This window comes from Daphnia magna, linkage group LG2 (genome assembly GCF_020631705.1).
Source record: "Daphnia magna isolate NIES linkage group LG2, ASM2063170v1.1, whole genome shotgun sequence".
In the NCBI taxonomy this organism is placed as follows: domain Eukaryota; kingdom Metazoa; phylum Arthropoda; class Branchiopoda; order Diplostraca; family Daphniidae; genus Daphnia; species Daphnia magna.
In genome coordinates, this window is record NC_059183.1 from 1,894,459 (window position 1) to 2,001,217 (window position 106,759).

The following is a 106,759-nucleotide window of genomic DNA, read 5'->3' on the forward strand; positions in this document are numbered from 1 at the left end:
AAAAGCATGGACTTCTTAGGAAACAATAAGTGGTCGTTCGAACGTATTCCAAACGTGCAGAGTAGCTGGCTTTAAATCACAGCTGATCAGCTGATCAACTGTCGATTAAAAGAAGTTACTTTAGAAACTGAGTGCGCTAATTGTACGATAAGCTCACCCATTGGCGATATACCGGGAGGGATCAACGGATCCGTTTCTCACCACCTAGTGACCATTGTCTGGAAATAATCGTTAATTCAAGTACAACAGTGCCAACTAAGGCTTGAGCGGCACATTTTCAATACGCACGAGACCGAACTGTCCATGGAATAAATGGAATGGCTCGAGAAATTCGAGCTCTAAAATGTGAAAATCGGGTGCTGGCACACAAAACTGCAATCGCCACCGTACAACACAGTGAATGGCTTGCTGCCAGTTACCCTAATTTACCCCCTTGTAGCAAATTGATAGCCACTGGCGAATCGATCAGCGTCTATCAATGCTCCCCAAAAAATTCAACAATCACCACTAAAATCACAAGCTGTGGTCCTCAACCCAAACTCGGTGACTGCACTTTAGATACTGAAGGATGGGAACTGACACCTCACAACCCCTGTTACTGGCATAAAAATTTCGTCAACATTAACGGCCGAGCACATTTCTACTAAAACCGTTCTTGGCATCCAATTGTCCCCGGTGTAATAATCCAAGGAAATAGTTTGATCAACACTTTGCCGTATGGAATTGATAAGTTACTCCCATTAAGTTTACACCCCCGCGCTAACACCCTACCCGATGAGCACTGCAGCTGCAATCGCCGAGATCATTTCTGCTGCTAAAGAAGAACATAGCAGTGACCTTGGAAATCCTTTTCACATGAACACTCTTCTTTCCTGACTCCAAAAAGAAAATAACGTTTCCCTGTTGTCTAAGATTCTTAGTTGGTCAAGTAGCATTTGTAGTCTGCTAGGGATGAGATTTATCGGTTTCATGGTTTTTCATTTTTGTGGAGTAGGTTCCCTTATTGCAAGATACATACCTTGTTGTTCTTTTCCAAGTACTTGTAACCCTTTCACTTACTTCACTAAAACATCTGGTAATGATATAGAAGTAGGCCACCGGGTAGACTTAGGCGACAGCAGTACATTTTGTGGAACTAGTAGATTTTTTTAAAAAGGACAGTCCTTTGACTTGTTTATTTTATGCTTCAAAAGCTTGTCAAATTGCGGAACCAAACTATGCGGAAATTCATAAAATAAAAAATTTACTTCCAAATTTTACCTCCAAACAAGTCTCGCAGTTTGACAAGCTTTCGAAGCATAAAGAAAATAAATGTCAAAGGACCGTCCCTTTAAAAAAATCCTTTATAGTGGCAGTAGTGCCACAAAATGTGCTGGCCACTTTTTCCTTTCTCAAATTTGTGGTAATTATTTAAAAAAATTTACACTTTTTAAATATAATGAGCTGTATAAAGAAAACAGTTCTACATATGAATCAGATTTTTTTTGTAATTTTTTTTTCTAAAAGTTAAATGAATTAATTTGTGGTAGATCCATATAACCCCATACAAAATGTACCCCATTCGACCTAAATGTTGCCATTTATGGAATATAATTTTTTTGTCCATATGCGCCCTCTCGAGTACGCCTACCATCTATTCTATACCATGCCGTTAGTTCCATTTTGGGTTCAACGTTCAGGCAATCATGCACTGTTCTCAAAAGAATCACATGTTAACGACAGAAGTCGTTAGGCATAAATGTTAATTTAATTTTCGTTTTGTATGTCTGTATGTGTATGAGTGTGTGTGTGTAAGATCGTGTCATTGCCGAGGGGCAGACAAGTCTGAACTTGTCTGACCTTGTCTAAACTAATACCCTTTGAATTTGCTATAGGTTACCCTCCCTTACACTACCGCCACCTCATTTACACCTAAAACTAAATGTTCGCGTTAGCCCTCTTCTTTCGTTTTACCCTTTTTCTGCATTTCCGCCGTAGTCGAAAACGGAGGGAGATGCGGCAACGAGGTCATTCTGATTTGTTTTGCGTTGTGGTGGACAGTCGCAACCTGTTGTTCCCGTTTTCGTCTTTTGTACCTCGCATCGTGTTTAATACATCGCAGCGTGGCCCTTTTGGCCACTGAGTTAACCACATTTTCATCTCGTTTATTTCGGTGGTTAACACACGCCACATAATGTAGCTAACACGCTATTGAGGTGATGGACTAGGAAATGTATTTGGTTCAACGATCTGTTGGACTCATTGGTAAGCCATAAATATGAGACTTCACCAAATTACTTACACATTGTCTAATAGATGCACTTGCCTAATATCTAGATTCCAACATGTTGATGTCACTCGATTCTGTAAAAAAGGTTTTTTTTTTTGTTCCGAGAAAAAAACCCTAGACAAGTATCTGAATCTCAAAGAGAAGATAACTATTTGATTAGCCAAGAAGGAACGTTAAATTAGAACTTTATACTTTAACTGAATCCCATTAGATAACTCATAATTGATTATAATTGAGATACAAGTACAGACTCCATGCTTTTCATGCTCCTGTACTGCTCCATGCCACTAGCTCAGATATGTTAGAACTGAGAGGCCATTCACCAACTGATGCTTCTTTGTGTGAGCAAGTTAACTTGGCTGAGCTTTCTGTGGGATTTAATGGTAATATGTGATTTGCATTGTTACAATATTATGAACTACATTACTGAACAATGTCCCTGACAATTAGTGATGTGACGTTAACTTTAACGGATAACGTGAAAATTACGTTAACGGACGTTTTTTGGGTCCGTTAATTTAACGCAATAACTTAACGTTTTGAAAATTAGTAGACGTTATTTTTGACGTTATTTCATTTTTTTAAGCTTAAAACTACAGTGTTGTAAAAAAAAATTTTTATTACTCTGCTTTAAAAAAGGCTGAGTTGTGTCATGTGTGTAGTCTGCTACAAATTAGAAAAACGTGGTTTTAAAAAAATTTATAGACGTACAAACAAGTAATTTTGTTCTCTGTTTTTGTAAGAAATGACTAAATGAGTGAAACAGAAATTTCAGAAGGCGAAGAAGGGCAATTTGTCCCATTCGTTCCTGCGAGTTTGCATAAAAGAAGTCCTATTCACAACTATTTTGTATTTAACAAAACAAGAAATATCAGTGTGTGTAGGAGTTGCAAAACTGAGCTAACAGGGAAAAATTCAACCAATCTTATTAACCACCTCAAAAGACCCAAACATATTAAAGAAGAATATGATAAATACCTAAAAGAGGTTTCAGATAGAGAAGAAGCAACTTCAAGTAAGAAATCAAAAGTGTCGAAGGAAGGAAAGAAACCCGATACAAAGCAACAAACTATTCATCAAGTATATCACTTTAAATAAGTCATATCTTCAAAATATAATTTCAGATCTCTTAACATCATAGATTGCCTCAAAGAAGATTGCTTATCCTAAGAAATCCAAAAAACAAATTCTTCTTCGTAAAAGACTGGCATTTTTTGTATCCACCACTTCTTTCTCGACATCTTTGTGTGAAAACATAGATTTCCATGGATATACATCCGGGCTAGACCCACGTCACACTCTGCCATGTCGAAAGAGACTAACTCGTGACATTATTGAGTTGGCAAAAAAAGGCAGATTGTTGATCAAAAAGCGAATTCTATCAGCTCACTCGAAGCCTATGGCTACAGCCGATATATGGTCGAAGAAGGGGCTTTCGTCATCTTACTTAGGTTCATTCTACTTCAGTCAATAATGTTAACATTTCTTCCGATTATGTATAACTGTTTTGTGTTTGACGTTATTTAAATTTAGGTATCACTCTTCATTATATCTCTGCAGAGGATGTAATCGAGAAAGTCGTGTTAGATCTTATTTACTTCCCGCCTCCTCATACTGGACATGAAATCGGGGCATTGGTGAAGAAAGTATTTCAAGAGTGGGACATTAAGGTCCCTATCATCGTAACGGATAATGGGAGCAACATGGTGAAAGCGTTTAAACAAGTACGTGCAAACCACGTCGAAGATGTGATCGAAAGCGTTGTAGCTAACACCATCAGCACCGAAATAAATGCGGAGGCAGATGCAGTACACGAAGACAATCTTTTTTCTGACAGCTCAGATATTGAGGTTGATGGTGAAGTTGACGTCTCTTTCAACGAAGACGCTGACATAGAGCGTCCAGCTCAAGAAGAGATACCTACATATTCAATTTCACAAGTTGATACTGTAGAAGATGCAACAACTTTGGATATTTCTGAAACCACATCTGAAATTGAAATTGAAAATGAAGAGGTGGAGTTCCTTCGGTTTGAACGCCAGGCATCAGAGTACATGAGAACCATTTTTCCCAGAAGAAATGGTGAAACTGAGGAGGCTTATCTTAAGAGACTGTCGTGCATTTCACACAGATTGCAATTGGTCATGGCAATTTTTGACAAGTTCAGAATTAGCGACACAAGATTACCCCGAGTAGGACAGACTAACAGTAACAGGCTACCAGTATTCGCCACAGTGATTTCAAATGCAAGAAAATTAGTTTCAAGATTTAATACATCTTCGGTAGCCACACCACGCCTAATCGAACTTTCCGGAAGAAAGCTATTGAGTGACGTCTCGACTAGGTGGTCGTTAAATTTTTTTGTGATGAATTGTCTTTATGAACTACGCCAGCCGGTTTCGCAAGTATGCGAAGAACTTGGTTGGGATGAGCTATCTAATTCAGATTGGATCATGCTGAAATCAATCATTGATTTACTTCGAACATTTGCTGCATATACTCAATTAGTGAGCGCCGACAAATATGTCACTTTTTCGTCTGCTGTTCCATGCATAGAAGAGTTAAAGTTACATCTCCAGAGAAGTGCTGAAAAACCTGGACTGAATGGAGTAGCGTGTGCAATGCTATCAGATTTAACCAAAAGATTCGATTTTATGACGAAAGAAGATGATCCAGAATTTGACGGCATCTACTTGTTGGCTACTTGTCTTGATTGTAATTACAGATTTTTCGTGATAGACGAGCCTGATGTTCAGAAAGTAGTCTTCAACAATGTAGTAAAAATCGCGAAGCAGTTAGGTTTGAAATATTGTGCAAACCAAGTTCAAAACGGAAACAACGCCAGTGGAGCTGCCCAGTCGTCGATAGAAGAAAGTCAAGAAAGTGAAGAAACTCAATCAACAACAACAACTCAGAACACTGACTGCTACAAAGATTTGAACCCGTCTTCCTTTCGGCTACTATTGGAAAAGAAAAAAGCAAAAAGATCGTCCAGTAGCAACGATCATTCACGCTCATCGTCAGCTATGTCTACGACTACGACCGACTTGAATGCTGAAATTGAAAATCCTTTGTTGACCAGCATTGAAGAAGAACTTCTGGATTATTTCAATTTGGCTAGTCGTATGAGTTCTTATCTTCCGACAAGTGCAACATCCATGCAAGATTCAATTGATTTTTGGAAGGATAATGCCGAGCGGTTTCCTTTTTTGAATAATGTGGCCTACAATGTTTTGAGTATTCCAGCCTCTTCGGCTGCTGCCGAACGTGAGTTTTCCGCTTCGGGTTGGCATACTCTGGGTCGAAAGAATCGAACAACGGGAGAAACTTTGTCAGCGAAAGTGTTCCTCACTTGCAACAAAGATATTTTGCGTCCCTTGTTTTTTTGATAATTTATCATCATCTAATTATAATATTTGATTTTTTTTTGGATTCACCAAATTAAATTTGAAAATTAAATATTCTTAACTGAGAACTTCAATAAAACTAATCAAGACCGTGGTTTACATTTTCTTATACTTTTATGAACTATTAAAAAAAAAATAACGTAAAAAATAACGTGAAATTCACGTTAACGGAGCGAAAAAATTAACGCGTTAATTAACGCGTTAACTTAACGGCAAAAAGTGAAGCTCCGTTAACGTATTGGATAACGCTAAAGTTTCGAAAATCCACTAACGTCACATCACTACTGACAATACATAACCCTACCAGAACGATATATTAAGGTTTAATATTTTTTGTGTTTTAATCACATTTTTTTTCACTGAAAATTATACTTAAAGTAGATTTCAAATTATTATGCAATTTCGAGTTAACTCACTGAAAGTATTTTATTTTTGACTGGAGGTATTTTATTTTTCCGGTAAGTCCAATGGCAATATTTGACTTCTTAACTTTCGTTCATTTAATAGGCTACCGTGAGACTGCATAATAGAGCAAGTGACTGACGCGTACCCCCTATTGTTTACGAACGCACCTTACTATTTAAAGAGAGAAATTGCGGCTGGCGGCCATGTTTATTTCGAAACAAACATGGCTTCCAGCCGCAAACGCTTATCTTAAAACACCAAGGTGCGTTCGTAAAACAATGGGGGTACGCGTCAGTCACTTGCTCTATAGTTCATGAATTTTTGAAAACGAACTAATCATACATGTACGATAACAAATTAACATAAAAATTATAATGGTTATTTTGAATTTGAAATATCATCTTATTGCCATTGGCACATCGCCAATTGCTAAAGCCGATAAGATTCCACTGTTTTTGACTTAGTATATTTTTCAAGTGGGTTCTTCATTTAGTTCAAGATCGGCCACCAGGCGTCTCTGACGATAGATAACCCATGTACCACAAAGAGGCTTCAGCTTAGATATCTTTTTTAACTGAAGAGTTGCTACACCTCCCTTGTACACCATGCAGAGTCATAGAACTAGTACTCGGCCCCGATTGGCCGAGATCTGGTAAACCGATCTGAAGTACCCGAATAATGGACGATCGGTTGCGACCGGTTCGGGTCCTCCAGAAACGGATCGGTTTCATTGCGGTTCTTCTGTGCGATCGGTTAGATCTGCCACCATTTTTTAAGATGGTGGCTTAAAAACTACTTATGAAATTTACTACTAACAGTAATGAATTTAGCACTTTTGCACCTATGTAAAGTTAGGAAACATTTAATATTCCGAGTTGGAGTAAGAACCCATTATCGAATTTAAAATATATTGATTTCTTGGTGATTGATTGGCATTTTTCTATTAAAATCCCGTCACTGTTTTCTGCTCGTTTTTTTTTCCTTTTACAGCAAACTAGCGCCTCTAGGGACTGAAGGCGAAGTTTAGATTTTCTCTCTCGAAGTGTATAGGGAGTAAACTTCAAGGGATAGGAAAGGGTTCCAAATAAAAATACTTTAAATAAAATAAATAAATAATGCTATTAAATATAGAACGCCGCATTTTTGGTGCAAAAATTTGTAATTTCGCATTTTCAAAATATTTTATTTTCATTGGTGAAAAACGTGGTTCTGACACAGCGCTTATGGGGGGGAAAGCTCGTGTTCTTTATCGATGAACGAGTGTGTAGGGGCACTGGGGTTACTCCTACAAAAAGTCAAGTGTGAGTGATTTGAAGATCTATTCTTCTTCTGAACAGCAACAAAGAAAATAAAATTCTATCTCGTATAATTCATTTAACTTGATTTCATTATAAAGCCCCTTGGGCACCTTCGGGATTTTAGGTTAATTTAAGTTTAGTGGGGGTGGATTTATTTCACAAAGAATCATGAAAGTAAAGTCGTGGTAGGGGAGACCGGGGCTAGTCCGGACGGATTTCTAAAATCGATTACATATATTATACCGGAAGAGGTATTTTACATTTATGTGCGTCATTTCATTCATCTTTCTTTTCTCTATATGCAGTATTTTTTTCAAGAATAACATAAAATTTATAGATAAGGTAATTTTTAAAAACAATATTTGTAAATATTTCCAACTCGATTTTCAACCGGGGTAATTTCGGACAAACACCGGGTTACTCCGGACAACTTCGTTTACTCCCATACGCTTCATTTTAAAATTATAAAAAAAATACATTCAAGTAGACAAATTACAATTCTATCATGACATGTATTTTCTGGGTTAAAATTAGGTTTGTAGGTGTTAATTATCACATATTAGGTCGAGTGTTTAATTTTGGGACACGGCCGGAACGAGTTGGTCGTTGAATAAGAATAGGATCTGGTTGATACAAGGGGTCAATATCTAAATCTCCCTCCTCCATGAGCGCCAAGATGTTTTCATCAGCTTCTAGATCTAAGCTACGCTTAATCCGTTTCCTCGACTTCTCCATTTGAGAAGCTGGAAGCTGTTGTGCTCTCCGATTAGCAGCATCCTCGATGGCATTTTTCTCTGGGGTGTCGGTTAATATTCTTGTGCGCCCTGGCGTCCTTCTTCTTCCTTCAGTTGAAGCCGGAGAAATTTGGGGAAATGGCCTCAAGGTACTAGGGAGAACGACAGCTACAGTTCCGGCGCCAGAAGTTCCATCCGAAAGAGGTGCCGCTATAGATTCGGCCAATGCCAGATATGGTCGAATCTCTTCGGCTATGATCCTTGAATTAAGCATAATACCGGAGGTTTCTGCAATAACAGAATCAAAATTTTCTAAACCTACTCACGCAAATATTATTTAGTTAAAATTATAAAGATAGAACACTTTTTACCAATCGGTCGATCTGTTGAAAATGAAGGTAAAAAGGCCGATGCGGGGAAAATGTCGCGATTAAACGGTGAGATTCCGCTATTTTTAAATCCGGCAATAATATTAGCAGGCGTGGATGAAGCGAGATACGGCAGACGGCTCAATTCAGCCACATCATGAATGGTGATTCTTTTACCAGGATGTTGCAGCATCCAGTCGTTAAATGCTTGCTTTAAAGCCGATTTAAAGGGACCAAACACCGTGATGTCTAGAGGCTGAAGGCGATGAGAACAATGAGGAGGAAATGTTAAAAGATGTATGCCGTTCTCTTTCGCAAACTTGATCACGCTGAAATCTAGATGACTGCTGTGATTGTCAAGAATCAGAACAATGGGATTGATAGAAAAATCAACATGAGTCTTAAAATGTTTAAGAACTCGCAAAAACGTTTCCCCGTTGATCCAACCAGAAGAATGGGCAAGGCCCAGACATCCTGGTGGTCCGTGAATGGACATGGAAGCAAGAAAATTTTTGCGTGGAAATCTGAAAACAAATGGGCAGTGAGTTCCAGCAGCACAGATGAATGCCAGCATCGTTGTGTTCACTCCTCGTTCAGCGGAAACAGTTTGTTGCACTTGTTTCATACCCTTAGTAGCGATAACTTTAGGAGGCGCCAAGACAGTCGGGATCCCCGTTTCATCGGCGTTCCAAATCCGGGCAGCTGAAAGACCAAATCTAATCAATAATTCCATAAGAAGATTGAAAAATTGTGCAACAACCGGCGCGTTGAATCCACTAGTCCTAGCTTGACTGGTCGCTTCTGGTGCACGGATAGAAAGCGTAACATTTCTCTTCATAAACGCAGAAAACCAGTCTTCGGATGCCTTTTCGTTTTCAGTCCAGTTAGGCGGAACGGCTATCTTGTTGGCAACGGCGAAATTGAAAGCTAGTTCTCTTGTTTGGCTAGGGGTCAGTCCATGGCTCATTAAAGAGCAAGTCTTTAAATATGAAACTAATTAATTTTCAAGCGCAATTGAAAAAATCTGACGGGAATGTTGTTCGCGTCTCACGGGCTCAAATTCTTGTGGAGCGCGCCCGTTTACGCGAAACATTTTTACGTAATCCCCCAAAGTAGATTTTTTCAATCCAAACTGTGTGCTTGCTGTTCTGATACTCATTTTGCCAGTAAGCACCTCGGTCAATGCAAGTCGAAGGTCTTCTTCCGTAGCAGGTGGATTGGTTCGCTTTGGTTTGTACGTGCGAACCATCTGTAAAAAAAATACATAGTCGGTTAATATGCTGAAATAATCGCAAAATTAGACCCAAAGTGTATGACGTCATACCTTGAAACACAATTGTAGAGTAAAAATCACCAAATCGGTGATAAAACAATGAAGTAGGCTACGTGGATGTTGACTGGATCGATGAGATTCACAGAATGAAGCATCTTGCAATACAGTGTCTTCCTTATGAAGGGAGAATTGTCATTGCACATGATTGAAGGTTGATCGCTCGATATCCGTCAGTCGGTCATTTTCAAACACTAATCACTAACAAGTCACTTGAATTCTGTGCACAAACCGCCGCATCGTACCCGTGTAGCCATCATCGGCGCTTCCCCTCCGCGCGTCCGGACTAACCCCTGACTACACTGTCCGAACTTCCCCCAAGAGGGGTGTCAAAGAAATTTTTTTTTTTCTGAAACAAATAAACATCAAAAAAATATTCTGAGAAAACAAAAACGTGTTAAAATGAACCATGCACTGTTAAGATTATTTTAAAAAGCGTCGGTTAAATGGTTAGGGGACAGCAAGAAAAAAATATCGGACCAAACATAGTTTTTGTGACCCATAAAATTTTTTTTTATTCATAACTCGAAAAAAAATTTTATGAATGATACACAAATTTATCCCAAAACGCGGATACAGCATGGCAACAACATACATCAATTTCAAAAATTTAAAGAAAATTGGATGTGAAAAAACCAAGTTGTCCGAAGTAACCCCTGTCCGGGTTAGCCCCGGTCTCCCCTAAACTATAGGATCAGTCTAGTGTAGTTACTATTGTTTACATAACAAGTGGTGCCATCTATGTTTGAAATGTTGAAATGCTGGATAAAAGAACCAAATGGACGATTTTTTACTTTTTAAAATGCAAATGAAAGATAAGATTGTCACATGGGTTCATGTTTAAAGCATAAAAACGATGCGAACCATTATTAGTTACCTTTGCCATAATTTAAATCTATCAATTTTAGCTTGGAAATATGTTTAATTCGTCATTACTGACCATTTTCACTTTCAACGATTCCTATTGGTTGAAAAAATTACCAATAAAGCTTCTCAGGTCGACCGACGGAGGAGGAGCCTATGCTGCTATAAAGACCTCTAAACCTTCGGTTATTTAGTAAACTAATCCCTCAGGGATAATTTCAGCTTTTCTAGGCACTCCTATTTCAGCGAAGAAGTCTAAGACTACCTCCTGGGTTTGGGATCACTTTACTAAAATAAGTGAGAACATGTGCAAGTGTAATTACTGTCAAGTTATTCATGTTGTGAGTGGGACTGGAACCATGTCTAGACACATGCATTCAAAGCATCCTACTAAGATCCCCAAACCCTCGCAAAGCACTTTAGATTTTAATGGGAAGGTAGTAAAACCAAATAAGGTAACACTGAATTTTCTCTTTGTGGTTCCTTTTAACTTCTTTTCACGTCATTTGTTTATTTGTATCAAGAGTTTGATCCCAAAGTAGCCCATCGGGCCTTTATTGAGTTCGTGATTACAAATAATCGTGCATTCACCATCGGCGAAGAAGCTTCATTTCAGAGATTTATAAACAAACTGCAACCACTCTACAAAACTTTGGGGGGTACCAGTGTTAAAAACAGGGTCATGAAAACCTATGTCACGATGAGGCATCTTGTTGTCCAGAAGCTTAATCACTACAAAGTTGCCTTAACGACCGACATGTGGACATCTCCAAATAATCTTGCTTTCATGGGCATAACGGCAACGTTCCTAGATAAAAAGTTCAATCCATCCGATATTATTATTGGATTCCAGCACGTGCCAGGGGAGCATTCTGGTGTAAACCTGGCAAACAGTTTTTACGAAACCATTCAGTCGTATAATCTTCAGGAAAAGGCAAGTTCCTTACATATCGTTAATGTAATGTGGTCAATCAATACCTATGTTTGTTTTTTTTAGTTGTTAGCCATCACCATTGACAATGCGAGTTCAAACGAGACATTTATCGATCAAATTGTCAAGCTTACAGAAAAAAATGCAAACCCATTCAATAAGGACAAGTGGATACATTGTTTCGCACACGTGTTGAATCTCTGTGAAAATGTGCACTAGAGTGCATGGCTGAGCTTATTGACAAGGTAATAATGAAATTACAATAGATTTTGAATGAGTTTACAGATGTAATTTCTTTACAGTTGCGCAATCTAGTAACATCAATGAGGGTTTCCCCAAAAAGAATTCCGAAATCAAAAAAAATTCTGATGGACCTTAATTTGAGTAATTCTAAATTGCAATACGAAGAGGAAGAAGTATTGTTGTCCACGCTGAATCGAGTAGTGATTACGGGAGATCTCTTGCCCATATTGGATGTTCAAACTCGTTGGAGTTCAACTTATTAATTTCCTAAGCGCTCATTGCGGATGGAAAACGCCATAAATGAAATCGCAAAAGATCAGGATCTTAGGAAGAATGAATTGCAACCGGGAGAATGGGAGATAGTGAAAGAAGTCTTCGAGTTTCTTAAAAGTTTCGCCATCATCACGACTTACACCGAGGCAACCAAGTACGCAGCGCTTTCCCTGGTGGTCCCTATGTATAATAAGCTTCTGGATCTCCTCGAAAAAGTGTCAACGGACCGAAGAAAACATCCGTTGATTCAAAAAGGGGTACAAGCTGGATTGAGGAAATTGTCGTCGTATTACGACAAATCCTCTCCTTTGGTAATGACAGCGACATTTATGGATCCACGTTGCAAAATGAACTATTTTTTGGTCAACGGCTGGAATGTTGGCGCAGAGCTAACAAATTCATACTCATCTCTTGATGAAGACCTCATTTCAACAAGAGTGAAACCAGCGTAAGTTGTGTCCAATCTCAGTGGGTCATTTAAGTTTTTATTTCACAATATTCTCATTTTTTTTTTAAGGATTGCAGATATATGGAGCAGCTACTCGTCAATGCCGTTGTCATCTGAAATCTCCCAAATGGATAATCCACTAAATATTAACCTTAACGAGGGTAACCGGACTGAAAATAGGAAACCATCGCAGTTTGACCAAAGTTTCATTGCTGATATACTCTCCGGATCTTCAAACAGCGTCGTCCATACAAAAGATGAATTGAAAGAATATGAGGCGGAAGAGCTTGAACCAAGCAACTGTGATCCTGATGGCATTCTACTGTATTGGGCACAGAGGTCACGCAAATGGCAGCGTTTATCGTGCATGGCGAGGGACATCTTCACCATTCCCACCACACACGCGTCCAGCGAAAGGGCGTTCAGCGTCGGGAAAGATGTTTTCCGTATATCAAGAATGAGTCTCAGCCCTGAAACCGTAGAAGCCTTATTATGTCTGCGCTCATGGTACAGAGTAGGATTGCTAGAAGATGTGAATGTCGATGCATTTATTCGTGAAATCGAGAATGCGATTGTTGATGACATTGATAATGAAGAACTAACTTACGCTCACATGCAGTGTAATTCGTTTTTTGTAGGTTGAAAAAAGCTTTGGTAATACAACTTCTCTCGTAGAACAAATCATAGTTTGCAGTGAATGACGTGTTAAACCCTTGGTAAACCCACGGGGCGGACCCAGGTAAGAGGACGGGACGAACTCGCCGGGCAGCCCGCTAGAACCCGATCAAGATCGGGGCGGTAATCTCTTGCCCCACGCCCCTGAAGGGCGAGAAGTAAAAAGAGTAAACCTACCCCGATCACCAAAAAGTCGCCCTGATCAACGCGGGGCTGAGCCCTATCCCTAGCAGTATAGCTACACCTCCCCTTTCACACCATCAGTGTCATAGACCCCTGGTTGCTCCACTAGGGCTATTTTTCCTCTCAGAAAAGGGGTACCCTCTTGCGGGGATTACTTTACAAGAAAACGAAGGTTTTGGGTCGGGGCATGGTCTGGGCGTATGAGTGATTTTCCGCCCGGTGGGACTGCCATCTGTTAACAAATGAGTTTTGTTTGTTTTCTGAGTGGAGTGAAACAACACACCCGCAAGAGGCGCCCATGAGTGGTTAATGGGGAAAGTAGTGTGACTGTTTTCCGCGCTGTTTTCTTCCGGATAAAAAAAAATACTACAAAGAAAAAGAATCCTGAATCAATTCCTCTTCGTATTACACACCATAATATACATTAATACACATTAATTGGCCATCTTAGATAGTTTGCACAGCTAATGCTGCTCTTCTTTTAATTTCTGGCTAACCTTATTTTTTAAACGTTTCGCTTCCATATGATATCGGATTTCTATATATTCAAACATTAAAAAAGGGACCATTTCCATGCGATGTTCGTCGCATTAAATTTTTGGTAAAACAAGGCCGTCGCATGCAACATCATGGATGACTTGGTGGAACGAATCTCTCATGTAAGCTTTTTCAGAAAAAAATGATTTTGAACAATTTTCTCAACTTTGGCAAATGTGAAAAACATGCCAAGAGAAGCAACCCTTGCCTCTCTTGGCATTTTTTTAAGTTGAGAAAATTGTTCAAAATAGTTTTTGAACGGCCTTGTTTTGTCAAAAATTTGTTGCGACGAACATCGCATGGAAATGGTCCCTTTTTTAATGTTTGAATATATAGAAATCCGATATCATATGGAAGCGAAACGTTTAAAGCGAGACAAGAAAAGAAGTAAGTTTTTAAAACATATTTCAAAGATGCTTCTTTTATAATTACTAAATCTTCGTTACAGTGCCGGTCCACTTATACGACCACTTGGTGCAGCGGTCGTATAACCGGATGGTCGCATGACTGGTCGGACGCTATAGTAGTGATTAGCAGGTGACGACTGATTTTAATTTGATATGATGCGATATCGTTTGGCTTGTCTCAGTACAAAAGTGTATGAAATATTAAAAATGTAGGCTCAAATCAAATAGAAACAAGACTAGAAAAAATACGCCTAGCATTAAGAGTCTTGTTACGCGAATTTACATTTTATTTTACTTTTCCCATTCTTCACAAGTACAATAGCGATGCGTTCTGATCCACTTACAACAGAACACTGGCTGACGTAACGCACTTTTGTTAAAAAAAGTCCAGCCCTCTCACCTTAATGAAAGTCAATAGTCATTTTAAAAAATAGAACTCGAAAAAGGATTAAAATAATGCAACTGTCGGTACATTTAGCGGCATAAAAGTTTGAACAGGGGCTGTTCGCGCCAAAAAGTGGTGCAAGCAGAAGGGTGGTCGTATAACCGGGTTGGTCGTATGAGTAGGCGGTCGTATAAGTGGACCGGCACTGTATTGGGTGCAATGCAGACTTCAAGACATGTCGCCGTATTCAGAAATACCTCATTGCTGGAACACCTAGGAACAAATGGCTTACTGATAGCGAAATTTTACTTCAAAATTTGTAGCCCAAAACTAAAAAGGTACCTACGAAGTACTTCGATGTTGTAGGTATACAGAAAGTGGAACACACAACCAAGCGACCAAAACCTGTTGAAGACGATTTGCAGCTGAATGTTACGGAATTGAATAAAACTATCCCCGGTATTTCTGATTATTCTGAATGTGGTGCTAGCGGTTCGAATCAGCAGTCATCTCAAGCGAGTTATGTCATGAGGAACCAGCATGTGACTCCAAGGATTATTTAATTGGGGATTTCAATTCCAAAAATTAATGTGGTTTCAACTACTTAACATCTTCTGCTGAAATTTTGAACAGCTTTGAAACAACTACACCAATTACAATGCATCATAACCGGGTGCCAGAGATGCCTTATTCTGATAACCATAAGCTGCATGAAATGCAATTTCCACCACAGTCATCCAACACAGTTCGCAACTGTCGTACACCACTTACGGAGCACAATCTACAAATCTTGCAAATAATCAATTTGAAAGTACTCATTAAAAATTTAGTCCAATTTTCTCTTAAGTTATCAGTTTGTAATCTTCAATTGTAGTGATGATTGATTTTCTCCATCAACTGCAGTCAACCACCAATGAAAAATTGGAGAAATTGCTGTTCCGCATTGACTGTCTTGAAAAAATTCTTACCAATTCATTGCCATCATCCGCCGCCGGGCACCTCAAGAAACACATTGATTTCTTCACAGTTCAAGTTAATCCATTTTTAGGACACACTGCACACACTAGAAACGCAAAAAATACTAAACAGCATCCCTAGCCTTTTACTTAAATTAATTTTCATGGATAAACTAGGGATGATTAATTATTTAAAATGACTGTAGAAGACGAAGAATGTCTTAAAGTGTAGTATTCTAAAACATTTTCTGAATTGGAAAAGTATTACTAGGGTAAATAAATCAAAAACCCCCTTTTTTCTTATCTCCCCCTGCAATCGAAACCCCCCTGGATTTTTTTAAATTTTGCAACGCAGCATCCGAAACTGGTCTATTGAAATGTTTCAAAATAAGTGATAAATAAGTGCCTAAAATTACTTCAATTTCTCATCAAAAAGTCAATGTTACCCTAATTCCAATACCAAAAACGCAGAATTAATTTATGCCTATTAATTGCTTACTTTAAACTTTTCAAAACTTTCACGAATAAAAAGACAAACAAATATTAAATGTTCATTTGTTTTTCCAACTAACTAGCGGGTTATACGAGTAAAAGGGTTTCCACACTTTCGCTACGTTAGCGAATGAAAATAGTTTAAATTACAAATTTGATTAGCTAGTGGTTACATATGACAATTTTGATTAGCGAATCGGTTCGCTAATGAACGGGCATTAGCGAAGAGGTTCGCTACTAAAAGCCGTCTGCCCAGTCAGAATAGCGAACTAACTCGCTACTAGCTAATCGGCCGGGCAGCCAAATTCTCACAATAGCGAAGTAGTTCGCTAATCACCGGGCCCAGTAGTCAACTAACTCGCGCCATCATGCGGCCAATAGCGAAGTAGTTTGCTAATGGAGATCCCCCTACATTTTGAATAGCGAATCACTTCGCTATTATAAGCCCCCTACATTTTCTATTAGCGAAGTAGTTCGCTGATGGAGATTATCCTACATTTTGAATAGCGAATCACTTCGCTATTATAAGCCCTCTACATTTTCTATTAGCGAAGTAGTTCGCTAATGGAGATTATCCTACATTTTGAATAGCGAATCACTTCGCTATTATAAGCCCCCTACATTTTCTATTAGCGAAGTAATTCGCTAATGGAGATTATCCTACATTTTGAATAGCGAATCACTTCGCTATTATAAGCCCCATACATTTTCTATTAGCAAAGCGGTTCGCTAAGAAATTCTCATTATATAATACATATTAGAGAAGCGGTTGGCTAATGAATTCGCTAACGAATAATTATTTGCGAACCTTCCTTTGCCAATGAATTCCCCAAAAAATCTAAATTAGCGAAGCGGTTTGCTATTCAGATCCCCATGCTTTTATTGGCGGATCGGTTCGCTTTCATGAAATCCACGTTTTATGTATATCCATTCTCATTTCCAAACTTTAGCCATCTTGACCTTCTAATGCCATTCGCCATTCTTTTCATGTTTCCTCAGTTCATGCCTTTGTTGGGTTTCCTAACTTACTGTTTCGAAACAATAATAAGGGATTAACCCTATTTTAAAACCTTAATATCTAATTAATTTCTATGAAACATAGATTTGCATAAAAGTTTTATTCATCAACTTTTTCATTAGTTGTCATGTTTGGCCGTCGATTTTCATCGGTGTTGAACCCCATCTACTCGGAATCAAGTAAACGTTGACGCACGTTTTATCATTCTGACATCGGATTACACTATAACCTCTCCTGTGTCTATCGGAGAACGTGGGTGCTCGTCAGTTTATATAGGAAACTATAATAACAAAACAGTTGCTGTGAAACAGTTCAAAATTGACAATGTGGCACTCCCTGTGAATACAAATATGCTTCTGAAAGAAGCAGAACAGCTTGCAGGTTTAAATCATCCAAACGTCATCAAGTTCATGGCCGTTTGTCCTTCCGCAGGATCGCTTCTCCTAGAATATGCCGTGAAAACAATTGAGATGAGCGAGGGCGAAAGTTATGAAGTTCACTCCTTGCGGCAACTTTTAGATGCTGTTGGAGAAAGTTTCCCTGAGCAATTAAAATTTGAAGCCTGTTATGAACCTTGAAAACTGAGCATGTTAATAAAGCTGGCAATGTGTTCTTCGAAGCACCAGAGATATTTGAAAATTCCCCTAAAAGTGAAGCTAGTGATATCTACTCGTTTGGAATGGTAATGTATGAACTATTCTATCCTTCTATTGGCATCCATGGGAATCAATATGTACCTCCAGTAATCCTCAAGTTGTCTCAGCTTTCATCATTCAAGCTGTAAAATGTGTTAGAAGGCCACCCGTTGAAGTTTCTTTACTCAATTGCCATTTTACTGAAATGATGAAGAAGTGCTGGGATAGAGATCCAGAAAAAAGGCCAACAGTTTCATCGCTGATAATCGACATACAAAATTTACAGGTTAAAATATTTGTTGCTGTATTGAAAATGTGTCTTCAAAAAAACTTCAGATTTATTTTTTTAATTAGGAGGAAATGGATCATAATTCTACCTTGTCATACGAAGCCTTATCGCCATTGCATGTTCCCTAAAATTCGTCACTGAAAACGGCAATCAGAGAGAGACTCGTGAGTTCAAACAGTTCTCCTGTTACAACACCGGTGATTGCCTTTACGCAATGCACTCTGAACTTGAGACCAGCTGAAACTGTTCATAAACGAATCCTGGATTTCAGCGAGGTATGTGTCAACACAGCATTTATTTTTTTTATAAATTTTTAATATTACTTCAAGAGTGCTGTTCTCTTTAGGGTTCGAATTCCATGAGTAGCAGTCCTACACGATCTATACCTTCAAGAAGTGTGACAAAAAAAAATACAACCCACGTTGGTTTTCAAGTAGAAGTAGTTGTTGAATTTATGTATTAACAAACTCTGTACAAACTTGTTGCTGGACCATATCGACGTTGCCAACTCGTATATGCTGTTTATATATATAGATTCTCCCTTTAACTCCCACCCTCTGTCGTCTGCTGTCTTGTCTTCGTCAATCCTGTCAATGCTAGTTCGTGTCTTTTTTATGTTCGTGACTCTCTACTAATAGGTACATCTTGTCCTAAACCTTAAGACTACCTAAAGTGAAATAAAAGAAACAAAAGTTCGTGCATTATAACTATGTTGTGTGTCTGTTCTTTTCTGGTTCTCCATTTTCTTCTCTCAATAACTTTTTCAAAACTTAACAGGTTATGGGCCCAGCACGCGAAACAGCAAATGAATAACATTTTTTTTTTAATGTGTGTTTGACTAATAGGTTATAGACAAACAAACAAACAGAGAATGGCCAACTCAACGGCAAAGGACGTCGGTCACATTGCAAAATTTGACGGGACAAATTTCCCTTCTTGGAAATACGGGATCTGGATGTTTCTTGAGAAAAATCGACTGATTCCAGTGGTCGACGGGAGAGAGACAGAGCCCAAAGAGGTAAGAATCAGAATTGTCCTTGAAACAGCACACTGTGCATGAACAAAAGTGAAGATGTAAAACTACATCACAAACTAACGGTGACGTTCATCAGTAAACCATGACAGTAACAATTTTTTTTTTCCGTTTCTCATACAAGCGATGCTTGAAAAAGGGTTACTGTTTTGTCATGATGAAATCAAATGCAAAGATGAGATTCCACCAAACTGGTGAGGAACAGTAAGAAAATCAAATGCAAAGTCGAGATTCCACCTACAACGGTGAGATGTGATATCTCAAGTCACGGAGGGAATACGGAAAAGTTCCACATTCAGGTTCAAAGTTGAAATTCCACCAAATTGGTGAGGAATAGTAAGAAAAATCAAAGAGTAGTAAGACTCCTTTTTCATTTTGGCTGGTGGTATAAGATCCACCAGTATACATGTCATTTGTGTGGCAAAGTAAAAAGGAAACTCATATCACAAATCGGAACAAATATCTTTTCTAGAGCTTGAACGAGGACGGGACGGTTGAAAATGCAACCCAGATTGATACCTGGAAGCAGAAGGACGTAGACGCTCGAACGTACATTTACTCGACAATCAAAACTGAACAACAGATCTCACTTCAAGGATGCACCACAGCCTTTGAGATGTGGACCCGGATTCAAACTGAGTACGCCGAGGTAGCAATCGAAAATGTGCACCTCCTTATGGCACGATTCTTTGATCTGAGGTTTGGATCTGATCAATCTGTGATGTCGTTTATTGCCTCAGTCGAACAGCTGGCAAGTCAACTTCATGATCTAAATTCACCAATCTCCGATCTACAAATCATGGGAAAAATTATCATGTCTCTGCCGACGAGTTTCCGACACTTCACATCGGCTTGGGACAGCGTACCGTCAGCTGAGAAGACCATCACGCTGCTAACATCTCGGCTTGTGAAGGAGGAGAAGATGAACAAACTCCAGTCAAATGGACAACCCAACGTTGCTGAAGGAGCCTACTTTGCTGGACAACTTGCTCCATTCCTCAAACCAATGACGCAAAACCATCCTCAACAACAGCCGTATGTTCATCCAAGTGGAAGCAGAAATGCTCGTGGAACCTACCGGGGAGGATTTCGAGGTGAAGGAAGAAGATGTGGCCGCGGGGGAAGAGGTTTTAACGGACGACCTTACTTTACCTGTCACTACTGTGGAGCTCCGGGACACAGGATTGCTGATTGTCGCAAGAGGAAGAAAGCTGAAAATGATCCAGGGGAGTCAAAGGTTAACCACTACGGCCATTTCCAAGACTTTGGATACTCATCCCTGTCTTCAATCTGTTTCGCAGCCAGACGAAATTTCGACTGGTACGCCGACTCAGGTGCCACCCACCACATGACGGACCAGCGATCAACCCTGTGGAATTTTGAACCGGTCGTGGCCAACAGCTGGTCAGTCGAAGGAATCGGAGGAGTCAAGCTTTTTGTTCACGGAAAATGGGACATTCACCTTACATCCAAAGTGAACGGAAAAACGCTACGCGGGACCATTCGTGAAGTCCTATACGTCCCCGACATCGGCACGAATCTCTTCTCCATCGGAAACGCCACGAAAACTGGATCAGAAGTGTTTTTTTAAAGACGAAACTGTCTCATTCAATAGAGATGGCAGAATCGAAATCCAAGGGCAGCGAGTTGGTGACACTCTCTACCACCTGAACATTCGAGCCGAAGAGATCCCACAAAGTGAAGTTCTTACGTCAAGAGTCACTCAATCTCTGTCAATCTGGCATCAACGCTTCGCTCATTTGAACGTCAAAACCTTGCGCAACATGATAGAGCAGAGGAGCGTCGAAGGATTCGGGTACATTTACAACGACTGGTCTACCACTCCATGTGAAGGCTGCCTTTTGGGGAAGATGCATCGTCATCCATTCAAGACTGGACGCACGCGGGCAAACGAGATCGGACAACTCGTTCACGCTGACGTGTGCGGCCCGATGCAGATCTCAACACCAGCTGGCTCCAGCTACTTTGTGGTCTTCAAAGATGATCTCAGTGGCTGGTGCACAACCCGACTCATGAAGCAGAAATCTTAAGTACCGGATGTGTTTCAAGATTTTTCCGCCCAGCTTAAGAGCGAGACAGGTGGAGAAATAAAAATTCTTCGATCCGACAATGGAGGTGAATTCCTCAGCAACTCTTTTCAAGCCTGGTTGGCCAAGTGTGGAATTCGTCATGAAACCAGTGCCCCCTACACGCCTCAACAAAACGGAGTCGCCGAGAGATCAATCAGGACGATCATGGAGGCAGCCAGGAGTATGCTGTACGCTAAGAACATTCCAATCGAGATGTGGGGAGAAGCCGTAGCCTGTGCCACGTACGTCTTGAATCGTTCGTCGTCCAGCAGCTGCACAGCAACCCCTTACGAGCTGTGGCACAGAAAGAAACCTGACATCAGCCATCTTCGAGTTTTTGGTTCACGAGTGTTCATACACATCCCTGACGCGACACGTCGCAAGCTTGATGCAAAGGCTGTTAAATGCATCATGGTTGGCTACAGTGACAAGTCAAAGGCATATCGCTGCTGGAACCCTGCAACTCGCACCCAGTGTTTTGTATTTGGACAATAAAATAAAATACTTATCAAATAAAATACAGAAAAATACGTATTTTAATACGTATTTGTATTTGACCTTTGAACGTATTCTTATAGCTGTATTTTATTTGGCATTTGATACTAAATATGATTAAAATACCAAATACATTCGAAAATACTTTTTGAATTATAATTTTTAAAAGAATGATCAAGTTTGATAGGAATATAGGGCTGTTCAACACGGTGTATTACAGAGCGGCAACCCTGTAAATCTTTCAATGCTCATTGGCTGGTTTCGGCTGGTTCAATTTTTGTTTGTTGAAGCAGACGAAACTAGCCAATGAGCATTGAAACTTTGAAAGTTGGTTCACAGATTTTACCGTGTCAAACAGCCCTATAGGATTAATTTGAGGAATATTTTAGGAGTCGCGTGGATTGTCTGCTATGTGCTACGCTACAAGAGAGCAAACAAGTGTTTATACTATTTGGGAAATGGGAAGGTAAGGTAAAAGGTATTGAACTATTGATATATAACCTTAATTTGATAAATTATTACTATAATTTGATTTGACAGTCAAACAGTCCAATTTCCATCCTTTCTCATTGGAATTTCATTTTCAAAGATTGGATCAGTGGAAAGTGGATATTCTTGCATACTGCATAGTGGTGCGTTGGATTTTCACATGTCAGACTCATGCATAGCTCGACTTAGCTAAACAAAGGTATTTCTCATGATTATATTGTTCAATCCCAGCAATAGGTTAATAAGAAATCTCCAAAATGTAACTTAGAAGCAGGCAAGCAGAAAATTTCAAGTATAGAGAATGTCACCACCCTCTGCAGCCAGGGGAAAATCAGTACGTGGGGGCCAGACTGGAAGACCAAGAAGAAAACCACCAAAAGCTTTAGCTGGGCAGAAAACTGTTCCATCTCCAACTGTCGATGAAGAATTAGGTATGGAAATGATATTCAGATCTATTGAAAGACATTTCATCTAATTTAAACAAATTTTTTCCCTGTATCAAACTTGACAGGACATGTACATGAAGAAATGTTGTTGGAGGAGGCACAAATGATCGAAGATGAATCAAATGTCACATCCATTCAGCCAGATGTGACTTTAGAAGGAACTGCTGCGTCATCTCATCAAAGCCAAGCTAACCCTCAGCCTGCTCTTCAAGTGACCACCAAGCCTCCAGATGGAACGAAAGTGATTCCAGCCATAAAGATGGCGCTTTGGCCTAGCTGGAGGAAGAAACTGTTTGAAGACTGGCTTGAAAGCCGCGATGGGAAAGTGTATGCTTTTTGTAAAAAGTGTAACACGTACTATTCAGGCACCTGGCACGCATTCAGCAACATTTCCCTTCATGCCAGTCGTGTCCACACGGAAGACTACAATCGACTGATGGTATTTCCTGCTTCCAATTCATCCGGTAAGCAATCATCCATTACAAAATTCACTGCTGAATTGAAGATTCCTGTCGTTCGCCAAGCAAAACTTGATCAGCTGCTGACCCGAGCCTTTGCCACTGGAAACATTCCGTTATACTTTTTGCAAAACGAAGACTTGAAAGCATTTGCAAAGGTATTTCCGTTGATTTATTTATAAATTTAATACGGAATGCAATAACTGAGGGTTCCCTTTCTTTTATGTAGCTCGGAATCCCGGGATACAAGTTGCCCACTGAATTTACAATGCGGATGAGACACATGCCGGCAGAATTCCTCCGAATTCAGAAGATTTTGCAAGAGAAGATATTGCAATGTACAGCTTGTTGGAAATACAAGAAAAGCTGAGTCAACCATGAGGCTTCTGTATTGACAGGGATTTGCATTGAACACATATACAATCAGCATACAAGTATAATGCTATATGTGGTACACAATATTACCTGAGTGCCTGCACTCGAATGAAGAAATCAATTAAAAAAGAACACTTCGAAAAATGAGAAAAGATGAAAACGAAAGTTTGAATGTAGAGCTAACGAAAAATATCAGCCTTGCCTAGAGTAGACGTCAAGAGAGAGAAGTGAGGCTAAACAGTAGCACACTTGACAGTTCTAGAACTAGTAGTTAATGCCCAGAGCATATCGATGTCTAGTGCTGCCATCTAGAATTCGTTAACGGCATGTTTGCCTATTTTTTACACAGCTGTCACTCTGATCATCGACATTTGGTCATCGAAGCGAATGTGTGGATACATCGGCTTCACTATTGAAGGGGTCACTCCAGATTTTGAAATCTTCACGGCCTTCTTGTGCATCCGACAGATCTTCGGCAGACACACTGCAGAGGCAATCCTGTCCGAATTTGAAGATATTCTGAGGGAATGGAATTTGAAAATATCAGTGGTAACCGTCCTTTTCTACTTTCAGAGGAGATTTAGTTAAACACTGTTAATTCTCTAGGTTATTCGAGTTGTTACGAACAGCGGATCAAATATGATCAAAGCGTTCGACCTAAAGCTTCCGGGCTATGTTGAAAAGGAAAACGAGTCTGAGAACGAAGAGCCTGATCCAAGTCCTGAAGCTGCAACTAACCAGAATGAGGCAGCTAGCAATTTGGAGATGGTCGATTTGGAATTGACTGGCCCTGTTTACGATTCCTTGATGGAGATGATCGATGCCAACTGTTCCCGTCAAGAAGTAAATGTATTGATGGAAGCTGATCAAGAGGAAGATGACGAGCACCAAGAAGTTGAATAAGGCCTCAACGAAACTTACCTTGGCATCCTACGCACGACTTTATCCGGTGTGGCTTCAGATTTGAGTCATTTGGCGACTGGTGTAAGTGATCTAGCCACGTACGAGATGAGCTCCAAATTACGCGAGTCTTGTAAGGCTCACGATCTTCAGAATGTCATCAAAGATGGGCTGAATCAAATCGAGGTAAACCACATAATATTGTTGATTTGGACGTTGTTTCGCTTAATTTAATTATATTATTCTCAATTGTAGGCACAGGCGGGAGCTGTGATCAAAAGGGTCAGCAAGATCATCAATTCAGTCAGGATGAGTGTGAACGACACTGAGGCCGTCTTCAAGGCCGTTGGTTTTCGGCTTGTGGCCAAGAACGCTACGCGTTGGAATTCACAGCTGGCATCGTTACGCTCAATAATAAAGGCCATTGATTACGATCCTCAGCTTCAAACTGGCTTGAACGCGACCACCAAAAAGCATTCTAAGCTCACCCCACTTGAACTCAAACTGTTAAAGGAGGTCAGCCTCATTTAGACTCCTTTTCAAGAAGCAACTGATGACTTCCAAGGAGATTATGAAACCATCGGCTCCGTCATTCCTGCTTACATTGACCTGCTCAACAAAATGACCCTGAGTTTCGTTGATTCCAGAGGCGCAACCGTTGTGAACTCTGAATGTCCACTTGCAGGACAAATCATTCATTGCAAGGGTTTTGCAGAAGCACTTAAGACTTCTTTGAAGAAAAGAATGTCTTCCGTGTTACACAATACGAGCTGCGTGCTGGGTGAACTCAATCTCTGCCTTTTAAGGTTTTAAATATTATAAGAGTGTGTGCTAACAATTATTATCCCTCTTGATTAAGGTGCGATTTTGGACCCGCGATTCAAGACGGAATGGATTTCATACACTCATCTAAATGAAGGCGATGTGCTTTCTTGCGTCCTGGCGGAGCTCGTTTACCGGTATCGCAAAATCCAGGATGATACTCAAGACATTCGAGATGCAGATCTGACAGCAGCTACAACAGATTTACGAAGTTCAAACGGTGAAGACGTCAGCGGTGAGGGGAATCAACCAACGGCCAAGAGAGCTCGTCCCACTCGTCAACTTTACAGTTCTTTCAAAAGGGCAAGTCGACCTGCCTCAGCTGGATCCGCCAAGGTACTTGACGAGTTTGAAACCTACCTGAGTTATTCGATTGCGCCAATGGAGTCAGAAGAAGTACCTGGAAAGTCGAACCCGGGGCCATTTCGGCCATTAAAATATTGGCTTAACAACCGTCATCGATTTCCTTATCTCTCCTTGATTGCCCGCGACATCCTCGGAACTCCCGCATCATCTGGAAGCGTGGAAAGGTGCTACAGCACTGAATTGGATATCATTGGCATCAAAAGAGGTAATCTTAAATCCGATATATTCAATCAACTGCTGTTTATAAAACGAAATCGCAATCTTGTGTAATCACACGTCATTTGAACAGAAACACACATAAAACATATTGCATATAATAATTTATACAACTCAGTCATTCTTGTCTATATGTTATTCTACTGATCTGTTCTCCCAATACAAGTGTTTACAAATCAAAATTGAATCTCTCCATCGAACATCCGCTTTAGAAAATTAATTTAAAAAGTATAATTAAAATTTGGAGTATTTGGTATTTTATTTGGTATTTGACCAATTAATAAAAAAAATGTATTTGGAATACCATGTATTTTAAGATACATGTATTTTATTTGATCAAATACATAACTTTTGTCAAATACAAAACACTGCTCGCACCATAGTTATAAGTCGCGACGTCGTATTTGACGAGAACAGCGCCTATTCAGGGGAGGGTAAACAAATCGACTACAATTATGTTTTTCCTTTAGAAGAATCAGCTGCTTTGCCGTTGACCGAAAGAGAACAAACCCCACAAATTGAAGAAGTCCAATCAGATCAGCCCACAGCCGACACACTTGAACCTATTGATCAACAGACAAACGAGCAAGTCACTCCAGCTGCCATTGCCGGCCCCGTCAACGAGGAAGTAGTGCGAGGCGAGGATTTTCATGGATGGCAGGACCCTGTCGCTCCATTCAGGCGCTCGGAGCGAATCAGAAAACAGCACACAGGGCTGACCTCGACAGCAATCGAGAGTACCAGCGTACCTGAGTCGTACCAGGATGCAGTGTCATCAAATGAAGCACATCTGTGGAAGCAGGCTATCAACGAAGAGCACTCCTCTCTAATGAAAAACGGCACTTGGCAACTGACGGAGCTTCCACCGAACCGCACGACCATAAAAAGCCGTTGGATCTTCAAATAAAAGCCCGGCAACAACAAGATCCCACCTCGCTACAAGGCAAGACTAGTTGCGAAAGGCTACACACAACGAGCAGGTGTCGATTTTCACGAGACGTTCTCTCCAGTCGTCAAACACACCACACTGCGCATCATCCTTGGCCTCGTCACCTCTCACGACCTCGAGATGATTCAAGTGGACGTCAAGACGGCTTGCCTGTACGGGGAACTAGAAGAAGAGATATACATGGACCAGCCAGAAGGGTTCATCACACCAGAAAAAGAAACAAAGGTCTGTCGTTTGATAAAATCTCTCTATGGACTGAAACAAGCACCAAGGTGCTGGAACTCAAAATTTAATGAATTCCTTGTCAAATTCGGTCTGACACGCGCGTCTTTTGACAACTGCATCTACTACCGCCGTCAAGGGGAGGAGTTCACCATCGTAGCGATCTTTGTTGACGACGGTCTCATCTGCAGCAACCTAGAAAAAGTCCTGAAGAACGTCCTGGATTACCTTCAGCAACAGTTTGAGATGAGGGTTGTTGCAGCAGATCGTTTTCTGGGTCTAAACCTTACCCGAGATCGAACAAAACGACACATGTTCGTGTCACAGCCTCACTTCATCATCGACCTGCTGCAAAAGTACAACATGGCACAATGCAGTCCGAAGGCAGTCCCATCTGACCCAAACAGTCGTCTCTCTACCTCAATGCGCCCCAGAAGTCAGGAGAAAGCGGCCGAGATGGTGACAGTCCCGTACCGTAGTGCAGTTGGCTCTCTCCTGTACCTCATGGTCATGACGTGACCAGATCTGGCCTTCGCAGTTAACCAGGTGGCGCAGCATTGTCAGAACCCTGGCCCAGCTCACTGGAATGCAGTTAAGCGGATCATGGCTTACCTAGCCGGGACAATAAACCACGGCCTGCTCTTTCGACCTGGTGACCAACTAGTGGGCTACACTGATGCGGACTACGCTGGGGACAGTGACACTCGCCGCTCCACATCTGGCTTTATTTTTCTGATGAACACTGGCCCCGTAGCTTGGTCAAGTCGCCGCCAAAACTGCACTGCCCTGTCAACCACAGAAGCAGAATTCGCTGCAGCCTGCGAAGCTGCAAAAGAAGCAGTCTGGATCCTCAACGCACTAATGGAACTTGGTGAGAAAACTCCGAAACCACTAGAACTCTGGTGTGACAACCAAAGCGCTATTCGGGTAGTTCACAATCCAGAGCTGCACCCGAAAACGAAACACATCGATGTAAAGTATCATTTTGTCCGTGACAAACAAACCGAAGGTACTCTCGATGTAAAATATGTGTGCACTAACAATCAACTGGCTGACATATTTACTAAACCCCTACCTGCACCTCGTTTTGAACGACTACGAGAAGAGATTGGAGTTGTGAAGAGATCAACTTAATTGCACATTCGTTTGAGGGTAGGTGTTGAATTTATATAGTTAACAAACTCTGTACAAACTTGTTGCTGGAACATATCGACGTTGCCAACTCGTATATGCTGTATATATATATAGATTCTCCCTTTAACTCCCACCCTCTGTCGTCTGCTGTCTCGTCTTCGTCAATCCTGTCAATGCTAGTTCGTGTCTTTTTTATGTTCGTGACTCTTTACTAATAGGTACATCTTGTCCTAAACCTTAAGACTACCTAAAGTGAAATAAAAGAAACAAAAGTTCGTGCATTATAACTATGTTGTGTGTCTGTTCTTTTCTGGTTCTCCATTTTCTTCTCTCAATAACTTTTTCAAAACTTAACAGTAGTTGCTTGTGAAACTTCGACTACCTCGAGTCAGTCACAAGTCAGTCGTCAGCTGGATCCACCTAACACCTTGGTTATGACGTGGGCGGGATTCGCGACTACGCGATTAAACGTGACACTTAAGGAATTCCAAAAAGCATCGTTGTATGCTACCCATTGTGGAATCGACAGTGTCGTTATCCAAGGTACCGGAAAAGGAAAATCCCTTTGTTTTCAACTGCCTGCTGTGATGATTCAGCCGAATTCAAAATCGTACGTTTTAGTGGTTGTCCCCACTGTTGTCCTAGGGCAAGATCACTTGAACACCTTAACAAAACTAGACATCAATGCCGTTTTCTTAAGTTCGTCGTCAACTAAGGAAGACTATGATGTTTCCCTGCGTCGAAGTGCAACATCCACGGTTCCAGCAGTCGTTATTCTCACCCCGGAAACTCTATTTGGTGATGGACTGTACAAAGGTGTTATCTCTCAAATTCAGGAAGAGGAAGTAACACTTATTGTGATTGATGAAGCTCACATCATTTAGGAATGGGATCAATTCCGAAGTGCTTTGAACGAGATGAAAACTCTTCGTTCAATTTTCCACTGCCCAATAACTGCAATGACGGCGACAATAAAACCAATTCACCTACTTCATCTGACGACTTCAGTTTTACGAACGCCGGTTGTCATCAAAGGAAGTCTAGATCGGAACAATTTGGAAATCCACATCTTGCCTTATTTTATTGGAAGAATGAGAAATGAAGAAACAGAGACTGAAGAAAAGTGGAAACCTGTAGCTGTTCAAATTCAAGACTTAGTGAAAGGAGAAAAAGTATCAAATATTGCGCTTATGCAAAAGAATGCCAGAAGATAAATCTTAATTTCAAGTTACTTGGCATTAATTCTGCTTGTTCCACCGGAAGCCAGACTACTGCTAAAGAAAAGAACGAAATCTTAGTCAGAATGAAGGAGGGAGCTATCCAAATATTAGTGGCTACAAAAGCGTTTGGCTTGGGTGTCAACATACCAAACATCAGAAACGTATTTCATATTGGAATTCCTGAAAATATGTCGTCATGGGTTCAAGAAATGGGACGGGCCGGCAGAGATGGAAAATCCGCGAGAGCTTTTCTTCTGATTAACGAATTCTATGACCTGAGAAGATTGTCGTTTTGGACAAATAATATGCCGGAAAAAGCTCCAATGGAACGAAAAGAAGACTTTAAAGCTGTTTGGAGTTACATCGCGTCAGCGTTCATCGGCGGATGTCTTCGGTGTTTTCAACTGAAGTATTTCGAAGACGACTCTCCGTTGAAAGAACTTAATTCGCGTGAGGTGTGTTGCGTGGGGTGTACCATCAGGGAATTACCAGACGCTTTGAACACTGAGAACATCTGGTCTGATTTGCAATGCGTGAATATTCTCAGCAAACTAGGAAAATTCAAAGAAGCATATGAAACGAAGATCATAAGTTGCATTTCTGGCAAAAAAGAGCATTGGCTATGGACCCATTTCAATCAACAAGATCTCATTCCTGAAAAGCAGCCTACCTTCGGTTTGCTAAAACAAATGCCGAGAACGAAATCAAAGCTAACGGTCCAAGGGATCATTCGTCAATGTTTTGAGCTTAACTATCTGATGGTAAATTTGGAGCAAATAGGAAGCAGTCTAATAATGACGAAGACTTGGCAACTTACTGATCTTGGGTGTAAAGTTATTGACAAGACAGTAGAACCTCCTAGTTTACCAGATCCATTAACAGTAACGGAGTTACTTCTAAAAAAGTATGTAAAAACTCGAAATGGAACAAATACGCTACTTTTTACTTTGAATACCAAAAGTAATATGTATTTTCAATTTTATCAGGTCCGAAGATAAAGATGTTGCTCATAAAACGACACGAACGAGAGCAAAGAAAGGTCAGGATGTCCTTAGTAGAACAATTGAACTTCTGAAAACCGGAAACGAGGCCTGGGTTGAGCTCACAGAGAAAGTTCAGTAAACAATGTTGGGGTTTCATCACGACACCACCAAGTTACTTTTCATAGAGGATTATAGAAAACTCAAATGCTCTCCCATAAATCCGGATCCCCATTATCTTTGGAAAGATATTCATCTGTCAAAGGGACCTAGCTTCAAACTGAAAGAGTTTACCTTATTGACAACAAGCATACACTATGGACCACAAGAAAACCCCCAATGCGTTCTAAGGAGAGCTCACTGTGTGGGCGTTAAGGTATCACATAATTGAAAAACTAACATTTGATATAAGTCATACGTTTGCTTTTCAATTTGCAGCGTTGCACTGGAATTGACGAAGACGGGCAGCGATGTGGTTTTGCATTAGCAAATAAACACACCACTAATACTTGTATAAGACATCACTTGTCTCATTCGGTGGAGAAAACTGGGAAATGTGATTCCATGCTGATCTACGTTTCTCCGTTGGATGCTAAAGATAACCGACGGTGGCTGGGTTGCCTACCAACAAATGGTTCTTCATCGATCGTGGCCCCGCATTCAACACATTCAAAGCCAGTTCCTTCTAAGCTTGGTTCATTGCTCAAAGAAGCAGTCATAAAGAAATTGGCACAAGATCCCTCAACTTCTACTACTGACATCAGCTTAGGGCATGCGTTGGGATTCTGCCCAATTAGTGTGTCGATCGCTGCTGCCAACAAAAAAACGCTGGAGAATTTTGTACAATCGCAAAGAATCGATTTCAGTGGTGACAGCAGCAAATTGACGGTGTCCGATTTTGACAAGATGGTTAAGGAAAAGATTGACATTTACGAATCAAAGATAGCAGAAGACAATGAAATGTACCGAAGAGTGCTTGATCTTACAACTCCTTATATGCGGTAAGACAATGTCATTGCTATCGGTTTTTACACTTACTGTATGCGTATTATGTTATATTAAATAGCATTTACGTTATTCAACACACAGGTTTACCGATTTTCAAAACGACTTTGACTACGCTGTGATGGCTACTCCACAAATGCTGGAGCTACTAGCTGACGCGGAATTTGTCCAGGCAGATTTCACATTTCCAAAAACTCGAGTCTTTCCCTACCTTTTAAATATGGTAACTTACAACCAACAGAGGCTTGAGTTTCAAGTCGTAGCCCGAGTTTTGATGTCTAGACTGACTGGCAACGCTTATAAAAAAGCATTCCAACAAGTATTTGAAATCACAACAAACTGTCATCCACATTTTAATCATGGAAATGCGATAACTTCATGGATTGTTGACTTTAGTGAAGCCCAGTATAATGGTATCGCTGCCAACCTTGACAAAGAATCAGATCTTGTTATACGGGGTTGTGATATCCATTTTCGTAGAAATGCCGAGAAAACACTCGTGAAAGTTTGTGTCGACGAAAGTGCAAGAAAATTATTTCGCAAAATTACTTGCAAAATGCCGTACCTCGAGAATAAAAAAGATGTGCTGCTTGCCTTTGACGTATTGACTGCTGTTCAACCTATCGTCAAAGCAAGAAGTTTTATGGAGGTAACTGAAGAGGAATTATTGGTTAAAACTGATGGGTGGGAAATGGCCAAAAAATGGGCAGAATGGTGGATGAGATCAAGAATGCTCAAAATGTTCACAAAAAGCTGGAAGACGATGGATGATGTCGACTGGGCAGCTTGTCCTTCGACAACTAATGCGGTTGAATCCCATAACAAGATTAGCCACTCCAAAATGTGCCAATTGAGCGGAAGTATGCAGCATTACTACCAAGTAGATAAACGTGCTGCATACGAGACCCTAGCGGTCGAAGCTGGGGTGGTTTTAAGAGGGTCATTAAAAAGTAAAAAAAGAAAACATGCTTTGAGAGTTCTTCGTCGGAAAAAAAAAGAGCGACTATAGAATCAGTTGGGGACGAAGACGGATAAGACCAGTATGACATTGCCGATGAAAGTGAACCTGACGGATCTGATGAAGTTGACCGTTACGTTGGTTTATCTGTTTGGATAGACTGCACGGGAGAAAATGGGATTTCTCTTGGATGGTTTGAAGGCCTTATTAAATCCAAAACGAAAAACGATGAATATTTGGTTCGACTCGTTCAAGACCCTGAATATTATGCAATTTTGCCTGATTTATTTGATGAAAATCAAGTTAGATTTGCGGGCTGCGTCCCAGAAAAAACCATTTAATTTTATTTACTATGCAGTCTTTCACTTTCTTCATTTACAGCAAAACTGAGATAAAAATACAATTGCGTCAGCAAAATAATTTTTTAAAACATGTTTAATTTTTTATATACAAAAAATCGCTTCGCTATTCTTTAAGACTTTGAATTTGAATTAGCCAACCACTTCGCTAATTTAATTTCTAGGGAATCTCATTAGCGTGGCGGTTCGCTAATGTGAATCGATTTGGGAATTTTTTAGCGAATTACGTCGTTAATAGAAAATGTAGGGAATTTATAATAGCGAAGTGATACGCCATATAAAACGTAGGATGATCTCCATTAGCGAACTGCTTCGCTAATAGAAAATGTACGGGGCTTATAATAGCGAAGTGATTCGCTTTCGCTATTCAAAATGTAGGATAATCTCCATCAGCGAACTACTTCGCTAATAGACCAAGATCGGATGCTGAGTTGCCAAGGCTGAATTCCGACCTGCGGTATTTGTCCTCTCGGGCCCTATAGGAGGGAAATGAAAAATAATATATTTAATTAAGTTGTAGTTAGTTTTATTACAAAATCTTTTGGAATCGTGTACTATACCTCTGTGCTGATATAATACAAACAATTTTATCTCCAAAAAAGCTGTTATTTTTCCAGGAAACTTTTTGAAAGGTACTTGTTTACAATGTACCGTAGCAGACGTTAAGTGATTGACTGTGACTAGTGACTGTAGTGTCAAACTGTTTTCGTTTTTTATGTCATGAGTAGTGTAGTTTGTGATGTCGGTAATGAGTTATTTGACAAAATTAGTCTTTTTAAGTTATCTGATTTGCTAAAGGACTTATTCATAAGGAAACAGAAATTTACTTAGAAAAACGTCTGCTTCTTGTTCTACAGTTGTAATACGGGGAGGGGGGGGGGGTGTTGTGGAAAGGTAAACAAGTACCTTTCAAAAAGTTTCCTGGAAAAATAACAGCTTTTTTGGAGATAAAATTTTTTGTATTATATCAGCACAGAGGTATAGTACACGATTCCAAAAGATTTTGTAATAAAACTAACTACAACTTAATTAAATATATTATTTTTCATTTCCCTCCTATAGGGCCCGAGAGGACAAATACCGCAGGTCGGAATTCAGCCTTGGCAACTCAGCATCCGATCTTGGTCTATAGAAAATGTAGAGGGCTTATAATAGCGAAGTGATTCGCTATTCAAAATGTAGGATAATTTCCATTAGCGAACTACTTCGCTAATAGAAAATGTAGGGGGCTTATAATAGCGAAGTGATTCGCTATTCAAAATGTAGGGGGATCTCCATTAGCGAACTACTTCGCTAATAGAAAATGTAGGGGGCTTATAATAGCGAAGTGATTCGCTATTCAAAATGTAGGGGGATCTCCATTAGCGAACTACTTCGCTATTGGCCGCATGATGGCGCGAGTTAATTGACTACTGGGTCCGGTGATTAGCGAACTACTTCGCTATTGTGAGAATTTGGCTGCCCGGCCGATTAGCTACTAGCGAGTTAGGTCGCTATTCTGACTGGGCAGACGGCTTTTAGTAGCGAACCTCTTCGCTAATGCCCGTTCATTAGCGAACCGATTCGCTAATCAAAATTGTCCTAGATAACCACTAGCTAATCACATTTGTAATTTAAACTATTTTCATTCGCTAACGTAGCGAAACAAGGGAACCCTATTTTCCCCTAGCTAGCGAACCATACTCTATGACTCTGCTCTGACACCATGGACTAGGGCTCAAACCGGGTTAGATACGGTTCGTCGCATCTAGAGTCTGAGGCATCATGGTTTGCCTCAAACCGGGTTAGATACGGTTCGTCGCAACAAATTACCTAACCCAGCCCAAACCGTTTGACTATTTCTCAAATAGGTAGGTAATGGGTGGTTCAAACGGGTAAATGGGTCAACCCACCGCCATCTTGGAAAATGGTGGACATCATGGCGCCAATTAAAAAAATAGGTAGAAACATGAATTTTTTTTTCGAGAAATTCTGACACTAGATGGCATTGAAGGACCTGGCTTGACAGAGGACAAATAACAGGTCAGCTCAGGACTCAGGAGTCAGGACACACGTCCGGTGTCAGGTCAAGTCAAGCATTCAAGCTAGTTCAAGTTCCCTGTCCTCCTGTCATATATATATCGCTACATCTACATGCGTGTGGCGGCCTGGGCCTGGCAGCCTATCACGGCGTGTCAGCGTCACTGCGTCAAAGCCGTCAACGTCAATGCGTCATTAGTTTCCTATTCCTAGACTAGCAAGTAGCAATTACAATTTTCAAGTTCTGTACAAGTCTTTGGAAATGCGAGAATGAGTCTTCATCCCGAGACCGGCGAAGCCCTTGTATGCTTACGGTCTTGGTATAAAGCAGGGTTGGTGGGGGAGGTTGATGTTGTCAAACATTACGAAGATTATGTCGATAATGCTTCGGCCAGGTAGACTACGCGTATCAGACGTTGGAATCTCGCAAGTTGCAACATTGGTTGCTTCGTCTTTATTTGTTTTTGTTTCATTCTTGCTGGTTGGCAATTACTTATTTAATTTTTGCTTCGCGAAAACAAAAATATAACCGGGAAATACAATTGTTTCAAATGAAATACTTAATGATATTTTTATTTCTTCATAAACACTTAATGATTTTTAATTAATATTTCCGATTATCGAGAAAAAAAAGGCCTTGGAAATGACATCGAAACCGGGTAGGGAAACCGGGTGAAACCCGGGTAGCACCCGGATACAACATCTTAGGACCGTTACCCACCTGGATCCAACTTTTGACCCGAAAACACCAAACCGGGTAGCCATAAAACCCACCCATTGGGCTCGGGGCTGAGCCCTACCATTAGGGCTCGGCCCCGCGTCAATCGGGTAGGTTTTTAGGTGATCGGTTGGGTCCTTTTGGATTTCGGGGCGGTTCTTTCGGGTTTTAGGGTGCCTTTTTTGCTGCCCATGGGCATTTGGGTTGGCTTCCGTGTCTAAACCGGTTCTAGAAAAAACGGTTAAAAAAACCGGTTTCAAACCCGGATTACGTACCCCGATTTCAATACCCGGGTATGTTACCCGGGTAATATCTCGGGTTACACCGCTTCTGCCCCAATTACCCATATTTCACCCCGATTACCACACTAATTGGCTTTTAGTTTCAATTTCTTTAAGTATGTTTAATTTTTTCATTTAAAATCCATTTTCATAATAAACTGACAATAAAAATATGAGTGCAACAAACCACATTTCTTTATTTTAAAAAACTTGAGCATAATTTCATGACACATGCAATTATTTGACATTTGTTACGAAAACAAACCAAGAACAAGTCTTTCAAAAAGGATTGCGTGTGATAAAAAAACAGGTAAATAACGAAAAATTTGATTGCGAATGACGAGCGATGTTAATATGCCGTTAAGCAATTAACATATGAGTGCAACAAACCACATTTTTTTAATTAATAGACCTTGAGCATTATTTCATGAAACAGTGATGCGAGAAAACAGAGACTTTGGCCACGTCCTTTTTCGTTGAACACACCCAATTTACCGGCCTTGTATAGACTGATGAAACCCATGTCTTTCAAAAAAGATTGCGTATGATAAAAAACAGGTAAATAACGGAAAATTTGATTGCGAATGACGAGCGATGTTAGTTTTGACTGATGAACTTCTGACTTTTGACCAATGAACTTCTGGATTTTGACTGAATGTAACGTAAGGTTAACGTGAACATATTTTTATTCCTTCAATTCCTCTATTTCCTCCAAACCCTCGATGTCATCTTCGTTTACTAAACCTGCTCTGTACCAAGAACGGAGACATACCAGAGCTTCGACAGTCTCCGGATTAAGGCTCATCCTGGCGATACCAAACACATCTTTACCGGCGCTAAAAACTCGCTCGCTCGCTGCGCTTGTGGCAGGAATACACAGCAAATCCTTAGCCATCGCACACAGTTGTGGCCATCGCCTAGTCCTGGTAGCCCAGTAATCGTACACAGAAGTTGGATCGCACTCGGTTGGTTCCGTTTCTTCCGCCTCGTATTCTCTGAGCTCATCTCTGTCGGCCCGACGAGGCTCGTTCGGCTGGAGGGAAGATCCAAAACAAACCTTGGCGATGTAGTCATTGTCGATTTTTGACTTTGTACTAGTTCCGCTTTTGTACCGATTCCCAGAATCGATTCTAGTAACGGTACCGTTGTTACTAGACAACGGCAGACTGTGGCTGGTTTGCAAGTCATAATCTTTCCAAACACGTTGAATTCTAAAATATATATGAATATATTGTCACACGAGTTGTATTGGAACAAGAATACACGTATACAACAAGTGATGACTTAAATTCTAGACAATTATTCACTTTCAACTAATAACAATAAGGGATGACCATACCAAACTCGGAGAGCGTCTGAAGACTCCAGGGAACTACTCCTACGGAGCCTAGCTCCGGGAGCTCACCCGATGGAGACTCATCTAACGCAGATTCGGGGCAGCGTTTTATACCGTCGCGCGAATTACTCCCCTTCCGGACTGCATATCTGCGTATCTTTCTTAGAGCGGACTTCTCCCGATAATTTCTTCACCACGATCGCAGCTTTGTCCAAGGAGCGGATGACTCATCTCTGCGACGAGATAACCAATTTCCCTTTTCACCCGCGACAATATAATATAAATATAAGAAGTAAAAGTTGAAATGAAAAATATAACATCAAATATTACTTATGCTGGCATAACACGCGTTATAATTAGGTTTTCATCGATACCAGAATAGGAGTTAGTCATTTTAGCCTCATTTTGCAAGATGGCGGCGGTTCGTACCCGATTACTACGGGTTCATCGCACCGAACCGAACCGCTTGAAAAGTACCTACCCGTGTCGCAACCGATCGGCCATTTTTCGGGTAGGTCGGTGCGGTTTTTTGGGGTTCAGGTAATCGGGGCCGAGCCCTACCTACCATTAGGGCTGTGGCCCGGGTCATGAAAACCCGGGTCAGATCCCGGGTCAAGGAAAAAAAAACCCGATAAAAGGCAACCCTTTAAGGAATTTTTTTTTTCGGGACGGGTTTCGGTACGGTTCAAGGGGTTTTCGGGCTAACCCGAGATGTGGCGCCATCTAGTAGTAAGACAAAGAAGGTTTTAACTCTTACGCTAAGTTACGAGTCAACAAAGCAGAATAGCTTAAAAACATAGCAATCTACAGTAACGGTCAGGAATCGGGGTATCTCTATGCGTACTTGGGAACTTAGGTCCTCCCACCAAGTCACCAACCCACAGGCGCCTCGGGACGTTAGTCTCAATATAGTGCTGCGACTGGTGACCAATTTTCAAAACAATTTTTCCACTTTCCACAATTTCTACACAAGTTTGACACAATTCTATGCCAAACAAAATCACATATAGTTTTGAACTGCTGGATACTATGCTAAAATGCTATGCTTTCCTACTTCAAGTTCTAGCTCATTGTAAAAAAATTTAAAGATATTGTGGATAGTGGAAAAAATCGTTTTGAAAATTGGCCACCATTCGCAGAAAACGTCCAAATGTACCTAAATCCTGTCAATCAGGCGATGCTGCTGGCAAAAAAAGAAGTTTTCCAAATATAAACGTTGTAATGGTTGAGTCTGATGACGAGACTGAAAAGAAGAGAAGAAAAGTGCATTTGACCCGATAATTACGCGGGACATGACCCGACCCGGGTTGTTTTTTCTGACCCACGGGTCAAGCGTGACGGTACATTTTTTTGCCTCGCCGACCCGGTTCAAAACCCTCTAAGGAAAAAAACCCGTTAATTTTAACCCCTTAAGAAAAAACCCGTCCCATTTGGTCCGGGCCACAGCCCTACCTACCATGGACTATGGTTTCGGAAAAAAATTGAGTGGCAACACTGTCCGTGGAAATTTCAATCTCAAATCGTAAGAATAACGTGATTTTTAGTGTTGTAAACGTCTCTTTCAAAAATTACCTCGCGCAAATGGAGTCCTCAGAATCAAGTGCCGAGCATTTACATGAGTTTTTGTTTACTTCAAATACTTTGCCGGCTGATCCAGCATTAGGTATATTGGAAAATAACCATGGAAGAACGAGCCCTTACCACTGGACAACAATGAGTGATACAATGATAGTCTCGCCAACAGCGGGTCGAACTGTTTTGGACGTTGTGGTTTGCAGTGGTACTGATACACCAAAGTATGCTATTTCTAATTGCCAAACCTCGGGGATGAAGAGTGGAACAGGAATCAGATCTCAATCAGTATCAAATCTAAGTGACAAGAAATTTAGACCCTCTGATGAAGAAATTTTACAATTGAAAAACAAATTCCTGCTTCTTGCTGAACTAAGAAACAGGAGATTTTTCAGACTGCTGGAGAAAAATCAAAAGTGGACACTTGCTCTTGTATGTGCTGTCTATTTCTTCTGTTATTCTGCAATTTCCATGCTTTCGCCATTCTTCTTAAAGGTATGCTAGACTGATTCTCGTACTTTGGAAAAGTTTAAAGTACTGGTAAATGCTATACTGTTTTGGCCCGACTCAAGATAGCAGTTTTGCATAACATTTCCACAAGCACATATGGTATAAAACCCAGCTTTAGTTATATATCCCATTTGTTGTTAAACCATGCTTGGGTTTTTGGTTTTGTTTTTAGGTTTGATTTTCAGTATTCATCCTGCTGTAGTGTTCTGTACATCCCCTTTTATTGGTCATATCACACCTTCCTTAGGACCAAAATTTACATTTATATCAGGTATCTGTGTGGAGAAGTAATACTAAGCATTAACATAAAGTTAAAAATACAAAACAAAAATAGGTATTTTTCTCTGTGGAAGTTGCAATGTGCTGTTTGGAACACTTGAATATGTCCAGGATGACACCCAGTTTACTGTACTCTGTTTCATTATAAGAGGATTGGGAGCTGTTGGAGCCGCAGCATTCTCAACAGCCGGAGCCACCTACGTTGCAAACATGTTCCCCGATAAAGTCAGCGTAGTTATGGTACGTGGTGTAATTGTCTCTTCTAAGCTATTGTCCGCCCAGCACCTTATAAATTCTTTTTAAAACGTGTGCTAGGGTACATTGGAAACGTGCATTGGCTTGGGATTTTCGATTGGACCGTGCGTTCATCTATTTAATATCCTATACTTTTTATCTTTTTTGGTCTAATTATATTTGTCCTTTTTTTTTTTAGTTTAATCGGTGGTAAGGTTTTGACAACTTTGATTAGTTAAAGATTTATTGGAATTCATATATTCTTTAAGGAGCTCTATTCACGTTAGGAGGCTTTCAGCTTCCATTCTACGTTATGGGTTCGGTAATGCTTCTGACGTTACCATTCACTTTTCATATCCTACCAAAAGCCAACCATATCAATAACATGGGACATCTTGGAACAAAATTGTTGACAATATTCAAAATGCCAGTTGTCTCCATTGTTTGTTTAGTAATTGTTGTATCGTCAAGCGCTTGGAGTGTTTTGGAACCAACTCTGGTTATCCATATGAAGCAGGTGACACGTATAGTTTCTATTTGCTCTATGTTTGCAAGAATAACTTGAATCATCTAGCACCTAACTGTACAGTTTCTTCACTTGAGTTTCAGCTTGCTCCTATGCGACTTGGACTTCTATTCCTTGTAACCTCATTCAGTTATGCCATTTCTAGTCCGTTTTGGGGCTGGCTAGTTGGCAGATATGATCATGAGAATTTAATGATGATTGTGGGTTTGTCGGCTACTGCAATTAGTTTACTATTACTTGGACCTTCTCCTGTTCTACCGGAACTTCCTAAGTAAATCCTTTTCACAATAACAGAGTTTTTCACCTTATTATTTTCCGTTCAATCCATCGATAATCAACTAATGGTAGCGTGCCTACTCAAAATCCAGATTTAAATTTTTTGCAGTGCTTCGCCATCCAATTACCCCTTTAATTTTCCCCGTGCAGTCAGTATTCTGACAATCCAATCTTTCGAATAAAAATTTCTAATAAGAATAAAGAATCATTGATATTTAATTCTTTATTCGCCGAATAAATTAAGAACTAGCCTATTCATTATCTTTATTGGTTTTGAGCTCTGATTGTGTTCTTATTCGAGAAGCAAATTTTGAATAAATGTTGAATACGATTTCAAATACTTTTCGGTCTGGGTAGGTAACGTCGGATTTTGATGATAAACCAGAACAGACCATCGCAATTTTTTCGAATGGTAGTTGAGCCTAAAATTTTTGTATTCTATTTTTGATTTGAAATTTGATTCGTCATGCTGTTCGTAATATGAACCTAATACCTTTTATTCATTATTTTTTTTCTTTTTGGGTTCTATTCCATTCGTTTTCAAAAGTTAGCGAAGTTAACGCTTTTTTTTTTCCAAGGAAAAATTGCTTTGACATTAATAGGCACTGGCTTTTATTTAAATTATTTTTAATGGAAGCTGTGTTTCGTTGCTAAAAAGTTTTACGTTTACACCTCAGATAAACGTAACCGAAGTGTTACGTTCATTTGCAAGTAAGAAACTTTGTTTAGAAAGCCCAAAATTTCTGGTGTTTGCATCACGCCCTTCCTTCCAGTCCAGCAAAAAGAGGTGAAGAAAATATGGTGAAATAGAACAGTTTGCTTAAACAACTAGAAATTTCCCTCCTTTATAGTTCCTTATGCATTGGGAAAACCGAATGTAGTATTTAGCATATTTAGCAGAAAAAAATGAGCCGCAAAAAATATAAAATAAAATACTCCGTGATATAGCACGAGCTGAAGTTCATTGCCGATGGATTGATTCTTGTATATTGGCATCTATTTAACGAACTCATTTTTTAATAATTTCATATTTTAAGGTTATTGTGGCTCGACATCTTATCCCTTTTTCTGATCGGTGTATTTGTAGCCATGGCATACGTGCCCACATATCAGGCTTTGCTCGGATATGCCATGTAATTAAAATTGTGGTCGGGAATTTTTTAGTCATTATAAATGATTTTATTTATTTTTTTATTTTTTTTTTCAGACAAGTAGGCTGTGACATGGAATTGAGTACGTATAGCGCCATTGCGGGGTTATGGGCATCCATGTATTCCTTGGGGTAAGAAATTATCTGAAGCCCTAATTATTTTGCATTACTGAACTTTTTTGTGATTATTTGGAAAGAGAGGTTTTAGGTCCATGCGTCGGTAGTGTAATAGTTGACGTGTATGATTTTCCCATGGCTATGACAACTTTTGGATTACTCAATTTGGCGGTGGCACTATTATTGCTATTCAATCAGGTGTGCGCAGCCATTTGGTTGAAACAAAATTCCTCCAGTACGCAACTTCCATTATCCAATAACGATACACCTAACATCGTTCAAGTTGGACTCACGATCCCCGGAATCTCCATTGACGAAGAAGAAAAGCTAATTTTCAAGAAAGATACACATCAGACATACGGCACAGCATGCTGAAGTAAAAAGGATTTTTTCCAAAAAAATGTGACCTTTGTAGGAAACACTTCTGAAATAATCTAAGATAGCGTGATCAATATTTTACGTTGGTTGAGTAGCGCTGTCCTTTTCAATACGTTTGGTTGTTTATTCTTTCCTGTAAGTCCCGAATCGCAAGATTCTTTTGTTTGAAGCGAAAACGATTTCTTTAGAGATTTCTTTTCGATTTCTTTAGAGGCAACCATTCATCAGATGTAATACACAGTAGATGAAGAGCTATAACTAACAGCAGCCGTGGGAAGATAGTATACTATAGCTTTAACGGGCAATATCAGTACTGTGACGGAACCAATGGGCAGATACAACGAATTGGACGAGTTGCATGCCATATTACAACTGAATTAATAGACGAACAGCATACTGTAGCTGGAGATACAGATGCAATGATACGGGTCGAAGAGCACATCCAACATGCATCGACATGCATACATCGATCGGCATTTCTCAGGCAGTAACTATCGGCAGATGCGTTAATTAGATCAATAGGTAGCTACAACTGGTAGTTCGATGGGCAGTTATAACAGGAGCATAGGCAATAAGACTTTGCTGCTACCTTAAGTATGATAACCTAGCTGTAGTTGACATAGAAATGGAAGTCGACCACCATTGTTCAACAAAATTCCTAATAGTACGGTCGTGCTAGCAAAAAAAGTGGTGGTATCCCAAAAGAATCGAAAGAAATATTTTTTTTTCTAGACTTTGTGGACCAAGTGATGGGCCGTGTCCTATGGCAAGTTTTTAGTGCCACCTATTTCACCTCAACCCGTCACCTCAACCCATCACCTCAACCCGTCACCTCAACCCTTCACCTCAACCCTTCACCTCAACCTGGCTATTTTTTTGGCGCCATCTAGCGGCCAATATAATAAATAGTCCTACAAACTATAGAGACCGGCATCTCCCTCGATTTTGACACCAGTAGCACCACATGCTGCGTGAACTTTAACAAGCCGTGCGCGGAACAGTTCTTCCTGTCAGCTGAGTTCATAGTTCAAATGTCAGTTTTATTCGATTAAATTTGAAACAAAATACCTCTAAAGAATGAAAATTTTGCAACTTAGTCTGTGGTTTTCCACTGAAAGGTGATCATGACTTTATCTTAATTCGCTCAATTCCAGTTCAAGACATTCTTTTGCTTCTGCAAAGTTGGAAAACCAATGACGAATAATGTAAAAACCTTTAAATTCTTGTCAGAAAGAGGGGTGTAGTTTCTTGCACAACATATGAATTCGGCTGACAGGAGGCAAAAGTGAACTTGAATACTGTTTCTAGAACACGGGTTTCTCCTGTGGGGGATAAAACTATTTGCCAAAAGTCTCCCCCCCCCCCAAAAAAAAAAAATCAAGCTGGTCTATTGTCCCTATGTGCTTATCGAAAACGCTATATCGCCCCCTTTTTGAAAACTACCCGTCAAATCAATAGAAGCTTTATGGAGCTACTAGATCGGAATTTGAAAACTCTCCCAGGGCCACTAGCGCCACTTGTGTTTGGTTCCAAAATTATTTTTAATGAGTACGCTTTGAAAGGTACGCGGAAAAATTCGTACGTTTTTAACTTTTTTTTCGATTTTAATTTCAATCGCAAGGTGGAAGGTTGGCATCATGTCGTTGGACATCATTTTTGAAAATTGTCTGACATGTGGATCCTCTTGGAAATTTCACTGTTAGAATCTCACTCTGCGACATGGTAAAACTGTTTAGTTTGTTGGGATCGTGAATTAAAATAAAACGTTCAAAAACGTACGGTTTTTTAGCGTACAGAAAAAAATAATTTATCGGAACCAAACACAAGTGGCGCTAGTGGCCCTGGGAGAGTTTTCAAATTCCTTTAGTAGCTCCTGACAGAGTTCAGCATAGATTTAATGGGTAGTTTTCAAAATAGCGGGGGGATATGCGTTTTCGATGCGCCATGAATAGCGGGGGTGTGAATAGCATCCGAGGTTGGGGGCGCATCCGAGGTTGGGTGGGGTGACGGATAGCTCCAGGTTGGTTTTGCAGGGGGCTTTTGGCACGAAAAACTTGCCTATAAAACTACAAAAAACAAATAGATGAAATCAATATGATATTAGGTTAGGTTAATTTAGGGTAAAGAAACTCATAGGGATTAATACAAAGGTATATATTAAGCTACTATTGCACGAACTTCTTATATCGAACACTCAGCAGTCAGCACTGTGACATTAGATTCTTGCACAGACTTATTACAAATTTACCAGCCCTGTTAAAAAATGGTTTAGTTTTAAATTTGGGGTCTGAAACTATGGCAATTTAGACCTCAACTCGGAGCTATCCGTCACCACCTCGATCAAGTCTCACCCCCACCCAACTCGGATGCTATTCGTCACCCCCCCTATACTATGGCGTTATCGAAAACGCTATTTGCCCCTATTTTGAAACTACCCGTCGACTTATGCTGCCACCTGGCGGCGAAAAAGCTCTGTCATGGAGCTACTAGATAGGAATTTGAAAACTCGCCAGGGCCACGTTGTGTTTGGTTCCGAAAATTAGTTTTTTAGTACGCTTTGAAAGGTACGCGGAACAATTCGTACGTTTTTGAACTTTTTTCGATTTTAATTTCAATCGCAAGGTGGAAGGTTGGCATCATGTCGTTTGACATATTTTTGAAAATTGTCTGACATGTGGATCCTCTATGGAAATTTCACTGTTAGAATCTCACTCTGCGACATGGTAAAACTGCTTTTAGTTTGTTGGGATCGTGAATTAAAATAAAACGTTCAAAAACGTTCCGCGTACCTTTCAAAGCGTACTCTGGCGGAGAGAAACAAATAATTTTCGGAACCAAACACAAGTGGCGCTAGTGACCCTGGGAGAGTTTTCAATCCTATCTAGTAGCTCCATGACCGAGCTTCTGATTCGCCGCCAGGTGGCAGTATAAATCTGACGGGTTTTTCAAAATAGGGATATAGCGTTTTCGATAGCGCCATAGCGTAGCGGGGGTGATGAATAGCATCCGAGGTTGAGGTGGGGAGGACTAGCATCGAGGTTGAGGTGAGGGGATGCATCCGGGTTGGGTTTTGCTTGTAGGGTGCAGGGGAGACTTTTGGCACTAAAAACTTGCCATATGAAACTTACCAGTTTGTAACGTGTTTTTCGAGGATAGAAAGTTCTATAGACGCCCCACACGTGAGGCCCTTTTCGAATAAAACTGACATTTGAACTATGAACTCAGCTGACAGGAAGAACTGTTCCGCGCACGGCTTGTTAAAATTCACGCAGCATGTGGCGCTACTGGTGTCAAAATCGAAGGAAAAATCGAGGGAGATGCCGGTCTCTATAGTTCGTAGGACTATTCATTATATTGGCCGCTAGATGGCGCCAAAAAAATAGCCAGGTTGAGGAGAAGGGTTGAGGTGAAGGGTTGAGGTGACGGGTTGAGGTGATGGGTTGAGGTGACGGGTTGAGGTGAAATAGGTGGCACTAAAAACTTGCCATAATAAAGAAGGCCAAATTTCTCGCTACTGACGCTATTTTGCCATCGTCGGTTAAAAAATAATTCGATAAAAATTGAAAAAATAAAGCAGTATTCTACGAGGAGACAAAAACGAATAATTTCTGATTATTTTTTTATTAATTTTATTATCAATTTTTCCATTTCATTGAGAAAGATTTGCAATGATAAAATTTTGAGTTTCATCGAAACGCCGTCAATGAATCATTATTTTTTCTTCAAAGATAATTCCATGAATTCCTCCAAGAAATCGTTTTCTTTCTTAATTTTATCCATTTGGTTCAATTCCAGTTTTTTTCCTGCAGACTGCTGAGCTTTCAGTTGGGCAATCTGATCGAGCTTCTACAGGTTGAATTAGTTAAAGTCGGTGTGTTAAAGCCATCCGTTCGAATACATAACAGAATTTTTTTTCAAAAGCCTTGCTTCGTATCAGTTCGATAATTAATACCTTTTTAAGTTCCCTCAGTTTTTTGTCGACTGTCTCGTCTCCAGTAAGTTCCAGGTGGACACTCGGGTTAACTGTTATTTCTATGCAAGGGGGATTTTCGGAAGGCGATTCTGTGGCTTTTTCTGCAGCTGCTGCTTTCTTCATCTTCCGTTCATGGCGTATGTTTGGTTTTACCTTATTCGGCACTACCCCAACTAAAAAAAATATATATATAGATAATAATAAAGAAAACTTTATTTAAAAGAGAAAAGATTGTGAGTAGTAAGACATTCCGTACTTGGCTTCGCAGCCTTAGGGTTTGACGGAGGTTCTCTTTCTTCCAAAAATTTTAGGATTGCGCTTGTTCCTCGAGCACCAGGAGGACGGTAAAGTTCTTTAGAGACTAGAAGGAACGATGAAGGAAACCAAGCGTTCGAGAATATTATGACAACGCTAATAAAAAAATACTCTGACTGTAATAGAGCACCTTGAGGCTGGGACGGCTTAATACCCAAAACTTTTTTGTTTGAAATCTTAAATTCTTTCAAATTGCTATCTGGTACAGGTTGCCACATTGATTCCCAAAGCTCATTGGGGGGCTCGACATTGTGTTCAAACAGCAATCCACCACTATAGTGCCAAATCTTGAAGCTATGGTACGAATATTCAATTAGTTTACTCAAATAACCGAAGTAGCATATTTCTAGAATATTACCCGTTGCTCACCCGAAGTCTTGGGGCAGTTGTGGAAGTCATAAAGTGTTGTCCATCAGGACTCCATTGCAAATGGGTTGTGTCAGGTGCATCCATGGAAGTTATAAGCTTTAACGACTGTACGTCCCAGATTTCTATCTTGCCCTGAAGGTTCCCGAAACCACCAAGAAGAAGCAGTGCGGACAACAGGTTAAGGCGGCAAAAATTCGTACAAATTTTTTTATATTAAAGAAATTATTCGTAAAAAGGATATTGTTTCCTAAATGGTTAAAAAAGCCTGAATTCCGTGGGCCAGTTCCAAAGTCAAACTTTGGTTCACACTTCAAATCGAATAAAGTCGCTTTTGCTGGCATGAATCCGTAAATTACGCAAAATTCGTTGCCCTTCGGATTCCATTCAACCGAATATATAGGTCCGTCTTTGGCTAGAGATTAAGATTTGCATATTCAAAAGACATGAAGTACAGCAATGCTTTTCAATTGTTACATAGTTGGACCATTGCTGATGTGCCTTTTACATCAAGAAAGTGTAAGGTCTGTTTTCCATAGTACGACGCACCCGTAGAGTCGACATCGGTTGAAGTCATCAACAAAACGCAATTTCCTGGTTTATTCCACTTCATGTCAACTCGATCGCCTTGAAAAAAACTCTTGGAAGCAACTAAACCGCTTGCATTGAGATTTGGATATTTGAACAACTTGGCAAATGAAGGCTGGCCTTTTGCCCCTGCAGAAACAGAAAAAAAAAAAAATCATTATGACATGCTTTCCCAGTTATTAAAATTATTTTTCGATTTTCAATTTGCATTTACTTACCTTGTATGTAACAAAGGAAGAAATAGGGGGCACATAGTGGCGACATTGAAAAGTCAGCAATTTTCATGGTTGACTCTGACCTCTGGCTGATGGAATCCATTTTGTCAACTTCATATACCTGAAGCTCAAGATTCAGATTGCGTGCTAAAAGTTTTTCATCCTTACTCCAGGATGGCTCCCTGTGCCAAAATTGGAACCAATTTCAGCAAACAAGGGGAAAATAAAAGAAATGAAAACTTAGTAAATGAGTAGCATTTATTGACGTAAAACTTTTATTGGAATACCATTTAGAATGATTTTTCTGAACATAGGATTTCACCGACTGTTTGGTCTTAAGATTCCAGATATTCAGGTTTGGTGTATTGACAGGAATATCCTTTGTAACTGTAACAAAACAGAATTTTTGAAGGTCAATAAATTCAAATAAAAAATAAACACAAAGGAAATAAAACATGCTCAGAAACCTTGATATGGCTCCCATGTCATAAGAAAATTTCCTTTTGGAGAAAACTGCAATCCAGAAGTTTTAGGCTTTTCAAATTGAGCCAATAAGCTCCATGTTGAGGTTTCAACAACATTCACCCTTTAAGTTATGAAATTATGTGATTATGAAGGTACTGTGTAAAGAACACCAAAATATTCCTCTTAGATTTTTAAGAAAGAGGTAAAAAAAATTTAAAGAAAATTTTATACTTAAACTCCTTAACAAGAAAGTCATTGGCACTTAAAAACTTTTTGGACTTACATCACTCCATTAGCCCATGCTAGGTATTTACCATCCATGCTCCACACAGCCAGCCTGCAAGTCTTGCTGGATTCATGTTTAAAACCTTCAACAGGTTGATAAAGAGACCCATCAAAAACTTGAACTCCGTGGGTCCCTCGACCTGAAAGTTCTTTCTTTAGTCACGAAACTATTTGCTAAACTTTCGAATTTTCCATGGATAAACTTACAAGAAATGAAAGCGGTGGATTTAGAATCACTCGTCATAGTGAAAACAGGGCGAGAAAAACTTGACCTAAGTATTCAAATACTGAAATGCCTCGTGTTGACTATTGAGTTTTTCACATTTGAGAAAGAACAAAATATCGTCTGCAGGACGTGACTTCGTTCCAGACGTATGACATGGGGTACTATACCCATAGCCCACTGGATGTAATAGCTAAAGCCTGGAGCTTCCCTATCTTGCCCGTTCAATCGTTTTGACGCACTCCCTACCTCCTTTTTTCCAACTTGGAATGGACTATAGCGCGTTCTACTGGTGTCGAAGAACAACATTTTTCAAAATATAAACATGCCGTTTTTACAAATACTTCGCTAAATATATAACAATTGTGTTTTACGTTTATTTTCAAATTTTTTCTTTGTTGTATGAATACAAATGCAATGTAATTATTTTTTGAAATTTTCGTTTATTTAATGTAAATATTGGATAAAATGGTGCTAACACTGAAAAAAAAGGCAAGAATCAGATAGGGTCTGAACCTAATACCAATAGAGCAGTAAAACATCCTACGTTGCACGTTCTCCACAAATGCGAAAATCTCATTTGTGTCCAAGTTGGTCTGCTGCGGCTGCAGCGTCTTATGGAGAAACTAACTTCTTCGTGTTAAAAAATAAGTTTTCATAAATATAATTAAGATTTTCCCCCTTTTCTTCCTAGCAGAGGGTACCCTATTCATTTTTTCATTTCCCAATTTTTTTTCTAGTCCTAGTTCTATCTGGTTTATTTTTATTTAGCTATTGTTTGTGAATGGTTTGTTGTTCATCCCCTTGTAGCAGACGAATTTCTGGCAGCAAACGAAATTCTTCGGCTAAAAGAGACGAGCAACTTACAAACAAAAATAAAATAAAAATAAAGTAGATAGAACTGGAGCTAGAAAAAAATATCGGGAAATGAAAAGATGAATAGGGTACCCACTGCTAGGAAGAAAAGGGGAAAATCTAAATTATAGTTATGAAAACTTAATTTTTAACGTGAAGAAGATGGTTTCTCCATAAGAAGCTGCAGCCGCAGCAGACCAACTTGGACACAAATGAGATTTTCGCATTTGTGGAGAACGTGCAACGTAGGATGTTTTACTGCTCTATTCCTATGTCAGCCATGTAATTTTTTAAAATTTTTTATTAAATTTAATTTTTAAAAATAATTATTGACTTACCAAATGTCCCTAAATTGAAAATTAACCCTTAACGAGATATTAATTATTTTCTATCAGAAAACAGGGAAATTGGGCACGCCGCCGGTGCCGTCTGGGAGCCAAAAATCCTAACTCATTGCTGGTTTTCTTAATACAATTTCAAGTTCAGTTGTCAATCAGAAGGCTGTTCATAAATTACGTAGTAGCTTTTTTACTGTTTTTGGACCCCCTCCAATAGGGGGTATTGTGGTAAGCTGAGTAGAATCGGAAACCCCCTCCCCCCTAATTACGTAGTAAACGGCAAGGCCCCCCCCCTAAAAACTATATCTTAAAAAGTAGGCAAATAAAGGGTTTAAAAAACTGAATTTTAGCAACCGTTTAACTTTTATATGAAACAACAATTTGCTCACAAATATTGATTGATTCTGGGTGTAACTGCGTTATAAACAATTTAATAGGCAGGATATGACTTATTTTTTAATTCACTCATCCTTCTCCCATGGATTATCAAAATGCTCTTCAAGCGTCACAACTGGGCACGATAAGATCGAGGGCTTTTCGACAAATGGTGGGATTCCAGAAATATCCAATTCGTCTTTGTCAATCCATTCTGCGTCCTCTGCTTCTAAGCCATTATTGTCATCTGATACAATGATAGCCATCATTTCTCTCTGTCGCATCGCTGCGATGCGAACAGGTCTAGTTCTTGTGACGATGAACTCTTTCTCAACAACTGCACTTGCGCTTTGAGTCTTCTTTTTGTGTACAATCATGCGACTCTTCAGCATAACTTTCGGTGCAAAATAAAGCGAACATTTTTGGCAAATTCGATCCAAAAACTGCGACTGAACTGAGGGTGTGTAAAGATCATAAGGGAGCGTAAGGAATTCTTTAGTTGAATTAGGCAATAAGTCGCGTGAAAGATGGAGCGATAAAAATAAAGAAGAAAAGACGTGACTTTCAAAGCCACTTCGATCAGAAGCTTTTAACCCTTTGTCAGTTTGGATCAATGGAATCGGAGGAGGAATAAACCGCGTAGGAACAACGGCCAAGTATGAGCTTCTCGGCTTGTTAATACAACACATTAGATTTTTACACTTAACAATTTGCGTAAAGTACTGGCTCGTGCGAACATGCTCCGAAAACCAATACTGATCTTTCACGTTGAGCCGATCTTGACTGAATTCATAATAATTCGGATCCACATATTCAGCAACACAAGGATATCCATCAAATACTACTTCGCTCCATACCTCTGCCAGAGTAGTCCCAGCTTTTTCAAAGTTCTGTTTTTCAAGGTCCACATCGATGGTCTTACCAGCTGCGTCAAGGTGGTTCCCGTAGTAATTATGAGGAAGAATTAACCCAGATAGTGGGCGACTTAAAGGGGCCATCCTTCGCTCTGCTCGATTATGGGCACTCCTGCCTTTTTATGTGAAAATATAATGAAAAGGTGTTTTGTATATGGGTGTGTAAAAAATCTCATCCAATAGGATTGTTATAAAGTTGATATTACCTGGTGCATTGGTAAAGATGAAAATCGCATCAAGATCGTGTGACACAAAGTGATGTATTGCAACTTCAATTACTTTGTTGTAACGAGGATTTTCGTCAGGACCCCCATCAACTAGTAGAAAGAAAATAGTTATACAAAAAGTGTTAGAAATTAAATTTCATTCATCAATTTGATTTTATACCTGAGAACATAACAATCGGCTTCACTCTCTCATCTGAACTTTTTGTTATAGAGTTGAATTCAGGGAGGTTCAGTAATCGTTCAAAGTCCATACAATGACTTAAAGCAGTTGAAGAACAATGTTTGCCGGAGCGAATGGCGACATAAGTTGGACCTGAATATCCGACAGCACCGGGCATTCCTAGGCCATTTCTGTCAACAGCTATGCCTGCATATACAGATGGGATGAACTTGTGCCCAGCTGCGACAACCCAATCATGGTCCGGAAGTTTTACCCGATACTGCATGTGCATAAGCATAGGGGCCTGTACATTAGCTGCCGTTATCCCTATAGCCACTCTTTTGAAAATAACCAATAATTCCACGTTAATTTTATAACCGCAGTAAATAAAAAGACAGTGACAATAGAAAAATAGTTCTAATAAAAGGCCAGAAATTATTTGAAATTATAAATACCTTGCTTTGTCGTCTTGAGAGATGTAGCACACTTCTGACGGTCCCAAAAGAGATGCAAGTTCATCCATGGTACGTATAGTTGCTTGACACAGTCTCTGATCTGGATGACTTTTATGAAAGTCGTTCTGAGCCCGAATAAGTCTCACTGGAACCGTGTCAATATGGCGCTTTCCTTGGTGGCTATTACTCCTTTTAGGCTGTAATCGAAGGTACACTGATGATCTTTTCACGTGAAATCCGTCTTTAGTAAGTTGCTCAGTTAAATCATCCAAGGTTAAGATGCTACGATAGATTTCATCTTGTCGCTTTTCATGAGCCGCTTATCCATGCCTAGCGATTCGGACAATTTCAGACAACAACAAAGGCTGTGTTTCTTCGAGGCGAGGCCTACCCGCACTGCCAGAGTCCTTGATCTTCAGTTTTGATTTTAAATTAGGGTCAGCAACAACAGCTGAATTAAGAGCTTCTCGACGATTATCACGGAACTTTTTTTGATTTTGTTGGCGATCTTGTAAATTTTTAAGTTTTTTCTTACATTCATCCAGCTTTCTTTTCTTAGCCTTAAGAATTTCCTGTTCTTCTATAGTTAGCATTCCATTTTTTGTCGATTATAAAGACCAACCAAATCCCCATTTAATAGATCAATTTCATTTTTAGTTGCTTCTTGGGCAGGCCTTTTCGCAGAACTCGTAATTTTTGAACAAATGTTCTGTTCTGTTTCAGAGTCCGTCAATAAAGGTTCACAAAACTGATCCGAATCAGGTAGAAATTCTAGTTCTTGGGGCCTTTCTATGGTTGTTTTTGTTTTTAAATGAGATATCGATGAGTTGGCGAAAAATTGCATTAATCCACCTTTTTTTTCCGCAGCAATAGCATTAAGCTTTTTAAGATATTCTTCAGCTTTTGGTTTTATCAACAACGGTTTATTCTCTGAACTTGATTTTATTGACTCCCATTCTTTGTTAAGTTCTTTTTGGCAAGTTTCTTTTTTCTTGTCTGGATAAGCCTTACAATATGCCTCAAATAATTGTTGGTAAATATTAAGCTGAGACATTGTTGACCCAGGGGTCAACGTCTAACTGAGACAAAACGAAACAACCAGTTTGCCATTCAATGGGGATTTCCCCTTCATGTCTAGGCCTGTCTGGAAGCTCCTACCCATTTCCCCCAGGCTACTGCAGCAAATTTTACTTTTTTTTCAAAAAATTTTTTTTCCGCACACTACGTAGTAAAATAGGAAATACCCCCCTTCCCCCTGAAGCAAACCGTAGTATTTTGTCAGAGCCCCTCCCCCCCTAAAACGTACTACGTAATTTATGAACAGCCCCTTACTTCAGTCCATGGGTTGCACGTAGAAAACACAAATAGGGACCATTTTTTTTGCTTATTATGTCATTTCGTACTAAATAACTTCAACGAGAATGGTAGCTGTAAGAAGAACCACCTTCGTGAAGTTCGTCATAGTGGCCGCCTTACTCATAGCCATTGGATGTATAGTGAGCTTAATCGTAATAGGAACATCAAAACCACCAAAAACGGATCTTTTAAGTTCTGAAAGAAAAGATTGCTCTACAACGGAAAAGAAACTACCAGAAGCTCCTACTCGTTACATCCCAAACCATCCTGGCAACGATCCAGATCCCAGATTCGAAAGTGAGATGAAAGAATCCAACATTTACAATCCCAGAGTTGTAAAACCACAGGGAAAAATGGTTCCTCTCAACGACATGTTCGGTAATATTAGTGATGAAGATTTGGAGTCTCTCCTTTTGCCTCATGAGCAAAAGCCAAGCCTAGAAAAAGAAATGATCCATACATTATTATCGATCGTTTCTGGCGTTAGCCACCCCAACATAAAGGCGAACGTCAAGACCAAGAAAAACCTCGAGTTCAAAACAGAGATGACTAAGCTTTTGACATCTATTGTCCAGGAGACCAATCCGACAAAAAAATGGAGCCTGGCAGAAACATTGTCATCAATTGTTTTGGAGCAGGGGATAGATCTCGAAGTCAAGGACATGATGAGACGTGTGGTAGTCAACATAGTAAACCAACACGAAGCCGACCCCGTAGTTAAATGGAAAATGGTGGAATTAGTGTCAGACGTAATTTCTCAAGAATCTGACGAGGCTTTGAAATGGAAAATGTTGTTTACTCTGTGGAAGATATCTTCTCAAAATATGGAGACGAAATTTAAGTCCCAAATGTTAACCATTCTTTCAGCAATTACAAGGGAGGAGAATAGCCCAGAAACACATCTAAAAACTGCAACTACGCTATCTTCCATTATTCACAGATTTGGAAAAGAGGAGACCAGGGAAAACATGGAGCGGCTTCTTTCGATAATAGTTCATTCCAGTGAAAATTTCGAATCTACTACTGCGGATACTGCAGAGTCGGAAGTTGACGAACAATCCAAATTAGAAACCGTATTCCCAAAAAAGTCAACAAGTGTCGACGCCAAGTTAACATTTATAAACATACTCTCGAACTTAGCACAAGAGGAAACAGAAAGAAAGGTGGCAGCAAACCTCATCGAATTAATATCTTTGACTGAGTCACAATCACCCAGAATTAAAGCAGCGATGGACCGAGTTCTCACCAAGATAATTACGAATAATCTTATAACGACAGACATGCAATCAGAAATAATTTCGAATCTCTCGAATATACTGGATGAAAAAAAGGCACCAGCAGAAGACCAAGCCCGAAAATCAGAAATGACAGATTTGTTGTCCCACGTAACCAGCGAAGTAAAGGCATCTATCGCGGAATCTGGAATGAAATCAGAAATGATAAACATTGTTTCGCGATTTGGTGATGAAGAAAAGGCTGCAGTATCTAAACCCGAAAGAGTTTATTTACCCACCCAAGTAGCTGGTAAAGGAGAGCAACTAGCTGCGGATTTTTGGCAACAGACAGAAATGGTCAACATGTTCACGAAAGTTCTTGATGAAGAAAAGGCACCAGCAGAAGACCTAGCCCGAAAATCGGAAATGACAGATTTGTTTTCGCACGTAACCAGCGAAGTTAAGGCACCTATCACGGAATCTGGAATGAAATCAGAAATGATAAACATTGTTTCACGATTTGGTGATGAAGAAAAGGCTGCAGTATCTAAACCCGAAAGAGTTTATTTACCCACCCAAGTAGCTGGTAAAGGAGAGCAACTAGCTGCAGATTTTCGGCAACAGACAGAAATGGTCAACATGTTCACGAAAGTTCTTGATGAAGAAAAGGCACCAGCAGAAGACCTAGCCCGAAAATCGGAAATGACAGATTTGTTTTCGCACGTAACCAGCGAAGTTAAGGCACCTATCGCGGAATCTGGAATGAAATCAGAAATGATAAACATTGTTTCGCGATTTGGTGATGAAGAAAAGGCTGCAGTATCTAAACCCGAAAGAGTTTATTTACCCACCCAAGTAGCTGGTAAAGGAGAGCAACTAGCTGTGGATTTTCGGCAACAGACAGAAATGGTCAACATGTTCACGAAAGTTCTTGATGAAGAAAAAGCACCAGCAGAAGACCTAGCCCGAAAATCGGAAATGACAGATTTGTTTTCGCACGTAACCAGCGAAGTTAAGGCATCTATCGCGGAATCTAAAATTAAATCAGAAATGATTAAGATTCTTTCGCAATATGATGACAAGGAAAAGGTGGAAACTAATGCAGTTCGACTGACAAACCTGATATTATCCAGGCAGGCCAAGGCAGGTCTTCCAGACTTTCCAAAAAGCAAAAAGTAAGTTTCTAAACTCTCGAATATACTGGATGAAGAGAGGGCACCAGCAAAAAACCTAGCCCGAAAATGGTAAAAATAAAAATAAAAAAGTTTGGTTTGATTTTCATTGAATAATAACGATGATTGTACGAAATGACATGCAAAAAATAAAAAAATAAAAAAAAATAAATTTAGAACTTTTACCTTACATTTAATTAAGATAAACAACACTCATTTTCAGTTATAAAGAAGAAAAAAAAAGAAACACAAATAAATTCCTCTTGATATTATATACATATAGTATCCAGTGATGCGAACAACGGAATTTTGGTGACGTATTGTAATACGTATAAGTCATACGTAATTTAAGACTGTTACGTAATAAGTAAAAAAAGATACGTCAACGTAAGTCACTTATTTCAATAATTCGAACGTACGACGTTACGTCAGCAATACAGTCATACGTGGAAGTTTCTTTAGCAGGCAAATGGGTCTATATCCTTCTATTTCTTTTTGATGGAGGGGATAGTTTGGTGCCTACCGTACCCCTTTATGGTATTCCTATTTCTCTTTCTTTGCAACCCGCGAAAAAGGTGCAACATTAAAAGTAGGAAAATTGACTGAAACGTAGAGGAAGAGAAGAATGGAAAGAAAACGAGGGTATGGTAACTAAAATGTTAAATGAAACGAGGGGGTGAAGTTGAACTGAAGGTCAAAGGTGGTCTGGACCACCGTAAACTTTTTCAGTTGAACTTCACATTGAAGTTGTCGCCAAAACGGTCACCTAGTTCAGCCAACTACCGGACGGTTGACGCAAAAACAAAAGTTCACTGAAAAGTCGAACTAAAAGTTGACGCCAAAATGCGCCCACAGAGCGATCTCGGTCAGTTAACAATGTGTCTACAGACAGCACTAAGCCTGGTGATGAAAGTAGAACGTTTGCAAGGACACAGGCAATTGTTTCGTCACATCATCTCTAACAACGGAAAAAAATTCTAAAAAGGAAAATTCAAGCAAGGAAAAAAAATAAATACGATGAGGATACTGATGTTGGATGTCAGATTGCCGTAGGAAAGGTGTCAAACTGATGACGTTGGGGGGATAATAACTTCTGATAAAGGTCGCAATGGTCTTAAAATTAAGTTTTCTATACCCTTTTTATAGTCTAATCATAAAAAAAATTGATTCTTTAGTTTAAATTGGTTTTAAAAATTATTGCGCTCAATACCCAATTTTCGACTTTTTTGAAAAAATCGAAACTTTGAACCCAAATATCATCCGAACGAATAATATTTGGGTAAAATCCTTTGGCATACCTTATTTTCTAACTATAAAGAACCCGCCCACCAAAAATTATCAAAATCCGTGAGATGTCACAACGAGCTCTGGATGTTTTGGCGTGGAATGACCCTCGAGCTCGTTGATGTGGCGGTTTCTGTCTGCAGCGGTCCACGGACCTCTGGTTTTAACGCAGTCGCAAATAGTGCCCCAACCTGACAGTGATGCGTCCGAATAAATCTCTAGATGGGGAAAGCGTGGGAAAAAAGGTTTCCCGTTTACAATTTATAAGTTGTTGATCCACCAATCCAAGTTACTCCGAGCTTCCGCCGGGAGTGCAATTCTTTTTGACAAATCTCGGCCCCATTTGTGCAATTGCTGGATATGAAAATCTTGAATTTGTCTGTAGTGCATCTGCGCAAAAGGAATGGAATGGATGGCCCACGCCAAGTTGCCTAAAATTTTTGAGATATCCTTTAAGGGGATTTCTTTACTCTCGAGCGCGTTTTTGCAGAGTTTTGAAACATGGTCCATTTTTTCCTGAGGGAGCGCGAAGGAAAGTTTGTTGGAATCCACTACTACACCTAGATAGTCTATGCGTTGGACTGGTTGTTTGACTGATTTCGCTTCGTTAATAACGAATCCCAGTGCGGTCAGCGTTTCAGCCACCACTGCGCAGTGGTCTAACGCTTCCGAAAAGGAGCGGCTCAGAATCAGGATGTCGTCGAGGTAGATAATCAACCTGATTCTTTTTGCTCTTAGATGGCCCATGACTACCTTCATAATCTTGGTAAAAACCCTAGGAGCGGCCGACAGCCCGAAAGGGAGGCAAGTAAATTGGAAATTCTTATCCCCCCAACAAAAACGGAGAAATTTTTGATGCTCTTTTAGTACCGGGACGAACAGATAAGCGTCTTTAAGGTCTATCTTAGTCATAAAGTCTCCTGGTTCTAAAAGCTGCTTGACTGCGTCGAGGCCTTCCATTTAAAAATGGGAGTATGCGACGAAGTTGTTGAGCGCTTTCAGATTAACAATGGGCCTGTATCCCCCCGCTTTTTTGGGTATTACAAAAAGGGCGCTAAAAAATCCGTCCGAATCGGATGTCTCCTCAATGGCTTTCTTTTCTAATAAGCTAACCACTTCTTCGTCGCAAACCTTGGCCATTTCTTCTGCCATACGTATCATCGGTGGGGAGGGGGAGGATTGGAAAGGGACGGACAAAAAATCGATTCGAAGGCCATGTGAAATGGTCGAAAGAACCCACGGTTCCGACGACAAACGCCTCCAGTTTGTCTGAAAAAAAGTAACCTACCCCCACACAACGAGGCTGGAGGGGGATGGGGCATGCTAATAAATAAGGCATTTTGAGTGGGAACATACCTTCTCCCTCGGCCGCCGCTTCTATCGTTCTCGAAGAAAGATTGCCCTCTGTCTCCTCTGCCGGATCTTGCTCGTGTTATCGGGCCTGAAGCTGCTTTGGGTGGGGCTGGACCTGGTGGTCCACGACGGTTTAACTTTTCGTCTTGGTCCGCTTTTTTCAGCATGGCTTCGAGAAAGCGCTTGCCAAACAGTGACGAAACTGTTTGTTTGCTCGAAAAGGATTTGGGGTCCTCCAGCAAATAGTCAGAGCGAGGGTCTGTATGGTTGAGGATGTTCCGGCGTCTTCTACGAGAGATGTCGTAGGACGCTGCGGCCGTTAGCTCTAAGGCCACTTTGACATTTTCTGACACCTCTTCCATGTCCAGCGGGCGACCTTGCTTCGTCAATTGGTGGAGATAGACCAGTGATCCTGCGATGTCCAGCACTTTAAGCTGGACCGAAAGCCACGTTTTTTCTGCTGCTTCAGCCAGTTTGTGGGCGGCAGACTCTTTTAGCCGCCTGGTCATCCAGTCGTCCAGATGTGGAGGAGCCAGGCTGAATTCTTTTTTCTCGAATTCAATTGGGTATTTCTCTGAAAAACCCTTCAGTTCTGCTGGCGTGACGCTCTTGTTGAGCCAGTCGGCAAGGTTTCTCGATTCTTCTTTCGAGACCAGGATTTTCCTTGGATGCTGAGATTTTCCCAGTGGCCCGGTCGTCGGCGGAGGCGACACTGGAGGTGCATTTCTCGTGACGGGAGGCGCTGGATCTGTGGGCGTCTGGACTGGTCTGGTTGAGTTTGAGCGGCGAGGGGACCTGGACCTGGATCTGGGACGTGCATCGCGGCTGCGACGTTCTTCCCCCGAACGACTCCTACGTTCGCGACGATCTTCTTCCTCTTGCTTTCGCCGAAGGCGGTCTTCACGAACCTTTTGCTGGTGGCGTTCCTGCCTCTCGCGTTGACGCCGATCCGTTTCTTTCTGTCTCTTACTCTCACGCTGCTGCCTCTCAATCTCCCGTTGCTGCCTCTCAATCTCCCGTTGCTGCCGCATCCTCTCGATTTCTGCATAGGCTCGGCGTTCCGCCGACGACTCACTTGGCACTGACACTTCGTCTTCTAAATCCACTTCACCTACTTGTTCTACGTCGATTAACTCGCCTATAAAATTATTAACGCGAGGGTCCAAGGACGGGACGGCAGACGGTGCTCTTTTACGCCTGCCATTCCCGTTCCTGGCCTCGTTAGGATCAATAGACATTTTATCTATTCCGGAGCTGAAACAGGTCTGGGGGGTTCTGGGGCCTCCCATGTATTAAGAAAAGAAAGTGCGCTATCGCGCCATCTATGAAAGAGCTGGCAAATACAGTGTCAACACCCTTAAGGGGAACGGATCATTTGAGTGCAATTGCCATATAGTACTGTAGATAAATATTCGCGTACTCCACGCCAATTTTCCCCTTTCTCCCCTGGGGGGTAGGGGAAATTTTACCCAAAAATTATTCCGAGTTTAGATGCAGTTAAATGCGGGTCTACCTGGACTTGAACACGGATCGTCCGCGTCACACACTGTCACACAAGTCCGTAAAAAACATTTAAAATGTTTGTGGTATAAAGGCAATTGTTTTCACGCCAAAATTTGGGATATAGACATATTAGAATACTGACATATAAACAGTGCTCTGTGACGTTGCTCCCGCTCTTGACATAACGACGCGCAATGCATGTTTCAAATCTCATGAATAAATATTGTAGCATTTTATCGATAAAAATGTAGAAATGGTGGTTGATGTAACATCAACTTCACGTGACTGTCCGTGAGTAAACTTGAGGGGGGGGGGGATGGAAGAAGAAATGGAAGCTAATTATACTTTTAACAAATTATTTGGAAATTGCTTAGAAATTGTTTGGAATTTACTTGCAAATAATTAACAAACAATGATGAAAAATTGTTCGAACATTAATTTAAAATTGTTTGATTAATTGCCACTTAATCAAATAATCGTTGTTTGCGCGGATAGGGCCTTCCAAAGAATCAATTCTTTTCAGGTCTTTTAACGATTCAGTACTTCACTATCCAGCCAACAGATACTTCACATATAATACGTGAACAGATTACGTGTTACTACGTATTATTACTATATAATAAGTATTATTCCTATATATTACGTCCTATATATTATCCCTGAGGGTATATATGTATATATACTGAAGGACTATAACAATTTTAGGGTGTGGGGTATAGGGGGTAGGGTAGTAGTAGTAGATCTCAGAAGGTTTAATGTCCATTATGTATTTCCATATACGTTTCTTCCCTGAATGACCAATCGTCCTCAAATTTTGTACAAAATTCTGTCAAAATTTGATACGTGGTATAGTGGTTTTTTCATTTGATTCTATTACAGTATTAAAAAATTAATTTGCGTAATTGTTACCTAGCTGGTTGCCGAATCCTAGGCAGTGAATTCGCTTTTGTTTGCGTAACCTTACAACTGTCAATGCATTGCAGTCAGTGCAGAAGGCTGTATAACAGTCCCTAAACAGTAAGTTTTTTCTTTAACAAAATGTTTTAAACAGTAGATTTTTATATATTTTTTTATATTGCAAATTTAAATATATTTAGAAAATATTTATTTATTTATTATATTAAAAATATTTAAATATAAAAATATGTAAATTAGTTTTTTATAGTTGAATGCCAATTACTCTCTAATTCAAAACTAGTTTATTGGTCCAATTATTTACGCCAATAATTGACGCTTCTGCGAAAAAGCCTAAGTTGAAAGACTTTGGCTTGTTATTACCGATTATTTTGATAACGGTGACGTCATGACTCGTAAATGTGAAAGAATACAAGACGGAGAACGAAGCAAACACTATAAACTGATTAAAATTTAGAAATCTTGGATCCAAAATCTGTTTGTCTTTGGCCCACGTTACATGTCTACAGACATTTTTTTTCAAAAAAATTGCCCGAAGGACATTACCGAAGGAATCTTGTATATATACTATATATTGAAACAATTGGAGAATGATGATCTTTATTTAAATTAGACACCCATTACATTACAAAAACACAGCGGCAAAACAAAAGGGAAAAGGTAACAGACGGAGGGAGGAATCAGGAGAAGACTGACTCACTGACTGCCTCGCTGGTCGACTGGTTACTCGACCGACTGCTGGTGAAGTTTGTCCGTCTTTTATAGGCAAAACAGAGAGTCGAATTAAAGTCAAACGAGTTCAGGCGTGTTCAAAAATATAAGGACGGCAGAAGAAGGCTGGCTTTACCGTTAGAGTAATAAAAGTAGAAAGTGGGTCATTCGGGGCAACAAATTTGGGGTCAAAACCGGGCAATAAAAGCAACGCGTTAAATTTTACCGTTTGAATTTTGATTTGGTCGGCGGATCGTTACAATATCCTATATACTACGTACAGCATGTTTTAATAACCTAACCTTATCAGTAAAAATATAAATATTGTAACGCGGGGAGTTACTTGAAGACCCGTGACTAAGACACGTTTATTCATCGTAAAACGTACACCACACTACAACAGATATAAGTATACTGGGGCTACAGCAAGGGAAACGTACGAGTATTTATGCTTTTGGAGAACAGCAGCTATCGTGGGAAATCTCTACGAACAAGACTGCCGGACATCTCGGATAGGATTGCGGGAAATATCCGATAAAAGATCGCCGGACATGACGATCGAGTCCATAGTCTCAATAACCACGACAATATGGAATAGACATATTTTACAGAAATGGATAGCCTCATCAATAGACATCCATTTCTGTTAAATTATCGCCTTAAAACGTTCTACTTGAGTAGTAAACCGATTGGCTTTTTTTATAGGTCAGTGTGGTTTGACGGGTCGCAGGAAATTTCCTGCCTCTATAAAAATCATAGTCGGGAAAAGAATTGGTTAAAAAATTTTAAAAATTGCCGAAATGGATAGTTCTTGATAATCTCTATTCATTTTTGTAAAATAATAGCTTAAAAAGCAATTACTCGAATGGTAAACCGATTAGCCATTTTGAGGGTAGGTCGGTGCGGTTTAACGGGTAATCCCCGGGCGGGTAATCCCCTCCTCCCAGTCATATATGAAATTAAAATTATTATTATCGGGAAAACTATAAGCCCAAAATCGAAAAATTTAACAGAAATAGATAGCTCTCGGTGAGGCTATCCATTTCTGTAAAAGTTATGAAAAAATATTCATAAACAAAAAAGTTTGAGACAAGAATTTATTTGCAGTTTTTGCGCTCTATACTGGGCCTATTCTTTTGGTATATCGCCAATGGGTGAACTTACCGTGCAATTAGCGCATTCAGTTTCTAAAGTAAATTCTTCTAATCGATAGTTGGCCAGCTGACCTCCTGTGACTTGAAGCCAGCTACTCTGCACGTTTGGAATACGTTCAAACGACCACTTATTGTTTTCGAAGTAGTCCATACTTTTGCCATGGCATAATTGGGAATTCCGCATCTTCTCACACTCATGGGCATTGGCTTCTATTGGCACCCTTGATTGGCTTGCGGTTTGTCAACCCCAGAAGTCAGTATAGATGTGTTTCTTTTCTAGCCACATGGTAGATGAATGACAAACAAAACGGGTTATTTGGGGAAGAGTGGAATAGACATCATAATAAACTGGAACAGCAGAAAGAGGGCTTATTTGATAATCACAGTCATCACTAGTGAATTTTAGGAAGTCTCTTGGCTGAGAAGCCGGATAATTGCAAATAGTGATGTTATGAGCATGGAGGCGACAGAAAAACGGTATGATGAGGAGAGTTGGGAGACATAATCTACGAGAAAAGGTAATGTCAAAATCATAATAAGGATCCATTTAATGAATTTTAGAGATTAAGATTGCTACCCGTACGCGACGGTTAGCTAGATAGAAGCTGGACGCAAGCTTCGTACGGCAGGCTCCCATAGTAGTGTTAGCCTCCACGAGACAAGCTAGATTTGCTCCGATCCAATGTAAGATTTTTCAGCTAGCATCAGACTTGGGTTATTCAAGCAAAGTCAGCCAGCAACGCGCGAGCTTGTTGTATCTGTCAACTTGAAAAAAGAAATTCATGGAACTGGATTCGAACCCGAGTCTCACGGGTCGCAGTCGCGGCTTCTTCCAATTACCCATTTGGCTTATACATTATATAAGAATTTTAAACTACTAATCAGCAGTAGTCTATCCTATACAAAACTTATCTCATCTTCACAATAAAACATCCCGCATAAATATCTTTACTTTTTATTGTTATAAATTACAAGCTATAATTAATGGGAATATCAAAGAGCTATCTTATGTTATTTTTAAAAATTGCAAAAACTTGTTTTATTTTTAAAAAAAAATTTCTTATTACGGATCGTTAAGATTTTAACATTTTAAGTTAATATTTTAACAGATGATTGATTTCCTAAAAAACATGCTTAAGAAATATAACCTAACTTTTCATAATAAACAATTTGAACTGAAATTCGCCGATTATTTAATAATATTATACTATACTAGCAGCCCACAAAATCCAAGCTAACCCTTTCATGCGCCAAGCTTAACACCTAGCTGTAAGCTATATTATAGCGAGGGGGAAGCTTGAATAAAGTAAGAGTTTTGTTAGCTAACCAAACTAAAGCTACCCTGTAAACGATAAACTTGACAACTGCAAGCAAGTGCGGGTGCAGCTTGAAGAGACAAGAGCTTTGTTAGGTTTCCTAACTCAAGCATACCGTTACATACGGCAAGCTTGATATCGGTAGGCTAGCGCGGGGAAAGCTTTGGTGAAGCTAACGCCAAACCCCAAGCTTGAAGTTTCGCACGGGTAATACAAAATTTCTAATAGAGCGCTCTAGTAAGATTACTAATAGTCATGAGTGTTAAAAAAATCCACAGTTCAATTGTGTGTACACAGTAATTAGAATTTAAACAAGGTTTAAAGATAGTTTTTAAGTGATTCTAATGTGATCTGTCTATAAAAAAAAAACAAAAACACAAACAAAATTTTAAGATTTGACAACAGGTTTTAAAATAATCCAAGGACGTCGACTCGAAACCGTTCTCCAAATATTTCCTTATCATTTCAACAACAGTTTTGTTGAACCGCTCCATTTGCCCATTAGTCTGAGGGTGATATGCAGTTGCCTTCATGAGTTTAATGTTTAAAGCTTTACAAAGCGAACAAAACAAGTCATGCGTAAAATTACTACCACGATCGGTAATTATTGCTTTTGGGGGACCATGATGTCAAATTATTCATTCTACTAGGGCCTTACTGGTACTAAGGGTGGTTCAGTTGGTAGGAGGAATGACTTCTATCCATTTAGAAAAGTAATCCGTGATTACTATTATATAAATGTTTCCTTGAAGTGAATGAGGTTTAATTGGGCCTAGAAAATCTAAGCACAACACTTCAAAAGGTCTTGTAGCGAGGTCTAATGGATTAAGATAGGCTTTCACGTTGTGCACTCGACGTCCTAGTGTACATGGTTCACATTAAGTACAATATTCTTTAATATCCCGTAGCATGGTAGGCCAATAATATTTATCCTGTAGACGAAGGAATGTTCGTCTAGTTGCCATATGTCCTGCCAAAGGAGAGTCATGGTATTCTTGTAAAAGTTGCTTCCTAAGAGAAAGCGGAACAACCACTTGACACTGTCCAAAGTTTCTTCTTTTCACCGATGTAGGTTCATAGTGTTTACACAGTAGACCATCTTCGACTAAAAAAAAATCTATTTCACTAACCCAAGAAGGAATTGGGTCATCCTCTTTTTGCCAAGAATCATTTTTTTCAAAAAACGTAACGATCGCTTTGCACAAATAGTTTTTCTGTTGTTCCCGGCAGATTACGTTGTTTTCTTCAGGAGTGGCCGGTATTTGTTTCATCGGTATTCTTGAAAGAAAATCAGCATTCTCGTGTACTCGACCTGGTCGATACTGAACACTGAACTTCATATTAGATAACCAAATCGCCCATCTACCTAGTCACCCTGTTTCATCCTTAAAGGTTTGCAACCATTGAATAGGCCTGTGATCGCTTACAATAACAAAACGTTGATCTTGTAAGTAATGTCGGAATCATTTTATCCCGAAAACCACTGCTGCTGCATCTTGTTCTATTGTCAAATATTTGATATCCCCATTATTTAGATGTCTGCTTGCATAAGCTATGGGTTGGTCCTTTCCATCTTTCATTTGAGAAAGGACGGCTCCCAAGCCATAGTTACTTGCGTCCGTGTAAATCAGAAATTCCCTCGAAAAATCCGGGTATATAAAGATAGGTTCTGATATTAAACATTATCGCAAGTACTCAAAAGCTGCAATTTCATCTGTTTTTCAAGTTACACTATCAGTAGGTTTTCATTTAGTCTGTGATAACAAGGGGTGTGCGATGGTTGAGAAATGTTTTACAAATCGCCTGTAGTAACTGGCAAGTCCCAGTTTTTAGTTTCCCCTTTCTTCAAACAAAGTGAGTTTTTTTTTCCATTTCCGTCATAAACCTCTGGAGGACTGGGTTTCAAATTTTTTTTCTGGGGGAAAAAGTTTGCTCCGTGTCCAATTTATTTACGACGAAAACATTTATCAATAGCTTGACTCTCCCTTGCTTTACAATTGCTTATTGAGTAATCGTTGTGAAAATCACAAAAATATAAATCCCCTGTTTTATTGATTGGAGGGTTTGACTGTGGTGAGCGCTGTGAAAAACGTAGAGGAGATGATGTACTTTGAAATAGGAGCGATCCTAGATGATCTTGTGCTAAACACGGCTGCACTTTTTCCTGAGAATGCAACCCTACCTGTTCACCGACGCTGCGCTTGTCACATTTAAAGCCTGATTTCCAAAGTCGACGTGCAGAAAATTCAAGATTTTGCGTTCCGGCAACTCAGAATGAGGGCCATGGAAAAGCTGCAAAAAATTTGGAACAAGCAGAATTCTAGTTCTTTAAATTCTGATACAATTTTTCATCATTTGGGTAGCCTAATAATTTAAAAAAACGACATCCGATGGAATTCAGAATATTCTGCCATCTGCTGTTTCGTTCGACTCCCGAAAAAAAGCTCATGGAATGAAAAAATTATTGGAAGGATTCGGCATAAACCCTATGACTCCCAATGAAGAGCAATGTCTTAAAGAGTATGTTTCCGTAATGAAGTCTCTCGCAGAAGCACTTGATGTTCCTCAAGCTAAAAAAAATGTGGGCATGGGTTTTCTATTGCCAACTATTTCGTTTTTAAAAAATAATTTAAAATTGCTTAAAGACGACGCGTCTATTATTTACTGTCAGCCACTTGCCACTTATCACCAGTCTGTTGGATGCCATCCAATTTCGGTATTTTTTTTTATTGTTTTTTATTAAAATAACTATTCATTCTCTCTTAGGTTGGAAAAGATGTTCTCAGATAACGAGTGCGATTGGCTGCAATTCCGAATCCAATGTTCAAGCTGCCGTGGTTGGAAAGTGAGGAAGATACAAGGCGTGCAAAATCTGTGTTTAAGTGTGAATACCAACGTTTACAGGGCGTCATGGAAATGTCACATTCGTAAGTCTTTTTTTTCTAATATAAATGGAATGCGAAACGAATTAACATTTTGAATGTATTTTCCAGCTCAAAGAAAAGCAGCGATGGGACATCGTCGTCTTGTTCGGATCATAGCAAACAAAAAAACAAATGAAGGACTTCTTCTCATTTATAGTGTAACGAAAAAATTTAACAAACAGCAAATTGAGGATGAAGTGGAAAAATATTTGAAATTCTGTAATAATTTAGAACATTTGGAGGAGTACTCCACAATGAAATTAATTTACAAGTAAGTAGCCCTTTTCTAGTATTATATTGTTTAATATGAAAAGGTGTCAAATAATAATATCTTATATAAATATTTCCAGGTGTTATAACGGGACTCTCCCTTCTTCCGCAGCAGTTGAGAGGCTCTTCAGTCAGGCTGGTCTAATTTATTCACCTAAGCATTGAAGTTGACGGACCAACATTTCGAGATGTTGTTATTTTTAAAAGTAAATGCATTTGTATTCAACGAAGGGTGAAAAGTGTTCAACTTAATATTTGATTTGAAATAAACTTAACGAAATACATAAAATGTCTAGAAATTGATTTACATTACATTTAAGAATTGTATTTTGCTAAAACATTTGAAAAAAATGTAAGTCGTACACCAATATCATATAAAATTCTTCGTGCAAAAAAGAAGTTCAATAAACAGTGTTAAATAAAATTCATAAACTTTTTTCTGTATGAATATTTTTTCATAACTTTTACAGAAATGGATAGCCCTTACCGATCTATTTCTATAAAATTTATTGATTTCGGTGATTTCGGGTTCAAAATTTCCCCGATAGTAATTATTTTATTTTCATATTTGACTGGGGGGAGGGGATTACCTTAGGGTGTCCCATTTTACATTTTTTGTCGAATTTTTTAGCGCACTACAGGATTTGGGTTGTATTTTTAGTCAAAAAACGCTTTCCACTAGTTATTTTTCCAATAAATTAATATTTAAGGTCACCACAACACAAAAAACCGTTTTTTGGACTGTTTTTTTGTGTTTCGAGTCTCATAACTCCCGAACATTTAAAATTTTTAATGCTGACTGAAGTAATTTATGTTCATTGGCCAATTTTAAATACATGTCCCAAGTTTCATTAAGAAATATTAACATTTAGATATCCCACAAACAGTTTTTATTTTAACTGGTTGGCAACGTTGGGAAAAATGACAAAAAACCGCCAAAATGTAGAACAGAAAAAAGTATTTAGTTGAAGGTGTTTACTAAGTGTGGCTTAAGCAACTAAGGAGAATGTCAAAAACGACTAGAAATTCTCAAAAGGATGTTTTCATAGGTTATAGTAGTGACGTTAGTCTTGCTTTAGGTGCTAAACTGTCATTAAACGACGCGGTTCTGAAACGATTGTTCAGTGTCAGACAAAACAACAAACTTAAACGAGTTCGCACCATGTGTTCAGAAGTTTTCCATGTTGAATTAAAGCCCCTGTGGCTCAGATAAGGAATCCCGATTAAGGAAGATCACAAATGCATAAATCTAATAGAAAAACTTTGGAAAGACTTTCAAAAAGTCAAGAAACTTCCAGCTGATAGGACAAGTGAAAAAAGTAAAGCTTACATCAACATTTTTACTGTCAAACTCAATCAACTTTGTGATCTTTCGCCGAAAGCTGTGAAGAAAATAATGATGTGCTCCAGAAATGATTATTGGAAGGAGGACTACGACTTTTTGAAAGGCCAGCGTCGTTTTCCACAACTTGGTTCAATGGGATGCGTCGATCGAATTTCAACAATAAGAGAGAAAAAAAAATTTAAAGATTTGATTGAAAAAACTAAAAAAAAAGCTGCCCAAACACAAGGAAGTGCAAGTGCTGTTTTATCCGATGAGTCAGAGGACGACGATGAGTCAGAAGTTGAATTTGATCTGACATCAGGCGATGAATTTGAACCAGAGTCATCACGATCAACACCGAGACCAAAATCTGTAACGTTAGAAATCCCAACAAAAACTTTATCGAAAGATACTGAACTATCGGCTGATGCTAAAGATCTGAGCATTCGATCTCATACCATATCATGTAAGCGGCATTTGTAAATTGCGGTGGAGGAGATATTAACAAAATCACTCTATCTAAAAGTAGCTGCCATCGCCAACGTAGTGAAAGTCGATTGAACAAAAGTGATGCCATCAAATCAGACTTTATACTTGAAAAAGTACCTATGCTGACACATGTTGTAATTCATTGGAACTCCAAAATGATTAAGTAAGAGTTAGATCAGTGTTGATAGAATATTATACAGATAATTCATAAAATTTCTTATAGGTACTTCACTGGTTTAAGCAGCGAAAGAGTTGTCGGGATGATAAGTGGGCAACCAATTATTGAAAAGCCGAAATTGCTTGGAATACCAGTTGTACCTCGATCAACTGGCGTCGCTCAATGTCAGGCTTTTGTAGGATTATTAGAAGAGTGGCAAGTTTTGAATATTGCCATAGCAATAGTATTTGATACAACCTCTTCGAACACTGGCCGATTAAGCGGCTGTGCTATATTGATAGAAAAACGTCTAGGGAAAGCTTTACTATGGTTCGCTTGTAGGCATCATGTCTACGAAGTACATGTTAAACATGTATGTGATCATATCAATGGATCCAGAAATAGCCCTTCTGACTCGCTATGTGTCCGATTCAGCAAAGAATGGCCAAACATAAACCATCAAGAAATTTCGGTTAGTAAACGTACTTTTAAAAAATTTTCTTGACACTAAAAACATATACGGTCACCTTAAGGACCTACAAATGCTTGATAAAGGTGAAATCTGTGATGAACTACGAGCTATAGCTGAATCCGTTGGTGAGTGGGGCAATAAACTGTTGGAAGAAGACGTTTTTCCCCGCGAGGATTACAGGGAATTGCTGGAGCTTACTTCAGTGTATCTTGGCGTGGTTGTGTACCCTTTCAAATTTCGAAAACCAGGTGTGTTCTACGAAGCATAATGAATGAAATGATGTGCTGTTTTATTAACTACTGTAGCTTAATCTTGTTTGTTCTTTTTTTTTTTTTAAACAAGCGCCCACCATCACGCTAGGTTTATGGCGTATGCTATATACTATTTGAAGATGCAGCTTCTATCCAATTCATTCGAAATGTCTGTTGATGAGGTGCGAGGCGTCAAAAGGATGGCGAATTTCATAGCTTTGTTTTATACAGAAGCATTTTTAAAGTCCCGCCTTGCATCTGCTGCCCCATCATCCGATAAAAAGTTTCTGTCATTGATGAAAATATTCGCCAGGGAAGATAAGTCGGCTGCAGAAGTTTGTGTTAAATCTGTTTTTAACCATTTGTGGTATTTGTCAGAAGAATTAGTGGTTTTTGCAATATTTGATCACGGTCTACCTTCGTCACTTAGACTAGACATGGTTTCAAGGCTTCTGTGTATTCCCCGCCCAACACGTTACATATCGCAAAAGCCTAAATTCCCGAAATTTGATCCATTCCTAATTGATTTCCCAAGGCAACTCATTACTTTTCTAGGACCAAGAAGCTGGTTGCTTTTTGATTTGCTCATGCTTAAAGGGGAACAATTAGATTGGACGCATTCTACATCAGTTGATAGCTGGGAAAAAATGACCGGATATAAAACAACGGAAAAAATTGTTCGCTCTCTCGAAGTCGTTAACGATTGCGCCGAGCGCAGGATAAAATTAGTTTCTGATTTTAAAGACGTATGCAAAGATGTCAAAGAGCAGGAAGCTCTTTTTCAGGTTATAGAAAATCACCACAATCATTTTACTTCAGCTACTAAAAAAAATTTGAAGGGTGTAGAATAAAAATCTGTATGGTTTAGCGTAGAAATTCAATAAAGGAAATAAACAAACTGTTTGTAGGATATCTAAATGTTAATATTTCTTAATGAAACTTGGGACATGTATTTAAAATTGGCCAATGAACATAAATTACTTCAGTCCGCATAAAAATTTTTAAATGTTTGGAAGTTATGAGACCCGAAACACAAAAATAGTCGAAAAAACGGTTTTTTGCGTTGTGGGGACCCTAAATATTATTTTATTGGAAAAATAACTAGTGGAATGCGTTTTTTGACTAAAAATACAACCCAAATCCTGTAGTGCGCTAAAAAATTCAACAAAAATGTAAAATGGAACACCCTAGGATTACCCGCTACCCGTTAAACAGTAACGATCTGCCCTAAAAATGATACAGAGTTGCAATATAGCTACACAACAAAAGAATCCTCCCAAAGAATCCGCTAGGGGCGCTGACACCTGGGTTTGTCATCATTTTGCAGCGTAAACCATGGAGAGTGACGGCTGAGTGGTCTCTGTTCGTAGTTTAATCATCGAAAAAATCGGGTTTAAGCTAAAATAATTACAAATTAATTCATGTTGTTTATCTATTTTTCAATATCCCATGTAATCAGCTCTAGTTTATTTGTTTATATTCGATGTAAGCAGAGCTGCCGTTCGATCACGAAATTGCGATCGGTGATCTCGATCTCGATCCTACCCCAACTTGGGATCGAAGAATCCAAATCGATCGGGGTTTTTTATTTGATCGATCGATCGGTGAAATCGATCTTTTTGATCATTTTTTTAAAATTTGTATTTCCAGTGTGCTGCATCACACAGACGATAGTGAGGCATAAATACATAATGACAGTTCAACTTCATACACATAATTAGTTACACATGTAACGTTGGCGGTGATAGCTTCTTGGCTGTTTTTGACTGATTAGCCACCCAATCCCGAAAGCATGCACCTTTCAGTTTTGAAAAAACAAGCATTTCGAAATTTGGATCCGAAAGACTACATCTTCTACTACTGAAACTTAAGCCGGCAGTGCTAAATAAGCGCTCACAAGCAGCTGATGATGGTAAGCCTGCTATACCCCCTGGGAAAATCAAATGAATATAATAAATGTTATATCAAATAAAACTGTGTATGAAAGTTCTTCACTGAAAGATCTTCTTTATCGTGGGAAAACAATTCAACAGGGTGATGTCACCATTTCCTAAACATGTGAATAATGCATAATGTCGTCTGAAAAAATCAAATCGTGTGGGGGAAAAGAACTATTTGTAATAGCTTCGTGAACGACCCATAGATGGCGCCACAATCGGAAAGATCATCGATCAAGACCATTTCGATCTCAATCTCGATCCAAATTTTGGGTTGAGATCAATGATCTCGATCTCGATCGCAAAAAAGTCATGGATCCATAATCGATCTCGATCATTTTAATCGATCGCGGCAGCTCTGGATGTAAGTGACACTATGAGCATGATATGTGAATCCCTAAGTCTTATGCAGTGCTATTATCTCTTAATCTAATATTTTAACATTTCCTTGCAATAGAACAAAGAAGATGCCGAACGGTTGTTATGTCCCCGGATGTAAATCTGGTTTCACAGATTACCCCAAATATCTCGGGAAATTTAGGGGGGGTTCCCAAAATTTGTTGATCTGAACACAACCAACAAACGGTCCCTTTCTTGATTTTTGAATACGTAGAAATAAGGAATCACATCGAAGCTAAGCGTTACAAAAAATATCATTCAGGAGTTGAAAACAAAGCATCAAAAGTTCCATAAATTGTCATTTATGGTAGTTTAAATAAAAAGCCGGAGACTGATCATGAGATAAATGATAAAGCGTTGAATTATTTATTATTATTATATTATATTAGGTTAATTTTCCTAAAGTCGTATTTCGCATATCTCGTTTGCTTTAAATAAAACAAAAACCCTAAAGGTAAGTAGACTTTGTACTAAAGGCTATGCCTTACGCGGTAAAATCGGCAAAATGATGACTAACCCGGGTAGTCAGCGCCCCTAGTGGATGCCCAAAAATTTTATCAAGCTTTAGCAGATTCCAAAGTAAGCAGAGGACAGTTCTTCGACCTCCAGTTTATAGATCATGATAGTGCTAAGGCAATTAGGACATGGGGTAGAGAATCTGGAGTTCTGTAGTTCAAGTCCCGTCGATGATTTGCTTTTATTTTACAGTGAATTAAATTTTGGGCCTCATTTGCTGAAGAAAATGTACATTTTTTATTATTTAAGGCTTAAAAGAGTTTTTTTTGTAAGGAAGCAGGAAGAAAAAGTAAAAAATGATCTAAAAAAGTTTCACAAAATTTAGTAAATCTGGGAAAAATGAAAAAATACGAAAAACATGCAAAAATACGAAAAAATAGGAAAAAATGAAAAAAATATAGGAAAAATTGAAAAAATACAACATACATTTAAAAATGTATTTTTTTTAATTCGTACACCCAAAATGATGAGTCGACCACCCCCAGGCAGTGTTGCCCCCGATCATCTTTTCGCAGATCAATCTTTTTTCCGATCAACGTTAAAAGAGTTGATGGTTAAAGTCTATTTTACCCGACCAAAGTATACTTAATAATTTAACTTAACTAACTTAACTTAACTTAAACTTAATAAACTAAACTTATAATTTCACTACTAAAGAAACTTAGCGGGACGAAGCCCGAGCAAAGCGAGGAAAACAGGGGATTTGGGTGGGTAAAGTAAAGTATAGCATAGTATAGTAATATAATAAAGTAGTAAAGTATAATGAATGAAAGTCTATACAGTATACTTAATAATTTAACTTAATTAACTTGACTTAACTTAACTTAAACTTAATGAACTTAACCTTTAATTATACTACTAAAGAAACTAAGCGGGACAAAGTCCGAGCAAAGCGAGGAAAACAGGGGATTTGGGTGAGTAAAGTAAAGTATAGTATAGTATAGTAATATAATAAAGTAGTAAAGTATAAGGAATGAAAGTCTATACAGTATACTTAATAATTTAACTTAACTAACTTAACTTAACTTAAACTTAATGAACTTAACCTTTAATTATACTACTAAAGAAACTAAGCGGGACAAAGGCCGAGCAAAGCAAGGAAAACAGGAAATTTGGGTGGGTATATTAAGTATAGTAAAAATAAAATATTTACCAATATAAGTTATCCGTATTTTTTTTATTTTTTATTTTTACCCGACCAACGTAAATTAAAGTAAAGTAAAGTAAATTAAGTAGTTTACTTAACTTGTTTACTGATTTGGTCACTAAATATACTGAATTGTATATACCGAATCGTTCTCTATTTACTGTCAGACTTATAAAAGTTGCTTTAGAATGACACTGTTGCCAAACGTAGTAGTGAGGCGATTTTGCCGTAATTAAAGTGTAGTATTTACTAAATTGTTTGTTTAATATGAATACACTTATAAAAAAAAGTATGTTGGGTAGCTGTGTGGTAGAGCAATGGATTAGTTTGCTAGTTGTCACAGGTTCAAATCTTACATTTTCATTAAATTTTAAATTTTTTTTCATTAACTGGTTTATATCAAGTAAATATTAAAATAATCGACACTTTGCTATAGTTTTCCTTTATTGTTTATTGTTGTTTTGTTATATTTAGTACTATTTATATTTAGTATAGTATAGTATATAGTATGTATATTTAATATTCTACTATACTTTAGTATACTACAAACTATACATTGTAGTATATATACTTTACTATACTATACTGCACAAAAAAATCAGTAGTAATATGAATTTAAATAAACAAATTTAGTAAATGAGGTAGCTTAGTGGTAAAGCACTGGATTACTGTGAGAGAGACCATAGGTTCAATTCTTCTTATCTTACATTATCATTTTTATCATACATAAATTTTTATTTAAATAATTGAGTAATTGAGTTTTCATTTGGTGGTGTATACGTTCATAATAACAGTCTGGTTTCAAGTATGGGTTAAAGTCTATAAAATAGACTTTAACCGAGTTGATCTTATGGCAATCCGTTTTACCAATAAAAAAATTTTTTTTTTCGTCCCCCCCGTGGTCAGTATTGGAAAACCACGTGTTATTCATGGTGTGATTGGTGTTGTGTTGTGCTACCCACGTTGAATTCTCACGAGATGATGGAACCTAGTGAGCTGGATAAAGACGGTAAATACCAAGTGTTAATCTTAATAAATTCTGTATTAAATTTCAGCTGTTTTGGTTAGCTCAAATTATGAAATTACAAGCTCAGTTACTTGAGCAAAACTGATTGTTGGAAGCAAGAAAGGGAAACTGGACTTTCCAAAAAGTCAAAGATGTGTTCCCAAAATTGTCATTGACTGAACCCGAGGAGGAGTTGGCCGTTAGTTTCGTAAAATACAAAAAAGGTAAGCAATATAAGATAAATATGTCCCATTAAAATGTTATAGCATGTTGTGTTTTTGCAGATAACAGTGGTGTGGCACAACGAGCCAAAAAAAGTAAGGATAGTTGCCTTAAGCCATGTGAACATTATTTCTGCTGCATGAAAGAAATATGGCAGCCCAAATACAGATGCCGAGATGAAGAACAACTGAAAGAACTCTCAAGCCTCTCGTTGGGCATTAGGAACGTTAAATATTACCGAGACTGGAGCAGTGCTGAGTTGTGCAGTGAAATAGAAAAGTATGTATGTTAAAACATTTGTTTAAATTGTAGTGCTGAACTGTTCTCTTTAGTGTTTTTAAAGGCCTGGCCATCTGTGGAGGATACTTTTTATGTATGAAAATGGGAAAATTTTTGAAGCATGTTATGAGTAACGAGCCCGATGGGAAATCAATTGAAATTACTGAAATTATGAAATTTTTAACTACAACATCTTTTAACAGTTCTTTTTATATTTAGGGAATATTTCCAAAAATGGTGTACATCATTCCAATGCAAAACAGCATCATTGGAACACCCGATCCTAATTTTAAAATACCGACAGTAACATGCCGGGATTGCAATAGAGAGGTTGCAAGGTCAAGGATGCTCACTCACAAGGAGAACCAATGGTAATTGATTTTTATACAGTATTTATAAACATCTTATCACTTTTTCTATATTTTAGTTTCGAGGAAATGCCATTGGCTGGGGTAAACAAATACGAATGTAGTTCGTCTTCTGCCTTTTCTCCTGCTGTTGTTTCTGAACAAAGTTCATCTCCCCCAACGAGCTCCTTGTGCAACGATCAAAGTCATTCTCCAACGCAAATCACAAGCCCGAATAGTTACCGTCCCAGTCGTTCTCCGTCCACAAGTATTGAATCTTTCCATGAAGCAAGGAGCCCAACTCGCAACGATTCGAGTCGTTCTCCAACGCGAACGAGAAGACAGTATAGCTACCGTTCCAGTCGTTCTCCGTCTAAAAGTATTGAATCCTACTACGAAAAAAGACGTCTATGGTCAAGGAGTCCATCTCGTAACGATTCGAATCGTTTTTCAACGCGAATGAGAAGACACAACAGCTACCGTTCCAGTCGCTCTCCATCTAAAAGTATTGAATCTTATCATGAAAAAAGACGTCTTTTGTCAAGGAGTCCATCTCGCAACGATTCCAGTCCTTCTCCAACGCGAATGAGAAGACAGGATAGCTACCGTTCCAGTCGTTCACCGTGTAAAAATATGGAATCCTACTATAAAAAAAGACGATTATTGTCAAGGAGTCCATCTCGCAACGATTACAGTCGTTCTCCATCGCGAATGAGAAGACAGAACAGCTACCGTTCCAGACAATTGCCATTAACAAGCAGCTCTCGTCACGATTTGAGTCCTTCCCAGGCTGAAAGGAAAAGTCCCTCTGGTTCAGATAGGAAACGATCAGCATTGTCCAAATCCAAAAGTCCCTCTCTTGTAACAACCGCGGCAAGGACAAATGTTTTGACACTCGAAAACGTCATGGAAATTAAATTTCCATCAGTCAATGAAATGGAGCGTTACATTCAGGAAAATAATGCGCAAATAATATCACGGAATGATTGTCTAAACATGCAACCAACTGAAACACCACATCATTCAGCACAACCAGTTGAAACACCACATCATTCAGCACAATCAGTTGAAACACCACAGCATTCAGCATACTGTGCTGAGCCTCCTGCGATGTTATCGTCACCGCTTGGCAAAAACGATGCTCCCTTATGTTGTGGTGATAATATATTTGAAAAAGTCAACGGTAAATACCCATCTGGCGATGAAGTATCTGAAAAGCTAAATCAGTATTTGGAAGAAAGCAAAAAGGAACTTGAGGATTTATTTGCTGAGCCAGAAGAAGAGGTTATGGATTGTAAAAAATTGGAATTCGTTCTAGGAATCGTCATGCAACGAATCAAATCACTTCAGTGCCTCCTGTATCTTGAAAATTTGGAAAGACATACAATTTTGATCGCTCCATCCATCGCGATCTCTTTGATACCATGATTAGTATTTTTTGCAATTGTCAGAATTTGCACAAAGATTACTACGGACAAACTGTAGATTTCGTAAAGTCGAAATTAGACGATATCTTCACCGGAGAAAAAGTAACAAGAAAATACATTTATGATGTTTTAGTTCCCGAATGCTTCACATTTGCAGTCATGAAGATTCTTTGCGTAAGCAACGCTGTAGCATCTAATATTAGACACATTGGGTTCTCTGTCCAACAAGTGAACCAGTTATGTGAAAAGTTTAAACGTGATTAGTTTTTCTTTTATATGTTTTGAACGTCGTGTTTTGAATCTCCGATTATTGATCATTTTCTACTTTGTATTACTGCGTTGACACGATGGTATTTCCCTTTTTTTTTATAAAGAAAATTTTACTGCTCTTAGTGAAAGTGTATCATCTCTTACTACATAACCATGATTAAATATAATGTTTCGAAAGCATTTGCTTGTTTTTACATTGAGGCACTGGAATACTATAATTGCAGTTCTTGCGAGACGGAAGTCGATCGTGACTACAATAGAGAACATTCTGCGACTACTTTTGCAGATGACACGAAGAGGCAGTGTCGATGTATATATTCGTTCGCTCTCTCTATTCCTGGTTGCTGGTACTTGAGCGAAAATGTCGACGAGTTTGATCGCTTCGTCCGCAGTCTAACGTCTATTTTGTTTTAATTTTTCCCGCCGAACTCGACTTATCCCAAACTCCTCCGCGCCCAGGTTGACAAAAGGGTTCAGCAAGAGGTGTAGTATAGCAGTACACCGTAAGGAGGATCGAAAGACCATTATTGTGGATATACCATCCTTTGCCCGTCCAAAGTTGTGAGGAGCGCAGACTAATTTACGTATTAAACATCGATTACGGGATGCTGTCCCGAATCTTGGATCGTTTGTTCTCTCCCTGGATTGGAAACTTTGCGGGATTTCCTTTCTTTTTTTATGCGGAGCTCAAACTATTTGTTGTTTTTTTTCTTTGGCATCAACGAGGTAAATTCAGGTTGGATGGGCAGAGAAATGCCGGGAGTGCTTGCGATAATTATAAACTATGTGTTTTTTCATGTATTCGTTAACCGTAAAAGTTGAGTCAAGAGTGTAATTTCCATTCATGTTGGCGGCAGCCTGCGGGATTTTTTTTTTGTCGATCCATTTTTTTCAGAAAAAGTCCGCCCTGTTAAGGTATGCGAGTTACTGCGCTTTTTCCCTTTTTTAAAAAATTTGGTGTAAACTGATAACGCCTGCAGGCCACCGCCCAAATGCATGAAAATTGTACCCTAGACTTAACTTTTCACGCTGAATCAAAATATCCAGTCAGAATCACCATAATATGTACACACGCATGTGTAATCAACGGCGAAAGAATTTCACTTTCACGCGCTCTATTATCCGGCTGGCGAATGTTGCAATGAAAAAAAGCATAAATAATAATTGAAGCAACTATTATTTATGTTTGTTTATTATTTGTTTTTATTATTTATGTTCAATTTCAATCTGCTGGCTATTAATTTACCTTTTATTCTAGAGCACCCCCATAAGGGTGCTGCTGCCGATTAACTATGACTACAGTTGCTTGACATCATTTGCATCATTATTTTTTATCACCAGTCTACCATATCTGAAAACATATAAGTTCTAATACTTAATATTTAAATTTGCTGACTAAACTTTTTTTTTCTTGTTACAGATTACACAAGGAGTTTGTTGCCAGTGAGCAAATATACAGTTGGTTGGCATGATTTGCATAATTATTGCTGGTCAGTAGACTACGATACCTTAACACATGTTAGAGATGATACATTAAATATTCTTATCTGCCGACTATTAATTTATTATTTATTTCAGTTTATTTCCCAAGGATTTTGCCATTACTTAACTGTAACTACAGTTGCTTGACTCATTTGCATTATTATTGATGATCACTATACTATGATAACTGAACACATATAAAGTGATAATACTTAAAACATTCCAGTTCTGCTGACTTAATTTATTATTCATTTATGCTAGTCCCCTGTCTTAACTTGAAATCTAAAATCTATTGTCCATGTTGGTTTTCATTCTTCTCTGATATTGATTTGTCTGTTTGTTAATGGATCGTTATGACATGTTTTTTTATCGTTCGTTTGTTACGAGGGATCAACATAAATCAGTTGTTCCCATTAAAAATTACGATGTTGGCTTTTCGTTAGTTTCATTTCTAATTTGTATTACTACAAATATTAAGAAATATAATTTTGAACCAAACATCTTGCTTCAATGTAAGAACGAATAACATTATCCTTTGTAATACATGAAATTGGGAAATTTTTATGAACCACATTTTGACGATCGTCCACGAAATCTTGAAAATCTTCATAATACTCAGGTATTTCAACTTCGACGTATTCAATTTCCTTATCACTATCGTGTAAATGAGTGTTTGCAGCAAACGTCGATGAATCCTATAACATCCCACATAACAATTCAGTGCAGAAACTCGTCCTAAGTCCATCCTATTAGGACGTCCAGCACTGGACCTATACAGGACTGCCTTAGAACGTATTTAAATCAGCTTTGTTGTTGAAACAATTTTGCGTCTGATCCCGACGTGTTTTGGCAGGTTTTGGTAAAAACTTTTTAAAATCCTAGGTTGCCAGTTTTGAAAGCTTCTTAAAAAACAATCTGGCAACGTTTGCGAATAAAGAAGTAAAGAAAAACGCCAGTAGACGCCACAGTAGTTGCTTAGTGTCCAGTGTTAGTTAGAGTAGAGTTAGTGTTAGAGTCGCCATTTTCGTTTCATACAATTTCATTATTTTTAATGGCGTGTCGGCGACAACGATCTGATTTAGTGGGGCCGAGGCAAAAAAGACGAAATGTAAGTGAAGCGGTTCGTGATAGTTACATGACAACTGACGTGCACTTAACTTCCTATGAGGTTGACCATAGTGCTGGTGAAAATCATCTCGCTGTAGTTTCTCGTGTGAAATTGAACACGGTTGAAGATCTGCAAAGTGAAACAAGTAATTTTTATGACGGTGAAACCAATTGGGTGTCCAGTGATAGTGATGTTGACAATGACGGTGGCTTAGAAACGTTGTCTACAACTTTGTTAGACGAAAAACTAATTTTTCGACAGACGAAGACCATAAGTTCTTTCCGTGAGAAGCTGGCATCATGGGTGGTCGATTGTCAAGTGAATCAAAGTTATGTTGACAAATTACTTTTCATTCTAAAAACAATTCCTGAAAGCCATTTATTAGATCTTCCAGAAACATGTCGTTCATTATTACATACTGTTCGAAAAACCCCGTTAAAAATAGTCGACCCGGGCCATTACCATCACTTGAGAATTGCTAACGGCATTTTGCAAATGCTTTTCAAATTGAAAATCATAAATCTCTCCAATCCTAAAATTAAACTCATTGTTAACGTTGATGGCATTCCCATTGCAAAGAGCTCCGGCAGTCAATTCTGGCCTATATTAGGCCTCATTGTTGATATTCTAAATTCAAAACCATTTCTCATTGGCATTTACCATGGTCACAGTAAGCCAAAAAACGCCAACTTGTTCCTTGAAGATTTTGTAAACGAAATGTTACAATTGACAGAGTCAGGGCTTGTAAGTAACGGACAAAATTTAAAAATTGAATTGTTGGGTTTCGTGTGTGATGCTCCGGCAAGAGCATACATATCCGCCACCAAGTCTCACAGTGGGTATTCGAGCTGCTCAAAGTGCATCGAAGAGGGTGATTGGGAGGGGAAGGTGGTTTTTTTTAACGAAAACGCACCACTTCGCAGTGATGCAACGTTTAGAAAACGAGAACATGAAGACCATCACACTGGAAAAACAATATTAGAACGATTGCCCATTGACATGGTTCAGTCCTTCCCTCTTGATTACATGCATTTAGTTTGCCTCGGGATAATGCGCAAGTTGCTTTGGGCTTGGATTCGTGGTTCTTTAAAATGCCGAATTGGTCTCAGAAGTGTTAACAAGATATCGAATTTTTTGTTAGTTATTTCTAGCTATATTCCTGCCGACTTTGCGCGTAAACCCAGGTCCCTTTGCGAACTAGCAAGATGGAAAGCCACGGAATTACGTCAATTTCTTTTGTACACTGGTCCCGTCGTCTTAAAACCAATTTTACCAAAACCACTCTATTTGCATTTTTTATTACTACACACAGGTATCAAGATTTTGACTCACAAATTGTTAAGCCAACAATTTAACGATTACGCAAAACAATTACTTGTCCTTTTTGTGAGTCAATGTCGAGAACTTTATGAGAAAGATTTCTTATCTTACAACGTACACAACTTGATACACCTGGCTGATGACGTAAAAACTTTTGGACACTTAGACAATTTTTGTGCATTCCATTTGAAAATCATTTGCAGCAAATCAAAAAGCTAATCAGAAAACACGATAAGCCCTTACCTCAAGTGATAAGGCGAATAATCGAAATAGAAAAAAATTTATTGAATGAAGCTGAAAAGGAAGAAGTAGGTGCCGTTACATTAACAAGAAAACATTTAAATGGGCCGGTTTTGAACAATTGTTCCGGTAGTCAATTTATGTGCTTGACAGTAAAATCTTACTGTAATTTAAAATCTTATACTGCTGCTGACTGCTGCGTAATTCTTCATGGCGAGACTATTGTAAAAATTTGCAATTTTGTTCAATACGAGTCGGGAATATTTTTTGTCGGTCAACAGTTTAAAGTAAAAAAAAATCTGTTTGACTCGCCTATTGAGTCATCGCGACTTGGCATTTATGTAGTAAATCAGTTGGCTGCCATGCATTATTGGCCTGTATCGCGGTTTAAATCAAAAGCTGTAATGATTCCTGTTCGCGCCGAAAAATTTGACAGTTTTGCCGTTTTCCCGTTATTGTTTGAACAAATGGGGCACTAAATACATCCATAATTGCGTATGTCCTTCCTAACTTCTTTAAGAACAATTAATGGTACGGAATATTGCTTAAAAATAATTTATTTCAAATCGATCATGCGTTAATAATCAATTTTATTTATATTGCAGGCCTACCTAATCTTGTTATCCGGCAACTATGCTTTACCCTACCTTTTACATGTGACTGACTGCTGTGCTGGAGATAATTTGTCTGCATACTTTTTACAAGACCAGGATAAAAACATCTTCCTTAACATTGCTTTTAAGTACGTCTTTTCGGTTGATGTAGCATGGTTCCCCAAGTGTCGTTGGATGCGATGTAATTTTTTTTTCTGCAGTGATTTTTCATATTGGATAATTCTTTGTGTCACATCACTCATCATAGTGTGATTATAAGCCCTCTTACTTTGGTAAAAAAAAGAAGATCAACATTTTTTCCAGGTAAGATAAGAGTTAATTTAATGATAGGAATGTTACATTGAGTGCTTTTTTCTTCCAACAGATGTTTTGTGTCGTCGAATTTCTCGATGAAGGTAAAGGGAGTGCAGTTGAAATCGTGCCAAAGTCTTGGTGTGTTGGACACAAACATTGTTGGTGGCCTCCATCACTGCATACCGCAGATGACTTGACAAAGCTTCTCATGAAATCAGGACCGATAGATGAGTCCACATGGACCATACACATTGCAGCAGTCCTTGCTTCATACAGTAAAGCAAACATTACTTTAATCTTTAATAATATTTATAAAGATCACTATGTTGCAATAAATTTTTTATTTTTAGATAATTATGGAGAAGCTAATGTAAATGTTGCAAAAGCTATGAAAGGCTTGCCAATTCATAGCAGTACTGACATCGAAGATCTGGGGAAACATAAACGGAAGCGGAAAGCTACAATGAAGGCAGCCTCAGCCTCCTCGTCTTTCTTGTCTCGTAAATCAGTGATTCCATCGCCAGCAAACGATCCGTTTTCTAGTGATGTGGGCGATAGTGACGTGCAGCCACAATCATCAGATGAAGACATGGATATTCAGTCTACACCCATTAGTCAACGCCAAAGCGAAGCACACAATTCTCATATTGTACCTCACAATGTCGGTACTATTAGAGGTAATACAATCAATTAAGCTTATGCAGGAATTCACTTAGTACGTTTTAAAACTTATTTTATTTTATATCGTAAAGGAAGGAAGAATTGTGGGCTTCCGCTAGTTCCTACCGCACTAGGGTTAACAAATAGGATTTGTACAAAAGACAAAGCCCACAAAACGAGCAATCACCCCCCATCATCGCTAAATTCAGGTAAGATATTCATATTCACTTTTAGTACCATCACATTGTTTCAACTTTGGAATTTTTCCCAGTATTGCAAAGCCCCATCCATGACATCGGAAGCCAAAACAGCAACACCTTTGAAAATGATTACCAGTCGACCTCCACATCCACCGAGCTGAGTATTGCGGCTTCTAGGCCAGTTTACGCAGTCCGCACCAGAGTTTCAAAGACATTTCCCGTTACTGAATGTACGCGGTTAGCAGACAGAGCGGACTTAAGGTCAACTAACCATACCACTACCCCAGCTTCGTCTCTATCAGGTAAGATGTACTAGGATCAAATAAGAAGATTAAACTAACTTTTTTTTCAGAGGTACAGTATGATGCACAAAAAGGTGAACACCGATTTTTTTTTAAAGCCATCTATGGGTAGGTAATATTAACTGTATACTTTTTTTCAATAGAGGAAGGGTGGATTTGGCGGAAAACCCCCATAAGCGGAGGCTGGGTAGTTTAAGTGTAGACACCTCTCTGTAATGCTTCTGGCGATAGGAATAAATGTCTGGAAAAAAGTGTGTGTTGTATTTTTCTTAGACACCCGAACCCTTCCCCCCCCCCCAGGCGAAGAAGAAAATTTATAGAATTATCTAACAATCACGATGTCAAACTCTTTCACCCGTCATTGTAATGATTACACCAAACAAGCACGTATGAAAACATTCAAATAAAAACGCATAATCATATGTTATTATAAAAATATTATTAGTAATCGATACTGTTACGGTTTAACAAGAAACTGAACTAAAGAATTGAGACGTACGCTACTTAAGGAACTATTCAACAATGTATTTACCGCGAGGGGCAGCCAGACAGACCACCGTCAGAGCTCCCTCTTGAATCAAAGCCAAAGAACAACTGCCACACACCCTCGCCGTTTGTCTTCGGCCGAGAGTGTGTGCAAAAAAAGGGTGAGGGAAAAAAGGGGGGTCGCCCCATCTGGCGATACAATAATCAAGCATAAACGGCCTAGGCCTTCTAGCGGTTAGGCCGAGATGGCGGGCCCGCAACATTCGGCCCTTCCTGACCTGCGTTTCGCTTTCTGCCTGCGACTTTCCATACCAACACAAAACATAAATACAAGAAAGTAAACACTGAACACAGCTAATGAAAGGCGCATTTCTCTCTAATATTCTAGCGCCAAGCGAGACGCAAAAAAAAGGAGGAAAAAAAAAAAAAAAAACAACAAAAAAAAATTTCAAACAACTGAAACAAAGGAACAGAAAGGAGACAAGAGAGGAAAACACTTCATGAGCAACGCCAACGTGTGAATGGAATTGGCGCGCCGACTGACAAGTAGGGGATTATAGACACAAGAAGGAAAGTACGAGGAAAGGGAAGAGTAACTAATGAACTGCTCTTAACTACCCCAGATAGAGCTACTACGACTTGGGCGGAAGCTCACCTTAACTTAAATTCCATCGATAGGATTTGATTCACGTGGAAATGAATTAAATAGCAACAGGACAATTATAATAACATTAAGCTACATGGTAATAATTGCAACGGATTGGAGAAAAAGACACAAATTGGGAGGGAAAATACAAAAAAAAAAAAAAAAGAGACAAAAACAAAACAAAAAAAAATAGGGAAGACAAGTAATTCGACAACACCGGCCAAGGCTTCTAAGGTTTTTCCATGACGTAATCAAGCTGCCATCTTGGCTTCTGTCGGATTCTTCCATGCCTAGTTGTACTGGGCTCCAGTTGTTGCGGCGGAGTTATTGACGCTATCGGAGGAGGCAGGGTAAGCACAGGTGACGGGACCACCTGAGTTTTTCGCGCATGGCCGCTTATGATGGTGCTAGACCCAGTTTCGCTGTCATCAACATCTTCGGCCTCATTCTCGCTAACTTCATCGTCAATTTCTTCCTCTACTCTAAGTCGAAATAACTTGAGTTGACATACGTGAGCGTTGAATCGCCTCCACCTCTTCCGTATCCTTTTGGCCGGTAAGTCTTCTACGAGGTAGGTTGTTGGGCACACTTGACGCACAATCTGGAATGGACCGACAAATTTAGGGAGAAATTTTTTTGATAAGCCAATCTTCTTTATGTTTCGGCGCACTAGCACTGTATCACCCGGTTTAAAGGGAGCTACCGATCGTCGACGTTTGTCAGTATAACACTTGTATTTTTTTGTTTGCAAGTTATCTTTAGGCGTACTGCCCGGCGCATTGCACTAACACGACGCAGAAACTCTTCACGCGTCTCTGGGCACTCATTAGGCCAATCAAATGCGTTGTCACCTGCGTGATTAGGTGTACGACCATATACGAGCTGGAATGGCGAATATTCTGTGGTCGACTGCTTTGCGGTGTTAATGGCTGCAATCGCGTCCGGAAGTAAGTTGTCCCAGTTGTTATGGGTTGGGTTTAGGTAAGCAGCAAGCGCGGACGTCAGTGACCTATTCATCCGTTCGATAAGTCCATTTGTTTGTGGGTGTTCCGCTGAAGCGAGGACATGCTTTACACCCCAAAGCCTTACCTCCTCGTCCATCTCGGCACTGGTGAACGCACTGCCTTGATCACTTATTTTCCGAATCGGCACGCCGTGTCGGTTGATTACTTGGTTTTTGATGAACCGGGCTAGATGAATTGTTGCCGTAGTTGGTACAGCCTCTGCTTCGACCCACTTCGTTAAGTAGTCGATGGCGACGACTACGTGCACATTGCCTCCGTCAGTTTCCTTCAGCGGCCCCAAGTGGTCGACGCCGATTGTATGGAATGGGTGTGATGGTGGGGGGATAGGCTCCAGAAGGCCGGCGTGGGGACGAGATACGTGCTTAAAACACTGACAATGAACACAGGACAACACAAAATTACGAACATGTTTTGCCATTCGTGGCCACCAAAAACGATCAGACAATCGGGAAAGGGTCTTTTCAATACCAAAATGACCACTTGTCGGGTCGTCGTGGTTACGGCTCAAAATTTCTCTACGCATAGTGGAGGGAACTACTAACAAAAACTTCCGCCCTCTATCAATGGAATTTCTTTTAAATAAGACCCCCTTAAATAAAACAAATTCAGAGTCTGGGTTAGTAGATAGGTTAGTAAAGAGTGGTCGGATCTGACTACCAATTTGTTGCAGATACGCCACTTCAGCCATTGAGTAATTGTTTGATTTTAGAACGCAGCTAAGATGTTCTGTCATGGAGGTCCCAGTTACCGTTAGAGGTACGGCAGGGTTCCGTGAGAGAGCATCCGCTACGGGATTTTCGGCACCCTTTATGTGCCCAACGTGAAAATCGTATTCTTGCAATTCAAGAACCCACCTAGAAAATTTACCTACTAACTCTTTTTTTGAAAATAACCACTTCACAGCTGAATTATCAGTCTTTACTTGAAATGGACGTCCATAGACGTAACATCGAAATTTTTTAAAGCCCACACAAGGGCAAGACATTCTAACTCGTTAGAATGATACCTACCTTCCGCATCTGTCAGACGCCTGCTAATAAAAGCGACGGGTCTTGGCCCGTTCTCGGCGGGTTGCATCAAAACGGCTCCCAGGCCGAGATAACTCGCGTCCGTCTGGATTTCTACCTCCAGCTTGTCATCAAAGTGGGCTAAGACGGGCGTGTGGCATAGCCGCTTGACAAGGGTTCCTTTTGCCTTCTCCTGAGTTTCTCCCCAATCCCATCTCGCATTCTTTTTCAGCAGGGCGTGTAGTGGATGTGCAATGGCCGCAAAATCCGCTATAAACTTTCTGTAAAAAGAAGCTAGGCCTAAAAAGGCTCTCAAAGATTTTACATTATTGACTGGGAAATCAGTCAACGCCGAGACTTTTTCTGGATCGGGGCAAATTCCCTCCCCACTGATAACATGCCCCAAATGTTTCACCCGAGACGTTCCAAACACACATTTTCTTAGATTGAGGGTTAAATTGGCTTTTTCTAGCGCCACGAGCACTTGCTGCAATCTCTCCTGGTGTTCCCCAAATGTCTTCCCGAACACCAAAATATCGTCCAAATAGACGAGGCACATTTTCCACTTTAGTCGCCCTAGTACACGATCCATAAGCCGCTGGAAAGTAGCTGGTGCATTTGCAAGACCGAACGGTAGTCTTTTAAATTCAAATAGGCCGTCGGGGGTCACAAACGCTGTCTTGTAGCGATCACTATCTGCAACCGAAACTTGCCAATAGCCGCTGGCTAAGTCGAGGGACGAAAAAATCTTGGCTCCAGCCAAACAATCGAAAACGTCATCCATCCTAGGTAAGGGGTACACGTCCCTTTTCGTGACGGCGTTCAATCGCCGATAGTCCACGCAAAACCGATGATCTCCTGATTTTTTTCTGACGAGAACCACGGGTGAAGACCAAGGACTTTGGGAAGGTTGAATAATGCCATCTCGAAGCATTTCGCCCACTTTTTCGTTGATGAGATCGCGTTCGAATTTAGATACCCTATAAGGCTGGCAGAAAACAGGGTTAGCTTCACCTGTCTGGATAGTGTGTTCAACGTCACCTGTACATCCAATTTTGTCTACTCCAGATGGGGAACATTGGCAATGTTTAGCGAGCAAATTAAGGATTTCCCTTTCCTCTGCCAAAGAAAGGCCGTCACCCATCTTGATCTCCGATCGGATCTTGGGTATTTCCTTCGCTTGTAACGCAACGCATGTTACGGCCGATGGCTCCGGTTCTGGCACGCCATTTTTCACTACGGACACCTGGAATTCAAAATCTAGACTGACTTGCGCGACCAGCTCACTCCGACGTAGTCTTAACGTCTTCTGACTGAGATTCACGACAGGAATTTTTAGTTTACCGTCTGTTACCGTGACCAAACAAGATGGGATTATCCACGATTTTTCGGGGTGCCTAGAACAAGTGTTTTTAACGATGACCGTCCCTGAATAGTTAATTGGAATTTTCCCATACACAAAAAGCATGGAATCTTGCGGGATACATACCAATTTCGACGGTTTGAACGAAACCGTACCGCTCTTCCATGAGCGGTTGGGCAAATTTCTTGAAATATGCTCGACGATGTCGTCGCCTATAATTGGTTCGTTTTCCCCTCCAGTTTTGTCTGTCAACTCTAATTCGTCCTCCCCCCGCATTTAAAGATTTTACGTCTAACTCTGTTTTTCTTTTAGTTGCTCCACTCTCGTCTTTAAATGCGATTGGTACGATTTTACCCTCCTGAACTATGCAACTCGTTCTACTCTGCACTATCCAATCAGCACCTAGAATGACAGCAAAAGGGGCTGATTCTACGACTGCTACTTTCTCAATTTCTACTTTTGTCCCGGACCAATGAATTTCTAACGGGATTTCATCAATAATATGGACGACCCGATTGTCTATTCCACGTAAAATGACCAAAGATTTACTATTATTTAGTTTGAAAGAATTAAGAATCGTTTTACTTTTTACTGTTGTTACGCTCGCCCCGGTGTCGACTAAGGCCAATACCTCCCCCACAGATTTTATCCAGATTTTAATAAGTGGTAATTGTATTTCTGAAAGGGGCGAAGAAAAATAACCTTTTTCTACGGCGGTGGAGGAAGTGCCCGCGGGCCTAATCCGTTTCCCTGAGCCTGTGGACAAAAGCGTCGCAAGTGCCCCACTCCGTTACAATTGAAGCAGCGCTGGGGACCCTGTCTATGCTGAAAGCCCGCTGGGGCTCCCGTTGGATGTTGCGATCCTCTGTTGTTCTGAAGTGTGAGTCTTTCCAACTTAGCTGTAAGTTGCGATATTGTACCTGAGAATGCCATCAAAGCCGCACTAATATCCGGCTGCTGGGGTGGTGGGACGGCATTGTCTTGATACCTGAGACCAAGGGGTTGATGAGGCTGGAGCTGCTGCTGAGGATAATGTAGATTTTGTGGCTGAGATGATGGAATTCCTGAAAATCCTGGGGGCGCTATACCCCTTCGTGACGACACACCTAGATCTTCTACCTCTCGAATTCTATCCATAAAAGCAGCCACGGAATCTGGAGCGTTGTTTAACATGGCTGCCACATGTTCCCAACGGTTAAGGCCATTGATTAAAAAGGATACTTTCTGTTGTTCAGTCAAGACGTGTGGTGCCATACGAAAAATACTTGCTTTGGCCAGCGTATATGCGATGCCTGATTCTCCAACCTGCTGAACCCGTCCTTCCACCAGTCGATACCATTCAGCCGGCGGGACGCGGAGCGTAAAATTAAATGCTAAAGCAGCCGACCAATCGTCCCATTCGAGCATTTCGTGGCCCGTCTGTACGTGCCACTGGAGTGCCGTGCTGGCTATCCTACGTATTGCCACCTGCCGACGCCTGGCGTCGTCCCAGTGCTCGGCCTCCGCAACTTGGTTGACTCGTTCAATCCAATCTGCTCCGTTTTCGTCTGGCTTACCCTCAAACATAGGGACTGTGGCTACTGCGGATGAAGAAAGTCTGTTGTTCCCATCTATCTGGACTTGTAGTTGTTGCTCCACCTGATTAGCAGCCAATTGCCTTAGAGCTGTATTTTCTACTAACTGATCGCGTAAGACTGCCATTAACTGATTGTGCTGTTGTTGTTGCTGAGCACGCTCTTGAGTAATACTGGCCGTAAAGTCAGCAAGAGCGGCGGTCAAAGCGGGATCCATGGCTTCACTCTGATCCTGCGTTTCTGGTTCAGAATTTGGTTTTTCTTCAATCGGAGACAAATCAAAAGAAACTCTACCACTCGGTGAAGTAGCAATCGGTGCTACTAATCTTACCGTAAGTGTCGGCGTCCCCAGTGAATGCGTATTCTCGGATTGCCCCGAATTACGTGTTCTTATGTGGTAGCTAGGACGATCCAAACCCCCTTTCAGTTCTTTTTTTGGAGGCATGCAGCAAAGCCTGACAGACCACCCTTCATGGAGTAGCCGAATAACTTCACACCAAAAAAACAAAGCCAAATTCCCCCACGCAATCTCCTACGCTTTCTTGACCGTTTTACCCGCTTGCCAGGTTTTAGCTCTGCGTCACAAGAGAGGAAGGAGGAGAAAGGAGGGGGTAGAAAAAAATAAAATAATTAATGTTAATATAAAAATAAAAAATAAATAAATAAAAAAATAAATAAATAAAAAAATAAAAAAAATGTGGTCTGACAACTTTTCCAGCAGACCCGCACCACGTGTTTTTCTAATGGCGACCGATCCACTAGCCGCCAAAAAACCATCAAATCTCCCGTTATGGTACACTAGCACAATTTACAGGACACAGTTTACACATATGTGATTAATTTTGATAAATTTATAACAGAAAAAAAAAACAAAAAAACAAAAAAAAAACAAAAAAAAACAAAAAAAACGAATAAATAAATAAATAAATAAATAAATTTGGGTAAGCGTTCAAGAGTAGTTAAACACTTTTGAGAGTGTTAAACTGTTCTATGACTCTTATCCCTCTTCTGACACCAAATGTTACGGTTTAACAAGAAACTGAACTAAAGAATTGAGACGTACGCTACTTAAGGAACTATTCAACAATGTATTTACCGCGAGGGGCAGCCAGACAGACCACCGTCAGAGCTCCCTCTTGAATCAAAGCCAAAGAACAACTGCCACACACCCTCGCCGTTTGTCTTCGGCCGAGAGTGGGTGCAAAAAAAGGGTGAGGGAAAAAAGGGGGGTCGCCCCATCTGGCGATACAATAATCAAGCATAAACGGCCTAGGCCTTCTAGCGGTTAGGCCGAGATGGCGGGCCCGCAACAATACTAATATATTTTATGTCATAAAACACAGGAAAAAAGGTTGTCTTATACGGGGCTTGAACCGCCGCAATCCGTGCATGAAGCTAATGCTATACCATCAATCCATTATAACTTAAATATTATTCTTTCGGATATCTATATATCGTGTTATTTCATGAAGGCAAACTTAAAAAAAAAAAAAAATATATTTTTCCATTTCCCAAGCATGCCGCGCAATTCTATATATTCGTACCAGATATCAGTTATAAAATTTAAAATAACACGATATATAGATATCCGAAAGAGTAATATTTAACTTATAATGGCTTGATGGTAAAGCATTGCCCGGATTGAGGCGGTTCAAGCCCCGTATAAGACAACTTTTTTTCCTGTGTTTTATGACATAAAATATATTAGTATCGATCACTAATAATATTTTTACAATAACATATGATTATGCGTTTTTATTTGAATGTTTTCATACGTGCTTGTTTGGTGTAATCATTACAATGACGGGTGAAAGAGTTTGACATCGTGATTGTTAGATAATTCTATAAATTTTCTTCTTCGCCTGGGGGGAAGGGTTCGGGTGTCTAAGAAAAATACAACACACACTTTTTTCCAGACATTTATTCCTATCGCCAGAAGCATTACAGAGAGGTGTCTACACTTAAACTACCCAGCCTCCGCTTATGGTGGTTTTCCGCCAAATCCACCCTTCCTCTATTGAAAAAAAGTATACAGTTAATATTACCTACCCATAGATGGCTTTAAAAAAAAAATCGGTGTTCACCTTTTTGTGGATCATACTGTACAAGGTTTATCGGCATTGATGAGGAAAATGGATTTGATAATAAGAAACCAGGAAATCATCAAAGCTACGCAGCGGGAACATGGGCAACTGCTCGATATTGTACTTAAAAATTCGTCACCTCCCGAGCCTGAAATAAAAGACGCGCTGCGCCAGTTCGGGTTCAAATTAAAAACATTCTCTGACATGACAAAGCTAGAAAGCATTTTAGAAAATGATGTGGAACGTAGGACACTTGTAAGTTTTTTTAAATTTTAACTTCCTGAAACACGTAAAATTATTCATTTTTTGTAAGATATCGTATTTCAGCGGAATTGGAGGTAGCCAATCGAATGTCGTTGGCAGAATCCTCAGTCGTGCGATGACAAACGAGCTGGCTAGCCAATACTGCTACAAAAGACAAAACGAAGAAAAGCGTGCATTCCAAAATTTGGCCCTATGTTCCGCTGTTATCGGTAATATCTAAACAATAAGTAATGTTAAGAAATAATAATTAAACTTTTTTTGTATTTACCTTCCCCAGAATCCGTTCGCTGCCAAAAAAAATTATCCCTAACGGAAGACGCAATTGAATCTAAAATTAAAAACTGGTTGCGACATGCGCGGGCTAGAAAAGATGGCAGCAGCAATGAAGATGAATAATTTTATTACATGTTTTTTGTGATAAAAAATGTGTCATACACAAGACAATAAAATACGAAACAATAATCTAACTTTCCCAATTATTTTGCTGCAATAATAATTATGCTAATATTTAAGATAAAAGGGAAATATTACATAGTGAAAAGACGTCTTTTTAACAGCTTTACCACGTCCTTTTCATAGGTTTTTAACAGCTTATTAGCTGTTAAAAAGACGTCTTTTTAACAGCTTTACAACGTAGTTTTTACAGCTTTTTAACAGCTTATAAGCAGTTAAAAAGACGTCCTATTTATAGCAAAAATTCGTCCATGCCAGACCAGCAGAATCCGTTTTTAAGAGCAGTTTTTGCCGGTCATCAGCACCTGAGAAATACGTCTAAAAGTCATAGTTTCAGGATTTTGGGACGAATTAAATACATCCAAGTGGTTTAGCAACCATGTATTAAAAACGTCTTTAAGACATCAGTGTGCTATGTGGGATAGAAACAATGAGGACAGTTAAACAATAAATTCATGTTTTTTTGTCTACCTGATCTAGTTCTGTGAAGTATTCGCCGGACTCCTTCGAACACTGGGCAAGTTCATCGAGCCCCCTGTAGTACATTTGATTTGGAGTCTGGTTACCGCAAGTTCTAATCCGATGGCAATTCCAGCTTTTTCGAAACAAGTTTAATTCTTGTTGGATCAGGTGAGTAAAGCAGTGATGCAGACAGTAGATATCGATGGGAGACTCTGGATCTAAAATATGCGATGACTCCATTTCCCTGCAATGAAATGGCAGTTATTAGTACCTACAATAATTGAAAACAATATAGCAAAAGAACAACTTACATGAAAATATTTTAAAATAGTGTAACACATCCATTACCAACATCAACCCAAAAACGTTCAATCCGTTGATTATGAACAGATCTCCCCACGATTAGCGATCGTCTGTTGGTCCCACGCACAGTTAACATATATCTCCCAACGAGAATGTTTTCTCCACCTTTGTCTGTCCTGTATGTAAAGTTATGTTATAAGTTTTATTTTATTTACTACGTGAAATTTGTGTCGTTACCTTACTCGTGATGGAACTCCATAAATGGATACTCCTTGAAGAGAACTGTTAAGAACAGTAACAGCTTTGTTGTTGTTAGAAACTGTTAAGTACAGTCCCATTCTTGAAAATCCATCTATTCCTCCGTGGATAGCAAATCCCCAGTTTTTGAGCTTAAAGTGTCCATCTAAGTGCACAAGGGACAGAGGAGCTCGAACACTGTACTTTCTTCTAATTATTTTTCTTCCTTTACGAATGTTTTTCAAATTCTTAACAATTCTTACTGCCTCCACTATTTTCCACCTCTGCACACAAACACCTCTTTCTTGAAATCTACTTTAAATGCTTGTTGTTCCCAAATTAGGACGATCTTGCAAGTAATGATGAACAATTTCAACAATACCCATATAGCACATTTCTGCCGTCGGATGTCCGAATAATGGCCGAACATCCGTTAGATATCTATGTACTCAATGGGTAGTTCCAGGGATGTCCGTCGGCTAGTCACCTTGGAAGTGCAATGGATGTGCGAAAATTATATTCTACGGACCTCCTTCCAACAGCCAAAAAGATTTTCAATTGTTTCATTTAAGGATCGGCCTCGAGCCAATCGGGGCGCTTTTTTGCAAATCGGGTTTCTCATTTCGGGCCATCGAGGCGTGGCTCAGGGTGGAAAATTCTTCTTCCCGAATTCAATTGGGGTTTGCAATCAATTGGATTGCAATCAATCGATTCATCAATGCAAAAAACATTATCGATTGACCCGATCTATCCGATAACAACCCCGATAATAGCTCGTTCTACCCGCTTGCCCCGATTTTTACTCTGAAACCGAAAGAACGGCATTTTTTTTTATTGCTTCGGGGCAACGGGTTAACCTCAAATTTTTCCCCGCACCGGCTCGGTTGAAAAAGTGGCACCTCATTTTAACCCCGAATGCACTTTATCGGTGCGGGGCGGTTAACTCGATTAGAACTAATTGGGGCCGATCACTAAGTTTCATTATTAATTGTCAAAATTTCTTGAGAGGGGGAAAACTTAACCGTGTTCAAATTTTTCCCTTGAACGTATTTTTATTTGAAGTCCAGCATTTAAAATGAGAAATTTAAAAAATAAAGGAGTAATTATCTATTTGCCGGATGGTTTATTTTAAAATTTATTACAAAAAATGAATAAAATATATGAAAGTCGTGAGTTTGTTTGCACAAGCTTTCCGTTTAGCTTACGGGAACCAAGCCATTGAAAATTAACTCACAGAAAATAAATATTATTCGGCATCTAATAATATTAAAAGCAAGTATACTTATGATAGGATTATAATTTCAAATGATAAAAAACTACTTTAAACTTAATAAATCATGCTGAAGTTTAAAATTCAAAAAATATTTAGCATAAATTGTTTAATTTCAATTCATACACCTCTGGTTTAACCTAAGTTTGACATCATCTTGACTTCTTAAAAATCCTGTATGTGATTTGTTATCGAAAAAGCTCAAGTGTTTTACAACAATTCGATTGTATTGTTCGAAAATGATACATAATATATCTGTAGATTGGCACCGTGGAATAATATTCGACTGTGATACGGGAGACCCGAGTTCGAATCCTGGTAAAGCCTAATGCTTTTTCAAGAATAGATGTCCAATATATGTCATATTTATAGCCAAATGAAAGCCCGTTCGGATATCCTTAGAATGTCTGACGGCGCTGTTGAGGGCGGTCAAAACCAAAAAAAAATACATCCATAGGACATCCAAATAGGATATCGGGCTGTCCGGAGGATATCAAAAAGATGTACTCAACATCCGACCCCGACATCTGTCGGACATCTGACGGACTGCCTTGTGTTATGTGGGAACCTCCTCTACATTTATATCTGAATATTTGTCCCTAATCCTGATCCCCCTTTCAGCAAGGCATCTATATAGGTTTCTCTGACCTATACCTGTTATTGACGATACCCTACTGACAGCATATCCCAGGCCTTGGAAAAATTTAACGAATTAGAATATTACAATTAATTACAATAAACAAGTACACAATTGTTCACTACCTCCAATGCATGGTTTGTCCAACAAGGATTTTTTTAAAACATCAAAAATGGGATTAACATTTAATGCATTATGACATGGCGGATGGAATAACTAAGTAACAAAAACTTGTTAGAAGAATGATGAATTTTCCAATTTAAAACGTTAGGTATACCTGACACTGTTCGTATTCATCAGTGTTAAACTGGAACATATTTTCTACAAATGAAAGTTTCGACCTTGAAATTACATTTCAATTTAAGTTAAACAAAACAACTAGATTCACTGTTAAACTACAATTGGTAAATTACCGTCAAGAATATGTATATGTGCACAGCACAGCCTTTACGTCTCATTCCGTAGTCCTGCAGAGAACATTTGCAGCTCTGTAGTCTGTAACACTGGTCTGTCTACAAGACAACAAAAGGGGGGTTAAAGTTGTGACCACTAGATGGACGGAGCATAAAAAATAAAAAAGGGAACAAAAAAAAATTTTTTTTTGTGGTAAAACGGATTGCCATATGATCTGCGTTCATGTGGAAAAAGATCTGATTTCCGCTCAATCTTTTTCAAGATCACAGATCATAATTTTGCCATCTAACGGTAAGAACTGTAACTCTCGGCCTATTCAATTTCCATTCAGCAATCAATAACTGTGCAGACGACGGTAACAAAAATAACAGAATGTTGACAACTTTATGTGTTTTACCGTGTCATGCTGATTCCAGAAATGTTCATAGATGTCACTTTGGATTCCAGATATTGATCAAGTTCGGTGTTCGGAGATCAAAAATTTTTTGCTCCGGGAACAGATTGAAATCATTTTTCAAAAATTTGAGCCTAGATAAAAAATTTGAGTGAAATTTTGTTCCCACTAAAAAATTGAGCTAGCTCGGGGCAACACTGCCCCCAGACTATCCATATCTTGAAAATGTGTCTATTCCATGTTTATATTTTTACGGATAACGTAGAGTTATTAATAAATATTATCCTTGAGGGTATATATGTATATATACCGAAGGACTATAACAATTTTAGGGTGTGGGGTATAGGGGGTAGGGTAGTAGTAGTAGATCTCAGAAGGTTTAATGTCCATTATGTATTTTCATATACGTTTCTTCCCTGAATGACCAATCGTCCCCAAATTTTGTACAAAATTCTGTCAAAATTTGATACGTGGTATAGTGGCTTTTTCATTTGATTCTATTACAGTTAAAAAAAATTAATTTGCGTAATTGTTACCTAGCTGGTTGCCGAATCCTAGACAGTGAATTCGCTTTTGTTTGCGTAACCTTAAAACTGTCAATGCATTGCAGTCAGTGCAGAAGGCTTTATAACAGTCACTAAACAGCAAGTGTTTTCTTTAACAAAATGTTTTAAACAGTAGATTTTTATATATTTTTTTATATTGCAGTAGTAAACATGCTGCCAGAACGGAGACTATGGAGAAGAAAGTTACACAGCGGCGACAAGATAACTAATTTTTGATGCTATATTCATATGTATGTGAGTGATAGCTTAGCGGTAAGGTGTTGGGCTCATAACACCAAGATCAGTGGATCAATACTCTTTGAAACACAAAATTTATTTAGTTTTTTGCTTTTTATGCGTATATTTTGTTAAATTTTTAAGTCGCTTAGTATGTCTTAAACTTAAACTATTCTAAGTAATATTTATATGGTTACATTCCCTGAAATTGCTTTTACAAGACAATTCAATTTGTTGTCTATTTTTGAGGAAAAGTCTTCATCTAATTCACGATTGCATTCTCATTTTTTTTACATAAGTCCCCGTGTTGCTAATTCCGGACAGTATACTGCTGTAGATGATGTAAAATTACACTGCTATTCATACTAGTCGCATTATGTCAATAACAGCGTAGTGGTAAGGTGTTGCGCTGGCACAATTAAATTTAATTGTTCAATGCTCATGCGGAAATAAAACATTTTTTCTTCAAATTTCATTGCTTTTCTAATTTTTGGAAAAATTTTTTAAGTCGCTTTATAGGTCTTAAACTTACATTATCCTAGCCAATATTGATATGGTTAGATTCCAAGAAGTGTATTTTATAAAACTATTGCATCGGTAGTACATTTGTTGTAAAACATTCATCAAATTCGTTATTGCATTTTCATTTTTTTACTTAAGCTCCCGTGTTGCTAATTCCGGACAGTAGACTACAGCAGATGAACACTATAAATTGATTGAAATTTAGAAACCTTGGATCCAAAATATGTTTATCTTTGGCCCACGTTACATGTCTATAGACAATTTTTTTCAAAAAAATTGCCCGAAGGACATTACCGAAGGAATCTTGTACGTAGTATATAGGATATATACGATGTCAATATATACGATAAATAGGATGTAAATATATAGGATATATATAATATATAGGACGTTATATTGTCACACCGGTTGTATTTGAACAAGCACAAATGAATACAACAAGTGATAACTTAAATCTAAACAATGGTTTTACTCAAACAAAAAGGGGATAACCATTACCAAAAGTTGGAGAACGTCCGAAGACCTCTAGGGAAACCAGGGAACTCCTGTAACGGAGCCCAACTCCGGGAGCTCATCCGATGGAGACGCATCTAACTCAGATTCGGGGCAGCATTTTATACCGTCGCGCGAATTACTCCCCTTCCGGACTGCGTATCTGCGTATCTTTCTTAGAGCCGACTTCTCCCGATGATTTCTTCACCATGATCGCAGCGTTGTCCAAGGAGCGGATGACTCATCTCTGCGAAGAGATAACCAATTTTCCTTTTCACCCGCGACAATATATAGGAATGATACGTCTTATATGTCAGTTCCGTAAAATTCGAAACTTTGTACGCGTTTTACGGACACTCCCGCTCATTTGCACACCCAAAACCCTGTATTTAAAATGATCAGCGTAAAAAGATCTACAACCCTGCATTAATCGTTTTTCGATTAGAATACACTTGTCTTGCTAGGTAAGTGCCACGTATTCTGTTCACGGATTAAACGTGAAGTTTGTGTTGGATTGATGGTGAAGTATTGAATTGTTAAAAGACCTGAAAAGAATCCCTTCTTTGAAAGGCCTTATCCTTTAATCAACTCTACCCAGAAGTGGTAAATTTAAGCAATTTCATGCAAAGTACAATGCTGCACTCCCTTTAAGCACAATTTTCCAAACCCAGGATAACTAACGAATAGAGCAGTAAAACATCCAGGGTTGCGCATTCTCCACAAATGCAAAAATCTCATTTGTTTCCAAGTTGGTCTGCTGTGGCTGCAGCGTCTTATGGAGAACCAACTCCTTCACATTAAAAAATAAGTTTTAGCAACTTTAATTTAGATTTCTCCTTTTTTATTTGTTACAGTGGGTATGTTCTTCATTTCTTCATTTCCTAATTTTTGAATGGCTGTATTTTGCTCGTGACTCGTTCCTTTGTAGTAGACGAATTTTTTACAGAAAACGAAATTTTTTAGCTAGAAGAGACGAGCCACTTACAAACAATAATTAAATAAAAATCAACTAGATAGAATTGGGGCTTAAAAATAAAAAAACCTGGAAATGAAGGAACCAAACCGAAATGAAAATTTGTAATATAATGAAGATTTCTCGGTCCCATTATTTATATTCTGAGTCAAAGCCGCTAATGATAAGAGAAGATACACGTATAAGTAACTTAAGGCACGGAGATGGAAGAAGAGCTGTATTTAAAGGCACTAACAGTAAAAAATCATGAATCTCAAGGAATCCCAAGCCATTGTTTTGCCCAACTGCCAAAATAAAGTTACAGGAAGAAACCATAAAAAACAACGATGATGTGGAAACAAACGCATTAGCCTTGTAAGTACCCCCTAACACATGCATCTTACCTCGCAGTGCGGTTAAAGACTTTACGCTAAAGACATAGATTACCAAGATATTAACGTCAATTCTCATGACGGCGAGATAAACAGAATTGTCATGTGACGGAACAAAACATTCCCTCGTTTTTTGTGGGCAAATAAATTGACAAAAATGACGAGACCTCCAATATACGAGATGGAAATTCAATATAAATGAAGCAAAATGTATTTTTCATAACCTGTTTTTAAATTTTGGGTTGAGCTACAAAAAAACTAAATGTGCCTATTGAAGAGTGGTTCAATAAATTTAGCGGTAAGAATGCAGCTGTTGCCATTTTCAAAATCTATTGAGAGGTAAGAGCAGGGCGTAACGCGCAACAAACCTAGAGATCGGCATCGCTTAAATCGGGCTTTCATCGATTTGGTGCAGCGATTTTTTTTTTCGGTGCAGTATTTTCAATTCTCGGTGCCATCATTGATTGCACTTCAAAATTAATCCCCAATTCAACTTGGTCTCCGTCAGCTAGGCCAACCCTTTGGCTCTCTAAATGAGCCATACGGATGGCCTAAGACTACCCTTTTTAAATGCCTGATTTTACATGAGATCACAGGATACCACCTTCTTTTGTTTCAAGCAGACGATCAACTGATTGATAATTGTTTTGTTTTTTCTTTAATGTTGATTTCTAAACGTTGTTTAAATTTGAATTTTGTTTTTACGTAAGTTTTATTTGTGTTTGTGATATTTTGTTGCTTATTATCTCTGCTATCTAACGACTCCAATTTTATAATATTTTACATATTATTTAGGCAGGAAAAATTATTTTGAAAGAAGGCGTAGTACCATAAGAAAACGCGTGAAAATTTGGTGTTGCGATATTTTTGAATTGATATGCCCACGGGCGTCCGTTAGTCCGAAAATTTTTAAATTTTCATTTACTAGCTCTAAAAATAAATTTCACATGTCATACATACAGTTTTTGAACATATTTTTCAAAACTGCGCAAGATACCCACCGCCATAAGAAACCGCTAAAATGGTTCGAAAATGCACGGTGGTCCGAAAATTGTGCCATCTACTGTATATATACGAAATTTAATTTTTCTTCACTCTTTCCATATGGCAGATTCTTGTTTTTGCTTATTTGGGACAAAATACAAATACCATACAGCCTCAATACTTAAAAAGATACGTAGCTTTTATACACCACATCAAATAATAATCTAGAATTGCTTTTTTTCAATACGTAGTGATTGAATAGTAAGAAAGTAGTGAAGAAATCCTAGTAGTGCCGTTAGGATGAATAAATATCCTTTAAAAGACGTCAGTGTGGTTTGTGGGATGTCATTCTTTCCAAATTGGACCCGTCTCGTCAGCTTTAATTGAAATTCTTTATTTGCTGGTATAGACAAAACCCGATTGCTTATTAACTTTACCAGACTCGAGAAGCTCTGAAGACCTCTAGGGAACCTAGGGAACTCCTCTGACAGAGTTAAGCTTACTCCAAAAACTCACCCAATAAACGCGACAGCGTTTTATAACGTTGCTAGGCAACACCGGTCACATACCGGTCGTAGCAGACGAAATGTTGTGTTGCCTTAAAAACGCAAGTTCTAATGGAAAAATAACCGGTCCTAGCAGACGGAATGTTCTATCGACTGCTGCGTTGCACGATCTGGAAAGTTTAGCAAAAAATAAAGGGAAATTAAGCATAAATAAAAATTAGCAAAACACAAGCAACAAATAAACAAACGTTTTCCATGTCCCTAGAAACTCGAAGCAAGGAACACAAAGATTATCTAGCATTATTCACTGACGGATTAACTTGCAAAACTTCAATAAAGATCACCTACGCAGTGTACAAACCTGAAACACACAAAAAAAAACATGGCTATTAACAGTTTGCTAATAGCTCCAACGAAGAACTAGCTGCTATCACATGGGCACTGATACTCACATATAACTAAGATTGTAATTAAATCGCAATCTTAATAGACTCTATGTCAAACATCAAGGCAATAGTCCAGTTTAAATGGAAGTCAAGCACTTATATCTCTGAAGTAATCAAACAAATGAGCAGCTTCAGATCAGCAGGAACAAAAATAAATTTATACTGGTAAAAAAACCACACAAAAAAAAATGAAATCACAAACCAATTAGCCAATTCCAAAAGAAATGAAGATTACGGCAAGACGTTGACATACACATGCAGCCCAGAAGAAATCCTTATGAACTAAGAACAACCACAACAACAGAATTTTTTTAAAAATAAGATTGACTCCACTAATCAAGCAACAACGATGAGGAAACATATAGGGATATGCAGCTATCTAACAGCTGAAACGAACAGGAACCAAACAGTCTACACCAAAGGGTAAGTCGCGGACACAGTTAAGACAAAGTTAAGGCTGAAAAGCAAACACAACAAACTCAAGGACTGAATCAGCAAATGGAACATGGATACCCAGCCGAAAAGCCCACACGGGTACCCAGAAAAAGAAAACACAGAACACGTCCTACTCCATTGTCCAATTACTCCTCAGCGAAGGGAGAAATGAAGGCCAGGACGAAGGGATTGAAAACACTAAAAACATTTTAAAAATCCCAATTTAATATATGTTATTTACAGCAACAGTTTATACAGTATATTAGTCAGTAATATTTTTTTGTTTTACTCAATATTTTGGAAGGGATGTAAAAAAAGTTTTTGGTGATTAAATTTTGTTAAAAAAACGCCTCACTATTCAATTTTTTCGATAAGGGATGAACGGATTCAATTGCAAACAATAATGAGTATTGTTTACCCATTTATCTTAAATTGTCCAAAAAATTTTATTTAAAAAATGAATCTGATTTGCTTAAATATGTATTTCCCTAAAAGTACTTATTTGGGGTTGTGGTGTGGGGTTCTTTGGGACGAGAAAGGAAGTGGATGCAATTGTCATGCAGAATTAGCAACCAATTATTGGAATTATTTATTTGCAAGTTAAGGCTGAAAAGCAAACACAACAAACTCAAGGACTGAATCAGCAAATGGAACATGAGGAAAACTTCGGTTGTAAAGAACACGGCAATTTTTTTTTCTACAGACAGAGTTAGCAATTATTATTAGAGTTATTTATTTAAATCTGCAATTATATCGAACAGGGTGAAACATGTTTGTTTCAGGCAGACATTGTACAAATTTTTTCATTAAATTTCCCATCCTATCTAGTATGATCAAACATAAATTTGTTCAATAGTCTGTCTTGCACAAAGAAGGAAGAAGGAAAAGAAGGGAAAAAAACAAAACAAAAGAACTTCCTTTGTCGGTTGCTTCCGCAGTTGTTTACCTTTATACTTTTCATTCGCAGTTGAATACCTTTATACGTTTTACCAAGGCAAGTTCATCCGAACACATTTCCTAGCGTTGGCATTCATTGTAAAATGTCCACCCGCAATGGAATCACAAAAGTAGTGGCATGTTCAAATTAGGGGCAAGATTGTGAAGAACACAACAACCTCCGGTTATCTTAAACATCGAATAATACGATTGTTTGTTGTAAGGAAGACTGGGGTCATTCTAATCTGAGGATGTAAGACGTGAAATATTTTTTTTTACATTGCAAAGCTTCGTTCAATGACGTAACGCGTGATTTTGTGAGCTGCGTTAAATACAATCTTTATAAAATATTAGCATTTATAGCTAAGTCAAGTTAAGAAAAAACGATGCTATTAGATTAAACCTTGTAGTTCTCTACTTGGTCGGTGTAGGGGACAAACAAAAAAGGTGTGTTGGCATGACCATTATCACCTAAAAGAAACTCCAATCAAAATTGACCAGCTTCAAATTTCTTTCAAACACAATTTAGAGACGATAATAACTGTATCGGAAAACGTTCCCGACGACAGTCTGAAAAGTCCCGGTGGCATAAAATTTTAGAGATATTAGAACCATTTCGAGTGGAAGAAGATTACGCTTTGCTTTAGTTTTCCTTTTAGGTAAAAGATATGCAGTCAACTCTACCGACGTAAAGAGAATGTTTTTTACATTTGAAATAAAAAACGTTTAAGATAAAAACTGTGAGGTTTTCAGTAGAAGGTCGGTCGAATCGAAAAGTCATAATCAATTGTTCTTCAGAGAAATATGTGAGAACATCCTTTCTGGTTCGGTAAAAAGAAACAAGGCGTCTTCTTCTTAGATTACTGCATTCGATTCGTTACTCACTGTCACTATCCAACGAGAAAATATCACTTGTTTCTGTTAAATCACAAAAATCTTGAAGAAAAAAATTGATATTGTTGATGTCAGTTTCAATTTTGTAAACAAATTGTCTACAATATCTGCTGTTTAGTACTTTTTTAGTCCAACTTAGGAAAACTATACTTAAAAAAGGACCTTTTTAGGTACTTATTTTAGCCGACACTTTAGCTAACATAAAGAAGAGACTGTGCTTCAATTTTAAGTGCAAGTTCGAAACTAGACTTAGGATTTTTGGGTCGGAATTCGACTTTGACGAAAGTTTGGTAAAATCGCAAAGTTAAATAAAAAATAACCAAAGTTAAGTTAAAGTTTAGTCTAAAACAACGTTCGGAATTGGACCCCATGGGGCCCCAAATAGAGCTAGAGGAAAATTTTTAGGCTTATCTAAATCGAACACTTAACTACCTCGTTGCATTCGGAGATTGTACCATATATTCATTATGTATCAAATCATAAAGAGGAATATTAAAAATCTATATAGAATTTTTTTAAATCATTGATTTACTAAAAAATGTTTTTGTGTATGTAAGCCCCTTGAAAGATGCATTTTGACCAGAAGTTCTTGTGCAAAAATAAACACAGCTTTTGCCCGATAAAATTCTATCTTTACAGATATGAATTGCTTTGTTGCGATGGGTTTGGCATAATAATGAAACAATTTGGAAAAAAGGTCTATGTTTCAGGATTGGAGTTTATTTAAATTTGGCATCAACACATTATAAAATACCGCAGAAAAAGGAAAAAGGTTAAAGACTGAGAGAAGAACTGACACGCTGAGAGAAGACTCTGAGAAGACTGTCAGAAGACTGACTTAAAACCGAATGACGGACCGACTTTCTTTTCAACCAGCTTTTCAAATGGAGGTGGTCCGTCTTTTATACGCGTTGTAATGTATCGCACTTAAGCTATCGCTCACCAGATGTGGCCACCTATCTGTGAGTCAGCAGGGAGGGGTGATAGCTAACAGAGAACCCTCAATACAGACAGTTAGGGTCTAGTACTAAAGACTACAACATGGTGTCAGAAGTGGTGCATGTTCGCCAATAATTATAAGCTTTCACACGTGGTCATTCGTTTGCAGCCAATTGTATCAGAGCCATCCGTCGTTGGTTCTTGTTTAATTTGTTTACTGAACGTTCTTTAATGTGTTATGATCATTGAAATTTCCTGATCCATTTAATTTCTCAGCATCAAACATGGCTTTAGAGTGGGAACAATGGCGAACACAGTTCGAATGGTTCATAACCGCTACTCGTAAAACCGAGGATGAAGATGAGTTGGGTATTTTGGTATTCCTGTTGGGAAAAGAAGGCGTCAAAATCTACGAAACTTTTGTATCTCTAACCGCGGGTGATGCTAAGAAATTTCAGCCTGTGCTTGACTCTTTCTCAGACTATTTTGCGCCCCTCAAAAGTGAAGTTTTCGACCGCTTCGGTTTTCACAAACGCCATTAACTGCCAGGTGAACCTTTTACCACGTGGTTGGTAGAGTTACGCCACTAGGGCACAGAGGCTGTTGTCAATTCCATCCTGAGAGACCAGATTGTGTTGGGTGTGGTGAGAGATCCCATTAGGGAGAAGTTGTTGTACGAAACTGGCTTATCCCTCTCCAGTGCCTGTTCGATTGTTCACGCATGTGAATCGTCCGCAATTCAACTCAGCCAGATCTTGTCACGACCTGAGGCCGTCCATGCCGTTAAAGACAAATCGGGTCAAGAACGTCACCAACATCGTCAGAAAAAAACCAGGGGGCAGCAGCATCATGTTTTTGGTGCATGTTCCAATTGTGGTCGTAAACACGCGAAAGGTGTTTGACCGGCAAATGGTATCACGTGTTACCGGTGTGGATGAGAAGTGTGACCAGTGTGATCTGGATGAGAAGTATGTCACACACCAACTCAAAAGTTCCGAAGAGGGAGAGGAGTGGCATGAAAATCTTTTGATAGAGGACAGCACCCCGATTCGGTTCAAGCTTGACTCTGGCGCCACTTACAACGTGCTTCCCCTTGAGGCTTTTCGCCGTTTTCAAAGGTCGGTTGTGTTGAGTGCTGGCCCTCGTGTGCGAAACTATGGTGCGAAAAGTGGTTATTTCAAAGTCATGGGTGTATTTATGGGCTCTGTGACCATTCGTGGTGTCCAATATCCGGTGAAGTTCGTGGTAGTTGATGAGCCTGGACAGCCGCCAATATTGGGCCTTTTTTCACCTACGGTGCTGCCCTCACAGGCAGGATTGTAGGTGGCAAGGCCCCTCTTAATTTATGTTAATGTTAAGAAGCCCTTGCCCCCTTTTTTTTGTATTGGCCTAGTAATCGAGTAATTAAGTACCCCCAGTCTCTCTCTCTCTCTTTAAACCACGTCAGTGGAGAACTGTGTCCCCCCTCACTTTTCTAACAAAGAATACAGTTGTTCTAATCCCACCCGTCATTTTCATCTTCATTATTTTCACCCTCCATCCCTCTTTTTTTCTGTTACGACGTTCCACTGCACGTGAACGTGTGTAACACCTTTCGACTTGTAAAGCAATGAAACTTATCAAACGTGTCGATGCCGTAACAGTGGATCGCCCCGTAGAGCTGCCAGTCCTCGCGAAGGAGTTTATTGACGTATTTCAAGGCATCGGCAAACATCCTGTTCAATATGACATCAAGTTGGCTACAGGTGCCAATTTTGTGGACCTAGTTGTGTGTGCTGCAGGTCTGTTACCGATTCATCTTGAAGAAAAAGTATACGCCAAGTTGGCACAAATGGTGGATGACGGGATCATCGCTCCGGTAGTAGAGCCAACATTATGGGTGAGTCGAATGATAGTAGTAGGAAAACCTGATGGGGAAGTGCGGATATGCCTAGATCCGTCGGAATTAAACAAGGCCATCCAGCGGCAGCATTTTTCGGTGCCCACAGTGGAGCAACTCTTTGCCAAGATTGGCAAAGCCAAATATTTTTGCAGTTTAGATCCCCGTATCGCCGGTACCGCTACCGATATTATCGCGACAAACTAACGCCGCTAGCGATAGCGCTACTTGAAGCGATACTCAATATAAATGCGAGTGTTTGCAGGAAATTGTATTGGGTTACAGAAAAAAAAACTACATTACATAAACTATTTAGCTGGAAGAACTTTTAGATTAGTTCTAAAAAACATTGGGTTTCAAAATTAAAGTCGCAAAGTCATGTACGAATTGGTGACAAAATCCCCCCAAAGAAAATATTCTTTCAATAGCAGCGCTTGCCGGAAGTGCCGTGTTGTATGTATAAAAAAGGTTGTTTGATTAATGAATAGGCATGACACTTGAAGATTTTCGATTGTTTGTCGTCTTGATAGTA

The 106,759-nt window shown here is 39.2% G+C and overlaps 10 protein-coding genes, 2 long non-coding RNA genes and 2 pseudogenes across 16 annotated transcripts; 8 read left to right on the top strand and 6 right to left on the bottom strand.

The window, feature by feature from the left end:
* Window positions 1-11,830: 11,830 nt before the first annotated feature.
* On the top strand, window positions 11,831-13,213 carry LOC116936754 (zinc finger BED domain-containing protein DAYSLEEPER-like). The gene is made up of 4 exons (XM_032943920.1): window positions 11,831-11,851; window positions 11,909-12,022; window positions 12,122-12,570; window positions 12,640-13,213. Exons 1-4 carry the CDS (start codon window positions 11,831-11,833, stop codon window positions 13,211-13,213), a joined length of 1,158 nt encoding a protein of 385 aa, XP_032799811.1.
* A 9,480-nt stretch (window positions 13,214-22,693) lies between these two features.
* On the top strand, window positions 22,694-23,583 carry LOC116916180. Its single transcript, XM_045169413.1, has 2 exons — window positions 22,694-23,316; window positions 23,388-23,583. The coding sequence occupies exons 1-2, from the start codon at window positions 22,783-22,785 to the stop codon at window positions 23,526-23,528; spliced, it is 675 nt and encodes a 224-aa protein (XP_045025348.1). The 5' UTR covers window positions 22,694-22,782; the 3' UTR covers window positions 23,529-23,583.
* Window positions 23,584-23,889: 306 nt separating this feature from the next.
* On the top strand, window positions 23,890-26,018 carry LOC116916231. Of its 2 annotated transcripts, XR_006643028.1 has the most exons (4): window positions 23,890-24,082; window positions 24,140-24,619; window positions 24,689-25,214; window positions 25,293-26,018. XR_006643028.1 is itself a non-coding variant. In XM_032921448.2 (3 exons), the coding sequence occupies exons 1-2, from the start codon at window positions 23,921-23,923 to the stop codon at window positions 24,434-24,436; spliced, it is 459 nt and encodes a 152-aa protein (XP_032777339.2). In that variant the 5' UTR covers window positions 23,890-23,920; the 3' UTR covers window positions 24,437-24,619; window positions 24,689-26,018. The 2 variants fall into 2 exon arrangements, 1 of the variants encoding a protein (XP_032777339.2); XM_032921448.2 differs by having other exon boundaries at window positions 24,689-26,018.
* A 9,791-nt stretch (window positions 26,019-35,809) lies between these two features.
* LOC116936753 (zinc finger BED domain-containing protein RICESLEEPER 2) lies at window positions 35,810-37,522 on the bottom strand. The gene is made up of 2 exons (XM_032943919.2): window positions 37,500-37,522; window positions 35,810-36,893 (listed from the first exon to the last, which is right to left on the bottom strand). The coding sequence occupies exons 1-2, from the start codon at window positions 37,520-37,522 to the stop codon at window positions 36,368-36,370; spliced, it is 549 nt and encodes a 182-aa protein (XP_032799810.2). The 3' UTR covers window positions 35,810-36,367.
* A 965-nt stretch (window positions 37,523-38,487) lies between these two features.
* On the top strand, window positions 38,488-42,315 carry LOC116917750 (MFS-type transporter SLC18B1). Of its 3 annotated transcripts, none has more exons than XM_032923342.2 (11): window positions 38,488-39,085; window positions 39,163-39,199; window positions 39,273-39,371; window positions 39,435-39,619; window positions 39,695-39,738; window positions 39,813-39,823; window positions 39,883-40,130; window positions 40,223-40,410; window positions 41,453-41,548; window positions 41,623-41,697; window positions 41,767-41,906. In XM_032923342.2, exons 1-11 carry the CDS (start codon window positions 38,600-38,602, stop codon window positions 41,771-41,773), a joined length of 1,476 nt encoding a protein of 491 aa, XP_032779233.1. In that variant the 5' UTR covers window positions 38,488-38,599; the 3' UTR covers window positions 41,774-41,906. The 3 variants fall into 3 exon arrangements, with proteins under 3 accessions (XP_032779233.1, XP_032779232.1, XP_032779234.1); XM_032923341.2 differs by having other exon boundaries at window positions 38,489-39,085; window positions 41,763-42,315; XM_032923343.2 differs by lacking the exon at window positions 39,163-39,199 and having other exon boundaries at window positions 38,880-39,085; window positions 41,763-42,315.
* A 3,357-nt stretch (window positions 42,316-45,672) lies between these two features.
* Window positions 45,673-48,664, bottom strand: LOC116917749 (eukaryotic translation initiation factor 2A). Its single transcript, XM_032923340.2, has 12 exons — window positions 48,475-48,664; window positions 48,266-48,407; window positions 47,985-48,103; window positions 47,805-47,904; window positions 47,521-47,699; window positions 47,192-47,431; window positions 46,959-47,129; window positions 46,707-46,881; window positions 46,479-46,642; window positions 46,290-46,394; window positions 46,013-46,206; window positions 45,673-45,906 (listed from the first exon to the last, which is right to left on the bottom strand). The coding sequence occupies exons 1-12, from the start codon at window positions 48,509-48,511 to the stop codon at window positions 45,772-45,774; spliced, it is 1,761 nt and encodes a 586-aa protein (XP_032779231.2). The 5' UTR covers window positions 48,512-48,664; the 3' UTR covers window positions 45,673-45,771.
* A 1,437-nt stretch (window positions 48,665-50,101) lies between these two features.
* LOC123470013 lies at window positions 50,102-51,619 on the bottom strand. The gene is made up of 3 exons (XM_045169470.1): window positions 51,360-51,619; window positions 51,179-51,289; window positions 50,102-51,088 (listed from the first exon to the last, which is right to left on the bottom strand). Exons 1-3 carry the CDS (start codon window positions 51,535-51,537, stop codon window positions 50,145-50,147), a joined length of 1,233 nt encoding a protein of 410 aa, XP_045025405.1. The 5' UTR covers window positions 51,538-51,619; the 3' UTR covers window positions 50,102-50,144.
* Window positions 51,620-51,742: 123 nt separating this feature from the next.
* LOC123470014 lies at window positions 51,743-53,028 on the bottom strand (annotated as a pseudogene).
* Window positions 53,029-57,948: 4,920 nt separating this feature from the next.
* Window positions 57,949-59,431, bottom strand: LOC116917747 (serine/arginine repetitive matrix protein 1-like). The gene is made up of 2 exons (XM_032923338.2): window positions 58,197-59,431; window positions 57,949-57,985 (listed from the first exon to the last, which is right to left on the bottom strand). The coding sequence occupies exons 1-2, from the start codon at window positions 59,429-59,431 to the stop codon at window positions 57,949-57,951; spliced, it is 1,272 nt and encodes a 423-aa protein (XP_032779229.2).
* A 1,225-nt stretch (window positions 59,432-60,656) lies between these two features.
* Window positions 60,657-61,116, top strand: LOC116917745. The gene is made up of 3 exons (XR_006643629.1): window positions 60,657-60,713; window positions 60,895-61,006; window positions 61,069-61,116. It is a non-coding gene; the product is annotated as an uncharacterized LOC116917745 (long non-coding RNA).
* A 6,791-nt stretch (window positions 61,117-67,907) lies between these two features.
* Window positions 67,908-70,402, top strand: LOC116917742 (annotated as a pseudogene).
* A 9,285-nt stretch (window positions 70,403-79,687) lies between these two features.
* LOC123470017 lies at window positions 79,688-83,863 on the top strand. Of its 2 annotated transcripts, XM_045169482.1 has the most exons (9): window positions 81,363-81,910; window positions 81,985-82,121; window positions 82,194-82,296; window positions 82,358-82,562; window positions 82,638-82,964; window positions 83,040-83,156; window positions 83,219-83,449; window positions 83,500-83,523; window positions 83,593-83,863. In XM_045169482.1, exons 4-9 carry the CDS (start codon window positions 82,358-82,360, stop codon window positions 83,643-83,645), a joined length of 957 nt encoding a protein of 318 aa, XP_045025417.1. In that variant the 5' UTR covers window positions 81,363-81,910; window positions 81,985-82,121; window positions 82,194-82,296; the 3' UTR covers window positions 83,646-83,863. The 2 variants fall into 2 exon arrangements, 1 of the variants encoding a protein (XP_045025417.1); XR_006643381.1 differs by lacking the exons at window positions 83,040-83,156; window positions 83,219-83,449; window positions 83,500-83,523; window positions 83,593-83,863 and having other exon boundaries at window positions 79,688-81,910; window positions 82,638-82,774.
* Window positions 83,864-91,422: 7,559 nt separating this feature from the next.
* Window positions 91,423-92,339, top strand: LOC123469809. The gene is made up of 3 exons (XM_045169140.1): window positions 91,423-91,889; window positions 91,948-92,107; window positions 92,176-92,339. Exons 1-3 carry the CDS (start codon window positions 91,674-91,676, stop codon window positions 92,292-92,294), a joined length of 495 nt encoding a protein of 164 aa, XP_045025075.1. The 5' UTR covers window positions 91,423-91,673; the 3' UTR covers window positions 92,295-92,339.
* Window positions 92,340-95,120: 2,781 nt separating this feature from the next.
* On the bottom strand, window positions 95,121-95,598 carry LOC116917746. The gene is made up of 3 exons (XR_004391252.2): window positions 95,538-95,598; window positions 95,386-95,476; window positions 95,121-95,316 (listed from the first exon to the last, which is right to left on the bottom strand). It is a non-coding gene; the product is annotated as an uncharacterized LOC116917746 (long non-coding RNA).
* Between the last annotated feature and the right edge of the window lie 11,161 nt (window positions 95,599-106,759).

Bases quoted from the DNA above. Each gene is read 5' to 3' on its own strand.
- LOC123469809 (XM_045169140.1), top strand. From the start codon at position 91,674: ATGAGGAAAATGGATTTGATAATAAGAAACCAGGAAATCATCAAAGCT. The intron at 91,890-91,947 runs GTAAGTTTTTTT...ATTTTTTGTAAG, and splicing joins ATGTGGAACGTAGGACACTT to ATATCGTATTTCAGCGGAAT. The intron at 92,108-92,175 runs GTAATATCTAAA...TACCTTCCCCAG, and splicing joins CCTATGTTCCGCTGTTATCG to AATCCGTTCGCTGCCAAAAA.
- LOC116916180 (XM_045169413.1), top strand. From the start codon at position 22,783: ATGTTGTTGGAGGAGGCACAAATGATCGAAGATGAATCAAATGTCACA. The intron at 23,317-23,387 runs GTATTTCCGTTG...TCTTTTATGTAG, and splicing joins ACTTGAAAGCATTTGCAAAG to CTCGGAATCCCGGGATACAA.
- LOC116916231 (XM_032921448.2), top strand. From the start codon at position 23,921: ATGTGTGGATACATCGGCTTCACTATTGAAGGGGTCACTCCAGATTTT. The intron at 24,083-24,139 runs GTAACCGTCCTT...TTAATTCTCTAG, and splicing joins GGAATTTGAAAATATCAGTG to GTTATTCGAGTTGTTACGAA.
- LOC123470017 (XM_045169482.1), top strand. From the start codon at position 82,358: ATGTTTTGTGTCGTCGAATTTCTCGATGAAGGTAAAGGGAGTGCAGTT. The intron at 82,563-82,637 runs GTAAAGCAAACA...TTTTATTTTTAG, and splicing joins AGCAGTCCTTGCTTCATACA to ATAATTATGGAGAAGCTAAT. The intron at 83,450-83,499 runs GTAAGATGTACT...CTTTTTTTTCAG, and splicing joins CCCAGCTTCGTCTCTATCAG to AGGTACAGTATGATGCACAA.
- LOC116917749 (XM_032923340.2), bottom strand. From the start codon at position 48,511: ATGACGAGTGATTCTAAATCCACCGCTTTCATTTCTT. The intron at 46,395-46,478 runs GTGCTCTATTAC...CGTTCCTTCTAG, and splicing joins TAAGCCGTCCCAGCCTCAAG to TCTCTAAAGAACTTTACCGT. The intron at 45,907-46,012 runs GTATTAATTATC...TTCAACCTGTAG, and splicing joins AACTGAGGGAACTTAAAAAG to AAGCTCGATCAGATTGCCCA.
- LOC116917750 (XM_032923341.2), top strand. From the start codon at position 38,600: ATGGAGTCCTCAGAATCAAGTGCCGAGCATTTACATGAGTTTTTGTTT. The intron at 39,086-39,162 runs GTATGCTAGACT...GCCCGACTCAAG, and splicing joins TTTCGCCATTCTTCTTAAAG to ATAGCAGTTTTGCATAACAT. The intron at 41,698-41,762 runs GTAAGAAATTAT...TTATTTGGAAAG, and splicing joins GCATCCATGTATTCCTTGGG to AGAGGTTTTAGGTCCATGCG.
- LOC123470013 (XM_045169470.1), bottom strand. From the start codon at position 51,537: ATGCCCGGTGCTGTCGGATATTCAGGTCCAACTTATGTCGCCATTCGC. The intron at 51,290-51,359 runs GTATAAAATCAA...TCTTTCTACTAG, and splicing joins GCCGATTGTTATGTTCTCAG to TTGATGGGGGTCCTGACGAA. The intron at 51,089-51,178 runs GTAATATCAACT...TCACATAAAAAG, and splicing joins CATCTTTACCAATGCACCAG to GCAGGAGTGCCCATAATCGA.
- LOC116917747 (XM_032923338.2), bottom strand. From the start codon at position 59,431: ATGTCTATTGATCCTAACGAGGCCAGGAACGGGAATGGCAGGCGTAAA. The intron at 57,986-58,196 runs GTATGTTCCCAC...TACGTATGGCAG, and splicing joins AGCGGCGGCCGAGGGAGAAG to AAGAAATGGCCAAGGTTTGC.
- LOC116936754 (XM_032943920.1), top strand. From the start codon at position 11,831: ATGGCTGAGCTTATTGACAAG. The intron at 11,852-11,908 runs GTAATAATGAAA...ATTTCTTTACAG, and splicing joins TGGCTGAGCTTATTGACAAG to TTGCGCAATCTAGTAACATC. The intron at 12,023-12,121 runs GTATTGTTGTCC...TAATTTCCTAAG, and splicing joins TGCAATACGAAGAGGAAGAA to CGCTCATTGCGGATGGAAAA.
- LOC116936753 (XM_032943919.2), bottom strand. From the start codon at position 37,522: ATGGCCGATCGGTTGCGACACGG. The intron at 36,894-37,499 runs GTAGGTACTTTT...TATATATTTTAG, and splicing joins GCCGATCGGTTGCGACACGG to AATTCAACGTGTTTGGAAAG.